The 144,179-nt window shown below is 35.3% G+C and overlaps 1 protein-coding gene across 4 annotated transcripts; it reads left to right on the top strand.

Annotated features, from left to right (window-relative positions):
• Positions 1-29,963: 29,963 nt before the first annotated feature.
• Positions 29,964-95,526, top strand: Hgf (hepatocyte growth factor). 4 transcript variants are annotated; one of them, XM_048339914.1, is made up of 19 exons: positions 29,964-30,059; positions 30,342-30,454; positions 37,681-37,846; positions 40,964-41,076; positions 42,305-42,419; positions 47,808-47,950; positions 53,805-53,925; positions 55,919-56,037; positions 67,847-68,021; positions 71,012-71,139; positions 75,426-75,528; positions 78,411-78,544; positions 83,096-83,134; positions 84,289-84,385; positions 87,576-87,650; positions 88,710-88,856; positions 90,654-90,760; positions 90,877-91,022; positions 93,898-95,526. In XM_048339914.1, the coding sequence occupies exons 2-19, from the start codon at positions 30,367-30,369 to the stop codon at positions 94,072-94,074; spliced, it is 2,193 nt and encodes a 730-aa protein (XP_048195871.1). In that variant the 5' UTR covers positions 29,964-30,059; positions 30,342-30,366; the 3' UTR covers positions 94,075-95,526. The 4 variants fall into 4 exon arrangements, with proteins under 4 accessions (XP_048195871.1, XP_048195869.1, XP_048195872.1 ...); XM_048339912.1 differs by having other exon boundaries at positions 29,971-30,045; XM_048339915.1 differs by lacking the exon at positions 29,964-30,059 and having other exon boundaries at positions 30,271-30,454; positions 47,823-47,950.
• Positions 95,527-144,179: the final 48,653 nt, after the last annotated feature.

Here is a 144,179-nt window from a genome sequence, read left to right as displayed (position 1 = left end):
TGCCACATTTTCTTTATGCATCGATTAGTGAATGGACACATAGCAGATTACATAGTTTGTCTATTGTGAATATGTAAATCTGAGTGGAAGGTGTCTCTAGTCTATACTGATTTGCATTCCATCAGATATATTCACAGGAACTGTGTCAATGGTTAATAATTAGTTCTGTTTTTTACTTTCTTGAGAAATATCTATACTGGTTTCTATATGGTTGCACTGATTCACATCTCCACCTACAGTGTGTGAGGATTTCTTCTCTTCCTGTCCCCCCACCACATCCTTCCCAGAATTTGTTGTTTGGTTTCTGAGTAATTTTCATTCTCATTGGGATGTCATGGGAAATCAGATGTATATGCATTGCAAGCATCAGGTCTGCTGTTTTTAATGAAGGAGAACATTTCTTACACAGTGACATTCCATGAATATATACTGTAGATGCAAGGTGTCTTTGTGAAGTTTTCAAGTATCTTGAGTGCAGAAATTTGTCCTGAGATAAAGCTAGAGATTTGGGTTAGGGCTGGATTGGGAATAAGGTTGTGTCCCAGATGATGAAAAGTCATCAGAATTCCTCATGAAAAGAATTAACAGTTAGGGCTGGGAATATGGCCTAGTGGCAAGAGTGCTTGCCTCCTACACATGAAGCTCTCGGTTAGATTTCCCAGCACCACATATATGGAAAACGGCCAGAAGGGGCGCTGTGGCTCAGGTGGCAGAGTGCTAGCCTTGAGCGGGAAGAAGCCAGGGATGGTGCTCAGGCCCTGAGTCCAAGGCTGAGGACTGGCCAAAAAAAAAAAAAAAAAAAAAAAAATATATATATATATATATATATATAATTAACAGTTATATTTCAAGATCATCCTCACAGAGAATAGGTTTGAACATCTGTGGTGAATAGAAGAAAAAATCAGACTCTTACAACAGTAGTTTGTGAACTAACAAGAATGTAAACTAATGCAATCCTATAGTAATAAAAAGTAGTAATTATTTGTAAAACAAAAACCTATCAAAATGTATCTGTGATTGATTTAATATACAAAGGCTGAAGAGAGGGAAAAAAGTTGCAATAACTGATGTTTTTAAGGAAATACCTAGCATGGCCTGCCCTGTGCACACCAATAATCTCATTTATTACCTAGGAGGTAGAGGCTGGACAGAATCATGGGTCTGAACTAGCCTGGGCTTTCAAAACGTTAGCAAGACCCTATGTCAGTCAGTGAGCTGAGGTTGATACACAACTGTGATACCAGGACACGGTAGGCCATGGAAGCTTCCTGATGTGAGGCCAATTCAGACAAAATGCAAGGCCTTATGTGAAAAAGCAAAAAAAAAAAAAAAAAAATAGACCAGGTGTGTCGCTTAAGTGATGGAACATGTGGCCCTGAGTTTAAACCCCAATACTCCAAGAAATTTAAAAACAAAAATTACAAAAGGAAATACTGACTACCAAAAGAGAAAAAGAGAGGCTGTGTAAAAAAAGATAATGGATTTTCCTTTGAACCTTTGGAAACTATCAAAACTTCCATGTAATGGTGTTGTATAATTAGTAACATAAATACAGGCAGAGCTCTGAGTGGTACTTACGGTAAAAGAACACAATAGTGGTAATTAATGACATTGCAGAGAAAGCAATCATAACAGTAATATCATCATCAACAACCAGAACAACAACAATAATAAACAACTAGCATCTGTCTTTGAACCAGACCCTGTAACAGAATACAAATTTGTAAGATTTATTAACAAATACCCCCAAGAATCAGGGGAAGAAAGATAAGATTGAAGGAGAATGAATCCAGGAAAGCACCCATCTCAAGCAAGGGACTACATTGGGTCATGTTATGTTGGACCTCCGAGTTCTTTCCAGAAAAGGGAGCTGGGCCCCTCTGTGTTACCCGAGATCACTTAAGATGAATAAGAATTCCCAGGTCCTTCCAGTTCACCAAAAGAACATTCACAGATTCTGGACACTGGATGTAAAATCACCTGTTAGAATGGCCACTGAGAAAACAGAACCATCACCATCCACTGTGACTAAAACCATCAGTAAAGTATTGTCGGGCTCGTGTTGCCTCTCCCGGCGTGGGAATCAAGGCTCAGCTAAGTTTCTCGCCACCCCCTTTTCTCATCCTCTCTCCTGGACACCCGGCCAGCAGATAGCCAGGATGGGACGGAGGGGTCAGGGCCGACCTCACGCATGCGCGGCCTAACGAGAACATATGCCCGCCCCCTTACCGGTAAATAGTCAGGCATATGCGAGTCTTGGAGAAGGCTTCCAGAGCGATCTGATTTATTAAGACGGGGACAAGGACTAATGATAGCAAGAGAAGGGAGAAAGCTGTCCGGCCAGGACTCTGATAGGCTGTGAACCTGTCACATGATCCCCTCATGAGCCAACGTCACTCGAAAGCGCCGAGCCAGGGCAAGACAGGGAGGCGCCTGGGCTGGGGAGAGAGTTGGGGGCTGGGTGCTAAGCCAGTTCTTCTTGTTCCAGACCCAGAGAACTGTAGCCTGCTTCCGCATTCCCCTAGGGCTTGGGGGAAGGGCGTCAAGTCCCCCGCCAAGTCTAAAGGCTGGATCCCAACAAAGTATGGTTTATTTCTGGAATACTAGTCATGATTTAATGTGTAAAGGTAATATTCCATTGTTGAATGCATTCCTGGGAAGAAATGAAAGATTTGAATTTTGATCTCCTCTAGGCCTAGTACAATGGAATGCAGCAAAATGTCTTAGATTTTTCCTGCTTCAGTTTTCCAATCAGTTATGTGAACAGAATAACATTTGGTTTACTTCCTGGCAAATATTTTGGTACAATGAATAAAGAAAAAAAAAGTCAAGACTGAGCTGTGAGAATCAAATAATTTCTTCACTGGTTGGCTAGGACAATTATAAAAATGATATTTTTAACAAACTATGTATAAATATTAAGTATTAAATTCAGCACTTCTCTAAAATACTACTAAATAAGAGTGGCTTAAGAACTGAGAACAATCACCATAACCAATAATTATTCCATTTTTTTCTCTTAAGCTATATATATCAATTGTCCAAGCTCAGAAGAAAGGAAATCTCTCTCCTTTTTTTTTTTTTTGCTGTCAGACATTTAAGGACAACTAAGAGGATTATTCTATTCTTTTTTGTTAAAAAGTAGAGTTTCTGAAGCCAATTTTCTAGGATGTTAGTAAGTTAATAACTGAAATTTTAGAAAGATCATTTAACCTCTCTACCTTTGTTTACTTATAAACCAAAATGGGCAATAATACCTATTTAATTGTATTATTGAATTATTAAACACATGAAGTGCTTTGAGCCATTTCTGGCACAGATAGAGAGCTCAAATAGTTGTTGAATGATATACATATTTTTACATGCCAGAGGATTATAAATGCTCAGGGCCACAGAAGAGTTCAGCAAGTTTTTGAAGTTAATACTGTTCTGTGATTCTTTGGATTTTAAGAATAATAAAGTTAACTGAAAATAAGCCATTTTTATCTTCTGTTCTGATTCTTCTTCTGTCTAATATATACTGAACATGGAAAAATGTTTTCATTCTTGAGGTCACAAAAATGCTCAATAGATTATTTTTTTTCCACAAAGGTGATTCTTTATTTTTTCTTATCTTAGATCTCAAATCTCACATATAGGATAAAATAATTACATATCAGTTTTATAAAAGCAGTGATATTTACATATAAGATATTGTGTGGACTATGGTCAACTTTTTTATTTAAGTTACCAACATTGATGAGTCTATTAAATAATGAAAAAAAAAAACCTTACAAGATTAAAAACCAAGTTTACCTGAACATGACCAAGGATTATGCATACTATCTGTGAAGTATTTTGTCTGGTAAATGTAGCAATGTTTTCTGTTTGGTAGCAACCTAAAGTTTTGCTCAGGGTTTCACAGTTCATCATTACTATGTTACCATAATAATGTTCACAAAGCAACTAGTAATTCAATCTCTGAGCATTTCAATCTCCAAAAACAATCAAATGAAGAACTTATTTTGAGACCAATTAAGTTCTTCCAGATAACTTCTCGTGCCCATTGAAATCCTCTAACTTGATTTGACTATGAAATGGAAAAATATACCTGTGGGTAAGTCTGAATACTGTTCATCTGAAGACTCTCCTGAGAAAAAGCTTGCAACAGAGGAAGAGTGGTGTGAGGAAGGCAGCTGGACCATATCACTTTCTGCTCATCGAGTGTGACCAAGGATGACCAGAAATTGCAAAGACAAATGGTGTCAATAGCAATGCTTTGTTTGTCTGTATCACCCAGCATGTTGTTTAGTCTAATATATTTTCCACTTAGCCAGTTCCATTCAGAATTTTCCAGTTCCCTTCCATTTGGCTATGACAATGAATTCTTAAGAATGGATGAAAAGTTTACAAAGTTTCCATTATTCTTATGTGGAAAGAATATGGATTAGAAATCTATTCTCATTTTTCCACTTTGTAAAATAATGTGGATAATAGCCATAGTGTAAATGAAAATGTATTGAGTTCTTAGCATGTGCTTGATATATTATTTTCCTTAACTCTTAAAACAACCACTGAAGATATCTGCTAGTTTACTGTCACTTTGTAAATGAAGAGAATGAAGTGTAGATATGGTAAGTACCTTTTCTACCTGTCTTGCCAAGTAAAATGGTAGACTCCTTGAAATCTGACTCTAGGGTTCCAACTCTTGGAAGAGCACTGCAAAATTGTAGATATTTATTTCATAAGTTTCTTGGGATGTTGAAATGAGTGACATATTCATTGTGTTATGAGACTAAGGAGTACATTTTTAGTAATTGCTAGAATCAATGGGGTGGGGTGGGGGATCAAAATATAAGTGTGAAATGGGGTATTTTGCAGACAATTGAAAGGTTTTGTTGGTTTGTCTGCTTCTTTCAAAGAAGGCGAAGAAGTTCAAGAATTGCAGGTAGGGACACTGAAGAGAATGAACAAAAAATAGTATAGAAGGAAAAAGCATTTCAAATCAAAATAGCGAGCTTTTTCTGGAAGAGCTGAACACCAACTATAGACTGATGCTCCTGTCCATTTTCTTTCACTCCGGCCAAGTTCCAATACTTTCCTATAGCTCTAGAATTATTGGAGCCAAGTGACTCCTTCTCTGCTTCTGCTGTGATAGCTCTGTTACTATGCACATATGTTTGGAGATGCTCAGGCCAGAAGACAGGCAGAGTGCCTGATCTGGAATCATAGCTGGCTATTTGGCCTTCATTATTTTTGAAAAGTCAATGTTCATAATGACTGTTTATCAGTTTATAGTCACATAATTTGTTCCCATAACATCACATCCTTTGATCCTTTTCATAATAATGAGTAGAAAAGGGGCTTGGTAGCTGAATTTTGTTCTCCGAAAAGGAGATTTCTAAGCTTTCCAAAATTTACTTTCTACTGTAATCTTTTCCCAGATGAAATCTGAAAATAAAAGCGATGTAGAGTACTGGGTCTTTTTCTCACTGCTTGTAATTATTCCCTCCAATCAGGAGGTAGTTTCAAGGGTGGCCAACACTGTCAATCACCTTCTACCCTCCTTTGAAACTCACTGATTATGGGAAAGTGCTTTGCATGTAATCACTTCAATTACTCAGTAAAACTTCCTGTGTTCCCTTCTGCTGTGTTTTGAATTTGGGTTTTTAAAGAACCATTGCTATTTCTTCTTACATTCCTCAAAAAGAAAAGTATATTTGGAAGAATTCAAACAAAATAGTTTCTTTTTAGTATGACCACACATCTAGTCATACAAATTAGCTCTCCCAGGATAGAAGGTTCATAAGATTAGAGTAGACAACAGGGGATGGCAGAGACATCAGAACAAGAAACTTTTGCAGCAGTTTAATCCAAGACACAGATCCAGGCAGACTGCATGCTGGGAACTTGGTCAGCAAGCTGTTGCATTCGAAACCATTCATTTTGTAAGAAATTCCTCTGGCATGAAGTACTAGGGTTACTTTATGGGTGATAAACTTCTCTGGCCTTGAACTTGGTTGAAAAGAGAACAAAATCCGAAATGCAAAAACAAAACAAAATACAAAAGACACCCCAAAATAAATAAAGTGGCCAATGCAAGAGTCTCTTTTCGCTGGCATTTCTAGCAAACGGAATGATAGTTTCCAAAAGAGACCATTTGTGATCATTGAGGATTATTACCTGCTGTATGATATTATAGCCATTCTACTGGCAAAGTTTATCAAAGAAGCTGCCAGGATCCTGACCCTGGGTGGTATGGGGTTCACAGGACCAGGGTGAGGACTTCACTCCCAATTGGCTCTGGTGATGGCAGTCCTTTCAGAATAACCAGCTATTCAAGCAATAGGGTGCTAGGGGTGACAGATTTCTCTTTGTAAACCTCTGCACCTTTAGAAACTCAGTCATGGGCAGAGTAATGTGGTTTTGATGATTTCCCATTCAGTGATAGTCCTCTTTAACTTGGAAATTTACTCAGGACTATATCAGCATTTTGTGAAAATGAACTCTCTCTTTCTGTGTGTGTGTGTCTGTCTCTGTCTCTCTGTCTCTCTCTCTCTCGATATTGACGACCAAGTAATCACAGTTTCATTAAGGTTTTCTTCCAAGGGTGACTGGAGCCTTGCTTCTACTTGACACTGGACCCAGCTATTTATCGCCCAAGGACTACTCATTGGATAAGAATCAATACTGCAACTGTCAAGATTGTATTCTGTCACTATCTTGAGAATCTATTCTAGAAAAAGACATGATGTTCGAAACTCTCCTGTGCTAATTTCATTGAGCTCAATGTGAGAAAACAAAAGAACCTGAACTCTTCCTTTAAGATATGGTTTGGTTCATTTGGAGTGCTATAAAAAAATGCCTTCTTTTTTTTTTTTTTTTGAAAAAAAAATCTTTATTGAAAAGGTGATGAGCAGGGGAGTAGTTACAGTTACAGATGTAAGGGAATGATTACAATTTATTTTAAATAATGGTACCCCATCTTTCATTTTCTCCTGCTTAACTCACCCTACTAACCTAACCCCCCCCCCCCGCAAGTTGTAAGGTTGATATCCAAACTATTGTTAAGTGAGTAACATTGGTGTGTCAGTCTGTCCTTTGACATGCTGTTTTTGTAATTCCTTTTCCCTTCCCCTCATCAAATAATCTTATATACAAGACACAAGGTACAGAAAATTAAGAGAATTGAAAGAAAACAAAAGACTAAATTAAAAAAATAAACTACCTACAGTACATAATAAGAACCTCTTGTTTCCATACCTTTTTTGTTGGTACACTTCATTGTATATGACCCTATGTATTAGGCAATGCCTTTAAATGGGTAGTTTATAAAAAAGGGAATTTTATTTTTTACAGCTCTGGAACTCTTCAGATGTAAATGGTGGCAGGTTTGGTGTACTATGAGGGACTGCTTCTTGGTTCACAGAGGTCCCTTGCCCGCTGTGTGACCACTGCTGTTGCATATGGAGGGAATTCTCTCTGGGGTCTCTTTTATAAGGCTTTTAATCCTCTTCATAAAAGTGTCAGGATCATGACTAAAGCACTACTGAAGATCTATCTTTGAATATACTCTCTGTGGTTATTGTGACTTGGGTATGCTAATTTTGTGAGAGGACACATATTCAAATTATACTAGCACTCAAACATTTAAGAACAAGATCAAGCAGGAAGAGTTAACTTAAGTTATCACATTGAATCACTGAATTATGAGAATAAACAGAAAAAAATGAGAATAATGCATGTGTAATGAAATAGTTGACACTATCAGTAAAGTGCTTTCCTATATGGTAATTTCTTTACGTCCATAATCAGAACAAGAGCTGTTACTGAATTCTTATTTAATATTTATATTAGGCTCCTTTTGTAAGTCCTCTCTACTCTTTGTAAAAGTCTTGTAAAGCCAGGACACAGTTTTTTCATTATAAATTTCCATTTCCAAATCACAGAAACAGCGATTAAAGGTCATAGATAGTTAATAGCAGGACAGATTTTTATATCTGTTTTATTCAATATTTATTTTATTTTCCAACATTTATGTCATAAATTCTAATATTTAGTGTTATACTACTTCTATACATACTAGACTTACCTGTTGGGGGGCTCTGGACCCCCTTTTCCCCTATCTCCTGGGGGGAAATGCCTGAACCCAAACTATGAAAGACACTCAGCCCTACCCCTCCCATCGGCAGAAGGAGTAAGGCATATCTTTGTGGACTCTGCCGAGTTGAGGAGAAATGCCGAAATCCCCTTCCCCATCAGCCCCCCTCACATGTCCTATGCAGGAAGAAAATTCCAGGGAGCCAACCTAATGGTTGAACGGGTCTCGCCAGCCCAGGGGGTGGGCAGAAGAATTTATTATGGTGACAAAGGCGGAAGGGGAGGGACTTGGGGTGGCTAATTGACTGAACAGGGGCTGCCAATCAGGTGATGTCCTGAAACTTCCTCTGTGGGCGGGGACTACAGCCCCCCCAAGGGCCGGGCCTCTGTAGAAGTCCCTGCCATGCTGGCATGCACGTGTTCGCCCCCCAGGGGCGGGGACAGGCAAAAGCCAGCTGTGGCCTCTTAAAGGCACAGCTGTCCCCAACACTTACCTGTTTTTTTCAAATAAGAAAATATGTGTTAAGAAAATCATGCAATTGAAATGAATTGGCCCATCTGAAGAAGTGAGAAGGAAGAGACAAGAGGGCATCCCTCTTAGTCAAAAGAACATTGACTAATTATGGACATGTGTGTTTGTGGTGTGTATGTGTGTGTGTGTGTATGTGTGTGAGAGAGAGTAATAAATAGGGCATGTCTGTTTCAGCTAACTCACAATTCAGAACTTACTGATTTTTAAGATGTTAATATTACCCAAAACGTTATAAAGTACAAAAGGTAAACAAGTTTATAAAGGAAGTTAGTATAATAAGTTAAACTCTGCAATGACATCCAAATATTTATTGAAATTATCACAAGGGATCAAAGGATATTGAGAAGACAGGTCAGGCAACAGACTTACCTGAGAATACAGATTTCAAATCATATTTGGTGATACTTCTGCCTGAAATTCCTTGACCTAGATTTTCTAGCATTCTTTGACATTCTACTCTTCATTATATCTTGTTCTCTCTTCTCTCCCTATTACTTGTCTGATGCCTAGTCCCTACCATATCTTGTATAAAATAATTTTTATAGAAAAAAATGAAAAGAATGATTGTATATATCTAATTGTCATGTAGATAGCTCTGTAATTAAATACTGACAATTCACAACTTAGTGAAACACATTATTTGTCATTAAGAAGCTTTGCCTTGCAAAAGTCTGTGTTTGAGAAAGGTGTTTGTGTGTAAGAACAAAAAGACTGTTTTCTGGAGAGTATTCTAAAATACTAAGTATGGGACAGAAATGACCAGATGAATGATTTAAAAAATTACACTATAAAACACCATAGTATAGTATTATAGAGACAGACTGACAAATGTACTTCATGGTGAGTGTTAGCAGTGTAGAGCTAAAAAAGGCTGCATTTTATTAACTCCAGTGAATAAATTTAAAAACAAAAGCTGAAAATGACACACAATTCCTACCAAGGTGTTAACTTGGTAATTCTACATGTGTCTTTCATTCTTATTGAAAAATAACTAACAAACTAAAAAAAATACAGGGAGGCTTTCTCAGTTATTGCCTCAATAATCTTTGAAATATTTCCATTTTGAGGTATTTAAATACAAATTATATCTCATATCACATTACTGTGGTATGAGATAGACAAGAACAGAAAAAATATGCAATGACATAAGTACAAATAAACATGTAAGTAGACTTATATTTCTCTACATTAGAACACAGTTGTTTGGCTTATTAATAAATAAGTCAACTTATCTATTGCAGTTCAGAGGTTTGAACTCTGAGCTTGCCATTTGCAATGCATGTACTTATCAGTTAAACCATACTTCCATCCCTATTTGCTAACAAGTTTGCAGGAATAAGGTCTCACTCTTTGTTTGGTCCATGATGGACTCTGGTCCAGCTATTTATGCTCCTCTTGTAATTGGGCTGATAGGCACATACCATCAAACTCTGACTTTCTTGGTTGAGATGGAGGTTTCTTGAGCTTTGTGTCTAAGGTGCCTAGAACTTTCCTACTGTCTCTTTCTACCAAGAAACTAGGATTACAGGTGTGAGCTACAATGCTCAGTTATATTTTGTTTCTTCTTTTTTTAAAAAAATCTGAGAAGTATTTTAAAACTAGACATACTTTTTATAATGTGTTTTTCTTCTTCATTCTTTATTGTCAAATTATAGTACAGAGGGTTTACAGATTCATTTGTAAGGCAGTGAGTACATTTCTTGTTCAAATTGTTACCTCCTCCCTCATATTTTGTTTCTTCTATATGATGATTTTCTTTTGAAATTAGTGGCTATATTTTTAATTTACTTATTTTCAAAGTGATGTACAGAGGGGTTACAGTTTCATTACCTCTTCCCTCATTTTTCTCCCACCTTCCCTTCTCCCCATTTCCTCCACCCACCATGAGTTGTACAGTTGGCTTACAGCATAAAGTTTTGTAAATATTGCTGTTGCATTGGTTCATCTTTTATCCTTTGCCTCTCCATTTTGATGTTCCCCTTCCCTTCCCTAGTTCCAATAAGCATACATACAATACCCAGGGTACCAAGATCAGTAACAGTGACATCAGGGGTAAAACTATGGAGAAGAAAGACAAAAGAAAATGGCATAATTTCAAAGTAATGGTAATATTAATGTTAGTTCCACAGCTAGAAATATTAGTGAGAAGGAAAAGAATATTTATCTTGTCAGAAAATAAAATTATATTTAATTAATTCCACTTAAATTTTATTTTAGTGAAACAATCTGTAACTTGGGGTAACTATGTTTATAATAGTTTAAACACCACACTTGCTTACAATTTCATGCATGTAGGATAACTTTGTGTTTAGGATATATTCAATGGAACATAAAAATGTAGCTTCTCTTTGGTTTAATTGTAAGAAATACAGTAAAATTAGGAATTTGTAAAATAAGTATCATGTTCAGAAGCCATTAGGAACAATCTATTTAAAGTAAATTTATTGTCACTATTACAATCATTACTCATTTTATTTTGTTATTTTTGCAGACTATTATAGGCATTATTTTTCTTTATTGTTTTTGTAAAGGTGATGTACAGGGTAATGGTTACATATGTCAGGTAATGGACACATTTCTTTTTGAACAGTTTCACCCTTTGCTTTCTCTTAGTTTTACTCTCCCCCCTCACCTCCTCACACAAGTTGTATAATTCATGTTCAACGTAGTGTCTAGTGTCCTTACATAAGTTAATCAAGATATTTCATGTATCTACTTCCAGACAAGACTATATGGCTATTTTACATTTTTAACCTTAGTATTAGGTTAATTATGCACACATTATCAAGACTTTGGTGTAATTTGCATTTTATTGAAAAAATGTATGTTTTTTTCTGATACCTGGGCTTGAAATTAGGGCCTGATACTCCTGAATGGCTTTTTCACTCAAGGTTGGTACTCTAACACTTGAGCCACACCACCACTTCAAGATTTTTGTACATTAAATAAAGATAAAATTCCCTCAGGCTTGTCTTGCCAGGCTGGTTTCAAAAGAAGTTCTGAAATCTGAGAGCTCATTGAGATCCTCAGATTTCAACCTCCTGAGTAGCTAGGATTACATATGTGAATGGGCCATTTCTCATTCCTGTCAATGTATTGAGACATTACTTTTAAAGGAATTTGTCTTTGATATAGATTAATCTGTCAGAAATAGTCTTTTTTTTTCTTTTTTCTACCCAGTTGTGGGGCTTGAACTCAGGGCCTGGGTGCTGTCCCTGAGCATTTTTGTTCAAGGTTTGCAGCCCTCTAGCTCTTTGAGCCACAGCATCGCTTTTATTTTCTGGTAAATTGGAGGTAAGAGTCTCATGTACTTTCCTGTCAGTGCTGGCTTGGAACTGCGATCCTCAGATCTCAACCTCATGATTAGATAGGAGTACAGGGGCAAGCCAGTAGCACCAGCCACTTCAATTTTTTTAAAAATTTTTGTTTTTGCAATAAAGGTCCACAATTTTGTAAAGATGACTCTTCTAGTGCTAATTATAACAAACTATCAATTATTTTAAGGGACTTATATGATTTTATTATTTGTAATTTCTCTGAACACTTGAATATATTAAGTATGTTTATGCATAAGTTCACTTATATTAATATTTTTTTCACTGTGTTATGGGTAAATGAAATCATAGCACATAAGAATTAGAAAATTAAAGAACCTTGACTTAAGAGCACATGCTTTCATAAATATTATAAAATACTTCTTACCTCTTGCTTTATTATTTATTTGGACATAACCATGGTCCAATATTTTATGGCTAATATTAGCTAAAGCAATATACTACGAGGATGATTTATGAGGTATTATGTAAAATCAAGATACAGGTGAAGGCTAGGGGTAAAGCTTAGTGGTAACATAGCATGCCTGGCACGCACAAGGCTCTGTGTTTGATCTCTAGCAAAGAAAAAACAAAACCAAGATACAGGTGGATGTGAATTTGGAGCATCTGTGGAAGGGAATCCTCAACCTTTAATAAGCTTTTCATCTTCCTTATTTTAGCGACACATATTTAACTCAGTGAGCCTTATGATAGTTTTTGCCAGAAAGAGCCAAATGCAGGATGCAGCAAATCTATGTGGAACTTTGATTTTTGTTAAAAAATGAAATGGGTAGATATATGGTAGAGAAATATTAAATGAACTCATAATTGCACCAGTCACTGTAACTTGCCTTGCTCTGCTGCTTGACTTCAAGTGGTTATTTTTCTAATGCATTTTAAACTTCTTTCTGAAACGTAATTTTTTTTTTGCACAGGCATTCTGCCAAATCTTAATAAATTTAGTGAGGTCTGACAAGTCTGTTTATATTTTTGTGAACTATGAGGATCAGGGGTTCCTAGAATATATATGAAGAGAGTGTAAAGTGTCACTTAGTTAATTTAAAACACATTATTAGACAGTTATTCTTGATCTTAATGGTATTACAATTAATTTTTTCAGGATGAAAAACAAGGATGTCTGTTTTAAAATCTTTCAAAGGCTTCCTTTATGATTTATGGGTACTCCTTTATAGTTGCCTTTGTTTTCACATTCCAAGCAAGTCTCTCTTAATGACATGTATCGTTTCTGTATTACTTTAGAGTTCAGTTGGGAAAATAGCTAAAATGTCTATGACTAAAGGTTTACCTGTTAATATTCCATAGTCAAATAAGATATAAATACATGAGCTGACATAACTTTATAAGCCTGAGTTAAAGAAAAGATTACAAGGGAAAATAATACTTTTAAATTATTGCATTTATGAGGATTTATTATGTGGGAATGGTTTTACTACATCATTTTAATACTGCTATAAAATACATTTATACACGTTTTATACTTTACTGCATTTAAATATCCATGAAGCATGAAAAAAGGAGTTCCACAAGGCTGCTGAAGAAGTGACATTGAGTGGGCACTGAGAGACCACAGTGAGCAAAGTGGGAGGAGGGAAACTTTGCATCTGGATAGAAACAGTACACCTTGCTCTCCACAGTACCCACCTCAGGGGCCTGTTATGTGGATTAAATGATCTGGTAAAATATAAAGTTCTTTCTCAGTTCTGGATACATAATAGCATATCAAAAGATGGCAAGTTCTGTGTTATAATCATTGAGTCCAAGTACTAGCTATTTGATTTTCATCACAAATAAGCAAAGCCTTGTTCTTGGCGGACTGAGTCATGTTTATGGTGTTCTTATTTTCTTCTAGCCATGGTAGTTTCAGAAGACATCTGAACCCAAATGAGGGCTGCAAATGGGTAAAGACTGCAGTGGATGCATTGCATGAAGCTTTATTCATCTTCATGTATTGGAGAGGGGAATAGTTGTTTTCTTTGGTTCTGGGAGAAAGAATAAGTAAGATTAGGACAATTCTAAGGTGATAGGTTTCAGATCAGCATGAGGGCTTTATATATATATATATATATTATTATCAAACTGAATTACAGAGAGGTTACAGTTTCATACGTTAGGCATTGTATACATTTCTTGTACTGTTTGTTACCTCATCCCTCTTTTTTTTTTTTTGCCAGCCCTGTAGCTTGAACTCAGGGCCTGAGCATTGTCCCTGGCTTCTTTTTGCTCAAGGCTAGCATCTGTCACTTGAGCCACAGCGCCACTTCTGGCTTTTTCTAAATATGTGGTGCTGGGGAATTGAACTCAGGGCTTCATTTATGCAAGGCGAGCGCTCTTGCCACTAAGCCATATTCCCAGCCCCTTCATTTTTTTTTTAAACTAAATCAGCTCCACAACAGATCTAAAATGATGACAGATTTCTTGTGTTTGCAGAATTAAGAGACACATTCATTTGAGGTGTAGTTAGTGGCAATAGAGAAGCCAGGATTTTGTAATGAATGCTTTATTTCAATATCCAAGGAAATTGTAAGCACTGGCAGAGAGATAAGAACTAGAAAGTGACATGGAGGTATGTTGATAATAGGGAGTAATGATTGAGGCAACTGATGGAGAGAAATCCAATGTATTACTGATCCATGGATTGTCTCCATTTACTGCATTGATTAAAGGTCACAGTAGAAGGAAACCTTTGTGTTTCACTCCTGAGCTACTGTTCTACATTTATTGTTTTTTCTTTTAGGGGTTAGAAGTTTAGGCCACAGAAGCAGGAAGTTTAAATTCCAATCTTAGATTTGCTGTGTAGTCTCTATTTGTACTGAAACTCAGTACTCACCTGACAAGTGGAGTTCCAAACAGTACCTATTCATATCACACAGATTGTCACACAGATTATAAAATGTGTGTTTAAATCATATGATATAGAATGGGGTTAGAATGGAAATTTCAACAAATATTTATTATTATTTATGGTCCAAAGATAACCCATGTAAATTAAAGCAAAATCAGAATGAGAGTCCAGGTTCTCAAGTTTTCCACATATACTGTTAATGAACAATAATCATATTTCTGGTGATTTTAATATTAAAAGTTTAATAGTGATGTTAATATAAGTAAATGAAAAGGACAAACAGTGTTAAATAATCATAGGAAAGCTTAAATACTAAGATAATCAAGGTAGAAAAGAAGAGAGAAACCAAGTTCTACTTACTAAGCAGTTTCAAAAATCACAACAAATATAATGGAAATGCAAAACTGAACATAAAAACAAATTACTTTTAACTGTATCGACTTACATACTTTAATTCTATATACTTAATCTCTCATGAGTCTTATTTGGGTATTATTGTTGGGCTTATTTGTAGAAGATATTTCCTTATTTGTATTAAATTATCTAAAGAATGGAGAAAGAAAAAGAAAACGTGAAAAGGAAACAGTAAGTGAAAAGAGAAATAATTTTACAAACTAAGGCACAAGGAAAAGAAAGGAAGAAAAGAACAGTTGTGTGAAAAGAGGAGGTAGAAAGGACAGAAAATAATTTTCCCAAAAGTCAGGAAAATCTAATATCTACAAACTAATAATGTTTGTGTTTTGTTCCATTTAGTCAGCAATAAAGAGATTAATACCGTTTTCCTTGTCCAAAACAATGGTTCTTATTAACTCAATGTTTCAATGCTAAAATGTAAAGTGGACATTTCCTAATTCATAAGAACTTAAGCTAATCCTTATATTCAAGTTGACAGACTCTACCATTGAGTAGCTGCTGCCTACCTAGGATGCTGGAGGAACTATGTTTCCTATTTCTTGGAGTGACTTTATATCTATTAGTATGCTGGGCTCTCAATGCTTATTAATGTCATTTCCTGGCAGGTGCAAAAGTTAGAGTGGGTTTTAACAGGTGATTTATGTTTGTAATAAGATGTCCAAACAAAACAAGGCTTCAGAGGCACAGTAAATGATCCGATCAGGTAAGAAATGGGCAAAGTAAATATTTTCAAATTGCCTACTTTACTCCCATACGTCCTAGATGGTGTGGCCCTAGATGGGTTTAAAACTCATCTGTAGGTGAAGTGTTTATCTGATTCTTATAACCACTTTTCTGCTCCCTTTAAATAAATTATTTGGCTTTTTTCCCCTCTTCTTAGACATCAATTTTCTGTTACATTTTGCACAAGAATTTTGAATCTATATCCCAGAGGAGTCTCTGGGAAGCTTCAGTGTATCAGATAAACTTGGGCTGGAGGAGTTCCAGACATATAAAACCCTCTAGCAAGGATAATATGAGTTGTAAAATCCTCCTTTCTAAGGAATCTGAAGAGATAAATAAAAGTCAGTTTTGTAACTTCCCTTTTCAGAGATATAGACCTCTGTCTTTCAAAACAGCGCCATTGTTTGCTCATCTTCCTGCCAGTGTCAAGTGTAGTTTTGCGGGTTTTCTCCTAAATATTTGAATCAACAGCCTGTTGTGAAATGCTTCTTTCAGAGAACAGTTAAGGCATTAATGTCAGGCCAGAGCTTTCAAGAACCTACCCACAACCAAATCAGTACCAACTGTGTCTTTAAAAAATAAGAATTTCCTTATTTTATCAATCATGTAGTCATGACTTCCTTTAATAATTATTAAATACAAAACATAGAAATAAGATAATTCTAGATGTTGCATGGAAATATACAATTTCTACCTTTAAACTACTCCCTTTAATAACAAAACACTGTTTTGAAAGTAGTAAGGCATATACATTAATTATTCTTGCTATTATAAAAGATTACTGCAAATGTGGTAGCTAAAAGGACCACAATGGTACTAAGTTTGTCAATGAAGATCTGACATCTGACCTTAGTCTCACTGGAATAGAATGAGAGTGACAGACCGCCATACAACATTCATTTCTGGAATTTTCAAGGAGACTTTCCTACCCATTCTCAGCAAACTCAGAGGCTCCTCATTTCTTTGCTTGTGACCCCCTTCCTTTATCTTCAAAGCCAGCAACTTTGTATTTCTCTGAGCCTCCCCCAGTCATCACAGATTTCTCTGAACATAGTTGGGATAAGTTCTCTGTGAACAGGACTCCTGTAATTAGACACATAGGTCAGCAAAGTGCTGATACAGCTTGAATCCTTAGTATCTTCCAGGGACCATTTGTTCAAAGATTTGTCCCCAGGGTAACTCTATCAGGAGATGGGGGGAGGGAATCTTTAAGAGAAGAAACCTGGCAGAATGTCTGTAGGTCATTGGGAGTCATGCGGATTTTGGCACCTTGACCCCTACTTCTTCTTCTTCTTTTCTTTTCCCCTTCATCATGAAGTTAGATGTTTTGTGTTGCCACTCCCTCATCATGATGGGCTTCCTTAACACAGGCCCAAAGCAACAACACTTAATCCATTATATGATAAGCCTAAAGTTGTTAGGTAAAATAAACCTTTTGTTTTTATAAATTGATGATTTGAGGTGGTTTGGGTATAGGGTTGAAAAACTGTATTAGGATAATCTCCCATATCAAAGTCTTTCCTAGTGACATACATGCAAAGTCCCTTTTGCTATGTGAGATGTCATTGCTTACAGCATGCTTAAAAGTTACTGTGGTTGTAGAAAACTCAAAGTGGACCCTAACCTATCACCATGCACCAATATCAACTCAAAATAGATTAAGGACCTCAACATCAGACCGGAAACTCTGAAACTACTGAAGGACAGAGTAATAAGACATTAGAACTTACAGGCACAGGTAGGAACTTCCTGAACAGAGTCCCAGGGGAATAACAGATAGGGGAGAGACTCAACAAATGGGACTACTACAAAATAAAACGTTTTTGCATAGCTAAAGGCATAGCCACCAAACTAGAAAGACAGCCAACCATATCGGAAAAGATCTTGACCAGCACAGCAACAGACAAAGGCCTAATATCCATCATCTACAGAGAACTCAAGGAACTAACCCCCTCCAAACCCAGTAAACCAATTATTAAATGAGCAAAGGAGCTAAAGAGAGACTTCACAGGAGAATAAATAAAACTGGCAAAGAAACATATGAGGAAATGTTCAACATCCCTGACAGTAAAGGAAATACAAATTAAACAACCCTGAGATACCACCCACCTCATTCCAGTTAGAATGGCCTATACTCTGAACTTAGGCAACAACAAATGCTGGAGGGGATGCGAGGAAAGAGGAACCCTTCACCACTGTTGGTAGGGGTGCAAACTAGTACAACCACTATGGAGAACAGTATGGAGGTTCCTCAAAAAACTCAGCATAGACATACCCTATGACCCAGCCATACCACTCCTAGCCATCTATCCTGAACAACAGGTCCCAGGATACCATAAAGACATCTGCACATCCATGTTTATCACTGCACAATTCATAATAGCCAAAATATCTAAACAACCCAGATGCCCCACTACAGATGAATGGATCAAAAAATGGGGTACCTGTACACAATGGAATACTACATAGCGATTAGTAATGATAAAATAATGGTATTCACAGAGAAATGGTCAAATTTTGAACAAATACTGTTGAGCGAGACAAGCCTAGAACACAGAGAACAAAAGAGCATGGTCCCCTTGATATATGATTGTTAGGGGTGTTGAGGGAGAACAATAGAGATCAGGTCTGTAAAATAATAAACTTCTTTTCAAATGGTATTTCGACATGTTTGGGTCAGCGACTTTACATTAGATGTCTAAAACCAAACAATTACTAAACAAACATAAAAAGGTCTAGGATAGACCTATCAGAGGATCACAATAGCTCAACAGCTATGTACACATGATTATATAAGATGAGGCTAAGTGGGGCTGGGAATATGGCCTAGTGGCAAGAGCGCTTGCCTACTATACATAAAGCCATGGGTTCCATTCCTCAGCACTATATATATAGAAAAGGCCAGAAGTGGCGCTGTGGCTCAAGAGGCAGAGTGCTACCCTTGAGCAAAAGAAGCCAGGGACAGTGCTCAGTCCCTGAGTCCAAGCCCCAGGACTGGCAAAAAAACACAACAAACCAAACCAAAAAAAATACAAGATGAGGCTAAGCAAAATGAACTCCAAGAGAAGGAAACAGGAGGATTTTATTGTTCTCATTATGATTAAAGTACTAGGTGCATTTCCTTTGGCATACCCCATGTGGTTACTGTATATGATTTTGGTACACTGGATATTGCATATATGCTTACCTGAACTAGGGAAGGGAAAGAAAAATGAGGGAGGGTGTAACAAATATGACAAGAAATGTACTAGCTACCTTATTATGTAACTATACTCCCTCTGTACATCACTTTGTAGATAACATTTAATATAAAAATGTTACTGTGGTATTAGTAGCACTTTGCAGGGCACTCCAAAAATGCTTTGAATAAACAAATGATCAAAAAATAAATGAAGTAGTAAAAATGTAAGGAAAGTATATTTGGGCTTATGGGATTAGTCACTTCTATAAAAACCTACATGATGTGGCTATGGCAAAGAAATATCAAAAAAGTAGTTCAAGTCCAAAGATGAAGTTCAGTCTAGAATTTTTAAGAATAGGCTTTATCTATTTATTGAGTTTTGCTACCATTATTTAAAAAATGATTTCTACTTTCAGTGTGGCTCCTGAGTTTTGCTATTATGAATGAATCATGTTGCATTTTAAATAACATTTGTTGAAGCTGAAGTCAAATCTCAATGCAGAATCAATAGAGATGGTCTGGGTTTTGTAAATCTGTATATATACATACATACATACATACATACATACATATATATGTATATATATATGATGTGTGGGGCTGGTAATATGGCCTAGTGGCAGAGTGATTGCTGCATATACATGAAGTCCTGGGTTCAATTCCTCAGCACCACATATATAGAAAAAGCCAGAAGTGGTGCTGTGGCTCAAGTGGTAGAGTGCTAGTAGCCTTGAGCAAAAAGAAGCCAGGGACAGTGCTCAGTCCCTGAGTTCAAGCCCAAGGATTGGCAAAAAAAAAAAAAAAAAAAAAAAAAAAAAGATGTGTATCAGAGAATGGAGAACTTTGAAACCAATAAAAAAGAAAACTCTACTTTCAGGCTACTACTCTTGTGCAAATAGGCAGGTTGTAGTTTGATTAATTAAAAAGCTATCAGTCTGCTAAATGGTAATATGGCTTTACTTGTTATAGTTGTTGCTGATGGTTTTGGTGAACAGATTTTACTTATATTCAGTGTTTATGTGTGTGTATGTATTGTGCATGTATGTATTATAAATTTCATGTATGTGTACATATGAATGTGTAGATAGATGTATGTATTTGTATCTATATGCATAAAACAAAATGGTAGATTTACTGTGCTCTTGTAGTGCAGTTTGTAGACAAACATTAATGACTGAATATATTAGTTGAAGGTAAATAAAGCCTAGTCAAGGTCTAGAAAGCTTTTGCTAATGATATGCCAGATACAGCTACAATCTGCAGTGTCCTGGGTAGATAGTATCTATTCAGTGGTACACTCAATAGTTTTGAATATAGCAAGTAGTTAGCCGAAGTTGTTATGAATTAGGAAACTCAACTTATATTTTAGCACTGAGAAATTGAGTCAATACGTATCTTTTGGATTAAGCAATTAATGTTTAATCTCTTCTATTACTGATTGAATGGGAAAAATCACAATGCTACTAGTTTCTGGATGTTATGTTTTCCTTAAGTCACTTCAGGGAAATTATTACTAATCCTCCGATCTCTGCCTTGCACAAATTTCTTTTTTTATTCTTATTTTTCTTTTATTTTTTATTGTTTCTTTTTCTTTCCACTTTTGTCTGAATTCAAGGCCTTGTACTTGCACTCTTAACACTTGATTCACACCCTCCAGTCCTTTATGCTTTAGATCATTACTCAGGTAAATTCTGACACTGTTTGTTTGCCTTTTTTTTTTTTTTTTGCATAGATCCAAAGTCAGAATGCAATCCTTTTATGTATTATTGTAGCCAGGCTGGGATTATGGGTGTACACCATTACATCCAACTTGGTCGTGGAGATACAATGTCTCTATTTTCTGTTCTTTCTCACCTTGAACCAGGGTCCTCTCATCTCCACCTCCTACATGGTTGAGATTATAGACTTGCACAAATGAGCCCTGCCTTCAGACGAAATTATTTTAAGGCATTTATCCAGAAAAGATGCCAATGCAAAATTTAGCATGCTTAAAATTTCTTACATTAAAAATTTTTTTAAACATTACAAATAATGTTTATTTAAGGGAAAGCAAATATTTGCTGGGATGCTAATCTTGAAAAGACAGAGCTGATAGCTAAACAAATGAAGCATAATCTACCAAGCAAGATTGACAGTGGGGTTTATGCCTTGAGTTAGGCTACTTCTCATTGGCTACCTCCATTTTCCTGACTCTTATTGAATGTTTCTGGGACTATGGTACAAATTTCACAAATGTAGGTATATTTTTGTAAGCTCAGTATTTATACTGTATTCCATTTGGTACATGTGGTGGGCTTCATCCACTTGTGAATCCCATTTGGTCTTTTTTCTTGAGCTTAGCTCATCTCCACCGTTTACCTGGCCTTGAGATTTCTCTGTCTTCCTTTCACCATACCCGTTCCCCCCACCCCCTTGAAGTGGAGCAGCCCCACATTCCTCCTCACTAAACAACAAAACCAATCCTGGTGTAAGTGAAGCAAATTTCTCATCTTCTTGTGACTGCTTCAAACGGAATCGGGTAGTCTAGGTGGATTTGTAGTTTTAGCAGAGGGCTCTAACTGAATATCAAATTCATATTGTGCAGAATCCAGGTCCACAGGTCTGGAGGTCACTGGAGGATCACAGAGTTTCACGTTTGGAACTTTACGGCTATTGGTAGTGAGATTAATTCGTCAGGGCAGAAATAATTCTGTAGTGCTGTGGCAATGAAGGTGGAAGAGTTGATTCGCAGATTTAAAAGTAGAAATATGAGGAGAGAAATAGACACCCGTGGTGTCAGAAGTCAGGGCTTTGAGATGGAGAAGACAGACAACTTCTTCCCCTTGGTGAACTGCAGGGAGGGAGACTCCCTTTCGCCAATGATGCTATTTGCTTCTTTTTCTTTTGTTGTTGTTATTTCACCACAGAGTTGTCCTGGCCAGAATCACATACATTTCAGTCTTTAAAAAATGTCCATGTAAGGGCTGGGGATATAGCCTAGTGGCAAGAGTGCCTGCCTCGGATACACGAGGCCCTAGGTTCGATTCCCCAGCACCACATATACAGAAAACGGCCAGAAGCGGCGCTGTGGCTCAAGTGGCAGAGTGCTAGCCTTGAGCGGGAAGAAGCCAGGGACAGTGCTCAGGCCCTAAGTCCAAGGCCCAGGACTGGCCAAAAAAAAAAAAAAAATGTCCATGTAACTGTCAGTTCATCATCTCTAAGGGTGATAGGTTCCAGACACTAGGTGAAGGAGTGCTTTGGGTCTCAACAAAAAGTTACCCTGTCCAGAGACCCAAAGTTTTCAACAATTAAAAGTGTAGTACTACTGTAAGTCCTCATAAGAAGAGAAAGAAATCCCTTCAAGTCTCCCCTTGATGACTGCAAAAATGTCATGGATTTTTTACTGAGACAAAAGAGAAAGAGAAAGTACAGGTTTATTAGGACATCGGTACAAGAAAGAGTAAGCAGTTAATTAGTCACCGGGGCATAGAACCCCTACCCATATTTTATCAAGGGGAACATTGGAGCTTTTACTGTTTCTCTATATTAGTTGATGCATAGACAATTTAAAGCATATTATTTTAATTAAATTTATTCTATTTTATTAGGAAACAGTTTGGATTAAATAACTGTTAATCATTAACAAGTATTCTAACATCATCTTCCCAATACCATGTCTTCACCCTAATTTAGGTCTTAAACAACTTAAATATTTCAGTATCAATAATAGTGATAGTAGCTAAAATTGTATTGTATTCATGAAAAAATGCCCTTGTACTTCATATACCTATTCTCCACTCATTGCTATAATTAAAAATTACATAATAAATATAATGATTCACAACTCTCTCAATCTTTATTACAATGATTTTTGCCAGTGAGTACAGAGATTTCATTTGCACATCTTTCCCCAATTATTTAGTAGTGTAATAAAGACTTGAACTTGTTGATGTGAACCTCTCTCTGTCTCTGTCTGCCTCTCTCTGTCTTTCTGTCTTTGTCTGTCTGTCTCTCTCTGCATTAACAAGAAAATAAATAAGGCCATGGCAAAGAATGTTAAATAGCAAATTACTATTAAAGCTATATGTTATACACAAATCTTGAACCTACTTAACCAAGTCATAAAATTTTCTTTTGATAAGTAACACTCAGGACAATGCTGGATTAGAAGGTACAACAGTACTTCAAAATTTAAGAAGTTGTCTCTGAAGTAAAAGGCCAAAAAGCACATGAAAAACATATTTTTGTATCTTCAAGATGAGAAAAGCTAGGAAAAATACATGATTTGAGAACTTTAAAGAGATATTTGCAAAAGATATTTTACTTTGCTTTTATAACAGGGTACAGTATCTTTTATAAAGATAATAAATTAATAAACTATACCAAAAAGGCTCATCAAATTCTGGGTTTTTTTCTCCAAGAAATAAGAAGAAATTTATATATTATTTTCCCCCTATGGTTCAGAGTGAAACCCATGTTTAGTAGGTGTCGTAGTACTGAGCTCTATCCCCAACCCCAAGGAGCATGTCAAGAAGAAGCTGAAATTTGGTGTTCTCCACAGCAGGTATTTTGGTTAATGTCATCACTTCTTCAGTATATATGGGACAGTCCCTCTTAGAGCTGCAGTGGCTCATTCTCTTTCCCTCCCTTCTTCCTGGATTAGATTAAAGTGCGGAACAGCATGCTTCAACGGTCATTAACAGTTGGCATTTTCTATCATTTTGGTATTTCCACTAGCATTATTGTCCATTGCAGACATCTATGAACATATCCCAGTTAAATAATGAAAATCTATAGGCTGGTTCAGGGGCTGTAAACTCGTCTCTCCACATATAATGCTCTCTGGCTCGAGTAAAGCAATGGTTCTAGTGGATTTAATAGTCCCTTAGCTCTACAATGTCTCTGTGAGTTTAGCTAGTGAAATTATTCTTAAACTTGAGAAAGGTAAGAAGCCTGCCAAGATCCCTCCCACTTAGAATGAGGATTTATAAGCTCACAGATCAGGAACTTAAGGATAAGCTTCTATAAAAAACTGAAACAGAGACTGATGGAAGGGGTGATATTATTTGGAGTGTAATGTGAACATTTGTGGAGATATAACAAATGAAGTGCCTTTCAAATGACTAATACAATCTAATTTTAAAAGTTGGAGGTGGAGGAGGGGAACTAGAACAGGACTACTTTACTGATGATGAACCAGATCAAATTCAAAAAATATCAAAATTAAAATGTTACATATGGGACTAAACTATGATGGGGTTAGTTAAATAGATCTTTAAGTAATTCATTACTCAAACCAATATGCCAGATCTACTATGTACAGTTCAGTAGATTATAAAAAAATAAACAACCCCTCACAGCAAGACCACTCCAGGCAGAGACCATTCTCTCAAGTTTGAAATGTAATTCCTGGTATGGAGTGCCATCTGGCTCATGGGGTTACCCTCCTGTATCCCCAAGGCCATAATAAACATGCAACATGTATACACAGTGAAAAGAAAAACTTCAATTTTATTACTTGTTTTTGAGATGCAAAATGGTTAAATAATTCCTTTGAAAAACACCTCACTGTCAGTTTTCTAACACTAATGATTCTATCATCTTCATATTTGAAACTCAGAGAAAAGCAGTAGATTTCCCAAACACATTGCATTTTGCTAATCGGCCAGTGTCCGGCATTCCAGGTGTGGTGTGCTTAGGGCTTTATAAGCTTGGGGGCACCCCAGACTTAACAAAGCAGCCGACACCTGGAAATACATAAAAGCTGGCCTCTGAGCACAAGGTGATGAGTGCTATTTAACTGGACCCCCTGGATTCAGAGAATGGTCCCTTGTGGCTCAGAAAAGAAAACTGGGAATGCCCATCTGAGTGTTTAGTTTTAGCTCAGATTTCCTAGTGTTCTCAGAATCTATCTTCTCTGTACTCTTACCAGGCATAGCACTGCTCCACTTCTCACTGTCTTTTTGGATATAAGATAATTTTATTTAATATGTACTCTGAAACTCTTTCTTCTTAGGTATTAGTAAACTGTAGGAAGAATTGTATGCTGCAAATTGAGAAAAATCTAACCTCCTTTTTCTTTCTTTTCTTATTTTTTGTGCCCATCCTGAGGCTTGAACTCAGGGCCTGGATGCTGTTGCTGAGCTTATTTTGCTCAAGGCTAGTGCTCTACCACTTTGACCACTATTCCACTTAAAAGACTTTTTTTTTTTTTTTGGTGATTCATTGTGGATAAGAGTCTCATCAACTTTCCTGGCTTGGCTGGCTTCAAACAGTGATCCTCAGAACTCAGTCTCCATGTAGCTAGGAACACAGGTGTGAGGCACCAGTGCCTGGTAAACCTGCCATTATTATGCATAAGGCAACTCCTATTCTACTATAACTAACTGTTGTTGTTATATTCCTGGATGCTACTTGGAGTCTCAACATAAATCCTCCAACAGTTTTCCTGGGGGTGTAGCAAAGGTCAAGGGGCAGTGGCTGAGTCTATTATTTGTTAAACATTGTAGTCATTTGAGTGTGTAATTAATAATAAAAACCTAACTTCCCATTGTCTATGACACATGCTAAAATCTTGTCACTTGTTTTCAGTTAAGTCACTGTTCTTCTTTGAAAGAAATATTGCCATTGTTCTCATAGATTTACTTCCCTGTATAGGTGGCATCACATTCCTTCACAGATGTTTTCTGAATAACATATTTCTTCTTATGACAATTTTCCTTAGGTTTGTTTCTGGATTGGGAACCTGATCTATTTTCTAACGTTATTACTTGATGTTTAAATAGATAATTTTCTTGTTCAAACAGTGTAAAAATTGACAGAAAGAATGTAGAAGGTTTCCAATAAAAATGATACTGACATAACTATCACTCACTGTCATTGTTTTGCAAAACCTCTCTGGTTGAGTCCCCAGTCACATTTAGAAGACATTTGCACCAACTTTCATAGACTAGATTAGTATTATTTAGTGGGCCTTTCTACAATGATTGAAATAGTTTACATTTGCATTGTTCACTATGGGAGCTTCCAGCTTCATATGTGTATCCTGAACTCCAGGAAGTTTGGTTTTAGTTTTACTTCATTCTAATTATTTTGCTTTGAATTTAATGACCACACTGCTTAGTGGATTCTATACTGAGCAGCCAAAATGAAATCTTTGCATAGACATTGTATGTGCTCCTTAATAACTTTGGAACTAAATGTGTCACATAGCTTGTTTATATTCTATTATTATTCTATTTTTTTCTGTTTCTGCATCATATATTTATAAAATAAGTTGTACTTACTTTTGTATATTTCCTACACTGAAGCAAGTCAAATAAATGGTTCACTAGTGAGGTAGATAGGTGAACAACAATCACTGACAAGGAAGAAATAAGATATGATGGAAAGAATAACATACTATTGTTGGCAGGAAAGATAAAAATAATAGCAACTTATTCTTTCTTTTCACATGGATGGTACAAACTGTCTAGAAGTATGATAACAGCCACTAAAGATTTCAGAGAAGGAAAATAATCATAATTTAAAGATGGAAGGAATATTGGAAATTTCCTAATCTTGATCTCTTTTAATGTGGGCTTTTGTTTGATAGTAGTAACTAGGTAGCTAGAGAGGTGGTGGGTGTCTTAGAATCACACTTTACTTATAAAGCAACCTATACTGAGTTATTAGCCACCATTAAGTCTTGCTTTACTTATGTGAAATCAGTAAGTGACAATAATGTGTAGATCTTTGGTGTGCATGCCTACCCCGGAAAAGAGAGAAGTATGGTGAAACAATTCTTAGGAAGTATTTAACTAGCCTAGTGTTCCATTCTGAAAGGAAACTGAGGTATTATACTAATTATCTTTATTTATTAATAATAAATTTAGAAAGAGACTCACATGGGAACCAAAACCAGGAATTTTAATAAATTGAGTCCAGTTCAGGAATATAAGTGAACACAATTGTAGCTGGTACTGGCTAGGCCCATAAAATGGCCAGTAGAGAGACAGAATTCATTGATGGTCAGAAGATCACATGACTGGATTGGCTTATTGGTGGTCTACCTTTCTACAAACATCACTTGTTCAGAATTCTGAAGAATGTATGTGAGTGAGTGTGTGTGTGTGTGTGTGTGTGTGTGTGGTGTGTTGTGTGTACATTTTTGCGTATAGAGGACATTCATACCCACTTTTCCATTCAGGCATTCAGATGACACGTTATTCAGGAGATTTCAAATTTACTACAGATTTGAAATGGTATTATATAACCATATAATATAATTTGTGTTTAATTTCATAAATTGTGTTATTTAAAGCTTTCTCTTTGCTTCATTTTCATCCTATCTAATTCTTTTCATATTCATTTTTGGGAGATTTGTAGAACTGTTTAACACAATCAGCAAGAGTTCCTGAATTTATGATATTTCCTTTTCATGATGTTTAAAGACATTTCTCACATCTTGTAGGGTATGGCAAATAAATATGATGTTCACCTCTGAATATTTTTTGGGTATCTTGGACAATTTATTTAAGAAAAACATAATCTACTTAAGTTTCCTCACCTATAAAATAGGACTTATCAAAACTTTTAAGTTTAGGATACTTAGAATTCTTAGCATACTGCAAAAGGTCAGGGTAGACTTGCTCTGGTTTCAATGACAACTGAAAACAATTATTGCCAAAGAGGAAGTGTGAGTATATACATTTAAGTAGGTTTAAGTTGTGTTTTCCATATTTAACATGTCAATAGAAATTGTGGAATGAATGACCCAGTAAATACTTTCATTCTACCCTTAAACTTAAATCAACTATTACTTGCTAACAAGTAATGATGGTCTGTTTTACTTGTGAAAACAAAAAAAAAAACTGTTATATCTGATTTTCTTTCTTCTTTACTTATGATATTTAATTACAGAAAAAAAAGGTTTCTTTAAAAGCACCCTTAATGTGCAAGAAAGCACAAGAGATTCTGTAAGAGAATTTCTGGTCATACCTAGCAGTAGTAGACTGAGATTAAGATTTTCTGGAAAGGTAAATGGATTGTGACAATAAATGTGAATTGAACACTTGCAACACTAGAGATAAGCTGACAAATTATTTTAAATGCTTTTGTTTTTATAAAGAGAACATGATAAAAAGAGAATAATTGGCAATAGGAAAAGGTACTATAACGCAAATTCCTCAAAAGAGTTCTATCAATCCTTTCCTTCCTTGGATATTCTTCAATTTCTGATATCTCCTCCCCTTCCATCTCCCCCTTGTCCTCCTCCCCCTCCTCCTCCTCCCATTCCTCCTCCCCCTCTTCTTCCTCCTCCCCCTCCTCCTCCCTCTCCTCCTTCCTCTCCTCCTCCTCCTCCTCCTTCTGCTCCTCTCCCTCCTCCTCCTACTCCTCAGTCATCTCCTCCCCCCCTCCTCCTCCCCCTCCCCATCCCCTTCCCCCCTCCCTCCTCCTCCTCCTCCTCCTCCTTCTCCTCCTGGTGGAGAATAGGGGATTGGAGCAAGCACCTAACACTTGAGTCACACACCAGTCCCTTTACCTTACTTTTCAGAAATTATCTTGCAGTTTTCCTCAGAGCCAGCCTGTGATACTCCTACCTTTGTCTCTCAAGTAGCTGGGATTATAGGCTTGAACCAGCACTACTGGCTCAGGTTGCTTACTTGCTTTCTTACTTTCCTTCCCTCCTTTCTTCCTCCCTCCCCTCCTCCTTTCCTTCTTTCTGAACTCCCTTTCTTTTCTGTTTCCCTTTGTTTTCCCCTTTGGGGGGGGGCAGGGTGGATGAAAGGCAATGGGAGCTGTAAATGAAGAAAGGAGCTGGGGGGGGGGGAGGGAGTTGGCCGACTTTAATTTTTCCCTACCACATCTGTCCAGCAGCACATTTGCTCCAAAGTCATTTTTATATTCTATTCACTTACCCTTCCTCTCCTCACAGAGGTGTCTTTTTTTTTTTTCCCCTCCTCGTATCCATTTCAGAGATAAAGGGCAACTATATTCCTCAAAATCCACTTGCAAGAAAGCAAGCTGCCCTGAAACACTCAGCGCATCCTCCTGGAGCTGCAAAGGAGAATCCTCTAAATAAAAGAAGAAGTCTAGTCAATGATCTCATCAAAACGTGATGCTTATGAATCCCTTCCACCCCCATGCAAGCTCTTCCTCCCTAGACTCAACTCAAACATTGGGAAGCTGGTGGGTGCGGGCAGGAGCATATGGCTCATTTGGGAAGTCATCATTTGGGAAGGATCATAGTTTGAGGGATTTTCCTTGAAAGTTTGGAAGCACATACCTACCAGTGTAAATAACCATGCAAATGTGTGACTGTGCAAAGGTTATAACAATGCATTGTATATTTATTTGTCATGGACAACCAAAGATACCCTGACTTCTTACACATTTTTCAGAGAGCAAACATGACCAGATAAGGGAGATCAATTTCAAGAAGAAGGGGCATTAGGTCTATTTGTGGTCACCTGGAGTTTAGCAATGTTTTAAGCTGCAGCCTGCTCTGAGCCCAAGAGGCTGGACGATTTTTTCCACCTGATCACCGGACTTGTTTATTTCTTCTGATGCCACAATACCACGTCCTTTCCTTATTTAAGCTCTTTCTACAAGAGCTGACCTGGGCTCAGCCCTCTTGGCCTCTCATCGTTCCCCCACCCCCCACCCACATCTTTCAACCCCCTGGGAACCTGTGTCAGTGTTTGGAGTCCTTGCATGATGGCTAGAGCAGTGGAACTAGCTAGGACGCTTTGGACAGAAAGTCAGCTCTTCGCTTTCTTCTTAGGTCGCTTCCCCTTCCTCTTTTCCCAAAGATATATGTAAACACAAGTATTTGCTTGTTTCTACTGAGCAAATTGGTCCCCTGCCTGTGCCTTGATTTAGCCATTGGGCCGAGCCTTGCTCTGCTTCTTTACTGGGATAGGAGCCACTAGGATCTGGAGCTTGAGATTCCAAATTAAAGCTGGCCTCTGGCCAGGTGACCTTTTCTTTGTAAGTTTCTTAAGGGGTGGGGGAGTTGGGAGGGGGGGCTGGGATCTGTTGGGTGTTGTGGAGGGTGGGGGGAGTGAGGAAAGGAGGGGTTTGGAAGAGAGTAAAGGGCTGTTGTTAAACAGTTTCTTACCGTAAGAGGGAGTTCAGACGTAGATCTTTCCAGTTAATCACACAACAAACTTAGCTCATCGCAATAAAAGCAGCCCAGAGCCGACTGGATCTTTTAGGCACTGACTCCGAACAGGATTCTTTTTTTCACCGGGGCATCTCCATCTCCGGTAGGATCGGCCAGCAAGTCCGCAGCAGCATGTGGGTGACCAAACTTCTGCCATTCCTCTTGCTGCAGCATGTCCTCCTACACCTCCTGCTGCTCCCCATCGCCATCCCCTACGCAGGTCAGTTTCTTCAGCCTCATTATTCCTTGTGGTCTGCGCTCTTCCTTCTGCCTGACGTGCCCTGCCTAGCATCCCGCGCATAACTCGCTGTGTGGCAAGGGTTTGCACAACCTCTCTCCTGAGTTTCTTTGGACATTTCTGGTCGGTTTGAAAAGCCTTGCAAAATGATCATTCACATCCACTCGTGGCTCCTCTTCCCCTCACCCTCCCTATTTCCACTCCAGCCCTATCTCACTTAGCCAAACAGTCCTGAATTATGGGATAGCAATGAAGTGCTATCTGGAACTTTGTTCATTTGGACAAGCTTGAAGCTGAAAGAAAGAGTCTGGTGTGTATAGGAGGGATGTACTTGATGGTCAGTCAGTCCAGCAGGAACTTGACTTTCCCACAGGACAATTTTCTCCAACAATCCAATCCCTCACTCGGTATCACTCAGCCTTCAGGTCCAGAGCTTGATGTAGTAAAGGTTTTCATTTTCATGTAGAGGAGACAAGATTACAGTCTGAGCATATGCATGTGATAAAAATGAAAGAGAAAGGCGTTCTAAGCTCTCCTTTCTGGGGATGGATGACTGCCCTTTAAAACTGCACTGCAGAGGAGGCAAAAAGTGTGGGGCTTAAAGCTGCAGAACTGGTCCTCTCGGTCTCCCGCAGAGGGAGATGCCAGAGCATTCAGGCTGCCTTGAAGTTTAGAGATCTCATTTTGGGACGTTTTCTCCTACTGTCAGAACTAGAGGAAACATCTGTATTTGGTTGTATTTCCACGGTAGTGGCTGGGCTGGGGTGCCATGACGAGAAGGCATTGGATGTCAAGGGTAGGTACAAGAGAACAAAGAGAAACAAACATTCACATGACAGAAGTGGTCTTTACACCAAATACAAAACCAAAACAAAAACAGAACTGGCTGCTTCTTTTGAGACAATCAAATATGAAATTTAGCACACCTCTGGTCTAGCTTCACATGTAATACATCAAGAATTTGCTAAGTGATAAGGAAACTCATTTACTCCTTCTGACTTTCTTCTGTATGGGGAAGTAACTCTTTGCAAAAATGACACTGTTTGAAAAGGGTCAGGTAGAAGGTCGAAAATAGGGGATAAAAAGTCAATTCAAATCCAGCAACTTACTATGATTTGAGACACATCATGTTGAAATGGATTCTTAAATTTCTAGTTTGGGGATTTTGGATATGTGTGGAAATCAAGCTATTTTTTTGATGACTTTCCATTTTTAAGATTAAGTGTTGCTATTCTGAAGTAGAATATTAACACCTGAAATTATCAGAGGCGATGCAGAAAGAGTACTATGTGGAAAACCCAAACAGTGGATCTACCATAGACAATGGCTATTTGTATTTGGCATGCATTTAGGAGCTTTGGCAGGAATTATACATTTGTAATTATATTTCACTTTGGCTAATGTTGAAATGACTGCGTTTCCTGAATGTAGGGAGAAAGCAGCCCAAGTGTGTGCTGGCAGTCGAGACGGGGCCAAAAGGGAATTACAGCTGTAGGTTATGAATAATTCTTCAAGTGGATAAAGCTAAAATTGTCATCAAAAGGAGGTTCCATCTTTGTATGGGCAACAAGTTTATTTTGATAGCTTAAAGAAATCCTCTCAATTGGGAAAATAGAGAATGACTTCGTAGAATGTATTAAGTTTGTTCTTTTTTTTTAATGTCATATTTTCCTTGTTCCTTGCATTGGTTATCCTTAATAAAATGAGTGGATGTTATAACATATTGACAAGCAATTGTGAACAGAATGCAATATTATTTTTTTTAAATCTTGAGAAATACTCCATATGTTGGCATTCTTATAGTTTTTGTTTTTGTAGGATTTTTTTTGGGGGGGGAGCAGTTGTGGGGTTTGAACTTAGGGCTTGGGAGCTGTCCTTGATAACTACTGCTTAAAGCTTGTATTCTACCACTTTGAGCCCAACTCTCCTTCTGGCTTTTGAGTGGTTAATTAGTCTCATGGGGACTTTTCTGCCTGGGAAGGCTTCTAACTGTGATCCTCAGATTCCAGAAGAGAATCTGGGATTACAGGTGTGAACCACCAGTACCCAGCCCCTTATGGGAGTTTTTATTTAGAATTCGTTATCTACCTACATTTACACTGGAAACAAATTTCACGGAGGAGGAGGAGGAGGAGGAGGAGGAGGTGGAGGAGGAGGAGGAGGAGGAGGAGGAGGATTAAATAAGCACTTAATGTCGAAAAGGGAACATATATTCACTCAGCATTACTATGGGCCACATTCTAAAGTAAAACTTAGTTTTAATATAATTAGTTTAGAGAATCAAGAGTATTTTAGGAAGTATGTGTCAGATATCATAAGTAGAATGATAGCCTAGATAGTACCTAAGTCAGGAGAACACAGTGGTCAAATCTGTAGAGATGAAATATTATGCTTCCTCAGAAAGACATCTTTCTACACTGCATGTGAACTTAATAATTTGGAGCTTATGGCTCTTGATTGGAAAAGTAACATGAGTTAGAATGGACAGCAATGAATGTCATGCTGAAACAGTGTTTCTCTATAATGAATGTGATGGGCCAGCAGCTGAAAGTGTGGCAATAAGATACTTGATTGTTCCTTCAATGCCATTGCTTCATTTGCTACATGGAGGGAGGGGGAGCTGTAGTCAGTGAGGGCTGAACCAGGAAGATGATCCTTTCACAATTAAACCCTGCACAAGAAATAGAAGGAAAAGGAAGCCCTTACCATCACCCTGATCATCTTACAAATGCCTTTGGGTGTCATAATGTTGTTTGACAAATACTAGCATCTGATTTAAATGTGATACAACCTCTTTCTTCTTAAGGTTTAATGTGTGATATGGTTGTCCTCTCCAAAGAAGGGCAGATGATGATTAATGAGTGAAATCTGAGTCCTAAAAAATAGCATTGTTATTATTTGTGGGATTTTTTTTCTCCTACACATTTAAAATGTGCATTCACAGTCATTTCTCCCATTAATTTGTTTTAATTCTTTCATCTTAATATCTTGCCTGTTCCAACTGTTAATGCACCAATCAGCAGATAGCTTTCTCAGCTATGTGGAGCCAGATTCCTGCTTCTTTCCATACTCTGCAAATCCTTTCCTTGCAAGGTTTCCCTTTGAAGTCAATGGTTGTCCACACAGAAGAAAATATATGAGGTATTGAGAGAAATGAGTGTGAGACCCTGGGACCAGAGGGAGAAATGTGTCTTTCTTCAAGCACCTTGATATATTTGACCCTGCTGTCTGTTTGTAGGTTTATGCTAGGAGGCTGATTTCTTTTCTGAAATAGGCATTTCAGGTTCTTCAAGAAATATTTTCTCATACAGGGAGAAGCAAAAATAAGAAGGAATTGTAATTTAAAATACAAGAAAGCATGACAAATTTGTAATGATCTTTCACACTTTGAGTTCATTTCAATATTTTGTTTATAAACTTCAACTGACAGTCACACACAGTTAAAAAATAGTAGAGAAAAATCAGATCCAAATATATTTTTGAGTTACTCCCCAAATTAAGTTTGGCTTTTAGTTGTTTTCAGTAAAACGAGCATCAGTTGTTAATACATATGGAAGAAAAAGTGGAAACTATTTTCAGCTGAAGAATTTTATTTTCAGATGCTGTTTTTGAATGACTTCTGTTTTGAATTTTTCTCTAATTGACTAAGTACTTAGCTTTATAGATGCATTAATTACATGACATATAAGTCGTGACATCATATTTTTGAGTAGTTATAGTTGCTGGCCTAGTATAAATGACTGACTTCTAAGGGCAAGTTCATGTGTCATGAGAAGTTAATAGGGAGGAGGGAATCTTGGTCTGTGGTTCTGATTGTTACTGATCATGCTTGTATTCCCAGTTAAGTCTTTCATTTCTACTTATCATGTAACAAATGGAAATGACAGATATATTTATTTTTACAATTTGCTTTTATCTTTAGTGATAGAAAACTGACCAATCAGTGCAGTAAGCTCTTTTTATGAAGTAGAAGCAGAATGTTAATACATTTCTTCCTCTTCTTCTTCTTCTTCTTCTTCTTCTTCTTCTTCTTCTTCTTCTTCTTCTTCTTCTTCTTCTTCTTCTTCCTCCTCCTCCTCCTCCTCCTCCTCCTCCCCCACCCCCTCCTCCTCCTCTTCCTCCTCCTCCCCCTCCCCCTCCTCCTCCTCTTCCTCCTCCTCCCCCTCCTCCCTTCTTCCCCCCCCCCCACCTCCTGCTCACTGCTCCCCCTTCCTCCTACTTCTTCTTCATTTTAAGACTAGTGCTCTACCACTGGAGCCACAGTGCCTCTTCTGATTTTCTGGTGGTTTATTGGAGATAAGAGTCTCATGGACTTTCCTGACCAGGCTGATTTTGAACTGTGATCCTAAGATCTCAGCCTCCTGAGTAGCTAGGATTACAGGTGTGAGCTACCTGAGCCCAGCATTTTAACACTTCAATCAATGGAACAATTGAGGGTCTGTGAGACCCACAGAGAAATCTTCTCCCTTTACCTTAAGATTGATTGCTTTACCAATGCAACTTACAAGACAGTGTGTTGTAAACTAACTATACAACTCTGGGGGAAGGGTTGGGGAGGAGGGAAGGTGGGAGAAAAATGGGGGAGGTGGTAACAAGTTGGACAAGAAATGTACTCTCTACCTAGAATATGTAAGTGTAGCCCCTCTGTATTTCATCTGGACAATAAAATTTAAAAAAAAAGAAAAGAAGATTGATTGCTTTGTAGAAACCAGAGCACTGATTGGAGTTTTTATTTTAATTAATAATGACTCAGATACATTAGGAACTTAATGTTTAGCTTAGGCTCCTTGAAATTTCTTTTTTGTGTACATTTTTTACTCCTGGCGTTTGAACTGAGGGCCTGGGCACTGTCCCAGATCTATTATGTTCAAGGCTAACATTCTACCACTTGAGCCATAGCTCCATTAACTGGAGATAAGAGTCTCACTGGCTTTCCTGCTAAGGCTGGATTTGAACCATGATCCTCACATCTGATCCTTCTGAGTAACTAGGGTTACAAGCATGAGCCATGGGCACCCATTAGCCTTGGTATTGTGTTGTTTCTTAACCTTAGACATATGCAGTCATTTTTTTTCAACTTTAGTTAATAATATTAATGAATTCTTTCATTTTGATGGACAGCTTTTTTAAAGATTTTAAGATTTTCTCTATCAATTATCTCCAATTTACTTCTTAGAAAACATTAAAAGTTACACCAGAATCAATTTATGATACTGTTGTAAAATATTCCAGGGCACAAAGAAATAGGGAAGGTTTAAAGGAAGGAAAAATTTATAAATTGATAACTTGCTTTAAGACTACTGCGATCCAAACCAAAATTTAAAGGATTATCCTTTCTTTGCTTACAAACATGTCAGCTTTTTCTCTAATGTTAATTGAAGGATAAAATTTCAAAAGCAAAGCTTAATGCTCAAAGTATTTATAACATATTACCCAGATTGAGTTGTAAATATTAGCATACTGCTTATAGTTTACATAACTCATTGGTTCATTATTAATATAAATTATTTTGTAGGTTAATTGCTATATCAACAGTTCAGGTAATTACAACATAGTCATTTGGCAAGTCAATAAGAAAATCAGAATTATCTTCTGCCTGCCACTGTTATGCAAGGCATTTGGCCCACAATCATTAAATAACATGTTGATAGATTATTTGCTTGATTTAATTTCTATGTTAAAATACCTTTTAAACAGTGTCTATTTTACCAGATACATGCTATTTTATAGGAAAATGAGAAGTTAAAAATGAAGGCATCATTCAGAATTAGTGCCAAGCTTTTGGAGATTGTTGGAATTTTACAGAGAGCTAGTTAAGAGGACCACATGTGTTCTCTTTATTTATGTGGATTTCAGGTTAGAAAAGACATTAATGAGTAGCATCTGCATGTTGAGTAAACCAACTGGAGCCAGTGGTTGCTGGCAAACTTAAGGTATGATGCCATTCTTTGTATCTCACTCTGCTAGCCATAGCTCCAAGTTTTCTGCACAGGAAGTTTCCTCCTCTTTTCTTGACACTTCTCAGCACCTATAATGACTAAGAGTATGTTTCCTGCTCTACCATCCATGTTTCTTCTTGACTAATAGCTCCGAACCAAATCTTGAGAAAACATTTTAAAATCATATTGCTACATACATTCTTTCAATACTTAGAAAAAGATGCTATGGAAAGTGGTTCACAGTGGTAGTAGGAAAGTCAGGCAGTCAAGTTTCCAATATAAATCTATGTTTGTTATGTGTTCAAATGATTGACAGGCTAAGAGGCAGAGTCTCTTCCACACCTCTTCTATGATAGCTACAATCTATTGGACATGCTGGTCCATATTGTGACTATGGTGAGAATTATTAGACTGGGTTGACTTTAGAGAAAAAAAATCGAGAACAGAGAAAGAAATTCTTTATACTCTCAAATTGTCCATAAGACTTTTAGGATACTTTGGTTCTGTCTTGGAGGCTTTTAGTATGAGGCTTCATGCTATCTAGGGGTCTGTACTTTCAGAAAGAAAAATGATATCGCTACATTAGAGGGTAAAGTTAAACATACATTTGATTTATAACATTTGGCTTAATCTCAAGACAAACAGTTCAGTGATACTAAGAAATAGTTCCCCACAGCACAGAAAACACTTATGTAGTAAATGAGAAGAAGAGAATTAACTATAAATAGTATGTAACAATACAGAACAAGTCAGATAAATTTGTCCACTGGAGCATTATTTTTTTACTGAGAAATTTCCCATTGGCTTTTGAATTGGCTTATTCAATGGTCACTCTAACTTGAATTAGGAACAGTTGTAGAAGAACATGAGCTGTTGAACTGTAAAAATGACATAATCTGCTTCTGGCACTGATATGTGCTTCCATGTTGTTTGGAGATACAACATTTTCAGGATGAACTCTGTCCTAGTTGTTTGCTTAAAAATTATTTTCTTAGGGTTATTTGTTTACTTCTTTAGGGTGGTCCCTATCCCAATATGTAAATGCATCCTTTACTAGAAGGAATGCAGATACGTTTTGTTCCCCTCCCCCATAAAAATATTCCTCCTACTTTATTTCCCATATCACTCCATCCCAGCCTCTGGAAGTTGAGCATGTTTTCAGATAAAATATTCACATCCCCCATTCTGTAAGGGTAAGTTTTTTTTTTATTTCCTTATAAGCCTTAAATATATTTTTTTCTTCTTTATTTTGGGTTTTTATTTTAATAGAGGGACACAAGAAAAGAAGAAATACACTTTATGAATTCAAAAAGACAGCCAAGACTACTCTAATCAAAGAAGATCCATTACTGAGGATTAAAACCAAAAAAATGAACACAGCAGACAAATGTGCCAACAGATGTGTTAGGAATAAAGGACTTCCATTCACTTGCAAGTAAGTTACTTCATTTTAGGATAATTTTCAAATATAGCGGGTACATACAAAAATGGTGTTTTTCTTAGTTTCATAGTCGATATCCTTCATCTTTTACATTAAGCTTGAGTCTAGTTTTAATTACAATAAAAGACTTAGCTGTCAGTTGATGGTAATATAGCTGGAGTGAGGGAGACTACAAAAGATGCCTTCCAATATATGGTGGCTTGGGTTATGAGGTTTTCTTTCATCGTTTGAATAATTAAACTTGAAAAAACTAAAATCAAATCAGATTGACATTTAACTCTCTTCATTTTAAAACATTGTATTCCCAGAAAACATTTATCCCCTTGTAAGAAAAATAGAAGGATTTTCAGAATTAAAATCAAGCCTCAGTCAAAAATTTATTGCATCTTCTATTGTTGTCTTTAGGGATTTAAATAAAAGGTGTTGAGAGGATTAGATTAAAAACAAAAACAAAGCCTGAAGATTTGGTGTCAGCAGCAGAGATGGGTGCTAGCTATTTAAAGGGATGTAGGAGGTAGTGATGATGAGGGTTCACATGAAAAGTGATGGAGCATCTCTAGGAGGCACAAGGGAACTCAGCTGGAGACTTCCAGGCCTTCTGACAGTCCCTAACAGTGGCTGAGTGACCTAATACAGATGGACTGATATAACAAGGAGGAACTTTTCTTAATACTTTGCCACCAATCAGCGGATAAGACTTATAAATTTGGATCTGAAAAGTGACAATTTCAGAAGATGCTATCTTTTCATGTTGTCCATACACATCTTTCTCCTTATTAATTTTCTATTTCTTTAGTCCTTATTTCATTCCAATGAATAAAGCTTGGTGAATTTCATATTCTGATTTATTACATTTGGACAAGTGACACATAAAGGCCACAGAGAAAGGTCTTAATTTAATTTTGCCTGTCTCAGAGAACTAATTGTTTAGGCCTTCAGGGAAAGGGCTTGATCAGAGAACATCTTCAAGACTATCAGCCAGAGGGGAAGATATGTCCTTTCTATTTTTATAGCCAAACTGCCACTTCCAGAGAGATATTTCCTGGCAAGCAGACTGGGAATTAACTTTGCAAGTCTATCTCTAAGATAATTTAATTTCCTTCCCTGACTTTTGTATGAAAGCTTTGAGATTTTTTTTAAGTTAAAAAAGGGTAATTTCAATCAACATTTTAGCTATGTCTCATTTATTGGGATGTTCTTTTGTAATCCAGAGTTTGAACTGTGTTGTCTTTTCTTGGGGTTATAAGGAGACAGCAAATACACTGGGAGGACCACATTTAACTGTTAATTTTACAGATGAAAACATCCTCTCCTGGGTTCAAAAGTGAAAGTATTTCTACCATTCAATAGTAGAATTCATCTTTCTTCATTTCCCTTACTAGAGACTGAAAGGTTTGCTGAATTGAAGAAGATATGACTTTATGAGTGCATAGGCTTATGTCTCATATATGAAGTCTCATATTTTCCTACCATAATCTGGTTAAGACCACACTCATACATACACATGAAAGGTGTGTGTAATATTACCTTATGCATTAGCCAATGCACTTCTTCCCAGAAAGGTGAGCTGTTTCCCACCTGTCACTAAATACATTAGTTATTGAGGTTTAAGTGTGTATACCATGGTATGCATACAAACCTTAAAAACTCTAAATCCTTAAATTCTATTCACGATTCAACTAGTCTTATTTTTTTTCCACACTGGGGTCAAAACCATTTCCTTGACATAAGAACTCAAAAAATAGGCAAAATACATTTCAGAAAAGCTGATGATTAAAGTAAGGCTAAGATAAATATTTCTGAAGCCACATTTAAAAGAAAAGACAATTAATGGAATTTGATGGACTCACATGCTATATGGAAGTATACAATAACATTAGAATCCTTCCTTCTGTTAAGGAATATGTCATTATAAAAGAATGACAGAAAAAAAGATTAAAGGGATCACTAAACTACAAACCCTGCACGCATATCCTCAGTTGAATACACATAATATGTTTAGCACTTTCATTAGTGTTGTTTATTTGTATTTACAAGATATTGTTTTGGTAAATAATAAAAATGAAAACAATACAAAGCTTATGTATAAGAATTGTAAGTGTAAGGTATAAAGTGGCACATTTTATTAATTCTCCTTATATAATAAATTGAAATTATAATCTGTAATATTAATAGTTTAAAAATTAAATAAAACGGGCTGGGAATATGGCCTAGTGGTAAAGAGCTCACCTTGTATACATGAAATCCTGGATTTGATTCCTCAGTACCACATATATAGAAAAAGCCAGAAGTGGCTCTGTGGCTCATGTGGTAGAGTGCTATCCTTGAGCAAAAAGAAGCCAGGGACAGTACTCAGGCCCTGAATTCAAACCCTAGGACTGGCAAAAAACAAAACAAAACAAAAATTAAATAAAACTTATTTACAAATTGGCTTAAATAAGCAATGCTATCCTTGGAACAATATTTTAACAGCCTTTAATGTTTTAACATTTTATAACTTCCCAATAGTGAGATTTTTATGCCAAACTCCAAATATTTGATTTCAAATTTCTCTTTCCTAGGAAAGAATACCTGGGGTGATGATTTGCCATATATACCGTAGAATATGTCATTTTAAAGATGTATTTTATAAAGTTACAAAGTCTGGAAATTAATCATAATCTCTCAAATCTAATTAGTGCTATATAACTGCAAACAAAATCTTCTGACTTGAAGGGAAATTCAAGAAATAATACAAAATATTCTGCAATAATCCAGATTTTTGTATTTCATGTTGATTTTTCTTGTTGAAGCCCTTATTTTTCTACAAGTTATTTAGAAAAGCAAAATTATTCTCAAGGCCTCATTTAAATCTTTTTTGCAATAACAACAAACAAACAAACAAAAACTTCATTTGTTCTATGTTGTTTGGCCATCAAGTTGTTGATTTGCATGTCATTTGCATTTTATTATATATGAAATTCAGTAAAACATGTTATTTATTTATTTATTTATTTATTTATTTATTTATTTATTTAAATATTGGTTTCCTTCCTTGGTAACCCATGTGCCCATTCTTTAAAAATGGTTAAATAGTAGTATTCCTTCTTTTCATTCAGATATTTCTTTCAGGGCCTTTGTTTTTGATAAAGCAAGAAAGCGATGTCTCTGGCTTCCCTTCAACAGCATGTCAAGTGGAGTGAAGAAGAGGTTCGGCCATCAATTCGACCTCTATGAACAAAAAGGTAAGGGTCTTCTCTGTAACACTTACCCAGTGAAACAAAGTATGAAATATACTTTTGTAATGTTTTGCCACATGGTTCACGCCCACACTTTTTCTATTATATGTCAATTTGTTTTGAAGCCTGTACCTTATTTTTAGAAAGGTTTCCCAGATTGTAGAGCAGAGTCCCCAAATGTATCCATAATCCAGGTTGCCCACTCTCTCTTGGCCCTTTCTATCACAGAATATATCTGAGAATTAGTATTTGCTATATCCACAGTAGAAGGTGTCATCTTGCATTATTAGATTACAAGACACCATATTGTAGCACATTTTGAGTTGGTAGAGTATTTTCTGCTTTTAACAACTTTGGATGACTAATGTAGTGATGGGATAATGTTAGAATATTAAATGCATATTAGTTTCAAAAATTAAATATCTTGTCACAATGTAATTATGGGTAATTATTACTTATGATAACAACATTTTTGTTAACATTGATGTTTTATAAAACTGGTTTTGTCCTAGTAAATTTGTATATCGAAACTATATGACTGGATTAATGTTAAGTAAAATTCAAAGTACATTTCACAAAATAAAATAATATCTACATCCACAATTCTACTAATTACAAACAAAATTTCATGGTCTAGTATAATTCATTCTTATATAATGTTTCTTATAGTTTTGCTAAGAACTATACTTACTATTATTTGGTGGGAATATATAGCATCTTATCAGTTTATTATAACTAAAGAACTGAAATTTAGCAAACATAAAAAACAATAAAATTGTCTTATGAGCATGTAATTTTAAAAACAAAATTTTGAGTCTTAAAAAGAGTTTGCTTCAAAATAACTCTTTAAATTTAAATTTTATTTGTAAACTTTTTGTTTTATCAGTTTCTTATATATTTTCTCTATATTTTAGCAGACCACAATCACCTTTTATGTAACAGCTAATCTATGTTACTTTCAGTGACTATTTTCTGTGGTTACCCATGAAAACTATACTCACAATATTAAAACATCTCAATAGACTTTTATTTGTTTGGTTTGGGTTATTATGAAATGTGCTATTTTGAAAATACTACTTGAAGCTTTAGGCAAGAAATTTCAGTGTTATTTGAAATACTTCACAAGAGTTAATTACTTTCAGATTTGGGTGGAATCTTTTTTCCCCCTCTCTTCAGTAAATGTAGCATGTGTTTCACATAGTTTTAGCATGCTTTTCTACTTTTTTTTCCATAGACTACATTAGGAACTGCATCATTGGTAAAGGGGGAAACTACAAGGGAACAGTATCTGTTACCAAGAGTGGCATCAAGTGTCAGCCTTGGGCGTCCATGATACCACACGAACACAGGTAAGAACAGTATGAAGAAAAGAGAATGGAGCCTCTCCTTTCTAAGTGTTTATGGCCTTAAATTAGTACTTGAGAAGAATGCTACAATTCTAGAATAAACTGGTCAACATTGATGAGTTGTAGAGGGATTTAATCCATGTTGCTGAATTGTAGGAAGCCCAGACTTTTATGAATTAATGTTGATCTATATCAAAAGAAGAACAAATTTATCATTAAGATTTGCCTAATGCTTTCTTAACTTAGTTGATAGATTTTGATATTTGAACAAGTTATGAAAATTTCATTTAAGACAGGAAGCTTTTTCTTCATTTTGACCTTTGAGGAAGAACGAGGTAGCCAAAGACGTTGGCTGTGGTTTAGACTCTGACCTGTAGAAGCTAATTGTCCTTTTATCTTTCTGGAACTCAACATTGGCTAAATATTAAAATCATCCACTGCAAGCGTTGGAAACACTCCATAAAACCAAATAATTAAATCAGAACCTCTAGAAAGAATATAGTACCCCAGCTTTTTGTAAGCTCTTCAGATGCATTAAATTGAGAATCATTGCTAAAAGGTCACACCTCAGAGTTATCAGCTTTTTCATTTCATGTGTTGCCTGAAAACTAGAGAAAACTCAGCCTTTAGAAGTTAAATGTCTACATTGGAGAGAACTGTGCTGATTATAACAGGCGAATACTATTGAAAGACCAGTAAACATACTCATAGTCTCTGAAGATGTAGAATTTTAATCATCATGGGAGGAAAAAGATAAATATATAATATCTACTAGAGGACTCGACTACAGTCAGCATTTTCTAGACTTATTTTTTATAAATATTTTAGAGAGGAACCAATGTAATCTTTAAAGAAATCATTCCTGTTCAGTAAATGCATTGCAAGATTAGTTTATCATGTGCCAAGTGGCCTGCTGAGCAGCTTACTGGTTTATTTTACGCAATACTCACATAAACAGTAGGGTTTGGTTTTATGAGTTCTACTTTATATACATGGTTCCACACAAACACAAGGAACCTTAATAATTTTCAGGATGATACACAAGTAGAAAGTGGTTTGCCTAGGATATACTCCTAGCTAGTATTACTCTGTAACCTCTGTTTCCAATAACCTCAGGGCATGAAACAGCTGGCCAGTCAGTGGGACACATGTGGTGACTCAGTTTTGCAATAGCAAAATGCAATGTCTTTGTCTTGATGCATATGATTTTTATTCCATATTTAGACATAATCTTGCAAGAGGATGGAGTTTGTTTAGCAAACAGATAAGCCAAAAACCCGCACATAAACTGTGTGTTGTACACCAGGATCAAATCTGTTGTCCTGACCTCTTAATAACAGCTAGTCACTATCCAAGCTGATCAGCCCATACAGTATTTCAGGAATACAAAAACAATTTTTCCCTGAGTTACTAACCATTATGTAAGAATACTTCAGAAACAGCAATCTTTATATCCCTCAGTAAATAAATGCTTTTTGTCCTCTTTTTAAAGGTCTGCATATTTTAGAAAAGTTCATTTTATTTAAATAAATAGTTCTAAGGAATAGCATTTGAAATCAGTCTCTTAGCCCAGGAGAGTGCCCTGGGCTAACCTAGAAGAGGTCTATTTCAACCTAAATTCTGTATGGTTGTGATGCTTTGCTCCAGGAGTACATTGAAATAGATCTCTCTGGGAACTGGCTTTCTAATCCAATCAACCAGCTTACCAATGATATGGAAGTTTATAGCTAAGAGGATAATATTTTTATATCTTTTTGTATTCAGTGGGACTAGCAATTTTCATCAATTAGAAGCTTACTAGAGTATCTACATGATGGTTTAGAGATAAATTTGGGGGGAAATGCAAAAAAAAATAGAAGTATGTTTTTGGCCAGAGGAATTATTTATTGTTGACTCCCTAAATTGAAAGATCTTCCAAGTGGCTTAATGGAAAGATGATGATAGATGGTGAAATTAGTGTAGAAGCTTAACCAGAAAATCAGGTGAGCTGATATCTACATCTATATCCTTCATTAGCCACCCTGCATTCATTTATGAAGTAGATGATAGAAAGGATCAAGTTTCCTATAAATACAGTTTATATTAAAAAGAAAAGAAAGGGAGGCTAGCACCCAGATCTAGTTTATATTTCAAAGTGCATTTGGACATATCCCAATTTTAACTATTTCTTCACTTATCTCTTAAAGCCTTGTTAACATCAAGGACAGAACACTAAAATTAGTTTGTGTGTGAATAAAAGCTTATTATAACATCAACAGCCTGCCACAGGCCTTGCATGCAATAAGTTGTCATAAAGATTTGTCCATTGAACACTTACCTATAAATTAAAAGAGCTAAGCCACATCCTGTGGGCAAGGATGGGATGTTGGAGAAATTTGTAAGATGTTTTGGGATACCAAAGAAACCCAGTTAATTGGGTAGAAGTTCAAATACACCAAAGAATAAAGAGAAGAAAATATATTTTTTCATTTCCCCCATGTTTTTAAGAGGAAATTGATTGATTCCGAGTTATACAAACAAGTTTATCACTTCACTTTATTTTTTGTTTTATTAACTCAGTGGGAGTTAATTGGATAAAACTTTTTTTTTGTCTTTTGGCATATCTAGTTCTAATTTCTGTTTTATCTCTTTTCCAACCTGTCATTTTCTTATTAAATTACCGGATGATGAATGTACCATTTCTACACAGCTTCTTCATCACTTTACAAGTTTATTGCAATGTCTTATGAGTGTGTGTGTGTGTGTGTGTGTGTGTACATAAGAAAGAAAGAGAATTTCTCTTGCCTTTTCTCCCCTTTGTGTGTGGGAAATAATCCTTTCTAAAATAGAGTATGTGTTAAATCCATCCCTTAGTTCCTCAGTAAATGTAATATATAAATAACACAAAAATAATATTTCTGTGTTATTTGTATCTTGTTCATCCTAATCACCCTTCATACGTAAAGAAGAAATGGTAACTTGGTAAATTAATTTTCTAAAGTTTATGTCAAGTACTCGTCAGGGAGTCAGGTGATATTTGAGGCATCAAGGTACATTTTGTGATGAACATCTACTATTCCTACCTCTCTATCTCTCATTCTTTCTCTACCTCTGTTTGTCTGTTGGTTTGTCTGTCTGTCTGTCTCTCTCTCTCTATATATATACATACATTCATGCATATCCATATTATGTATGTATATATGCATATGTAAGATAGAGTTACAGGTGATTTTTCTTAAGTAAGCTTGACTAGTACATTACTTCATAGAAATATAATTTTCAGTTTGGTTTCTGTCAGAAAAAAAGTGAATATTTTATGTAAATTGGAAATATGTCAAAATGAAAGAGTAAACTTCAGGCAAAGTCACAAACAAAAGATGCATGAAATATTCCAGAAAGACTAGGCTAAAATGTCGACCAAATACAAATGTCTCTATTCTTCTTGAAAATTAGTTGACATTATGAACTGTGAAAGTATATTGATTTATAATTGTATTACAGCTTTTGTCACTCACATCACCCAAAGTTTTATTTTCATTTCACATGCTTGAAATGTTAATGAAGGAAGGATATAGCTCTCTACCTAATGGTTCTGTAGAGTTGCACAATGTTTATAATATTTAGTTTGATTCCTTAAAAATGTTTAGCTAGTAGCAATCTTTTAGAATAGAGTGTTTTTGGCCACTAACTTATATTTCCTGAATACTCAACTCTGGGCTATGATGATGACCAAATGCAAACATCTCATTTCAAAATGTTCGTTAGTACTCGACACACGCTTGTGTTTATTCTGTGTTGCAACATTTGATCCTGGGAGTTTTTTTTTTTTTTTCAAATTTCTTTCTTTTTTTGTTGTTTATATTTATTAGGAGATAAAATGTGAGGTTCTGATTCACGTGTATTACAACTCAGGGTAATTAATTCACATACACTTTTTTTAAAAACTAGAAGGCTCATTGAATAGATCCATATTAATTGAGACATTAAAAGTCTTGGACTTTAAGAATTGTGCTTGCAGAACTCTGACCTTAGTAAAAGAGAAATAACTGCTTTAGTAAACTCTAATTAAATATTGAGAATATAACTGACTTCTCACAAAATATTTTTACTGGTCTTATTTTTTTGTAATTTTTATGTGCAGCTATATATACATCATTGTGTCCAATACAATAACCAATACAAGATAAAAATTGGTTTGGCCTGTTTTGATATGATGGAATATTTTATACAAGTATAACAAAGCTACTACTAAGGCATTGAAAATTTCAGGTGATGATGATGTATTGAAGTTACTGTACCCAATGTGGGACTGACAATTTTGAATGAAAACTGAGAGTACCAAATCCAAACACTCTAAATACTATTAGATGTTTGAAAATACTGGTGTTTGCATTCTGGTTCCATGTTTATTAGGTAAGCACTCAACCTCTACAGCCATGCCCCAGACCTTTTTACTTTGCTTATTTTATAGATAGGGTCTCCCATATTTTCCCAGAGTGGATCTCAGAACTTAGCCTCCTATTTCTGTCTCCTGAGTAGCTAGGATCATGTGCATAGGCCACCATACATAGTTAGATTGATTGCTTTTTGTTATTGGTATTCTTTAAGCTATATATCTTAGCTAATTGTTGTGGTTGGACTGGTCTTGAACCATGATTATCCTATCTCTACTCCCCAAGAAACTGGGGTTTCTGGCATGCATCAGAATTCCTGGATTTATTGTCAACTATTTTGGAGAGAGTAAGTAATTCTATTCTTAGAGACAACTAAGTGGGGTGTATTTAACCATAAGTGACATTTGTTACATACGATTAGCCTTTGAACTTCTTAAGGCTACCTTATATAAGACTTTACCAGCTATTGTTTTATTTATTGCATAGTTAAGTTAATAGCGTTACTTGCTGGGGTTTCATAGTTGGTAAGAGAAAGCTGTCAATGGAGTTTAATTTGATTTTGAATTCTTTATGTATGAAATATCAATAATCTACTCTTCAATTGTGCTGAACCAAAGAGAGGCTCTTCTTCAAAAGAAAAGCAGTAAATAAGCAGGTAATGATGTAGAAAAATTGTGCAATAATATATCCAAGCTCATTGACATGATTTTTCAGTTTGCTCCAAAGTGACCTGACTAAATGCATTATACTTTTCAGTAGAATGCGAGATTATGTGCAGATGCCATGCCAATTAAATTCTTAAAATTGAGTATGAAAGTCGGGTTAGGAGAACTTGAATAAAATTCAGATACTTTTAAGAATACATAGAAATTACATATTTTAAGTTATATTATGATGGTATATGAGAAAGACTAGTTTTCTATTATTCATAAAAATGTATCCACTAATTAATAAAATTAATAGGCCCCAAATAAATTTGCATGCTCTTATACTGTAATGATTATCATTTTAAAACTAGCTTTTTGCCTTCGAGCTATCGGGGTAAAGACCTACAGGAAAACTACTGTCGAAATCCTCGAGGGGAAGAAGGGGGCCCATGGTGTTTCACAAGCAATCCAGAGGTACGCTACGAAGCCTGTGACATTCCTCAGTGTTCAGAAGGTAAATGAACATGAATGCTGTGTGGGGCATCTCACTCCCATTGTGTGTAGCACTGCACTCACATGAAAAGTTAACAGTAATGAAGCAACCAAAATAAAATGTGCTGTTCCTTCAAATTCAACCATAGTTCATTATTTATCTTAAAGGATTACACCATGTTTTACAAATTACCAGATGATCACCAAATTAATGCAGAATAGTAGAGTGTGATCAGTTTCAATTTCAACGTGAGCCTGAGTCATCTGTTTGGAGAGAATAATCATAAGCTTTCTTACTTGCTTGCTCTACCAAAGCTCACTTCCCTCAGAAGTCTGCTCTCATAGACAGAGCTGCATGGAATTATCTCTTTATTTGGAATTCCAATGACTAATTCATCCAGTATCTACTCCTGTAGAAATTTGGTCAAAATGATTCTGGTGTGTTATGACCAAGTGTATGTTTCCAGGAAAGAACAGCATAGGGGCTCACATCAAGATCAATACCCCATGTGTATTTTGGTGAAAATATGACTAGAACCACATTTGACACATAGACTGGAACTGAGTGCCATTCACAATAGTGCCGAAGAGACCAAAGCAGTGAATCTCACGTTTTCTTTGAAGGCAGTGGCTTCCATCTATGTCTGTGTTCTTTTCTCTTTACACAGCACAAAAAAGACAGTGTCTGTACTTTGTGGTTAAAAAAGTGAATGACGAACAAGAATCCATTTTTAGTGTTGTATATGGTTTGATTTTTCTTAGTTATTTGCATACTGAATTGCTCAATTTTTTGCTTCCTTCAACATTCCTAAAATCCACCTGACCCAAATGAAAGGTAGATTAAATTATTTTTGGAAATTTACTATGATTTTGAACTACTTTGGGATGGGAATGGGGATTTCTGAGTGCTGTCTGATTTTTGTACTAAGATAGCTTATCTGTTATTTAATGAAACATTTAAAAAAATATATCTTCCATGAACATCTACTTAACATAAGGTTGATTTTTATCGCTTAATCAGTGAAGTAAAGGCCATTGTTAGCAAATTGTCTCAGAGAAACTGAATTATGTTTTCTGTTGTTATTTAGTTTAAAAACCTTCATGTGCTCAAGTCAGTTCCATCTTGGTTTGTAAATTCTTACTTTCCATTCTATGTCACATTCTGTGCCCTATTCATTGTTTTCTTTTCCTTTAAAATAATAAACTCATTGTGATAACATAATGGATAAGTCTGTTTTGTATGAATAAGTCTCTAGTTAATATTTGTCTGCAGTTTATACGTGGAAGAAACAGAAACCTACTTTTAGGGATCTCTCCAGCGTTAGTTTTCTAAGATCACAAATCATTGACAAAAGAAGTAATTTTTAACCATGTTTTAAATTAAGCTATGTTTATTAAAATATAGTTCTCTGGTATTAAATTGTTAAAGAATAATTTGAGGTCATCAAACCTCATTTAGAAGAGCATATTGCTTAATAATATTAAAGACAAAAAAGGCATTCTGCTTCCTGGACACTAGTTTTTAGATTCATTCTTTCTGGAAACAATTAGAAGCCTGGCAGTAGAAGGGGCCTCCTGGAGGAGAGGTGAACTAGCACCTGCCTTGTAGACAAAACATATTGCAGGGAATATAAGGTGAACTCTGATAAAAACTACATGTTTTAGCAGGATTTTAATGAAAATTATTCAAACTAAGCAGAAGTGTTAGTACATTCATAGAGGAATAAAAAAAGCTACTTATAAATGGATACCACAAAACATAAAAAATATTGCAGATACAATGTCACTGTCTACTTTTATAGGTAAAAAAGTGAGTAATCTAAATATCCAGCTTATTCAAATAGTATAATGAATGGGTGGGCCACTTTTATCTATGAGTATTATTTTATCAAATGACAAATCTGTAAGTGTGCATTATTATTTCTGAAATAGGAATAAACAAATAATTTTGAATATATAAAATCAAATTTTATCTCAAGTAAAAAGCCTGTGATCAAACTTTACAGTATTGCTTTTTTAAAACAAACATAAATGTTTAGAATTTTGTGGAACAATGTTGGGCAATTGATTGAATGTCAGAAATTTGTTTAAGATTTTGGTTCTAAATTGCATTGTATCTGATATACGACAATTAATATTATTTTCCATTAATTAAAAATTTTGAAGTCCATGAGTCATTGCAGAAGGAACTGAAGGATATTTTAATTTTTTTAGTAAGAACAAATTCAAGAAACCACTTCCACAACATTTTGACAATAATTAATATACTGTGTTCTTAAAAAATAATGAGGCTGCCTAAGACATGTTCTCAGAACAAAAATAACTATATGAGCCAAAACATGTTTATCTTTAGCTAAATTTAGCCAATCTACAGTGTGTATATACTTTAAAACACCAAACTGCACTTGACAAAATATGTTTACTTTTTAATCTCAACTCAAGGAAGAGAGAACCTAACATAATAATGTAAGAAAATTATTATCAACAATACTTACTGAAAGTTACTGAAAGCTGAAGTATAGAAAACCTAAATTCCTTTAGTATTTAGGTTTAAAATAATCACTATAATTGGAACAGGTGTCAAAATTAATGATTACCAAGTAGTAAAATATCCATTATTTTTAAATACCTTACACTTTACCTACCAAATACTGTCATTTTATATGTTAAATTACATATTTTATGTGGAAAAAGACTTTTAAAAGAAAAGATTTAAACAAAACTTTTATATAAATGTGGATTGATGAAACCGTTCATACTTAAGTCACCCAGTTTTGCTGAATGAATTGACTGTATGGGTTTTCCTAAGAGATAACCTTTACCGGAATAAAATTAACACGGATTCAATGAACATTCAAATATTTCAAGTAATCTGTTTTACTATGAAAACTCACATCACACAAGGTCTTATGCTTGAGAATAGTATATTTTTTTTAGATTAGTTGCTTAGCATGATGCAAAATTGTTCAATTAATACTTACCTTCTAGATTGTATTTTTTAAAGAATTTTCTCCTATCAAGCCAGAACTATGCTTAGAATATACTTATGAACAGAAACACCTAGTTTTATTTTGCATTATAGAGAATAATATCTTTGTTTTGTGAAGGACTTACTAGAAAGGTTAAATTATGCAACAAGACAGCCAAAGGGGCAACTTTACTCCCCTCCCAATTACATAGTTCATAATTTTACCTGTTTTTGTAGAAGAAGGATGTGGCTTACCCCTATATCTGTTTGATTTTTATCTGGAAAAACAGAAGACTCTTAGAATTCCAGAAGCTTGAGAAATGAGTTTTGAATTTAGTCCTCCTGATGTAATTCTCTTTTGTAACCATTAGTTTGACTCAATGATAGCACAACAAACTTCTCAGCCATTTACCCTCTATACATTGCCCAATCTAATTGTTTTCCCATGGCCTCTTTTATCCTTCAACAGGAGAGGAATGAATTCTCATAAGAAACTAAAGGTTAATGCAGAAAAATTTGAGAAAAGCAGGAAAACTGTCTTCATAAAACCACATAGTCTGTCTGGTTAGGGTTTGGAAGAAGCTAAAGTATGTAGCACAGAAGTAAAGTCTTCCATAATGGAATGAACTGTAGACTATAGTTCCGAAGACCTTTCTCCTAGACACAGGCTTAATGTGCTTTGTCTTAGGTAAGTCCCTGGCCATGTACATAGGCCTTGTTTATTTCATTGTACTTATCAAACAGTATCTTAAATATGAAAGGTCACCATAAATAGTTTAAGAAAATTTAGCTATGATATCTTAATATTTCAGATTTATCACAGTATATGTCTTATTTCAAACACAACAACAGTTTCTCATTTGCTTTCCAAATCTTGCTAACTTGTGTTTCTTTATTTGTTTATCATATTAGCACAATGTTTAAATGTATGTTTTTCCTTTATTCAACTCTTATGTACTATTGAGTTCCAAGTAAAAGCCAGTCTCTCCTAAAGAGTTATAACTACCACTCACAACTTTAGAATCAATCACAGTATTTGAAAACTTGCTATGCAAAGTGAGATCCAAACACTTAGCAGTATCTACATCCCTTGGGAGCTCTTACATCAGTGCCCTTCACCATGCTGACATAGTCAAAATTTATCATTGAATTAGATCTAAAAGTGATATTTATGCACATTGTATTTGCAGAAGCTTTCATCTACATGTTCATTGTGGAAAGTAGTCACCTTATAGTCATGGTTTTCATTTATGTAGCTACTTTTCCTTAAAGTTATTATAAATCCAAAATTTAAGGAAAAAAATTTATAATAATATAATATTGTACCCCAGAAAACAAATATATTCACTTTTATTAAAAGTAGATATACTGTTATAAACTGCTATTACTGTAAAAATTACAGTAAAAATTCTGACTCTTCAGTCGGTCCCATATAAGTGTACAAGATAGACATTTGTAGTTTATTTTAATCTTTCATTCAATACAAAAGAACAAAGAGCCATTATAAATGCTACACTATTGCATTAAAGACATCTAATCGTTCATTCTTTGTTATTAATATGAAAGGGAACTAAATAGAGATGGGAGTCCCTCAGATGGAAAGATGAAATGTGATGATCCATAATCTATGTTGAACATTTCAATGTGGAGGTGACCTTGGCCAACCTGAGGGTTTCAGTCAATATGCTCTTAGACCCTTCTCATTTATGGGCCAGGTGCTTACTGATTGTGTTGTGGGAACACAGTATCAAAGGAAGGGAAGCTGAATTAGTCCCTGCCTTGGTTCATGAATTAATCCACAGGAAAGAAAGTAGATGTACCAAATAGTAAATGGATGAATGGATGGGTCACATTTCAGGAAGATAATCTTTATGTCTTGTTACATTGCAGTATAAAAATAAAATTTCAAAGAGAAGACTTTAATGTACTTTACAAAATGGCTACAAATATTTATTAGGAAAGATTACAGTGAGTATCTTTCCTCACTTCAGCTAAAGTTAAATGATAAGTAATCACAAGATACAAATGATGTGTTTGGGGAAATTTGCCGGATTCCTAAAAAAGCCAAGCAATGATTTATTCCACAGGATGCTTGCTGTGCTACAAATCATCCTTCTGTTTGAGAAGTCTTATTTTTAGCTAGTTGGTATGATACAAAGTTTTCAGTGTGACCTAAGAGAACAGCCAGAAGAGAATAATTAGTTAAGACACAGAATCATCAGTAAGATCCTGCCTAATTAGATCAGCTTAAGCATTTTAAAAAGAATGGGTACATGGAGTTCACTAGCAGGTCATCTTCTATGCTAAGGTAGGTAAGACCATAAGTTCATCCTTTCTATTCAACTAACAGAATGAATGCTCACTAACAGAATGAAATTAAAATTTCTTTTTAAAAGTTATCTGTGTCCTTTGACTTGTACAAGATTTTTTTTATTTCTGAAATTGATTTTTAAAGTAATTCTTGATTTTGGAATATGACATGTATTCAATTGAAATTGTATAATCCAAATTGAGTGCTGGTTTGAGAGAAATCACTATGCAGACAATGATGCCACTGATACTCTTGCATTTCTGACCAACAATGGAAGAGTCGCCATAGATCATCTTATATTTCTAGTTTCCATGTGCCTTTTGGACACTTCTAGGAAAATTTTATAGCAATCGTCCTGACCTCAATGGTTGACCTATATGGCACTAATTAAAAAGATACCCCTTAAATGGTACAATGCATTGTATAGGATATATTGTATGCTATTATTTGTGGAGATTAGACCCCAATTAGGATGATAGGTAGGGTTTTCTAAGAATCCCTTTGCTAAACAATTGTGTAGTTGTTCTTTAAATGGAGCAATGGTGTCTATACTTCGCTGCCAGAAACAATTAACATGCGATCCTTTCATTTTATCAGTTGAATGTATGACCTGCAATGGAGAAAGCTATCGAGGGCCCATGGATCAAACCGAATCAGGCAAGAACTGCCAGCGCTGGGATCATCAGACACCACACCGGCACAAATTTTTGCCAGAAAGGTAAAATTTCATTCAACTTTGGTTCAGTGTTTCTCTGTATATACCATTATTGTCTCCATGACATGCTACCATAATGATTTCCTGATAGGGAATTGAATTATAATTTAGAACTACCTTAAATATTTGAGCTTCTTCTTAAACAGTGGTTACTGCATTTATGTTTAGAGGAACTAGTCTTGGGGATCTATGGAGTCAATGAGGACAATGGTAACAATTTTAGTTGGTCTTAGCTGACTAGGATGAGTTCTAAAATCAGGAAGGTGTTGAACATGACTATGAGAGGGCACAGAGAGGAAGAAATAACGGCAACTTTCTCATAGTCTCCCATAGGGTAAAAAAACAAAAACAAAAACAAAAAATACTAGGAGGATTCAGTGAACCATGTGCACCACTCACCTGTGGGAGGAGGAAGAATTGGTAAATATAAGCACATTTCTTTCAGCAGCAGCTTCAGAAACAGAAACCCAGGTCACATATAATACCATGACATTGTATATGCCCATAAAAAGAGAAGGAACAATAGCACATACAGTTCTTTGGCTGTTTTATCCTAGTGTGTTGTGCAATTTCAAATAAGACCAGACAATTTAGAGAACTCAAACAATATTTTCCCTAGGAAAATATTTGGATCCCATATAGTTAACAATAAAAATGTTTATTTTTTCTCTGTTTATTCATTTTACATTGAAGTTTTAAGTTCGGTGACAGCAGCTCATACCTACAAACCTTCTTCTGAGGAGATTGAAATTGAGTGGTTCCAGATTTAAGGGTATCACAGGTAGAAGAGTCTGAGAGAGTCCATCTTCAAAATGACTACTGAAAATTTAGACTGGAGATGTGACTTAGTGGTAAAGCACCAAGAAGGTGCAAACAAAGCAAACAAGCACAAGGCCCTGAGTCTGTACCCATTTATGGTCACAAAAGGAAAGAAATGAAGAAGGAATGAAAGAAGAGGAAGGAGAGAAGGAAAGAGAGAAGAGAAAAAGAAGGAAAGAAAGGAAGAAGGAAAGAAAAAAGACAGATTTAAGTAAAAACAATTCTTTATTCTTTCTGTTTTGTTATATTAAGAGTTTGAGAACTGGCCCTTGCTCATGCTAGGCATTTAAACTATACGTGCAAACCTTTTGGCTTTATTTTGTTTCTGAGACCATATCATTCCTTTACCTTTGTCTAGGCTGGCCTTAAACTCCTAATCCTCTACTTCCCAAGTGGCTTGGAATACAATCATGTATCACCATATCCAGCCAAAATCTATTATTTTTATTATAAAGAATAAAAACACAAAACACTAGAAACAAAAACTCCTACTCCATCTTCCTATGGAAATTCATATGATGTGTTTTATTTTGCTCCTTTAATTTTTTTTTGGTTTGTTTTGGCTTCTTATTCTTTCAAATGAGATTAAAATTCTAGTTTATTTTGTAAATGCATCTTTAAAAAACAAGAATGGAGGAATATGGTAGCAATTAAAATCAAGTCACCAGTTAAAGACAGTTAATTTAGAGGGATGTGGTTGTGGAAAGGTGGTGGGATGGGGTTTGTCTCTTGCTTTGCTGGATGGGAGGGCATGACCTAGAAAGGCTCTATTTCTAAAAGTGAACTATCATTAGTTACAGAGCTATTGAAACCCAACTTTCAGTTTGAACTCCAGCCTTCCCTAAAAGAGGACCTGTTTTCTTAATGAGCATTGTGCATAAGGTCATATGCTGGAATTTGTCCTTAATTGGGCTCTGTGAGAGAGGGATGCCGCTCAGGACCTTAACTGTGGTCAGGTAACAAACGGACCTGACTAATGAGCAAAGAAGATGATACTCTACACTTAGTGGAGTATGTATGTTAGTAAATTGGATAGTGGATGATTGACAGTCGTGGTGAAGCTGCACTTTTCCCGGCAAATAGTACCTGATCAAAGTGGGAAGTTATTTGGTGTGCTGAGGGCTCCGTGGTGTTCCCAGGCAGATTTACGTGACACTTTTCTTGGTGTGGTTTGCAGATATCCCGACAAAGGCTTTGATGATAATTATTGCCGCAATCCTGATGGCAAGCCGAGGCCATGGTGCTATACTCTTGACCCTAACACCCCGTGGGAGTACTGTGCAATTAAAATGTGTGGTAAGTTAGGGGCAAATTTATTGCTTCCTTTTCCTCTCTTAGACTGGAGTTAAGCAGGCGATTATTAGTCAGAGAAGTTAGCAGCTATTTTACTTGATACTTTAATATGTGTAGGTTTTTACTATTTTTAAAATGTTACATAACCAATCTTAAAAATTTTTAGAGCTCTTATTTTGAAAGGAATACATATGTATTCATTTATACTTTAAAAACGATTATATATGGGATAGAAGCCTTAACATTTTAATGTTATCAATAATATTATAAGCTGGTGGCTCATGCCTATTGTCCTAGCTACTCAGGAGGCTGAGATTTGAGCATCTTGGTTCAAAGCCAGCCCGGAGTGGATAGTAACTGAGACTCTTATCTCCAATACACTAATCAGAAAAGGCTGGAAGTGGCACCATGGCTCAAAATGTAGAACACTAGCCTTGAAAACAAAGAAGCTCAGGGACAGTGCACAGGATCTGAGTTCAAGCCCATGAACTGGCAAGTAAAAAAAATAATAACATCATTAAAAGAATCAATAGTGGAAAGAAAACTGTATCCAAAGAGGAATCAAAGGGTCAAGGAAATCTGCTACATCACACAAATGTTAGGATAGGAAAAACTAAGCCCTGAGATCAGTCCCTTACAATTTTGGATCTTTTCTATGTTTTTTCTTTGGCGACATAGCATGCTAAGGCTGCAAAGAAGCACAGTAAGTCTACCAGAAGCTATTCACAGATGTCTTTAATCTCTAGAAGCTGATGCCCGCTTCTCTGGCTATCCTTGTACACAGCCTGCATTCTAGTTCAGTCTGTTTCTTAGCATTTCCTTCAATGATTTGCTCGAAGCTGGCCTTTATCCAGCTCTCCTGAGTGCATGAAAAATAGTTTCTTATCTGTTAAACCCTTTAAGTTTGTAGCTTCTCTTTCAGGGTTACACAGACGTGTGTTCTTAGAAATCATGCTGAATAACAGTAAGATGCAGACTTTTTTGTTGAGAGAGAGAGAGAGAGAGAGAGAGAGAGAGAGAGAGAGAGAGAGAGAGAGAGAGAGAGATCTACATAAGGTCATGTACCCAGAGTAACATGCAGTTATATATTCCCTTGCAAATATATTTTCAACTATCTAGCTAGATATTTCCACATCTTTTTATAGTAACTTGATTGAGATATTCCCCTGACAAACCATTCCTAATACTGTGCCTTGTTTTATGGACAAACTAAATCTCTTTCCACTTAGCTGTGTCAATATAAGGAAATATTTGAGGCAACTCATACAGCCCATAGGAAGGGTATGCGCTTGGAATGCGTATAATAACTGAAGAATCTGGAAACCTGTCACAGCAAAGCACAATGTTCCAAGGAGATTGAATCATCTGTTTTGTCCTTTAAAATAAAAATTAGTTCTTGAAATAATGTTTCTCTGTATAGACTGGGTTAGTGCCACTCACTAACTTCTTTAATATTAATATTTCCATGACTCTAGTTCAGTTAGATACAGCAACCTAACCATTTCCCTCCCGTATTTTAGGTACTCTTTTAGCAATTGTGTGGAGTGATCCCAGGACACATACACACACACACAGACACACACGCTCACCTGCATATTCAACTGCTGTACACACACCATTGATCACACTACCACCGTCCTCACTGGTTTTAAATCACGCTTGGGTATATTTCTACAGGGTATTGGGAAAGGAAAGAAAGAAAGTGGCTATGAGATTTCCTGTTAACTAGTTTCCATTTTCTTTTCTGTCTAAAGAGGAACTAGCTAAAGAGGAACCCACTAACTTAAGAAAGTTACATGCAATAATCTTGGGGGCTGTGATATGGTAGATTTTTATGATACATTGATTCTAAGAAAATGATAGTAGAAATTGTGAGGCTAACATATCTTTCAGATCAGAATAATCATTTTTGTGGTATAATATTACCTAACCACAATGACTGTTTCATTGTGTTAATAAATTCCATCTATATTCAAGGAGAGGGATTATATATTTACTTACACTAGTTGTAATTGATAATGGGATGTCTGCTTATAATTGATTTTATTTCTTGCTTTACACTTGGAGCCAGATTTCTGGTTATCTCAGTTTGAGCCACTAGGATTCATTATGATTTTTTCCATACATTGGAAAATGAGAATAGAGTTAATGATTGTTTCTCCAACTCTCTTGAAAACTGAAGAAGGATTTTTAACTCTTGTAACATTATGTAATAACTGTATTAGAAGATGATGGTTTTCTATTTAAAGCCTACAGAAAGGAACTTCCTGTCTAGTATCAATGATACTTATTTTAATTGTGCACAAACTACTATAGCTGGGTTTGTAAGGTGTGAAGACAGGAATCGATAGGCTGTCTTGTGATAAATGCTGAAGAAATAGGAAGTAGATTATATGAGTAGGGAATGGAGCAAATATAAAGAACATGAGATATATTAAGTGATTGATGGCAGACTGAGCAAGATCCAACAGTAGTCCTACACATTGCCATGAGAAAATGGTCTTCTCTCAATTGGAATCTAGAATAGCAATCTCCAAACTGTTGTACATGAAACCGGAGGGACCCTGTGATATGTGAGGATGTATATTTTAAGGGGCTCTTGCTCTAGTTCCAAAATAGTTCTAATCTGTACTGATTCTTTCTCAAAGGCCTGAAATGCATGTGCTCCTCAGATGTCAGGTAAATGTAACACTAATTTTTCCATTCACGGGGTACTTTGTAGAAATATAAAGGCAAATTTCCCATTCCACCTGAACTTTACTCCATGGCTTTTACTCACTTGGCTGGAAAAATAGATCTTTGTATAATTTCCTCATATTATGGATGAGTTATAATTCCTGAACTCTCTTTAGTACACACACACACACACACACACACACACACACACGTGCAATTCTCAGTGTATGTATATGTGCACTTTCTTCATAGAGATCACAGAAATTCTTTAAAAGCGATTTAAGTATATGAAAACTATTCAAGGCAGTATGATAAATAAAAATATTGTTCAAACTACAATACAAAAAATACAGTTAAGTAAGAAATAAAGAGTAGACATTCATAGAGAAAAGAAAGCAATGTAAAGAGGTACGTGAATAGTATTAATCAAGTAGAATGACCATTAAGCGAAAGAAACTAAGTGTAGCAGAAAATCATGGAGGAATATAATAAAATATTACTAGAATGACCATTAAGCGAAAGAAACTAAGTGTAGCAGAAAATCATGGAGGAATATAATAAAATATTACAGGTAGTCAGGTATATGAACATGTTATATAATCAATCTGAAGATAGAAATAATACTTTTAGTTGAAATTCAATGTTTGGCATTTGCACTCCTGGCACATATCAATTTGGTGGACTCTATGGAGGAGTTGTGTCGTGTTATAAGTAAATGGTGACAGTAAGAGCCTTGAACTATCTCAGCAATAAGAGAACACGAAGAGGGGAGTTAGCTCTTTTCTTCAGAGTTGAACAGACCTTATAAATCAATCACTTTTCTAGATACTTTTCCTAGAGACAGACAAAACAAAAGAGACCAAGTGCTATGATAAGATGAAATTTCTGATCTTTATCTTACCACACATTAGTAAAGAAAAGGCTGAAAATGTTTTGTCATTGGTTATTCACACTTTCAAAGTTTGAATATTGCTCTCTGTTTTGTGACGGATAGCAAGTTTGTTGCTGTCATCCAGCTTCCAAACATCTGTCTTACAGTTGGTGTCATTAGTAGTGAAGGATGCATGCTACTTAATATCTGCAAATATGTATTGTCTTCTTAGTCTTCCTTTATACTATATTACTCATACAGATATATGTACCCATGTGTCAGGAGCCCACAACCATTCCAGCTACATAAATTTTGACAGAGTTCTAAGTATATGGATTTTTAAGGCATTGCAAACATATAAAAATATTGAGTCATTCGGAGTGCACAAATGAAGTACTTATTTTATTAGTTTATCTATGTAAAAAGTTCATACTGTTATTAAGTTTGTTCTGTATTAATTCACTATTCTCTATAGAGAAGCAATATTGGTTGAGTCTAAATGGGTTTTCTAAAGTGTACTTTAGTATATCTCTGGCAGTTGCAAAATTCCCTTTTATGTCTTAAGTACCATTTATCTTTTCTCTGAAATAGAGTCTTTTCTACTGTTTAAACTCATTGATTATTTAACATCACTTTAGAACTTCTGGGACTGAATATATCTGTATAATTTTTGTGAGCTCAGAGAACTTAACACTGCTACTTACCTTGCTAATTCATGGTTGGTGTTCTACCACTTCAGGCATGCCCTCAGTTGAGCATTTTGCTGGCAAATTCAAGCAGGAGTATAAGGGACCTTGATCCAGCCATAATCTGAGTAGCTAGTTTTACAGGGGTGAGTCATCAGCACCTTGCACTTGAGTGGGAGCCTTAAAGTATCTGTATATGTTATATGACTCTATGTTATATTAGAAATTAGAACAGGAATTTGAAAGTAATCAACCATAATAATAGTTTACTAAATGGGTGTCTATATATTCTAATGCATATAATATATAAATATATAATCAATATAGAAGTCATATTGGAATAAATATGAAAAAGTGACATTGTAGTTTGGTTTTGGTTTTCAAATCTATATTTCTTGCAAATTTCTAAATGACATGTGAATAGAAGACAACAGAGTCACTTTTGTCTACAGGGCTAGCAAGTGCCACATGACATCTGGAAAACCAACTGTGTAGAGTGTAAATTGTGCCAGTTCCTGAAAGAATTGTTAGGCCCTCAGGTATCTTTGGACCATCCAAGAATACCTTTTTTTTTTGCCATGATTCAGAAAATATAATACTGTTATGGTCCCCATAGAATACAATAATTAGGATACACCTTTTGGCTGCTCACAGATCCTAGGATCCTAGACTCTGAGTACCTCACTCAATTGGAGACCTCTTCAATCTTCTTTTTCTTCGGTTTTCTTCATGAATCCCGAGGCGGTGTCTATTTTCCTGTATAAACTGTTTATATGAACAGTACCACCATTTATGTAAGTCTAAAATCCAAAAGAGTAGATTAATCCTTGACCTGGTACTGTCATTCCACATTTCACATTTGATTCATCTCTAAAAGCTATCAATTTTGTTTTCCACATATATAGCCATAGGGTTCATCACTGTTTCATTTATGTATGATAGCATTATTTTTTCATTGCAAATATTTGAATGGCCTCAGTGGATCTCTCTTTCTCCCCAATATTCTTCTTTCAATTCCTTTTTCATAGTGCAAACTGATGGATGTCTTTGAAATTCCTCTGATACATTCATTCTTAGTGTATGACACACACACCTGAACTACACATGCTATAGTTAATACTTCAGTGATTGTCTTTCCTCCTAGGACACAGATGAAACAAAGCCATTGCTTTTCTCCTGTAGGGCCTCATATGCCACCTCCATTTTGTGCCTGTTCTCTTCCAGCTAGTTCCTTGACCATCTACTTACTTCTGCCCAGAACTTTTTTCTTTCCTACTCACTTAGTTCAGAGTTATTCCTTGTACACCTTTTAACTCAACTATCATTTCTCCATTATTATTCTCAATTAGATCACCCTGACTTGGACAAATACCTTTTTATTCTTTACATATTCATAGCATCAAAAATATCTCCCATGTATTTTTCAGTCTTAATTTTATGTTTATTTCTGAATTTTTTGGTTAATGGTGCTTTATTTAGATGGTGTGCATATGTGTATATATGTTGTACGTGTGTGGGGGTTCCTTAGTGTTTAACATATAGCAAATATAGAAGTTCAGCAAATATTACTGAGTGAATGAATACTACCTTCCTAGAAACTGGTAGGGATTTTGTTTTGTTTTGTTTGTTTTTTTTCTGCTCCATTTCCAGGTATTTCTCCTGTACTTGATTTTCAGATGAAAATAAGGCTAAAAGATTTCCTTCATACTTGCATACTTTTTTTTTTCTCATTTTCAGTTTTGTGTTGCTGGGCTAGAAATGTTTATTTGATTATTCTTTTGATTTTTTTGACCATTTTACCATAAAGATAGACTGCTCTTGTCCTTTGTCACCTCTATGTTTTCCTTTTCTTCCTTTTCCTTCTCATTTTTAAATTTCTAGGTAATTAAGTGTTCAGGGCCATTTTAGAAGTGATCGTGTATAGCTGTTTATATTTAGAGTATTCCAATAGAGTGAACTGTATCCCCTGTCAAATATAAATTCTAAAATTCTACATCCCAGTGTGATTAAAAAGCCAGGGGCTAATCTGGTAAAATGGATGGCCCCATAACAAAAAAAAAGTTTTTATTTTCCTCCCTTGCTAATCATGTTATAGGATTTGTTCCCTTATAACAACAACAGAGGTCCCCTCTCCTCTGTCCATCATGTAGGGACAAGGCACAAAGACAGCCATCTGCAAGCAAGGAGAGCCCATACTAGGAATTCAAGTGGCTAAGATCTTGGTCTTAGAATTCTCAGTCTCTAGAATTATGAGGAAATGATTAATTATTCTTGTTTAAACTAATACATCTGTGATATTTTTGTTACAGTAGCACAAGCAGACCTATATGCAATTTTTTAAACCTTTCTCTTAGTACAAACAAATGTTAATTTTATTTAAAGGGAATACTACAGATAACTTTAAAAATGCAATGTGGTGGATGTCTGGTGTCCGTGGTTTGCCTCAATAAGCTTAGATACTTAGGAGTTTGAGATCTGAGGGCTGTAGTTTGAAGTCCATCCATGCAGGAAAAGCCCATGAGACTCTCATCCCCAATTAACCACAGCTTGCTGGAAGTGGAGTTGTGGTTCAAGTTGTAGAGTGTTAGCTTGAGCAAAAAGCCCAGGGACAGCACTCAGGCAGGTAGTTCAAATTATAGTACTGGCATACACACACACACACACACACACACACACACACACACACACACACACGGTGTGTTGTATGCAGAGAAAATAATTACAACAAATTACTTTTACTTCTTAAAGAAAATTGATTATTTCATTGAGTTTTATTAATCAGCCCAAGGCAAGAATATTCAGAAAAATAGAGTTACATTGTATTCTGAGCCAGGAAATAATAATGATATTAATACCCTTCTCAAGGGTCTTTATGTATTTCCCAAGTCATCTTCTAAGAAATAAGGCTATAGAATGAAGACCTTTCATGAAAGCTTTGTCTCTTAAGCATTCTGTGCCAGAAAAGTCTTGGAAAAAGTCCAGGGGAAAGTTTCAGATATGAATCCTGGTCTCAAGTGAAAAACAAATGTACTTTGGAGGTCTTTACTACTTTCCCATGTCAATTTTAAAACAAGAAGCACTTTACATTTACAGTGAGTCTGATTCTGCCCTTTGTAGTTCAAAGAGCACAAGTGCTGTTGATGGGAGAGTGGCTTTATACACTGTACTCAATCTTCATCATAAAGGACCATCATAAAGCAAATCCTATGTTTCAGTGGCTCTTCAGGTAGCTGAGAAGCAATGGACAGAGCTGAACAACTCCAAGAGATAACCAAGTTTTGTTCACTGACTTGCTAAGTTGTTCTTTACTAATACAAAATGAACAGAAGTACCTTTTCTCTATTGAGGAATCTGAATTTTCTTCTATGAGGTGTTGGGGTTGAGAAAGGACTATACATGTAAAGATTTACTTATCGTCTATATAAAGCTTACAAAGTTCTTGGTGTAGCTCTTTGTTATTTCTATATGCATTTCTACTCTTTAGCTCATCTTAATGTTTCCCCACCAAGGCCAATTTTCATTGTGCAGAAAATTGATATGATGTGTTCATTTATTTTATTATTTATTTTGATATATTGTCTATATAGCCCAAACTGATCTGAACTTCATGATTCTCTTGCTTCAGCTTCTCGAGTTCTAAGATTATAGACATGCACCAACAGTCCTTGTTTAATGAGATGTATTTTTAGTGATTTTGCTCTACTGATCTCTGTCTTTCTGGGGTACAAGATGCTTGCTCTATGAATTAGACATGTTAATGCTCTTTCTCTCATAAGAATCTATTGAAACTAAAAATTCCTCTTAAATGATATTACAGTCAGATCATAGTACATCCAATGCAAAGAATGCTTTGACACATGCTGTATTTGATCATATTCTAACAGAACAGTGAAAATTTCAATAGCAAATGTTATTTTCCTTAAAGTACTTCCAAACAGAAAACGTTGTGTCAATAATCAAAGGAAAACATTCCTTCACTCATAGGCCTCTGAGGATCATATAAATATCTTTGTATGTGCTTCCAAAGCATGGGCCACCACTGAGACAGTTGGCAAAATATTTCACTTGTGAGGAAATCTCCAAAGAGTTCTTGATAATTTCAGTGAGAATGAAGTAGACATGCTTACAAAAATGTTTATGTATATGATTATGCTGTGTTTTAAAAACACATTGCTTAATCCCAACTTGAACAGCTTCAATTGAGATTTGTCATTGCTTCTGTGCTTCTTTAACACTTAGCTTGGCCACTGGTGGCCGTTAAAAGCTTTTCATTATTCATCCCCCTTGTTGAAGGATTAAATACAAGAAATGCCTTTCCCAATATTTAATAGGTGTTTCCAAATCCATTATCATGAATCATTTGTGGTCTTTTTGCATGAGGTTTTGATATTTATACAGTAAAGAAGAAGAATCTATTTGCTGCAGTTAGGAATAATTAATCTTGTTAAAATATTAAGCATGTGAGCAGCAAAAATCAAGCGTTTATATCATGGTTAAATGACCTATAGACAAATCAGTCACCATACCCTTTCCCTACCAGATAAAATTTATTAAACACCCCCATAGACTCTTTAACAGCTCTTATTTATTGATGAAAATTATTTTGTTACCCTGTTGTACTAATATATCTTTACCCAACATATTATTAAGTCTGTCTACTGCCATCAGAATTATGTCGTTTTTCTTTGTGAGATCATGTCTAGCAGTTGAAGGTACTTTTTACACAAAGAAAAAATATCAGCTGAATAATGCTCATTGTGGTTAAAGTTATGAGGGTATATTTCCAATGTATTAAAGCACAATGAAAAAGTAAATCTGTGAAGTTACTCAAAAACTCATGATTCTTATTAAAATAATCAATAAAACTAGTAACTCCATTTAGTTTTATTTTTAATGTTGTTGTTTGATGGTATTGGGGTTTGTACTCAGGGTCCAACACATACAGGGCAAACACTCTACTACTTAAACCAGGCCTCCAGGCCTATTCTTTGCTGGTTATTTTAGAAACAGGATTTGCCAATTTTTCTGGTTGAACTAGTCTTCATATCAGATCCTTTTGCTTTCAGCCTACCAAGTAGCTAAAGGTTACAGATATGAGCCACTGGCACTTGGCTTAGCAAAAAAGCCATCCTCAAACCATAGTAATGGGGAATCAAACTTTTCTTCTTTTAATAGTAAACTAACTAATTGATGTACTTTTAGAGATGTTCAGTTTTATATTTAATCTCATAATAGTGTTTAAAAATTTAGGGGTGATACTGGAGTTGCAGGTCTAATACTTGCTAAACAAACACTGTACCATTTGTGATACACATTCACTCGTTTTTGCTTTAGTTATTTCTTTGATAGGATCTTGTTCTTTTTCTGGGCCAGGGTTGGATTATGTATATCAAAATGTTTGGCTGATTCTTTCAGAGAAATTCTTGCTAACATTTTGCCTGGGCTGTCCTAAAACTGTGATTCTATTATCTCCATCTCCCAAGAATTTGGGCTTAGTTCTCTTTCACCATGGTTTTTATAATAAAATGTGTACCATACTAGTACAAGCTTGATCTGTTTCACAGTTGTCACCATTCAAAGACATTAACATTTAACTCCAGTTATCACAAATATAGTAACTATGGCATTATATTTCACTATGAAATTTATTTTATTTCTTCTCTAAAATCAAGAAAGACTTATGTAATCAGTACCAACTTTTTCTTCTTTTCTTTTTACTTTAAAATATATTTTTAATTTAAATTTTTATTGTCAAGGTGATGTATAGCGGGGTTACAGTTACATACACAAACTAATGAGTACATTTCTTGTCAAACTTGTTACCTCCTCCCTCATTTTTCTCCCACTTTTTCTCCTCCCAAATTCCCTACCATCCAGCACCAACTTTTTCTGTACAAGTCATATCTTTTGTTCCAGTAATTTTTGTTGTTGCTGAATCTATATAGACTACAAATACAACCATATATTAATATTTTAGGCATGTCTCAGTCCTTTGTAGGTCAAACTCTAACATCTTTTTAGTCCTTATCTGGAATTTGTTGTAATTTAGGATACTTAGAGCCACTTTTCTATTCTATAAAAGATCTGCATACAGATTTAAACGTGTGTGTGTGTGTGTGTGTGTGTGTGTAATGGGATTTGAACTCAGAGCCACCTGATTGTTAGGCAATAGTTCTATCACTTAAGCCCTGCCTCCATCCCATTTTGCTTTTATTTCCTTTGTTAAGGTCTCACTTTTACCCAGGTCTGGCTTCAGATTGCCTTCCTTCCAAATTAGCCTCCCAAGTAGCTAAGAGATAGTCAAGTGCTTGATCCAAATTGAGACTTTTTTTTTTGGCCAGTCGTGGGCCTTGGACTCAGGGCCTGAGCACTGTCCCTGGCTTCTTCCCGCTCAAGGCTAGCACTCTGCCACTTGAGCCACAGCGCCGCTCCTGGCCGTTTTCTGTATATGTGGTGCTGAGGAATCGAACCTAGGGCCTCGTGTATCCGAGGCAGGCACTCTTGCCACTAGGCTATATCCCCAGCCCCCAAATTGAGACATTTTTTTTAAGTGAACTGAAGCAAATGTATTCAAAGAGAAATTAGTGAAAACTGCGGAACATATTCTAGTGGCTGGCTGGTCATTAATGTAGTCCCTTCTAAAGGAAACTTTATATAATACTTCTAATGTTAGACTGTACTTAGTTTGCCTGAGCAAAATTCATGGTAGTTAATGAAACTAAACAGATGTACACATAATATATATATGAAACAAATAAATTTAAATAAAAATTAAGAACCCATGTTGGATAATTTGCATGGCTAAGTACAGAAAAAATTCAGTGGAATTTCTATTCTCTTAAGGCATATCTAATTCTTTAAAGATAGAACACCAAAAATTAATAGATGAAAGAATGTTATTTGACTCTTAAACTGTTGTAGATGTTTCAAAACTGGAATCTTATCCAAAGACATCTTGAATTAATTTGTTAAATATTAGCAATTTTATTAGAAAGAAAAATATAACTTACCAGTTTAGAAAGTATGTATTATGTAAGATGAAAAATTCTGAGTTAATTGCATTACTGACCTTATTTGTGCTTTTGAGAATAATAGTAGTCATATTAGAAATACACTTTATTCAGCATGTGTATAGTGATATATGGAGAAAAATTAAAGATGTGTTGGGCTGGGAATGTTGCCTAGTGGTAGAGTGCTTGCCTAGCATGCATGAAGCTTTGGGCTTGATTCCTCATCACCTTATATATAGAAAAGGTACTGTGGCTCACATGGTAAAATGCCAGCCTTGAGCAAAAAGAAGGCAGGAACAGTGCTCAGGCCCTGAATTCAAGCCCCAGACTGACCCCCTCCCCCCCCCCAAAAAAGTAAGGATGTGTTAAAGAATAAATTAAAGTGGGTTGAAATTAAAGGTGGATTGGAGTAGAAATAATACTATTATGTTAAATTTCTTATTCCATCTAATTATTACAAAAACTAATAAATGATTGAAAGTCCTGAAAAGAGAAATGCATATGAATTAGAAGAGGCAGATGATAGGTTGAACTATTTTATTTATGTTTCTGCTTCTTTCTACCAATAGCTAACGGCACTGTGAATGACACTCATGTCCCTATGGAAACAACTGAGTGCATTCAAGGTCAAGGAGAAGGTTACAGGGGAACTGTCAATACCATCTGGAATGGCATTCCTTGTCAGCGTTGGGACTCCCAGTATCCACACAAGCATGATATAACTCCTGAAAATTTCAAGTGCAAGTGAGTACATTTAGAGATATGCTACATATGGGGGAAATGAGGTTGTGATTATTCTTCCTGACCTCAGCATTAAATAATTCAATCACTGATTACCACACATATTTCAAACTAGTGCCTTTTCATATTTTTGTGTTACCTCAAGGAAGAGAATTTTCTACTTTTCATACCTACACCTTATTTCAGGTAACATTTTGAATGGGTGTTTAAAAGATCTGTGAACAAACTTATTTTTCACAGCTTATGTTGTCTTTTTTGTTTCTGGACTAAAGAAATGAGAAGTAAAACAATTGCTGAGATGGATCAAAGCAAAGCAAGTAGCCCACAGTACCCACTTGTGCAGATCTTATCGGCCTTTTCCTGGAAGGTTTTCACCACTTGCCTTTTCCTTGGACAGACATAGCCTCAATGGCATGTGTTTCTAAATTTCCAGCTTGTTAGGAGGCATGTGAAATGATTGCATTTGAAATTTATAACACACATGCCATCCATAGTGGCTTTGCTGAAATAGCACCTATAAATAACCTATATTGGCTTTATGTAATTGGCTTTTAATAAAAATAGCCTAACGTTGTAGAGAGCTCTGTGCAGTACTGGCCTGTTTTACTAAAGAGAAGAGGTAGTGAGAGGGATGTGTATGTTTTGGATATTACAGCAACTTATTTGTTCAGATAATAAACATTCACATGCTAAATAGTTTTCATGTTTAGATAATAACTAAACTTTGACTTATCATTCTCATTTCCTTGAAGGAAATGTTGTCAGTCCTATCCTATGTGTTCCACAGCTCAGAACCAAATAACAAAGAGTAAGCAAAGGATTAGAGAAAAGAGTAGTTAGAAAGGACTAAAGAAGATAGGACTGTTATTCTTTTTAAATTTTTCTGTACTGAGGATTGAACTCAGGGCCTTATATTTTTTTAGGCAAGTAGTCTACCACTTGATTCATGTCCCCAGCCTTGTTGTTCACATATAATAATTAGCAATACCTAACTGAGAAATTGTGTATGTAAAAATATATAATTTATTCTATAAGAGAAAGGCAATGAATACAGAGATTTAATTTATCAGCTTTTCTATTGAAATAGAATTATAAAAAGTTTAAAAGTTACATCTTATTGGAACATAAGATTTTTTTTCTGAATTTACTATTTTTACCAAATAACCAAACAGAAATACCCCAATATGGATTATATTATAAATCATTAAAGCATGTCATGAAGTTTTTACGAATATGGATTTACTATTTATTATTGTTTCTTATCAACAGAAACAAAACTTCTACTAAGATAGTATCTCTGGTTCTGCAAACATTATTTGCTCAACACTGAGATACCTTACAAATAACAACTATTGCAACCTTACAAGCAATGATTCTTCCCATGATGATTGTGAATCATCAGCTTATAAATTTGCTTTTCGGGGCTGGGAATATGGCCTAGTGGCAAGAGTGCTTGCCTCGTATACATGAAGCCCTGGGTTCGATTCCTCAGCACCACATATATAGAAAAGTCCAGAAGTGGCACTGTGGTAGAGTGCTAGCCTTGAGCAAAAAAAAGCCAGGGACAGTGCTCAGGCCCTGAGTCCAAGCCCCAGGAGTGGCAAAAAAAAAAAACCACAAAAAACAAAAAACAAATCCTTAAACAAACAACAACAACAAAAAAATAAGTTTGCTTTTCTCACTTCAAGTCATTCATCAAGTGAAATGACAAACTTAAAATAAAAATTTAGGCAGACTTATTTCTTTCTTTGTATTCTGGGCTAAAAATGCTTCTACATGTAAATTCTAAAAGCAGTCTCAAACTAAGACTTTCATCAGCTTTCAACATCTATTTACTTACCTTACATTGACAAGGCAGAGTAATTTAACTGAGCATTTATTTTTTTAAAAAATTGCATAATTATGTGTATGTTATGCAAAATTTGACACACATTTTAGATGAGAATACAAATTTGAAACAGATGTAGATATAGGTTTAAAGGAAATAAAAGTTTTATTCATCTTTTTGAGTTACTATATTTATAAGGAGTCTAAAGGTTTAGATATATTAAATAAACAATTTCTTTTAATGGCTTTAATTATTGTCTCGATTTGTGTCAATACCGGCTTGCAAAAGAAAAAAAAATAGTACTTATTGCTTTTTTTATTCAAGTGCCAACTCCTTCCTTAGAAACGTCTACATTTTATTTGATGTTAATCTTATATTAAGATTAAAAAAAAAACTACTAAAGTCCTCTTAAGTATAGAGAATATCAACACAGACTTTTCTCCTACAAGGAGCAGTGAATTCCTAATTAATGTACTGATAAAGAAGGTATATACACTACACTAATAACTTGTTCTGTGGTTGAGTGTCTTTACTAGAATTAGGCCTGAACTTTACAGAAATATTAACAATAATTTCAGATGAATTTTCTAAACTTAAAGAACTACTTTGTATTCAAAAGAAAGCTATGCAGCAAATTAAATATATAAAGAAAATACAGAATTCCAGGAAGAATTAGCTAATGTGCTTTGGGTAAGGAACATTTGAATAATATGAACTTCTACTTTGTATGAGAGTGGTTAAAGAGATAATAACTTTTGTTCTCCTGTGAGCATTACAAGTAGTAAGATAATAGTTTTGGTCATATTGTGAGAGGTACATGTCATCTCTCTGTTATACATGCCCCATGAAAAATGAAACAAGTAGTAGGCCACTTTTTTTGAAATGGTAGCTGTTGTGAGTCCTATCCTTGAGAAGTAGTAAGAAAAATGTAATGAACGATTCCTCCCTTTCAATGGGCAGGAGTCTCCATGGGGATCCTCTGTTAGTATAGGAAAGGAAAATTGACATCTGGCAGAGTTTCTTTAAGTTATTAGAATTGTCCTAAGCCCCCAAACATAGAACTCTGTTTATAAACATGTGCACACTCCAGGATTCTACAAGTGTCCTAGCACTGACTTCATCAATGTGGTGTATTCATTTACATGAACCTGTTTATTCCTAACAGGGACCTGAGAGAAAATTATTGCCGAAATCCAGATGGGGCTGAGTCACCCTGGTGTTTTACAACTGACCCAAATATCCGAGTTGGCTACTGCTCCCAAATTCCAAAATGTGATGTGTCCAGTGGACCAGGTAATGGCTGACATTTTGCAGTATACAGACGTGTGTGTCAGGGGAAATGCCTAATGGAAGGATCTTCTTTTTTTCCAGCTATAGATCTACTTCGTTGTGCTCCTCCAGCTGGTTAATGAGGAAGATCTTTAAGACTGATTAGATTTTTAAAAAATATCCATTCACTTAACATTTACATATTTTCTTATTTATTTTATTACTTATCTGAGTGCCAGGCACAATTTTAGGTAATTGGCATGTGCCAATAGCCACAAGTAGATCTGACACTGGTGAACTACTATTCAGCAGACAGTGAAGTTTCAATATAGAAATGGCAGTGTGTGATTATCTAAATTTTTGCTAAATACTTGAAGGAAAACTGGTCCCGAGGTAGAGATGGTAGATGTTACTATTTTATATCTTTTTTTTTTTTTTTTGGCCAGTCCTGGGCCTTGGACTCAGGGCCTGAGCACTGTCCCTGGCTTCTTCCCGCTCAAGGCTAGCACTCTGCCACTTGAGCCACAGCGCTGCTTCTGGCCGTTTTCTGTATATGTGGTGCTGGGGAATCGAACCTAGGGACTCGTATATCCGAGGCAGGCACTCTTGCCACTAGGCTATATCCCCAGCTCTATTTTATATCTTATGATCAAGGAATAACTCATTTAAGGAGGTACCATAAGGAGAACTGGAATAGCACTTGCCATGGGCAGATAATGCAAAGAACATTTTAGGCAAAGGAAACCACAGGTGCAGATGAACTGTGATGAGAAAATGCTTGAACATATAATGCTTGAACATAATGTGTAGTCGGTGATTTGGGATACATTACCATCATACAGCAATTACTGGGAAACACAGAGGCCTTGAAGATAATTGTTTCAGGAAACAGTAATGTAGGAGAAAATTCATATCAAAATGTGTTTAAAATGAAAAAATTTAGCCAGGTACTGTGGACTCATACCTATAATCCTAGCAACTCAAGATTTGAGATTTGAGAACTGCAGTTCCAAGTCAGCCTGAGCAGAAAAGTCTACAAGATTTTTATCTAATTAAACATCAAAAGCCAAAAGTTAAGCTAGGATTTCAATGGTAGAGTACTTGCATTCAGGGATAGAGCCCAGGACCAGCACCATTAAAAAAAAAAAAGTAAAGGAGAGAAAAAATATGTTAATGCTTAGTAATGATTTGTTAATGGCTACTAAGTGATGAACTCAGGACATTTGTTAGTGTACACTACAATAAAATTATTCAATTCCACATGAAATTAAAAATTGTGCTAATGATCAGCCCAATGTCATCCTGCATAGCCCTAACTTCAAAGTTCTATTTTATAGATTTCTTCCTCTTAACACTTGCTGTAGTGCATTAGGGGTGATCAACTCTGAAAACACAGTTTTAAAGAGAGGAGGGATGAATCCCTTTTCAGTCAATTGCACTACCCTTGACAGCTTCTAAAGGTCATTTGGAAATAAAGTTGAAACCCATAATTAAGGGACATTTGTTGCCAGCTAAATCTGTTGCATCAATGTCTCATTTATTGGAACAATTGCTGGTAATTTGTGGGAGGTAGGAGGAAATGAACACTTATAATAAGGAAAGCCTTGAAAAATTATAGCAATTAGAGGCAATCAACTCTATCAGATATTAATATATCGTGTACAGAGTTTATAATTAAGAGCATAGTTCTGGCATATGAAGAAATTGACAGAATAAAACACAAACACTGAAGGTAAAACCCACTGCATACAAATATTGATTGTATTAAAGAAAAGCAACACATACTACTAAGTGAAATATGATTTTTAAAAATATGTAATGAATGGGTAAAGTCACTGTCAAAAATTATTATTATTATTTTTTTGGGGGGGGGCCAGTCCTGGGCCTTGGACTCAGGGCCTAAGCACTGTCCCTGGCTTCTTCCCGCTCAAGGCTAGCACTCTGCCACTTGAGCCACAGCGCCGCTTCTGGCCGTTTTCTGTATATGTGGTGCTGGGGAATCGAACCTAGGGCCTCGGGTATACCGAGGCAGGCACTCTTGCCACTAGGCTATATCCCCAGCCCCACACTGTCAAAAATTATAAAAGCAGATTTGTTTCTCATATTCTAGTTGAAAATAAATTCTGAATGAATAAAAGGACAGAATGAGAAAATGGAAATCAGATAGATTTGAGTCCATTAATGCCATCATCTGAATATACAGTGTCAACAGGACCCTAAAGAGCACACACAGAACAATTTCGTATAGTATTATGTGTAGCAGGGGAAGAAGACACATATGCTGAAATATCCGTACCATTGAGAAGTTAAAACTTGGAAAAAATGATTTAAAAAATAATAAAACTCCTCATGAGTTTTATGAATTTTCAGGAATACATATTTTTAAACAACAAAGGTGCAAGCATGAATGGTTTTTATACGACTAGAAATATATAAAGAAATTATTCTTAGTAATAAAGAATGCAGTATGGAATATTTCCATAAAATATAAATTTATGTCCCCATTATAAATTTAAACATTTATGTTAAAGGTGCATATACTTATATATGGGAGTGCATATGTAGTAGTTTAACTTTGAAAAAGAATTAAGAGGAAGAAGCATGGCTCAAACCCACCTTGAGTTAGGCTTCAAGCATGAAGCCCTGAGTTCAAACCCCAAATTACCAAAAACTGAAAAGAAAAGAATCTCACAGGAGCTATAAACCAAAGTCTAATGAAAGTGCTTACTAGTCATGATATCTAGGAAGGAGAAAAGGAATTGCATAAGGCTGGGGATATGGCCTAGTGGCAAGAGTACTTGCTTCATATACATGAGGCCCTGGGTTCGATTCCCCAGCACCACATATACAGAAAATGGCCAGAAGTGGCGCTGTGGCTCAAGTGGCAGAATGCTAGCCTTGAGCAAGAAGAAGCCAGGGACAGTGCTCAGGCCCTGAGTCCAAGCCCCAGGACTGGCCAAAAAAAAAAAAAAAAAAAAAAAAAGGAATTGCATAGGACAAAATAGAAAATTGATAATACAAAAAGAGGAAAATATTTTACTTGGTATTTTCCTTGAATATACAAGCACTGGACTTTACAAGTTTATGCTTTCTGAAAATAATTTGATTGTGCTAATGACTTCCTTTTTTTGCCAAATTTTTGCCAAATTCTACCATGTGTTTTTGTATTTTCACAAAAATCCTTAAAGAGTCCTTATATCACCATTAGAAATGTGATCTATGAAGACAATCACATAACTGAATATTCTTTTTATGTTTCTTTTTAACTATATTATCTGATTTCTGAACAAATTATTAATACAATATTTTTATTAGAAGGTGTGACTCATTATCTGCCATAATCATAAAACATAATATAAAACAAGTGACATGCTATAATTAAACAAATCTTACTGCAGAATAATCATAAACTGATGTACATTTGTAGGTATCATTTGAGAGTAACACCTATAGTGTTGAACAGATAGTTTTAAGTGTTTGGTATTATTTACAATTATGAAAATAGTTTTCTTGTAACATAGTTCACATTTTCAGAATCAAAATTAAACATAGTCCCACACCTATCAATGTTCAAGAGTACCAAGTTTGCTCAATTAAAGAGAGGGGGGACTAGTGAAACCTCATGGTACATGGCAAGGTACACAGCAGTCAGTTTGAAATGACCAAATGAACATTTTGAGCAGGGACAAATTTTTAAATACAAAGGTTTTATATGCCTATCATATAAGTAAGGGGTCAAATGCATCAGCAATGACATCAGTTGTCACACACTGCCTTGGGCTGAGGACAAAACGGGACCTGTGACATACTCCTGTTAAGTACCTTTACTCAATTTCATTCCTAAGTAAACAAAACAGATAAACCAAACTTGGGGAACATTTGCGAACAGCTCTTTGGGGTGACTCAAGATGTCAACATCAGGAGGGAGTAGCATTAAGATAAAAGTAGTATGACTAACACATGAGTTGTATTACAGTCGTTTTGTAACTTTTCTCTGTGATTAGAATTTTCAGAAGAAAATGCTGAAATGCTAAGCAATCTATCCATTATTGAAAAAAAATCCTTACCTCTTGTGTGTGCATAAGGACCATTCATTGAAAAATTTGTTAGGTGTTATTTGTAAGATTTCTATTTGCATAACCACTTCTTTTAGTGAAGTGGAAAATGGTGAGGAAATTAAGATAATTTAATCTGAGATATTTAATTCTACACATTTCCACTTGCTTTGTTTTACACTTTCATATGCCTAATACTGTGTTTTATCTTCTACAATATTCCTTAGACTTATTTCTATACTTATTTATACTTAGATTGTTACCGTGGAAATGGGAAAAATTACATGGGAAATTTATCCAAAACAAGATCTGGACTAACCTGTTCAATGTGGGACAAGAACATGGAAGACTTACACCGGTGTGTACATTTCTTTCTGATGAACCAACGTATTAATAACAACATTAGCATAGATCCAGACACACTCATACAAGGTCATTTCCTTCCATTCTCAGCATAGCATGGTAAAACACAAAAATGATTGTTCTGTATATCTCAAAACATACAGTCTGCATGTATCAACTTTTAAATACACAGTTCAATGGAGCACATGTGTTGAAATGCTGTTTCTGCTCTCTCCATGGGGAATATAAACACAAGATGAGGGGAAATGAATTGGCTACTAAATTTCGAGGAAAATATGGTCAGTCACGATGAAAAATAACACCCACGGGGTACCTTAATAAAACAGTGAATGGGGGGCTGGGAATATGGCCTAGTGGCAAGAGCTCCTGCCTTATATACATGAAGCCCTGGGTTCGATTCCCCAGCACCACATATGTAGAAGATGGCCAGAAGTGGCGCTGTGGCTCAAGTGGCAGAGTGCTAGCCTTGAGCAAAAAGAAACCAGGGACAGTGCTCAGGCCCTGAGTCCAAGGCCCAGGACTGGCAAAAACAAAAACAAACAAACAAACAAAAAACACAGTGAATAGCAATGGCACATGTAGTGTTTTAAATACTATATTTTATAGTTTTAAAATTTTATATTTTATAGAATTTTCCAGTGATCAAAATAGTAGCCCTGTGAGAAAAACAATAATGATTTTCCTTAAATATTTAATGAACTATTAAAATTGTAAACAAGTGTTCTTTTACAGCTTTAAAAAACAGGTAAACATAAGTTCAATTGTCTAGCTACAATCATCCATCTTATTTTTATCAAAGTCCATCTTATTTTTATCAAAACACAAATCACCTTAACTTATTACATTTTGATAAAAATAAGATGGATGATTATATAGGTTTAATATACAAATATTTGTAATTATCATATTAATGTATTTGAGGAGAAAGCTTTGTATATTAGAAAATTTTATCCAAATATTAAATATCAGAAAATTTAAATTATTTGGAAGTATATTCACAAAAAATAACATCCACATGATCATAGAAATATTGCTGGTGAATAAAATTAAAAAAAATAATATGTAATTGTGATCATAGATTTTCAATAAACTCAGAGTTTATAAATTAGAATAAAAGAAAAAATACCAATTAAATGGAAGATATTTCCAAATGTGAATAAGGATTTAAGGGCTCGGAGAAGTTGAGTCACTTTGCTTTAGTTGTATTTTAATTTTGAATGTTTGATTCATTTCCAAGTTGCATTGAATAGTGGGATGAGTCAGTTAAGTAATTCATGTCATAAATGAATAGTAATTGTTCTAAAGTTGTACTTTCCCTGTATAAGGCAACTCACACTGTTATCAGTGATTTCACATGGGAAGTTGGAAGTTCGGTGGTGAAAGTATTTGCACAACACAAGCAAGCAAGACCTCCAAATAGGCAATCTCCTGCTCTACTGTTAGACAAGAACATTAAACATTAACAGGATTAAATATTTGACAGAATGCCACCTAAAATATATGATAAGTTTATTCTGGGACTCTCAGTGGTTATTAACCATACTTAATTAACTGGCTTTAGGCTAAATTTTTGCAAATAGTTAAAAAATTCATTTGAAGAGAGTATATAGGGAATTAATGGGTGATTAAGTTGCATACTATCTTTTCATATTAAGAACATTTTATGCAAGGAGGAAGGAGAGAACCATGATTTAAAGCACTGACTCTGGAAACAACAGATTTCAAACCTCTGTGTGTGTGTGTGAGTGTGTGTGTGTGTGTGTGTGTGTGTGTGTGTGTGTGTGAATGTGTGTGCTGGTACCTGTGCTGGATTTCAAAGTCTTGTGCTTGCCCTCGGCTTGCTTGCTCATTGCTGGTATTCTACCATTTGATTCATGTTTCTAGTATGGCATTTTGGAGATGGAATCTTGGATACTTTTCTACCTGAGCTGGATTTGAACAGAATTCTTTAGGTCTCAGCTGCTTGACTTGCCAGGATTACAGACATGAGCTGCCAGTGCCTACTGCAGATACATTCTTTATAAGTCATGTGACCTTAAAATACTTAATTGTCCTCAGTTTCTTCAAATGTAATAAATGCAAGACAGTCTTAAAGCAAGATTGGCCTAAACTTAGCTTATCTGTAAAGAGTTAGCAGGATCTCGCATGTAAAAAAAAAAACTGTTCCTGTTTCTGCTTCAGAAAATAAAGATGGGTCAGGAAATATAATCCATGTTTTCATACTCAAGCTCTTTCCAATTTAATTTAAAATCATATGTCCATTATATTCAAGAATGGTAGTAATTAATAGGGTAAAATGAATGACATTATAGTTTTCACAGCAGTCATGGCCATGTAGAATTTGACCTCATTAATGTTACTGAGGTTAAAACAAAAATACTGGTCTTACAATAAAAAATACAGACTTTTTGTTTTTCGTTTGAAATTAATTTTTAGTTACAAGTAGACAAAATTAAAATGTTATTCAGTTATCTGTGAAAGCTAATTCTATGATCCATGACATTTTTAGAACAGTTATTTTATTGGCATATTAGTATTAAGTTGTAGTTGGCTTACTTTTTTGTCCTTTGTGAAAGAGTATTGTGGTGGTGATTCTATGCATGTGAAACAGGAAAAATCACTTTAGAATATTACTATAGTGCTACGTGGTTCTTAAATAGAAGCAAAGCCTCTGATCATTTTATATCTGCTTCCATATTCACCAATTAGAAAGTGTTTCCATATTGAAAAACAGCAACAAAAGAAATTGCTTACAGAATAGTCAAACTGTGTGATATTTACAATGAAAGCGGTATCACAGGGTTAATCTTGTAGTACTATTTTGCTTCTCCCGGATGTAGTAAATTCTTTCTGATGTTCAGCTTGTTGTTTCTGCAGTCATATCTTCTGGGAGCCAGATGCTAGTAAGCTGACCAAGAATTACTGCCGGAATCCTGACGATGATGCTCATGGGCCCTGGTGTTACACGGGGAACCCCCTCATTCCTTGGGATTACTGTCCCATTTCTCGTTGTAAGTACGTTTATTGTTCTCTTTAGCTGAAATATTTAACATGCACTGCATTTTTTCTAAAACCATTTCTTTAGTCACAGATATAAATAATCTAAGATTATAGAGTTAATTCAAAAATGGGAGTGTTCTCTAGAGAATAACTCAGACACACTCCATATGCATGCGCCTTGTCTCTCAGTCTCTATCTTTCTCACACACACTCTCTTAAAGAATTACGTTGACATTTTAACAGTATATTCTGAGAAGAGTGGAATCCAGAAGCAGCAGATAGTCTTGGTTCCAAGAACACACCCCAGAAAACGCTCCCAGCCAAACCCTGAATCTCCTGTGCTTGGTGTCTGAATGTGACAGCATTTGTCCAGCTAGCCTAAAACCCTGCCTTCATCCCCCAGTACACCAAAAAAAATCCAGACATATGTCAGTTATAGAATGCAAGTCTGATATTGATATTTAAAAGTACATTTCATATAATTCAATCTAAAATAAAGGTCCCATATCTCCCTAAATATCAAGAAAAAGGCAAGGGAAAAATAAAATGAATCGACAAGATAATAGTTAATAAGAAAATGAAACAACAATGAAATTAGTTAGAACAAAATGAAATTGACAAAGCATGAAAAATCATTTCTTTTCATCAGGATGTCATATGATACAAATGATTCAGGTTCAATATCACTGAGAACTTAGACGATCTGTCTCTCACGAAACCATGATAATTTGAGTAAAAGGAAAATCCTAACTGGAACTCAATTTGAAAGTGGAGCAGTTTAGGCATTATTATCATTTTACTTGGATGATTCTTTGTTGTAGAAAAGAACACCTGTCACATATATATGAATATATATATATATATATGAACTTACTGGGTAGAGGCTAAGGAATTTATATATATATAATAAATTATAATAAATTTATAATAAATTATAAATAATATAATTTATATATATAATATATATATAATTTCCCCTAGCCTCTACTCAGTCAATAAAATCACAAATTTCTTCAGACAGTGTCAATGCCCAAGAATTCATAGTAGAACTGAAACCATACACACTGAGACAGATACACATAAATACACAATGACCAACACACACATACATACACACATGGAAACATACATACACTGGTGAGAAGATGGCAATATTACCATGCATGAAGATCCAGTGGAGTATATTAAAATGTACTGAAATTGATATATGTCCTCTCTATGTTATTAAATAATAGAACTTTTCATGAAGTTGTCCATAGTAAATAGTAACAGTTTATTACATTATGTATCTACAGCTCTGTATCCACTGCAAACATACCTAGAATAATGTTAAACTCCTTTGTTTAAAACAGCTGTAAATCTAAAACTTCTATTAGAATTTCTTGTGTGACAAGTCAGTAACAAGAATCTAGGTGAAGGCAGCACAAATACCCATTTTGAGAAGAGAAAAACAATTAAAGAAATAACAGTATTCAGTTTGAAAACTGAAATTCAAACATAAGTCCTTACTTTAAAAATTTACATCAAATTGAAGAGGCAGTTTCTCACCATGAGTGGGAACATTTTTGTGTTCCATTAAATTTTAGCATAAAAAAGCAAAATTCCATCTGGTTAAATAATACTTAAGACATGGACTTGATCAACCTATTATATAATGGATTTAGAAAATCTTTATGACAATAATAATTAAATGTCATATATTTGCAAAGATATCAGCTGTGATATTAGTTTTATTAAATTTAATTAGTGTATTCCTAATGTACTTCAGATTTTCATAGTGGAATTTACAGAGATCTTGAAAATATTCTCCCAGGGAAATTGCATTCTAAGTTTTGTTTTAACTCTAAGACAAACAAACAAGCAAGTTAACAACTCAAGCCAATATACCACTCCAGAGAATACCATGCATAAAGGACTTTTAAATGATTAAAAATTATTTTTTGGTTTCATTGGAACCAGACCCAGGGTTTCAGCATGCTAAATGATGGCTACACTACTGCAGTAACCCTAGCTCTGTTATTTTTTTTAACATTATTTTGCCTCACTGTAACTTTTAGTGAAGTCTCCATAATTAAGAAGAATATAGAGCAAGTTAGGAAGAAAGGACAAGTGCCCTGTCTTTTTAAACATGTTACATTGCTTTCCCTTCTCTATATCACAGTTTGAGCTACTCTGTGTGTGTACACGTGTGTGCACGTGTGTGTGTGTGTGTGTGTGTGTGTGTGTGTGTGTGTGTGGCTCAGACAGAGTTAGATGTTCCTATATGGTCTCACAGCCCTGTGATTTGGTTTATAAACTTCACTAGGTGAGAGATCATTTGAACAATTTTATATTTTACAAAATATTTTTTCAATTAAAACTCACTAATGTGCTTTTGAGATACATCATGGTATCACTTGTATTTCATTCATTGCAATTGCAGATAATTCTTTTTCTTTAAATTTCTGTCTACACTAAACATTAATTTCAATAAATATGTTTATACTGTCATGATTTTTCCAACTTATAATTCTAGCCAGGATTTATTTTCACTTTCTCCTTAGTGAAAGATTAATGAAATTTGTCTTTAAAAGATTTGAGTTGGTATTTATTTAACATCAGATACTGTATTAATCATTTCCACACTGTATTTTTCTCTACACTATATGTAAAGATTTTTATTCATTTTTCCCCCAGATGCTTATAAATATCACACATCTATTGTTGAATTTATAAAACATGTAAAAATGTAGAAATGCTTACATGTTTGTATGCCCAAATACACTTAACTACTGAGAGTGTTCAGATGAAAGATTTCCATCACGTTTCCTAAACTGGATCACAATCCATGACTATGTGTCTTGGTCAAGTTACTTACCTACTTATACCTCTCATTCTGTCTTTGTAAAATTGTACAGATGTATGTACATTCATAAAAATGGAGCTTCTTAAGATTGGTTTGTGAAAAGGGAGGGGATGAAGGAAAGTGAGAGATGGGTGAGTCTGATGTAGGCACATTGTATCCATATATAGACATATCAAAGTCAAAACCTTGCACAAATAATTGATGCAAATAATAAAAAATAATGATCTTTTTAGTCTATCATGAACAAAAACAGCTGATGCTTAATAAGCAGTTGAAATCTGAGCTTCTACTCCTGGATTTTTTTTGAGGGATTTCTATTTTTGTTGTTGTTATGTTGTTGTTGAGCTACTGGTATACACAAAGGCTACATAATTAGCTTGGTACAGAACAATAGATATGTTGTATTTTAAAAATTTCAAATGCTTTAGCATAGATAGAGAGTTGCCACTGCAATGACAATTTATGAATGCGATATATTTCTCTAGGTAAGCATCTCTACTTCCACTCGTTTTGTATATTTGTATTAAAGTAAATTTACTTTGTAACCATATTCCCTTGGAGTTGTTTACATAAATGTATCTCTATGCTGTGAAACATTTGAGATTAAAAAGCAAGATAGCTAAAGCAGAAGGCAGATGAAAAAAATTATGATTGCTTTTACCTGCATTCATTTAGTTAACTAGATCGGGAAAATGAATTTAAATTAGCTTTCGACCATGTAGTAATTCTCTTCAGTATCTCCACAAAAAATTATTGTATTTTCAGTATTCCAAAGTATTCAATGTTTCCTTATTGTTTTGTTACTTCATTATATGAGCTCAAACATTATCAAGGATTTATAAGCAGCTGTATCTAAGCAGTGTTTCAACATCAATTTCTCACAGTTAAGACATTAAACTTCAGAAAATGCCTCATGTCCCATTCATTACTGTTAAATATTTCCCAAATCCAAGCATATTTCAAGCCTTTCTTTTTGTAGCACGTGAACTCCAGTAGAGACTCCTGTAAAAACAATAGATTGTGTAGAATTAAGGTGCATTTCCCCAACTTCAAGTAGAATCAGTGTGTAGTTTCCAGTGTTTTATTTTTTCAATGCTTATTTTTGGCTAATAGCACAAAAAAATCTACATTATTCTGCCAGCAATGCCATATATTTATTTTCCAGAAATTAAGCGACATATTTATATTTTCCAGGTTTCCAAAGTATTGCAGTTTCAGTTATGTTCAATCAAATACAAATGAAAAAAGGTTTTTTTTAAAAAAATGAGTGGCTTAAATGAACAAAATGAATCCTCTGTGCAAGCAACAAAGAATGTAAATCCTATTCAGTAGGCTTGAGATTGAGTCAAACTCTGTCCATCTTGGGATATTGAAATAGATTCTAGCTGCTGTTAGTAAATGCAGTGTGCCAAGAATCACCAGACTGTTCTCACTGATATCTCTCACCATCCTCAATGAGAGGTCTCAGCATCATAAAAAAGTTTCCTTATCTGTTACCAGGAAGCATTTACCTACAATATAATAAAAAATGGCAATAAAATAGAATAAAAATAATTCAAGCAGATATTATTACTGTTTATTTTTATGAAGATCATTTTAGTAAATTTTCCATTTCAAAAAATATTTATATTTTAATATAATGGATTTAATTTTATTGAGAGGACTATACAAATTATATATATTAATTATATACTTATGTATGCGTTCATTTTTACAGGTGAAGGTGATACCACACCTACAATAGTCAATTTAGACCGTAAGTAAAGTATAAAATATTCTTGAGACCCTGTGTGTCACAAATAATGTCATTTTACTTCATAGGAAAATATTAACTTAATAACTTCTCACACAAAACAAATATCTGATCTTATTTTTAAAGTATGTATTTGGTTATGCATGGCTATAAAATAGTGCATTTTGAATATGAAAATTTAGCTGCAGGGAAATTTACAAGATATCCCCAATGAGTTTGAAAACAGTACTTATTTACATTTAGTTTGGGGCCTGATATGCAGAATGCATCAACTTTATATATACCATCCTCCTAATAAAATCATGATGCTAAAGACCGGATGAAACCAGGGATCTGAAAAGCTATTTAAAGTCTCTATTGTTTTATCTTCAAGCCAGTTTTTGTTTTTGCCAGTTTTATATTTTACTAAGCCGAAGATGACCACCTAAGACGTTCAGTTAATTCTCAGTGTAAGAATCTGTTGGGAACTCTTGTTTTGATTTACAAGTATTATTTGGGCTGAAGAAGTTACTGAAATGTTTTGCTGTTTTAAAACCACCTGCTGTGCCTCAGGCTGAGGAAGCAAATGAAAATCTAATCTAGACCATGGACACAGTACAAAGGATAAGGCAAGGAACAGAGGAAGGTCAGGAAAATGTTTCCTCCAAAGAATTCTGGATTATGTCATTTGGGCAAATTGATTTGGATATAATAATGTCATTTGAATATAGTTTCAATGAATATAATATCAGAAGCAAGTTTCACAATAGCTCCATGTTCTTAGCCTACAAATAAGCAAGTGAAATTTTATTTCCCTTTTTAAAAAATCAACCTACTGATTATTATTGAGAAATAACCACAGTGTCATTTTTTGAGGTTAGTGAGTGAAATATATTAGTGTCAGACTTGTAGAATTTGCTCTAGTGCCTGAGAAAGATAGTCATTGTATGGATTGTGCAAACAAGCCTGTTTGCTTTGAGTTGGTTTGTTTTCTGGGTCACTCAGCCACAAAGGTGGGAATGGCAAGTTTTAGGAGTATGTAATGTTCTTGTTTAACAACAAGTACTCATGATAAAATTACAGTGGTTGAATTTGTCTAGTTATCATTATATTTTAAAAAACTAAGATGTATCAATTCAACACTGTGATGTTGGAATCTTATTTGATCCTCTTTACAGATCCTGTAATATCTTGTGCCAAAACAAAGCAGTTGCGAGTTGTAAATGGGATTCCAACACAGACAAATGTGGGATGGATGGTCAGTTTGAAATACAGGTAATTATTAATAAACAAATTTTTTAACTATTTGATAAGTCACAACCAACATGTGATTGCATGGCCATGACAACTAGGCTAGACACTCAGCTGAGGAAATATGAAGGGATCAACCACACTCTAGCCAAATGGTAAACCCTAAATTTTGCAACTTGTGCCAGACATAGCCTTTTGCATTGTTTCAAAAGTCCCTGTATATGTTCCCATTGTCCCAGATTTCAAGTCAAATTTTGGTTCTGATTAAAGCAAAGTATACAAAAGACTTACTTATAACTTAATATCACCATGTAGTTCTATGCATATGCTATTAATGTTCCAATGCAGAATATTATGACTTGATGTTTTAATATATTCCTGCCAGACATTTTATATTTGCTTTTAATTACACAGTATGTTATTATGTTATTATGAAAAGATTACACTTTTCTAAATTACAGAATGCTATTAATTTTAAAGCAATCAGTGTGGATAAGGAAAGTCGAAGTGTAAACAAAATGCAAATCAAGAGCATTCTTCAATACATTCAAGAATGAGTGAAATGTAGGCTTGAGAATGTAGCTCAGTAATGAGATTGTTAACTCAACATGCGTAAAGCTCTAGTTGATTTCCAGCACCAAAAATATAAAAGAAAAATACATACTACATACATGTAAAAATATGTACTTTGTATACGTATTATAAACTATATAATATAGTATATGTATTATATGTTATACATAAAAGATATATAGTATATTTTATATATATAATTATATATTTGTCATATTATGACATTCTATAAAAAACACTTCACAAATTTTTGGAATAGAAATAATGATAGTAACTTTCATAGAATTAGAATATTGAAACCTGAGTCCTGGTGGCTCACACATATGCAATCCTAGTTACCCCAAAGGTGTAGGTATGGTTTTCACAGTTTGGTAGATCAGAGAGACTTAACAAACAGTTGAATAGCAAAAAGCTTGATCTGGAAATGTGGCTCAAGTAGATTACCAGCTCTCAGGAAAAAAAAGCCTAGCAAAAGGACTATGCCTGAGTTCAAGACCTAGGACTGGCATCCCCCGCCCAACCTGCCAAAAAAAAGAAAAAGTTACTCAATGTAAGAGTTAACATATAATCTTACAAATAATCATCTTACAATTTCCTAGTCTCTCTGCCTCTCAGTCTCTGTCTCTCTCTGTCCCTCTCCTCTCCCCTCCCCTCGGCCCTCCCCTCCCTCCCCTCCCCTCCCCTCCCCTCCCCTCCCCTCCCCTCCCCTCCCCTCCCCTCCCCTCCCCTCCCCTCCCCTCCCCTCCCCTCCCCTCCCCTCCCCTCCCCCCTCCCCTAACCTCCCCTCTCCTCTCCTCTCTCCTCTCCTCTCCTCCTCTCCTCCTCTCTCTGTCTCTGTCTCTGTCTCTGTCTCTGTCTCTGTCTCTGTCTCTGTCTCTCTCTCTCTCTCTCTCTCTCTGTATACTTATTGGAATACTGGCTTTCTATCTCCATTCATCTCTATCAGAACTTCACCATGTATGAAAAGAAAAATGCACATGAATTACAGCTACAGTTTTCCATGTGTTTAAGACAAGCCTCCAGGCTTAATATCACCACACCTTATAACTTGCTTGGAAATTTCTTGTCATTTCTCCCATCTTAGATTAAATATCTCCTCTTTAAATGATTCTTTCTGTTTCTTTACCCCAAGACTCCTAGAGCACAGGAGACAGGATAACTCATATTACCTTTAATTCACAGTGACCTTTAAATAGAATGAGCAACTTGTAACTGGATATTCCGGTTCTTGCCATGAGTGGACTTTATATCTTTTGCCATATATCACTCATGTCGCCATAATGTTATAGAAAATGAGCTAAAATTCTCCTTTATGATAGATTTCTCTCAAGAAAGCAACTTTTGGTTTTGTTTGTTGTATTTACTTCAAATATATATATATATATATTAATAAGCATGGTAAAACATGAAAACAAAAAGAAACAATTCATTAGATTTAATCTTTAAACCGATAATTTCAGTGTAGCTGTCCTAGGCCTGAGGTACTGACAGCAAATTATGAAGCAAACCTGAATATAAATAAGGTGATTTGACAAATCGTATATTTAACATAGACATTTTTTGTTATAGTTCATTTTTATTAGAGAAAATTCCCTAGGAATTCACATGTCTAAGTTAATGAGTGGTTCTTTGCTAATTGAACATTCCTAAGGAAAATAGACATGAGCTTCTGAATTATTTACATGTAAGAGGGCACAAAAGGATATCATTTGAATGTTATTTGATATATTATTTGAATAGAGAAATGCCAATTATAAAGCTGTTTTAAAATATTTAGAAAAAGATGTTTCTTTTAGTTCCAAGTTCTTAGCAACAACAGCTGTTTGTTATTTTTCCAAAACACATAGTGGACAAAACAAATTAAAACTCTATATACACGCTTATCCTCTTGTGTAGTAACAGCCATAAATAACTATGGACTTAATCTGGAAACCTTCTAGCATTACTCTGTAGCACTAAACATCTGTATTCTTTGGAATGTAAATTGTGAGAAGTTGTACTTTTTCTCTGTTTCTTCCAAAATGAATGGATTTACAGAATATGGATGTCAGCAAGTAAATGTCCTCATAGTTATTATTACTATCATCGGTAGCTACTTTACAGTTTTCTAGGTGATGTGTTTTTTAAAATTTATCTTGGAAGTGAAATACTGTATCACTGGTCTTATGGAACAATGTATTTATTCATAGCCATTTTTTAGCATACCAAAACCATATATAATGGTAGAGAAAGAAGGAAACATTAGAAAAATAAAGGTTGTTACTGCTAGATGTTTTTCAAAGTTTAGGGAATAGTTAACATTTACATTTTTCATGATCAAATACTGGATTTAAAAGGGATTACTTTTAATTGCACTCAGACAAATTTTACAGCCTATACTTTTTCTCATTAGCATAGATACACATAAACTTACGCATGTGTTTACAGCATGTTTCTTTAAATGATATAACTAATTTCCTAAAGTTGTATTCACATTATGAATAAAAGTTACTCAAACAATCTCTAGCTATTGATTTTCAGATAAAAGGATCACTACTCACTTTATTCCAGTGAATTCATTTTTAAGTGGTGGGCTTTGCATTCATTGTCAGGCTCTTGTTTTAAGCAGATGTTACTTGTTTCTCTTTCCTTTTTCTCATAGAAATAAACATATCTGCGGAGGATCGTTGATCAAGGAAAATTGGGTTCTTACTGCAAGACAGTGTTTTCCTGCTAGGTAAAGTGTTTAAGAATCAGTATCTGTTTGGAAGATGCAAACGTCCCCATACCTTCTACTTAGCTGTTAAATGTGCATTCATTTTTTTTTTTTTACAGATATTTACAAACAAATTCATTTCTTTAAAAAATCAGCTAAGAAACTTTGAATTCAATGATATATTCAAATTCAGGAAGACTTCAGCTCACTTCTTTTCATGATTAGCAACTGTCTTATGTGGAAAATTTTTTTGCTTGAACTTTGTAAATAAATTATGTCCCAATCTTCCACTCATACTTGTTAAATAGATAAATCTCCTTTTTCTGAGTTATCTTCTCTCAATTCTCAATTCTGCTTTCTTATGAAGAGTCAGGTTTAGAGCCATCCTGGAAATAATTTTCATTGAAAATTAGCCTAAAGGAAAAATAAGCATGCATAAGCTTACTTGTTACTCTCAACAAAGACATTTTGATTTTGTTTAACATTTTAACCCCGGTAAGAAAAATTATATACAAGCTGGGTGCCAGTGGCTCATAGTTGCAATCTTAGCTGCTCAGGAGGCTGAGATCTGAGGATTGCGGTTCAAAATCAATCTGGGCAGTCCCAGAGACTCTATCTCCAATTAGCCACCAGAAGCCCAGAAGTGAGGCTGTGAGTCAAGTGATAGCACACTGGCCTTGAGCTGAAAAGCTCAGGGACAGGGCCCAGGCCCCCAGAGTTCAAGCTCCATGACCAACAAAAATAAAATAAAATTAATAAAATTTATATTAAAAAACAGCCTGAATGAAATTTTTAAAAATTGCATTAAAATGAAAATTTATGCAAAAAAATACCTGAGGATTTTTCACAAGGGACTTCTTTAGCAAGTATAATCAATACTTTGTTGTTGTTTTCATAGCCACCTAGAATTACAGCAATTGAATGGTTCTTTCTGCTTCAACACTCAATGGTATTCTGAAGTCCCCATTTCAAATATCAAATTTTAAATGAAGTTTCTTTTTCCTTAGAAGCTAAAAATCATATGTGAAGTCTATTATATAACATGGACTTGTATCTAAACTTTTTTTTCTTTAAACTTAGAAACAAAGACTTGAAAGATTATGAAGCCTGGCTTGGAGTTCATGATGTCCATGGAAGAGGAGAAGAGAAACGCAAGCAGGTTCTGAACGTTTCCCAGTTGGTATACGGCCCAGAAGGATCTGATCTGGTCTTGCTAAAGCTTGCTAGGTTTGTTTCCTTACAAGATTAATTTAGGAATTTTTAATGCAGATTAACAGTACTGAAACAATTTTCTTCCACTTTGACTATCTTTAGACTTATCTCCTTTCCATGTGTCATTATGTCTCCACGTTTGAGCACTTGTGCATGTATGAACTGCACAATTTCACATATGTATAAATGAAGTTGAGACTGGCTAGCCCCCAAGTTGTAAAACTGAACATTAGCAGTTTCATTAACATGTAAAACAATGAAAGTGGTTTCTTTTTGTTGTTGTTTTGTTTTTGCTTTTGGGTTGTTGTTTTTTGCCAGTCCTGGGGCTTGAACTTTGGGCTTGGGTACTGTTAGGTTTTTTGTTCCTTTGTTGTCTCTGTTCAAGGTTAGCACTTCTACCAATCAAGCCACAGCTACAATTCTAAATTTTTGTGATTAATTGGACCTAGGAGTTTCACAGACTTTTCTGCCTGGTCTGGCTTCAATTTGGACAGGGTTACAGGTGTGAGCCACCTGGGCCCAGCATAAAACAATGATTTTTAAGTGATAATTTATTCTTGAATGTTAGCAAACAAGTACTCTCTTCTTCACTTGTTCAAAATTTTCTGACTTTGTGTTAGACATTCCTTTTCCCCAGGTTCTTTTATTTTTTTTTAAATTTTAATTATATTATAATGGTGATGTACGGAAGTTTCCCAATTACATAAGTAAGGTAATGAGTATACTTTTTTTTGAACACTGTTACTGCCTTCCTCGTTTTTTTCCCATTTCCCCCCTCCCTCCTCACCCTCAAGTTGTAAAGTTCATTTCTAACACAGTGTCTAGTGAATATCACTGCTGAATTGGTTCACCCTATATTTTCTGTGATTCCCCTTCCCTTCCCCAAATTAGACACACTTATGTATAAGATATATATAGAAATGAAAAGAATGGTGACAACAGAGAATAAACCAATGCAGGGAAAAAGAGAAATGCAAACAGTACAATAAAAAAACCCTCTTTTTCTGTTTCTTGCAGTTAATTCCAGTAAGCATCATTTTATATGGTCATATGCACATAGCTATTGATCCATTGCCATCCTCTCCTAAGAATATCCTCCTTTGTTCTCACTGTGAGAATGCTTAGAGTGCTGGTTAATTAATCATAGAAGATCTTTACTATCTATGCATCAGACAAGGGACTCATGTCTAAAATATACTTTGAGCTAAAAAAAAATTAAACCCCTCCAAGACAAATCCTCAAAGAAACCAACAACCCCATTATAAGTGGACTAAAGACTTAAAGAGAGACTTCCCCCCCAAAAGTAAGAATAGCCAATAGACACGTGAAGATGTTCAATATCTCTGGACATAAAAGAAATGCTAATCCAAACAATATTGAGATTCCACTTCACCCCAGTTAATATGTCTATTACCGTGAAAAGTAATAATAACAGATGCTGGTTGTGATGTGGCTGAAAGGGAATGCTACTAAACTGTTGGTGGGAATGTAAACTTCTTCAACCACTCTGGAAAGTAGTTTGTAGGTTCTTCAAAAGACTAAACGTAGAGCTTCTGTACGACCGACCCAGCAATCCCACTCCTGGGCATTTAATGTAGTGACCACAAACTATCCCGCATTGAAGCCACCAGCACAACCATGTTCATTGCAGCATCATTTACCACAGCTAAGATATGGAATCAATCCAGCTTCTTTTAAAACAAGACTCTATTGTCCCAAAATCTTATATAATACATGAACACTACATTTTTTGAGAGATTCATGTTGTGCTGAATCTAGTTAAGAACACTTTCTATTTTCTTTTCTTTTCAGGCCTGCTATCTTGGATAATTTTGTTAGTACAATTGACTTACCTAATTATGGATGCACGATTCCTGAAAAGACCGCTTGCAGTGTTTATGGCTGGGGCTACACTGGATGTAAGCTACTTTTTAAAAGATGAGGCAATATATTTATTTTATATATAAAATTTGCATTTGTTTCTGGCTTCTTTTGCCCTAATCCTGTACTCATTAACTGTATAACACTGTTCCAGTGATTAACTCTGATGGTCTGCTGCGAGTAGCACATCTCTATATTATGGGGCATGAGAAATGCAGTGAGCACCATCAAGGCAAAGTGACTCTGAGTGAATCTGAGTTGTGTGCTGCGGCTGAAGATATTGGCTCAGGACCCTGTGAGGTGAGAAAGATGTCTTTTCATAAAAAGCCTATGGATTTTGCTTGCGTTTTGTTTATTTTTCACCAATTAAAATTGTTATATACCAGCATGTTCTCAGATAGAGGAACTATAAAACCTAACCCTGGATTATTTTTGTCCATTTCTTTCAATTACACACTGAATCATCTCATGGATCAGAAACAGCAAACTGGAAGTACGTTTGTCCTGCAAAGAACAATAAATAAACATAGCCAGAAATCTAAGGGAAAGTTGCTCATGTTAGAAGTGCCAAATCAGTTTGATATTCATAGTTTGTTTGTCTAAATGATCTTCCCAAATTCTTCCTGTGTAAACCTCATTAGTAACATCAAGACACATGTGCCTTGATTTAAACTTTAATGGGTGATTTTGTTTAGGATGTGCACATGTTTTGTGCCCCTGTGAGTATAGGGCTATGTGGCTCTTTGTGTGTGGTGTGTGTGTGTGTGTGTGTGTATGTGTGTGTGTGTTGTGTGTGTGTGTGTAAAAATAATATTTTTCTTAAAAAATTAACCGAAGGTCAAAGTGTATGACTTTAAGAGCTGGAACATTTTAATTTGTTAATCAACTGTTCTTTACACATGGCTACCTTCCCATTCTTTACCTAGGCAATCTGCTAACGTGTTAGTTTAGATGGTTTTGATGTGAGGAGCATGGTCCTCAAGCCTCAGAGGAGTGCGATTCTTGCTTATTATGCATAATATTATGCATGAAATGGACTTGATAACAGTGAAATATTTGTTGATTATGTGAGAAAACAGGTGAACTAAGCATGATACACACAAACTCATGCACATACACACACACAAAAATATGCATCTTGCAGTGTGTATATTATATGCCTTCTACCGATATTTTATTCCTAAAAAGGAAAGAAAATATTTACCAAACTAAAGAGCTTTCAACACTGCTTTAAAATAATGTGGAGAGAAATTATTCTGTTTATACATATTGTCCAGCAAATGATTATTACTGTGGCACAACAAGGGAAAATTATGGCAAGGGGATTCTATTGCAAGGAAAAATAAGCCAATGAAGTTTGGGAAAACTCAGACTGTTTTGTGAGTGTAGAAGTTTCCAGCAAGGCCAAATATCAGTGATCCTCTAGAAGACAATGTCCTTTGTTCCCAAGCCTGGAGCCATTGCTCACAATAGTGGCAACTGCACTTTAGTTCTTTGTGAACTCTCTCTGTTTCCTGACTCCATTTAGCCTTCAGGTGTTTGTTCCTTTGCCCTATATGGAGAATATTTGGGTCTGAATTGATTATACTTCTCAAAAACACATTTATCCTCCAGGAAGTCTACATGTATTTAAAGAACACACACACACACACACACACCAGCACCATTTAAAACAAAAAAATAATTTAATCATTCACTGGAACAAAATTGAAAGATAAATTTCCCTACATGTTTATATGGTAGCAGTAACATCTCATCTACTAAACACTTATTATCTTCAAATTCATCCATATCAGGAAGCACTGATGCATTGTGGAGAACTCCAAGCACACATGAGGCACAGTTGATATAATCATGTTAGAATATTCCCCATAGGTTTTACTTGAATCTTAGTGTTCTCTATTAAAGCAAATCATTGGCTTATATTCTTGCCACATAATTGAAGTGTATAATCACAGAACTTTGGTTAGCAATGATTTTATCTGCTTCTGATCACAACACCTATAGAGGAACCAATGTAGGAACACTCTTCTTTATCTGTGGATTCCCAAAGTCAGTCCTTAACTTCAGAGGAGGATGCATGGAAACGGATATACTAGTGTTTGTTGTTGCACTGTTCACAATAGCCAAGTTAGGCATTCGAAATGAGGTCAGGACCCACTAATAAAGTAATGCCTAATCTAGGTGTTTCTAGTATCAATCTAATATATTTATTATCATAGATATTTCCTGTCTTTTTAATTATTAAAGGGAAGAGAACAATGTGTGTATCTGTATTATTACTTTCCTCCAAATCTAGGATCATTTATTTATATACGATATCTGTAAATCTATTTTCCTAAACCATTTCTTAAGTTCTCAATTTCCCATTCACAGATAAATGGGTAAAGAAATATAATGTACAGTTGCTATGTAGATTTACTTAGTTGTGCACATTAAAATTATGCTGTTTATAGGAAAAGTGATAAAATTGGAGATCTTCATATAAGTGAAATAAATTGGACTCATAACATACATACCGCCCCCCCCCCACACACGTGAGGCAGCCCATCACAAGTGTCTCATGTCTGTGAACCTTGCTACTCAGGAAGCTGAGGTTTGAGAATTGAGATCTGAAGCCAGTTTGAATGAGACTCTTATTGCTCATTATATCCAGAAGTGGAGCTGTGGCTCAAGCAGTAGAACACAAGTCTTGAGCTAAAATCTCAGACACAATATTCTTATGAAGGGGTAAAGAAAAGTGAAAATTATCAGGAGAGAAAGCATTCAAGACAGTTGTAATTGTAAAAGCCATATGAACAAATTTTCAAGATTAGAAGAACAAAATAAATATAAAATTGAAATTATGAGGAAAATACAAATGGTTGTTTGCTTTTCTGTATTCTAAAAGGGAAAAACCTACTTTTAAAATGAACAGATATTTAGGCAAAAACATGCCATTCTTAAATGAACACCACATGTGAGAGAATTATGAAACTATTTATCTTCATTGATTTCAATCTTAACTTAGTAACTTCCACAGAAAGGCAACCAAAGGTCTTTTAAATGACACCCATTGTGAAAAATTTTCAGTTTCATGCAACCTTGATGTTCAAATTGATATAGTATAATGTTAATGAATTATTTTTTTTATTTCTGAAATAATACTTTATTGTTTCATTTTTTTGCCTCCCAGGGGGATTATGGTGGCCCACTTGTTTGTGAACAACATAAAATGAGAATGCTCCTTGGCGTCATTGTTCCTGGACGTGGATGTGCCATCCCAAATCGACCTGGAATTTATGTCCGGGTAGCATACTATGCAAAGTGGATACACAAGGTTATTTTAACATATAAGGCACAGCCCTTGTAGCTGAAGTGTCTGAAGCTTCCATCAACCTGTGAAAATCTTACATAAAGATTTCAGAGAATGTGGAACTAGTGTCATCTTAAAGAATTCTAAAATAATTACTTGAGTGTCCTGTTTGTTAAGATACTCATTAATATATAGGGATGTTATCTGTTTTTCTGTTTGTCAATGTTATTTTTGTAAATGTTGAATTAAGGTACATGCAAGTGCAGTAACATATCTCCTGAAGATACTTGAATGGATTCTTTAAAATGCAAAGGTATAATTGCCAGATGAAAAAGATTGAATACAGAAGACCAATTAGTCACTCACTATGCTGCTTTCCAGGTTAACTTCTTAATGATAAATAAACCATAAGTTAAATATTATTTTAACCTCACAACAACAATTTATAACTCGTGTTCTTAAATTGTACGTCTACATTGAACTATTACTTTTCATGTACCACATGTTATATTTCATCCATTCTTTCTCTCCATGTAACCTGCAATACTGGCTTATGAGTATACTTAACAAAACAACAAACTATAACACGCTCGTTACAAATGAGCCTTCCAACATAGGTGTAGTGCACTGCAATTAAAAATGTGGTGTCTTCAGTATAACTTAAATATTTTGGAGGTATGTGTCTGTAGTTGTTCTCCAAGAAAAAAAAGTAGAAAAAAAATTTAAAAGCAGTAAAAAAATATCCAGGAATGGTAGAGAATAGAAATGACTATCCTGTGTGCAAAATCTATAGATGGCCTCCACTGGTAGGCATTTGAAATGAGGTCAGGACCACTACAAAAGTTATGCCTAATCTAGGTGTTTACATATATTTATTATCATAGATATTTCCTGTCATTTTTTAATTATTAAAGGGAAGAGAATAATGTGTGTATTTGTATTATTACTTTCCTCCAAATCTAGGATCATTTATTTATATACGATATCTATAAATCTATTTTCCTAAACCGTTTCTTAAATTCTCAAATAAGAGTCTTAATGAAGACATATATGTATTTTTTCTTTGAAAGTATCTGTAAATGGGTAAAATCCAAGACTTGCTGCTGTGATTGGCATCTAACTCATTGTCCTTAAATTAAAATAATAATAACAGTTATAGGATGATGAAAGTTTCCATGTCTCCAAAGATTTATCAATGGCTCTTCATAAAGTTATGCATAAAAGCATATTTTGGATGGCAAAATGAAAATACATTTTTGAACTTGAAAATTTGTTACTCTATGGAAGTTTTATTCTTATAAAAGGGGAAAAGTAGTATAAAAGGAAGGAAAATAACTAGTTTGTCTAAACTCTGTATTTGATTATATTGTTCAAAAGTTATTTGAATCTGATAGATCAAAGTTTTAATCAATATATTTCATTTTTCTCACTTTATTTAACATAACATTCTGCTAATGACATAGGAAATATCCTTTTACATTTTACAATTCCCTGTCATGGCTAAATTGTTATATTATCAGAGTCACTAGCCAACAATCATATTTGTTAATAATGGGATTACAAAAAATAATAGGAAAAGTTTCTCATTTGCCACAAAATATTCTTGTATAAAACAGGAATAACTACAAATAGCTATGTTAATGTTTGAATCTGTTGCTCTCATTTCTATTACTTGGTTCTCTTAACTCTTCTTTGTAATGGTCAATGGTTCACATAATGCTCTTTAATTTCTCTAGTGTACTATTTAAATCTGGAGCAAAATGGTTCTAAATTTACCCAAGAGCTTAGTTTATGGAGAACAAGACAGCAAATCTAGAAATGCTCATACAGATTGTACACACACACACACACACACACACACACACACACACACACGGTAATAAAGTAGTCACTGGTATTAGGAAACAGAGAAGGCAAAGAGAGATATAACTGGTTTCCAGTTTACACCATTTGCCTTGCTTTTGCTTCTTTTACCCTGATATAATAAAAAATTTTAATAAGCATATATATGAATTTCAAGGATATATTTTCAAAATATTAAAGTACTTTTCCTAGTTTCTTCTTGCTTAATTGGCCAGATTGTATTACGTCACCTGTTTATCATATTGGTAAAACCATAACAACTATAATACTTTAAAATATTCACATTTAAAATACTTTTACTCATGGTTTTGTTGTATATTTCCAGGAAAAGAAAAGTAGCAATTATCTAAATACTAATAACCTTTCAGACATTTTGAACTCAGTGTTTTCCCTTGTGTTAAAGGGTAAATCAACATCAATAAATCACTGAATTCAGTGGCCCTTCCTTGGGGAAGTGTTATTTGTGATAGAGGGAAATGGATATAATCAACAATAAGAGCTAGATGAACAAAATTCATGTTACTGTTGGTGGTAGGCGAGGGTATAATCATGCCATTATTTTCTGATGAAAGAGGGTATTTATTGAGTATTTTCTTTGAAGTGACTACAAAAATTGAATGAATCAAAAATCCACTTTCATTCACTCAATGGGTCTTCCAAATTAAAAGCTTCCAATATTTTTTGTTTTGGCTGTTGGCATTATTACTGTTATAGGCTATTGTCACTATAGACATTTGTCTTAGGTCTAGCAGAAATAGGAATGTAAAATTAAAATATTTGTCATGATTTCTCTGCTGTGCAGAAGGGCTGATAATCCTTTTGTATATTTCTTTAGTTTTATTGTAAAATATGTAATGAATTTTACCTATTTGCTGTGGGCGGGTCCTCAGTAGAATGGCTTATGGTGAGTCAAGCTATAGTATTAACAGGCTCTTGCTTGCTGTTTAAGTGTTTCAATAGACAGGACTGTGTGACACCAGACAGCAAGGAAACTAACAATAATGGCATGTGATGGCAAAATTTTATTTCTCTTATTCCTGTGAATATTTCTTGTTGGTACCAATGGTACTGTACAAAGTGAATGTGATAGCTACAACCTTTGACAGAAAACAATACTGTCAAGAAGTGGAAATGGCTATCAGACATTTTCTTGCTGTTCCTAATCATTCTTTGTTTTTAAAAAAAGAAATGCTGGTTCTAAATACAGTTATCAAAAGGCATAGAGTTTTAATGAGCTCTATTACTATAAAGTCCTATACTGATTTACTAAAGTTTGAGAAAGCACTATATTCATTTACTGTACCTGATGTTCATTAGAAAAACTGATCTAAAATTATTTGAGTAAAAAGATATCAGTTGAGTCTTTTGTAAATACAACTTTGTATTAATTTTTTTCCATGATGGTGTCCACAAAAGACTTTATTTTTCAGAATTTAACTGAATTAACAATCAAGAACTTGCCAATTACAAACAAAATGTTCAAATTTTCAGAACCCTGTAAATCTTGACAGTATGACTTTAAATATATCATTTCCATTTGCACAGAAAGTTTCTGTCTTTAGGAAACTGAAAATGGAATACTGTGGATATAATGACTGCTTGTCTTTGTGTAAATAGGAAAATGATAAGCTGCCTATTGAGTGGTATAGCTGGATGCATACCCCAAAAAGGGAACACTGTGGTTATAACTTGTATGATAAAATTTCTGTAGTTAATAAAGTTGTTATTTTTATAACCATAATTATATTATTATTATTAATAAAATATTTTATCAAAATGTTGCCCTTCCTTCTTATAATTATACTTATGAATATATTTGCATCAGTTCTAGGACTTTAAGGTGAAATACAATAACACTGATTTCTATTAGCAAAATTATGCATATTTTGTTACAAGAAATGTCTTGTTTATAGAGAAAATACCAAATATTATTTTGTTCCAGATTCCATTCCTAGCAGCATAACTGATCTTCAGCAAAACATTTGTCTTTTTGGACTTGATTTCCCCTCTGGTAAAATATAGTTATTCAGTCATTTATAATATTTTTATTAATATTTTAGTAAATTGCCCCATTTACTTTATTTCCTTTCTCATATTACTGTGTTACAAAAGCCCCACATTTGAACTAATACAGCATCACAAAGCATTTTCAGTAACCCTTTAAGCAATTCTCAGCATGTCATGTAAAACTAACAGCAAAAGTTTTACTCCAAAAAAATTGTAATCTTTCTTTGTCTTTTGCATTTATGCATAGAACAATTTCATGTGTTACTTGTGAAGGCTGAATTTCAATAAAAATAAGGAAAACAGTTGCAATTTCAGGGCAGAAGTCCATTATAAGGCATGTGTGATGGCCTTAAGCCCATCTATCAAAACAAAAGATACTTGGAAAACAAAGAACTCATTTGTACTTTAGGTAAATACATGCTTCTGAAATAGAGATTCATTTTTAATTGATTCATAAAAATGTCTGTGAGGGCACCATATGATCTACACACACACACACACACACACACACACACACACACACACCATGCTTAACTTTCTCTCCTTTACTTTGTGCAACACTTTTGCTTTGATTATGTCCATTCTAATTACAAAGGTTATGAGATCAATTTGTTTTACATTCCATTTATAAGTGAGATCTTGCAATTGGTCTTTCTGTGCTGACTTATTTCACCACCTATAAAGATTTCTAGTTCCATGTAAGTGCAAATAACATGATTTTTTTCTTTTTCTGGCTTAATGTGAATGAATTTTTCTTTATTCATTTGTTAGCTAATGGACACTTAAGTTGCTTCTATTTTTTGACTAGTGTGACAAGTGCTGGAGTGAGTGTGAGAGTGAAGATGATTCTTTCACATGCTGATGTCTCTGATTTTGGAAATATTCCAGAAGTGGTGGTGTTAGGTTATTTGAATATTCTATTTACAGCTTTGAAGAACCATGCCCCCCATCATGTTTTTCATAATGGCTCTGCTAGTTATCATTCCCACCTACAGGGTGCATGAGCACCCTTCTCTCCACATCAGTATTTACTATATTTTGTCATTTTTTTACAATAATTATTTCTTTGGATTGAAATAATGCCTCACATTATTGGGCATTCACATATTCCAACTGATTAGTGATCTGCAGCGTTTTGTTCATATACATATTAATGTCTTCTTTAGATAAAAATGAAGACATTTGCCTCCCATTGCCCATAGGGTTTCCTTCTTTCCTTTCCTTTCCTTTTCTTTCCTTTCCTTTCCTTTCCTTTCCTTTCCTTTCCTTTCCTTTCCTTTCCTTTCCTTTCCTTTCCTTTCCTTTCCTTTCCTTTCCTTTCCTTTCCTTTCCTTTCCTTCCTTCCTTCCTTCCTTCCTTCCTTCCTTCCTTCCTTCCTTCCTCCTTCCCTCCTTCCCTCCCTCCCTTCCATCCTTCTTTTCTCTTTCCTCCCTCTTTCCCTCCTTCCTTCTTTTCTTCCTTTTTTCCCTCTCATTCACTTTTTCCTTTTTTGCCTGTTTGTCTTATTCGGTTTGTCTTATTTTGCAAACATTATTTGAATTCTTTTCCAACTCTTTAAGCTGTCTTTTAGTATTTGGGTTTCTCTGATCTTACAAAAGCTTTTTAATATGTTGTATCTATTTTTTCTTTCGTTTGCTGTGCTTTTTAAAAAAATTAAAATAATCTAGTGTTTCCCTTAAGCTTTCTGCTATTTTCTTGTTGTTTTTGTTTGTTTGTTTGTTTGTTTGTTTTGTTTTGTTTTTCCAATCCGGGCGCTTGAACTCAGGGCTTGAGCACTGTTCCTGCTCCTTTTTGCTCAAGGCTAGCACTCTACTATTTGAGCCACGATGCCACTTCTGGCTTTTTCTGTTTATGTGGGACTGAGGAATCTAACCCAGGGCTTCATGTATACAAGGTGAGCACTTTACTACTAGGCTATATTCCTAGCCCTTTCTTCTATTTTCTTTTTCTTTCTTTCTTTTTTTTTTCTTTTTTTTTTTTTTTTTTTGCCAGTCCTGGGCCTTGGACTCAGGGCCTGAGCACTGTCCCTGGCTTCCTGCTCAAGGCTAGCACTCTGCCACTTGAGCCACAGCGCCGCTTGTGGCCGTTTTCTGTATATGTGGTGCTGGAGAATCGAACCTAGGGCCTCGTGTATCCAAGGCAGGCACTCTTGCCGCTAGGCTATATCCCCAGCCCTCTTCTATTTTCTTAATATCATATTTGATGTTTAAGTCTTTATACTATGTGGAGCTGATTCACATAATTATATGATGGTAAATCAGGGTCTAGTTTCAATACTCTGCACATGGATATCCAGTTGTTACCATTTATTAAGATGTCTTCCTATCTTACTACCTTTGTCAAAAAAAAAAAAAACAAACAAAAAACAAACAAACAAAAAAACAAATGGATGTAGATGTGTGGGTTAAATTCTGGAATCTGTACTGTGTTTCATTAGTTTGTTTTTGTTTTCACACCAATATCAGGCTGGTTTGATGTCCAGAACTTTAAAATATATTTGAAATCAGCCTACTACAATTACTGCTACAATTACTTACTACTACTTTTAAAATTACTACTACTATTTTTACTACTACTACTACTATTACTTTATTTTATTTGTTAACTAACTTTGGCTATCTGAGTTCTTGTTGTTTTCACATGAATTTTTATGATTTTTTTTCTAATTCTGTAAACTGTCATTGGGATTTTGTTAGGAATTACACTGAATCTGTAAATGGCTTATATAATAGGGATATTTATCTTTTTACAAATGCGTATGCCTGGATTTATCTTTTTCATACATTTATTTATGCAAGTAATTAATATATATGTATATATTTGTCAACATTATCTTTAGGTAGTTGTACATAGGAGTTACCATTCAACAAATCAATCTGTAAGTACATGCATCTTGATTGATGTTGTCTGATTATTTGTATTTAAAGGGTTGTTATTTCAAGGAACACTGGTAGTTCACACTGTAATCATAGCTATTCAAAAGGCTGAGACTTGAGAATCACAGTTACAAACCAGTCTTGGCAGGAAAGTTCCTGAGAGTCTTATCTCCAACTTACTATCTGATTACTGGAAATGGTGCTGTGGTTCAAAATTGTAGAATTAAAGTCTTAAGAGAGAAAGTTCAGGGACAAGTGCCCAGGCCTGAGTTCAAGTTTCCTTTTCAAGTTTTTGTTTCTTCTTCAATTACTTTCTCTCATATTTTACTATAGAGTTTTTTTAATTTCTGTTTCTTAAAAGTTTATTATGCCAACAAGTTTCGAGAACCTGGAAGAAATGGATGATATCCCCAAACTCAGCCATGAAGATTTAAACCTTATAAACAAACCCATATCCAGCACTGAAATAGAAATGGCAATAAGTGATCTCCCATCCAAGAAAAGCCCAGGTCCAGATGGATTCACAGCAGAGTTCTACAAGGCCTTCAAAACAGAACTCACATCAATATTTCTCAAACTCTTTAATGAAATTGAAAGATAAACTTCACTACCAAACACATTCTATGAAGCCATTATAACCCTCATTGCAAAACCAGTCAGGGATTCATCATGGAAAGAGAACTATAGACCAATTTTCCTGATGAAAATTGATGCAAAAATTCTCAACAAAATTCTGGCCAATCGACTTCAACAGGTCATCAAAAAAAAATCATAAACCATGAAAAAACTGGATTCATTCCAGGGATGCAAAGTTGGTTCAATGTATGCATGTCAATTAATGTAATCCACCACATCAACCAGATCAAGGTAAAGAATCACATGGTTATATCTCTGGATGCAGAAAAGGCATTCGATAAAATCCAGCAGCCAGTTATAAAAAAAGCCCTGGAAAAATTGGGATTCCAGGGAATACTCATGAATATAATAAAAGCAGTCCACAGCAAGCATAATTCTAAATGGTGAAAAGCTAAAGCCATTCCATTTAAAATCAGGAGCAAGACAGGGATGTCCACTCTCTCCCCTCCACTTCAACATAGTACTAAAATTCCTAGCCAGAGCAATTAGGCCAGAAGAAAACATAAAGGGGATCCAAATAGGAAAAGATGAAGTTAAACCTTCTCTATTCGCAGATGACATGATCCGATACCTAAAGAACCCCATAGAATCTACCACCAAGCTACTAGAGCTGATCCAAAACTTTGGCAAAGTAGCAGGATATAAAATAAACCCTCAAAAAATCAACGGCATTTCTATATACTAATGACCCGAAGACCGAGGCTGAAAACAGGAAAGCAACTCCTTTTGCAATAGCCCCCAAAAACATAAAATACCTAGGAATAACCTTAACCAAAGAAGTGAAAGACCTCTTTGATGAGAACTTTAAAAACATGAAAAATGAAATTAAGGCAGAGCTAAGGAAATGGATAAACCTCCCATGCTCCTGGATTGGGAGGATTAATGTAATCAAAATGGCAATATTGCCAAAGGCTATCTACAAATTCAATGCAATACCCATTAATATCTCAAAACTATTTTTTAATGAAATAGAGGAAGCAATCCAGACATTCATATGGAACAATAAAAGACCCTGAATAGCAATAACAATCCTAAGAAGAAAGAACAGTGCTGGAGGAATTACAATACCAAACTTCAAGCTGTACTATAAAGCTATAGTAATAAAAACAGCTTGGTATTGGCACAGGAACAGGCCTGAAGACCAATGGAACAGAATTGAAGACCCAGAAATGAACCCACCGAACTATGCCCACTTAATCTTTGATAAAGGAGATTAAAAAAAATAGGAGGGAAGAAAGATACCCTCTTTAACAAATGGTGCTGGCGAAATTGGTTCAACACATGAAACAAACTAAAACTAGATCCTTATATATCACCCTGCACCAAAATCAATTCCAAATGGATCAAAGACCTCAAAATTAAAACAGATACATTGAAAACACCAAAAGAAGGAGTAGCAGAAACACTTGGGCTCCTTGGCACAGGACAGAACTTCCTTAACAAAGACCCAGAGAGGCTACAAATCAAAGGTTGGACAAATGGGACTGCATATAACTACAGAGCTTCTGCAGGGCAAAGGATATAGCTCTCAAGATAAACAGAAAGCCCACAGATTGAGAGAAGATCTTTACCAGCCATAGAACGGACAAAGGCCTCATATCTAAAATATATGCAGAACTAAAAAAATTAAATTCCTCCCAAACAGAACTGCAAAGAACCAACAGCTCCCCTCAACAAGTGAGGTAAAGACTTACAAAGAGACTTCTCTGATGAGGAAGTGAGAATGGCCAAGCGACATATGAAAAAGTGCTCTACATCACTGGCCATAAAAGAAATGCAAATCAAACAACATTGAGATTCCATCTCACCCCAGTAAGAATGTCCTATATCAAGAAAACTAACAATAACAATTGTTGGAGGGGATGTGGCCAAAAGGGAACCCTACTTCATTGTTGATGGGAATGTAAACTGGGTCAGCCACTCTGACAAGTGGTATGGAGATTCCTCAGAAGGCTAAATATAGAGCTCCCCCTATGACCCAGCAGCCCCACTTTTAGGCATCTACCAAAAGGCCACAAATAAGAACACACTAAAGCAACCAGCACAATAATGATCATTGCAGCACAATTTGTCATAGCTAAAATATGGAACCAACCCAGATGCCCCTCAGTAGATGTATGGATCAGGAAAATGTGGTACATGTACACAGTGGAATTTTATGTCTCTATCATAAAGAATGACATTGCCCCATTTGTAAGGAAGTGGAATGACTTGGAAAAAATTATACTAAGTGAAGTGAGCCAGACCCAAAGAAACATGGACTCTATGCTCTCCCTCATAGGGAATAATCAGGATGACTTTTTGGGCTATTATTGATAATATAAATGAGATTGCTTTAAAAAATTTCTTTTACAAATTATTTGCTACTTTTGTATATAAATCCTATCAATTTTGCATGTCAAATTTCCACTTTGCTATTCTGCTGAACTTGTTAGTTCGTCTTCTCATTGAGTCTTGGAAGGTCTTCTAAATATGGCTATGTTAGATACAAAGACTGACATTTTGATTTCCTGATTTCCAATTTGAATAATCTTATTTTTTCTCTTAGTAGTTCTGTCTGAGACTTTGAGTGTTTTATTGATAACAGTATTGAAGTTGGGATTCAGAGATTTATTTTAGCTCCTACAGAGAAAATGCTTAGCTGTTCCCCTTTCATGAGAGACAATCTGTGGGAATGTAGAGTGTGGCCTTTATCATAATGAAGTTCATTCCTTCATTCCAATTTGTTTATAATTTTTTTTCATGAGGGAATGTTAAATTCTATCTTTTTTTTTTTGGCCTCTACTAATGACCACATGGATTTTGTCCTTTATTCTGTTGACATAAGATATCACACTAATTTATTTGTGTGTTATACCATCCTTGAATCCTTGGAATGAATCCCTCTTTATCAGGGTGAGTCATTTTTTAATGTACTGTTAGATTTTGTTTGTTTATGTTTTATTCATGATTTTCAGAACTCTGCTCATCAGGGATAATATTCTGTAACTTTGGGCTCTCTCTCTCTCTTTCTCTCTCTGTCTCTGTGTGTGTGTTTGTGTGTGTGTGTCTTTGCCTGAATTAGTTATGGGTGGATAAGTTCAGCCTCACAAATTATGTTTGAAAATTTGATCTTTGTTACAATCCAGTAGTGGTTGCTTTATGAAACTAGTACAGTTTAGATTATAATGGTGATCATTTTCTCCCCAGGGTTTTTCCATGTTAGTTTGGAAGGCTGATGTCCCAATATTCAGAGGAAAATGACAGCATCAGTTATTGCAATAATCTTCTGAGTCAATGAAAGTATACTCATTGCTATGTGCAAGTTTGTCATCTGCTGTACAATAAAAATTTCACAACATCCACACAGTTACTTAATTAGCAAAAAGTTTTCATTAGGTATGTCTCCTGAAATGAGAAAAAACAGCATAGATAGAGCATGCTGTAAAGAAATGAGGCAGACGAAAGTCAGGATTTTCCTCTGAAGACATTGTCAAGTTTTCAGACCTCCAATGTTAATGATTTAAGTTTACATTTCCTGATAGTTTTGAATATGTTACTGTGATCTAAAAAAAAAAGAATTTAATCCTATAATATGAAATTATGGTTTTATAAGTGGAAATTTGGTTTTATGTGATAATAAAAATGATTTAATTCTCTAGACTGAAGAACTGAGGAAAGATGTATGAAAATGTTAGTTGTATATATGTACATATGTATGTATATATATATATATATATATATGTACTGAAATAATTCTGTGACTTTTTCAGTTAGAAGATCACTTTTTTCCCCAAGTGGGGCATCGAAATGTAGCTAGAATCACAGGTATCTCCCACTAGGCTCAACATATTGACTGAATTTGAATCTGACTAACTTTTTTACTAGCTGAGATTTGATCTTTCTAATCTCAGCCTTTTTAATAGATAGGATTACAGATCTGAGCCACTGCTCTTGGAAACCTAGCTTTTTCCATCTCACTCACCTCCATAATATCCCTTTATTTGCTAAAATCCAACTTTTAAAGTGAAGTAGAGAGCTGAAAGAAAGGCGAATAAGAATATAACAGTAAAAGGAAGAAATTTTTTTTAATTGGAAAAGAAGCTAGGCGTGGGTGGTTCATACCTTCAATGTTGGCTCCACAGGATTGTGGTATGAAGCTAGCTGAAACAGATAAATCTCCAGTTAACTAGCAAAAAGCCAAAACTGAAACCATGGCTCAAGTGAAAGAACACCAGTTATGATAGAGTGAGGAACCCTGAGTTCAAGTTCTCGCCCTCCTCCTCCTCCTCCACCTCCTCCTCCTCCTCTTCATTCTACACACACGCACACACACACGCATACACACACAAATGAAATAGAATCTGATGGCGGTTTTATTAAGTTATTTACTGTGAAATCAAGATCAACAATAAATCTAAAGCACTATTATTCTTTACTAACCTCTTTCGTTCTAAGTCATCATCATTTACTTCCCAAATTCACATTTAAATTTAATGTAATGAATCACCCTAATGTTAACAAGCATAGCACACAAATACAATTCTTTATTATGCATGTCTCCTTTATATTTCCCCATCTCCTTTGCTCTTTTTAACCTATGATTTTCCTCAGGATCTTTTGTGTGTAATTAACAAAAACTGTATTTTTTTAGTATAAAACATGATGTTCAGTTTATTTATATACTGTGAAATGCTTACTACCATCAATATTTAATATATCCAATCACATTCCATTGTTAATACCAGTGAAAAATTTGGATGTACATGTATTTGATAATAAGCACAACTTCTACATTCAATCGATTTTAACCTTATGAATATTATTATTAGCTGTGGCCATTTGACTTTAGTTAGGTCTCTAATATTTTTCTTGAAGCTCAAGGTTTTTTCCCTTTGATCAATAATAGTAAACAACAAACTTTTTTTATACTAAAGTATCTCTCTAACTTCCTTACTTTCAAAACATTCAGTATTTTACTAGTGCCATAACTTAGAGGCAAAATTGGTAGAAACTTTAGCAGGAAAGTTCAGTGGGACAGAACTGAAGCTGCTGTTTATCTGGCCCCAGTTCCAACTGCCTGGGTGTCTTCTCAGAGCTACAGTAGACCCAGAATGAAACCTTACTTCCTGGTTACCTTTCATCTTCTTCCCAAAAAGTCTTGTTGACTCAATCCAGAATCCACAAAATCACTTTTTTATCTATTCCTAACCACCTTTCAATATTCAGCTATCATCTCCTGGATGTAGCTGGCATCTCTTTATCTTCCATTTCCAGTAGGGCTGCCTTCACCCAGGATACACTTTTATTTGATCTTCATTAGTCCAGTAGTTCTAAAACATTTTCTCCATGTGCTATTCAAATGTAGTGTGCAATTTAAGAAGGTGACTCTATTGTTCCTGTATTTAAAATCCTTCAAGGGTTTCCTATTGGTTGAGCAATACTTACTTTAACTGACTTTCATTGTTCAAACCATCAGTCTCTTGGTATCATTTTGTCCACTGTATTTCATCTTTGTTGGGTATTTTCAGTTCTGGAAATTGCCTAAACATTTTAGTCTTCACATCTGCAGACACTGTTTGGAATTGTCCCCCACCCACAGTTTTTGCCTGACTAATACATAGTGAATACTTCAGCTTAGAAGTCACCAATTATCCCCCACCCACTTTTTTGACCCAGTTTCACATTCCAAAGTATGATGCACTTCTACTTTAGAACATTTACCTCAGTTCAATTTCCTTTCTTTTCTCTCCCTTCCCTCCCCTCCCCTCCCCTCCCCTCCTTCCCTCCCTCCTTTCTTTCTTTCTTTCTTTCTTTCTTTCTTTCTTTCTTTCTTTCTTTCTTTCTTTCTTTCTTTCTTTCTTTCTTTCTTTCTTTCTTTCTTTCTTTCTTTCTTTCTTCCTTCCTTCCTTTCTTCCTTCCTTTCTTTCTCTTTTCTCTGTAGGTCATGGGGCTTGAATTCAAGGCCTGGGTATTATTCATTAGTTCTTTTGCTCAAGGCTAGCACTCTACCACTGTGACCCAAAACACTTCTTTGGGTTTTCTGGTGGATAATTTGAGATAAGAATCTTACAGAGACTTTCCTGCCCAGATGGGCTTTGAACCTTGGTCCTCAGATCTCAGCCTCCTGAATAGCTAGAATTACAGGTGCGAACCACCAGCACTGGGCAGTTAATTCAATTTTCATTTTTTTGTAAGTAAATTATTGGATTATGTGTGTGTGTGTGTGTGTGTGTGTGTGTGTGTGTGTGTGTGTATTCCTACTTTTCCTATTGGATTTATAAATTCAATGAGAACATAGGCTAGGTCTATACTTCTACATTTTCATTTTTCAGTACTACCCAAGAACTATATCACATATGTACTTTTTGAAAGCAATTTATAGGCGTGAGGAACCAGTGGCTCATGTCTATAATCCTAGCTACTCAGGAGACTGAGATCTGAGGATCATGGTTCAATGCCAGTCAAGATAAGAAAGTCTGTGAGACTTTTCTCTCCAATTAACTATCAAAAAAGTCTAAAGTGAAGCTAGGAGTCAAGTTTTCGAGAGTTATTTTGAACTACAAAAGCTAAACACACTGCCCAGGCCTGAGTTCAAGCACCAGCACTAGTACAAAAATATTATTTAAATATATTTATATATTATATATTATATCCACACACACATATATATAATCTGTAAGATCTGAAGATATCTATTCAGCTCTAAAATATATTTCAATTTTTATATTTTACTATATTTAAATTTTTTCATATTTACAATTATATTACAAAATTTGGTTTATTCTTTCCATAGTTTTATCATCAGTTTTATTTGATGCTGATATTGGGAAGGTAATTTCTGCTGTCTTCTTGAGATATTTCTGTTTAAAATCAATACATGTCAGGTTTGATTCTGGAAGTGCCAAGGAAAGTACTAAGCACAGTAGTATGTAAATGTCATTTTTCTTTTTTATAAATACAGACAAATCTTTCAGGCAGGCAGAAAACAGGAAACTGAACTATTAACTAAACAGTTCAATCAGTTTCTAAACATAGAGAAAAACATTATCCAGCTTTAACTACTTTCCCTTAATCTTTGATAATTATTATGTTGTTAATTATGACAATTTGAATTTTTATTCTATGAATATTTGAAGCTTCTATTACTAGTCATTTAACCAAGTCTAGAATTCATTTTAGAAATTTCCCCATTACTTATATATTATCCTTCTCTTTTCTCTCTTTTATTCTTTTAAATATTTTGAGTCTTTTAGTAGATTCAGAAAGAGGTTGAACACTTATTATCAATGGACTAAAGTAATTTCTCCAATTTTAAAGATGAAATTTATACATCATCATCATCATCATCATCATCATCATCATCATCATCATCAAGAGCAATGTTTCCTATCATTATTTTATGTGCCAGAGGGAGTTTTATGAAGAAGGTAGACATCTTCAAAAGGCACTATAACTTTTTACATGGGAACACAGTCCAATCTAATACATGGAATCAGAGATTGTGACAGTTTGAAAGTATGTTAATCACCTCTTCATTTTACAAGGACCAAAAAAATAGAGAAAACAAAATTTGTATTGACCACAGTCAATATGGCCACAGTCATATAGCTAGAGAGAGAGAGAGCCAGTTCTGAGAACATCTACAACTTCATAAATCAATGCTGTCTATGTAGCTAATTCTGCCTCTTAATTCATGATATTCTGCTTCATCTTTCTGAACTGTGATTACAGGCCTGTGCTTCAGCTTGCTTTAGAAACTTCATCCTTAATGGTGTTGATAAGCTGTCTTTATTATGTGATAGGTCATGAGAGCTTTACTTGCATAAGTAGTTATCTGAAATAATATGGTCCCTTCCACTGTCTCTCTATCCATCTATGTTTCTATTTCTCTGTTTCATCTCTCTCTCCCCCCCACCACATGTACACACACACACACACACACAGTCACAATGTGTGCTTTCTGTTATGTTACTATAACACATCAAAACACCCTCACCAGATGGAGTTCCTCATGTTAGATTTCCAAGACTTTAGAACTAGAAATTAATAATTTCCTGCTCTTTATAAAGTCCCCAGTTTCAGATATTCTGTTAAAGCAGTATAAAATGGACTAAGACACAGATAAAAGGATCAGAACTTAAGCTGAGTAAAGACAGCCAATCCAGGTGCAGTTCTAGCAGACCCTTTCCTAAGGAGTGAGCTGGAATAGATGTCCTTTTGGCTTCCTTCCCCAACTCAGTTTGTGATCTGCCTTCCTCCTTACACAGAAGAAGCCTTGATAAGGACACTGTTTGGAGGATGGGTTTCTTGGCAGAAGCAGAGATGAAATGCAGAGTGAAGGAGACATAGAACACAAGTTAATGAGAAGTAGCATAGCATGCAATAAGTGCGAGGCCAACCTTTCCAAGCCCTGGGGGGATAACCCCTGCCTGGCTACCCTACTCTAAAACTTGAAGAATCTCTGACTCAGAGAGGTGGTTTTATTTTATTTTTTCAAAAAGCTTGAGGACATTGGTATTGTAAATAGATTTAGGATTGCTGTCAGTATCCCATAGGAGGCCAAGGTGAAGTTGAGGCTGTGTAATCTATGTGGATATATGGTCATCATATAATAGTTTACAACTCAACCTCTGTTTGCCAATATAAAATTATATGTTGAGAATAAGGGCTTATTAAATATGTACTTTTTCCAACATCATGGATTTTTATTTCTCACCAACTGTGTTTCTCAGTTTGAAATCTTTAAACTTTGTCTCTGTCTAAAAACATAATGAACAGTCACCTTGTTCTGATGATCCCTCTGGAAAATGTACAGGGTTTGCTTCATGAAATGAGATATCCAGATCATTCAAGTTTTATCTTCTCAGATGGTTGCCAATGATGTAGATGCATTATCTTAACAAACATTTTTTATTCTGAGATAGCAAGGACAAACTAAACTAAAATGTTATTTTTATTACCTTCACAATAATGTGTACTATAACTTATTCTGATATTTTTGCATCTTTGTTACCTTGTTATGCCTGGATTTAGTGGCTTGAGAGTTCAGAGTGTAAATGTGAGGTTTACTAAAAAAATAAAAAGCCTTCTGCATAACTTTCCACTTGGATATCCAAATAAGAAATCCCAAACCCAGCAAAAGAATTTCTCCCTGAACCTAGGTCTTTTCTAATTTGTTGTATTTTCTACCCCAAGTGTGATAGTACTATCAGACAATCATCAAAACTAGAGTGCTGGGTCCTTGCATTAAGCACTGGTTTATTTTATTCTTCTCCCAAGTTCTCATCACCTGGCTGATGCTTCTGAGTTAGTCTACCAATTGTGCCTTGAGAGGGAACCGTACTATTTGTCTGCTTCACACAGATGGAAATTCTCATAATTTCTCTTCATTCTCTCAGTGTCCTCAAAGATCAAATCTAAATCAGTTCTTGTACAACCACCCTACTCCTTCCTGCTAGAGGATCTATATTAAAAAGGACATATGAAAGGGGCAGTTCTTTTTTTTTTCTTTTGTATATTCCTATGACTTTCTATACACTAGGATACAGACCAAATCAAGAAACCTCAGATCTCACTTTGACCTGTCCCTTTCTGTTAGCTTTGCTAGGGGGGGGGGAAGATATCCAGGGTTTCCTAAAGGAAGGATGATGTATTTTATTGGCTTTTTAAATTGTTATTATTTTCCTTTTTTATAATTCATTTATTAATTAAACAAAAATTTTTGACAAGGTGTTGTGCACAAGGGGTACAGTTACATAGTAGGGCAGTGTGTACATTTCTTGTGATATCTCACACCCTGTTTTTCTTTCCCTTCCCTAGGTCAGGTAGACATATATGCAATACACAGTGTACCAAAAGCATATACAGTAGCCACGTGGCCTAGGCCAAGGAAAATTCGCCTAGAGCTTTAAATGTAATGTTGACCATAGATAATATGTCAACAATAGTCTTATATGAATGTACATACATAGCTTTTGAGCTATTGTGATCCACTGAGAGGTCTATTTCTGACCTTTAAATGTTGAGTAGTTGTTTGGTTTTGGATACCTAATGTAGGGTCGCTGACCTACACCTGTGGGAAATACCATTTGACAAGAAGTTTTTGGTTTCGCTGACCTGGTCTCTACTGTCTCCCCCTCCCCCCTCCTTAACAGTCATATATCAAGGAGATCATGCCCCTTTGTTTTCTGTGTTCTAGGCTCACCACGCTCAACATTATTTGTTCAAGTTCTGACCATTTCCCTGCGAATACCAATATTTCACCATTTCTAATTGCTATGTAGTATTCCATTGTGTATAGGTACCATATTTTTTGGATCCATTCATCTGTGGAGGGGCATCTGGGTTGCTTCCATATTTTGGCTATTGTGAATTGTGCAGCGATAAACCTGGAAGTGCAAATGTCTTTTTGATATCTTGGGACTTGTTGTTCAGGATAGATGCCTAGGAGTGGTATGGCTGGGTCATAGGGTAGGTCTATGTTGAGCTTTTTGAGAAACCTCCATACTGATCTCCAAAGTGGTTGTACTAATTTGCACTCCCACCAACAATGGAGAAGAGTTCCTCTTTCCTCGCACCCCCTCCAGCATTTGTTGTTGCCTGAGTTCCGAGTATAGGCCATTTTAACTGGGGTGAGGTGGTATCTCAGGGTTGTTTTTATTTGCATTTCCTTTACTGCCAGGGATGTTGAACATTTCCTCATATGCTTCTTTGCCATTTTTATCTCTTTTCTTGTGAAGTCTCTCTAGCTCCTTTGCCCATTTCCTAATTGGTTTACTGGGCTTGGAGGGGCTCAGTTTTTTGAGTTCTCTGTAGATGACAGATATTAGGCCTTTGTCTGTTGCTGTGCTGGTCAAGATCCTTTCCCATATGGTTGGCTGTCTATCCATTTTGGAGGCTATGTCCTTAGCTGTGCAGAAACTTTTTTATTTTGTAGTAGTCCCATTTGTTGAGTCTCTCCCCTAACTGTTGTGCCCCTGGGACTCTATTCAGGAAGTACCTTCCTGTGCCTATATGTTCTAGTGTCTTTCCTACTTTGTCCTTCAGTAGTTTCAAGGATTCAGGTCTGATGTTGAGGTCCTTGATCCATTTTGAGTTGATCTTGGTGCATGGTGATAGGCTAGGGTCTACCTTGAGTTTTCTGCTATGGCTTCCCAGTTTTTCCAGCGCTAGTAGTTGAAGAGGATCTGTTTATTCCATTGTATGTCCTTAGCTCCTTTGTCGAATATCAGCTGACTTTAAGAGTGCAGTTTAATTTCTGGGTCTTCAAATCTAATCCATTGGTCTTTAGGTCTGTTTTTATACCAATACCAGGCTGTTTTTGTTATGATGGCTCTATAGTAGAGCTTGAAGTCTGGTATTGTTATACCTCCTGCACTGCTTTTATTGCCTAGAATTGCTTTGGCTATGCTAGGTCTTTTGTTGTTCCATATAAATTTATGGGTTGCTTTCTCTATTTCAGTGAAGAATGTAGTTGGGATTTTGATGGGGATTGCATTGAATTTGTATCACAATTTGGGCAATATGGCCATTTTCACTATATTAATTCTGCCTACCCATGAGCATGGGAGGTCTTTCCATCTCCTTGTGTCTTCTTTGATTTCCCTTATTAGATTTTTGTAGTTCTCATTAAATAAGTCCGTCACGTCTTTGGTTAGGTTGATCCCTAGGTACTTTATTCTTTTTTTGGCTACTGTAAAAGGAATTATTTCCTTTTCTGCTTGTATATTGCTGGTGTACAGAAAAGCTGCTGACTTTTGTGGATTGATTTTGTATCCTGCTACTTTGCCAAAATGGTTTATTAGGTGTAGGAGTTTGGGGACTGAGTTTTTTTGGGTCCTTCAGATATAAGATCATGTCATCTGCGAATAGTGATAGCTTGATTTCTTCCTTGCAGATGTGGATCCCTTGATGTCCGCCTCTTGTCTTATTGCTATGGCTAGGGATTCCAGCATTATATTGAAAAGAAGTGGGGAGAGTGGGTATCCTTGTCTTGTTCCTGAGTTTAGGGGGAATGATTTTAGTTTCTCCCCATTTAATATGATGTTAGCAGTTGGTCTGTTGTATATGGCTTTTATTCTTTTGAGGAATGTTCCATCTATTCCTGTTCTCTCCAGCAATTTTAATAAGTATGGATGTTGTATTTTGTCAAAGGCTTTTTGGGCATCAACTGAGATAACAATGTGATTCTTGATCTTAGTTCTGTTTATGTGGTGAATTACATTGATTGATTTACGGATGTTGAACCATCCTTGTGACTGTGGGATGAAGCCTACTTGGTCATGGTGTATAATTTTCTTGATCAGTTTCTGGATCCTGTTAGCTAAAATTTTACTGAGGAGCTTTGTGTCTGTGTTCATTAGTAATATTGGTCTTTAGTTCTCTTTTTTTGTTGGGTCTTTGCCTGGTTTGGGGATGAGTATAATATTAGCTTCATAGAATGAGTTTGGGATTTCTCCCTCTGTTTCTATTTCATGGAGGAGTATTGGTATTAGCTCCTCACTAAAGGTTTTATAGAATTCATTGGTGAATCCATCTGGGCCTGGGCTTTTCTTTGTTGGGAGGTTCTTGATTACCCCCTGTATCTCACTGTATGTTATTGGTTTATTTAGTTGATTTATTTCTTCTTGGTTCAGTTTGGGCAGTTTATACTTCTCTAAAAATTGATCCATTTCTGTAAAATTATTGTTTTTTAGTGAGTAGAGGTTGAGTCTCTTCTCTTCTTCTTTTTTTTTTTTTTGTAAGTCTTGCGAGGGGTCTGTCGATTTTACTTATTTTCTCAAAGAACCAGCTTTTAGTTTTATTTATTTGTTGAATGGTCTTTCTTTTTTCAATCAGATTTATCTCTTCTTTAATCTTTGTGATCTCTCTCCTCCTAGTCATTTTAGATTCGACCATTTCTTGTTTCTCCAGTTGTTTTAGTTTCATTGTGAGGTTAGTTACCTGCTCTGTTTCCATTCTTTTAATGTGAGTGCTGAGGGCGATGATCTTGCCCCTTAGTACTACCTTAGCTGTTTCCCATAGGTTTCTTTGTGATGTATTGTCATTGTCGCTTATGAATTCGTTAATTTTATTTTTAATTTGGTCTGTGGCCTAAGTGTTGGATAACAGTGTGGGGTTTAGCCTTCAAGAATGTGTGTAGCCTCTGTGGTAACCGTTGTTATTGAGGGTTACCTTTATTCCACTGTGGTCAGATATAATGCATGGGATGACATCAATACTTTTGTATTTGCTGAGGTTGTTTGTGTGGGCTATGACATGGTCTATTTTGGAGTATGATCCATGGGCTGCTGAGAGGAAAGTGTATTGGGTCTCTGTAGGGTGGAAGATTCTGTATAGATCTGTCAGATCCTTTTGGGATATGGTGTTTCTTAGGTCCTCAGCTCCCTTGCTAATCCTCTGGGTGTTGGATTTGTCTCTTGGAGAGAGTGGGGTATGAAAGTCACCCACTGTGATTGTGTTTGGGTCTATCTTGTTCTGTAGTTCTGTGAGAATTTGCTTGACATATGTAGGGCCTCTTTTGTTCGGTGAGTATACATTTATCACCATGATGTCTTTTTTTTTTTGCCAGTCCTGGGCCTTGGACTCAGGGCCTGAGCACTGTCCCTGGCTTCTTCCCGCTCAAGGCTAGCACTCTGCCACTTGAGCCACAGCGCCGCTTCTGGCCGTTTTCTGTATATGAGGTGCTGGGGAATCGAACCTAGGGCCTCGTGTATCCGAGGCAGGCACTCTTGCCGCTAGGCTATAACCCCAGCCCCACCATGATGTCTTGATTCTGGATTTTTTCTTGTATTAAAATGTAGTGACCTTCTTTGTCTTTTTGAGTTGATTTTAATGAGGAGTCCAGCTTGTCTGAGATCAGGATGGCTACTCCTGCTGTTTTGGTAGGTGCGTTTGCTTGGAAGATCTTGCTCCATCCTTTCATTCGGAACCTGTTTTTATCCCTTGCTGTAAGGTAGGTCTCTTTTAGACAACAGATGGCAACTTTTTGTTTGCGGATCCATTCTGCCAGTCTGCTCCTCTTTATCAGAGAGTTTGTACCGTTTGTATTCAAAGAGATCAAGGATAAGAGTGTTTTATCTCCTTCCATTTTCTTGTTGGGCTGTTTTTCCTCTTTTTTTTTTTTTTTTTCTTTTTTGTCTTTAGTGAGCTGCTCTTCCTGTTGGGCTCTGGCTATTGTAGTTTCTTTCTGTTTCTGTCTGTGTGTCCTGTACAATTTCTGTTGGGTGGGGTTCCCCTATTAGAATTCGCTGTAGGGCTAGTTTTTTATTCACATACTCCTTTAGATCCTCTTTGCTATGGAAAGATTTGGTTTTCCCCTCAAATATGAACTCCAGCTTTGCTGGATATTTTATTCTAGGTTGACAGTTGTTGGCCTGTAGGACTTGGATGGTGTTTTTCCATTCTCTTTGAGCATGGTAGGTTTGTGTAGAGAGGTCTGCTGTTATTCGGATAATCTTCCCATTGTAATAATTTTCTTTCTTCACTTTGGCTGCATTCAAATTTGCTCTTTATTCTTGAGATCTGAAGTCTTGATTATTATGTGCCTGGGCGAGGATTTTCTAGGGTCTGGTCTGCCAGGTGTCCTATATGCTTTCGTTACCTGGATGAGGTCCCTTGTGAGGTTGGGGAAGTTTTCTGCAATCACTTTATTGAAAATATGTTGAAGCCCTCTGCTCTGGTATTGGGCTACTTCTTCTATTCCAATTATGCACAGATTATATTTCTTGTCTTTGTCCACTAGCTCCTGGATTAGTCTGCCCTGGAGCTTTACCGTTTCTTGGAGTGTGGTAATTTTCTGGACCTTGTCGGCTGCATCATCATCCAAGAGAGAGATTCTGGATTCAATACGGTCAATTCTTTGTGCTGTGGATTCAAGTGTGGAGTTCATGGATGTCAGAGAGCTATTTATGGTTGCCAGATCAGCTCTGATCATGGAAATTTCTTTCTTTAAAGTGTTGTATTTTAAATCTATTTTTTTGTGCGTTTCACTTCTCAGGATGTTAAGGTCTTCTTTAGCGGAGGTTTGCATTGTATCCATTTTTGCTTCCATTTCTTTCTTGGCTTCCTGGATGTCCTTCGAGACTTTCACTCTAAACTCCTGGAATTGTTTTCTGATTTTGTTTCTGAGGCTTTCCATCATTTCTGCTATCATAGTCTCAGTTGTTTTTTTTAATTCTCCATTTCCTCTACATTCGTACTTCTTTTTGGAGCTGGCGAGTTGGCTTGGCCTTTGATGAAATTTGTTATATTTCTTTGTGATTTGCGCATCTGGTGATCTGTTGGTGGCTTCCCTGGGTTGGCTTTGTGCTGGTTCCTGCTGGTCCATCAGTGGGAGACTTGTTTGTGTCCTGGCTCTTGGTTTGAGTTTGGCTGTTGAACCTTACTGCCCAATGGGTGAGCGTGACCTTCTCAATTGTTGTTGAGGTGGTCACCCTCACTTGTGCCCACTTGTGCACTCCCAGGGGGGTTTGGGCAGCATGTCCTCCTGCTGGGGGGCTAGAATGCTGGCCCACGCTGGCCCTCCAGGGGGCATGTGTGTGTGCACTCTAGTGCTTCCTTTGGGGATGAGTTGCTCGAGTTGTTGGAGGGTGCTTTTGTCCTCTCACAAATTTGTTGTGGTATGCATGGGCCCCTGCAGGATCAAGTGTCCAGGTGCGGGTTGGTGCCCACAGACTCTCTGTGCCTCCGCTGTGAGGGGGGCATTTGTTCGGGCCCAGGTGACCCTGCTGTGCTGGTGTTGCTCACCAGCGAGCCTGGGGCTTCCTAAGCCTACCAGTCCCTGGGCCCCTGCTGGGGAGGGGGCAGGGCCAGTGCAGCCAGGTTCAGGCAGCTCTGCTGGGGCTTTGGGGGGGGTTGCCTTGGCGCTGCTCTGCCTCTGTTAGTTCCCTCATCCTCCCAGAGGTCTTATCACCACCAGCTATGGACCTTCTTTATTCCCTCAGGGGAGGGAGGGGGAGGGAGGGAGCTCTAGCTTCTTTGTAGGGTTTGGGTCCCTGCTAGAGCTGGTCTCCCGTTTTTTTGGGGGGGTAATGGGGAACTTACTGGTCCTGGGTTGAGTGTGTGTCCCGCACTGCTGTGGATTTTTCGGAGCTGTGGTGCTGGGGTATAGTGATCGGTCATTTGGTGGTGGCGGCCCCGGCTCTCCCCATCTGCACCTCGGGTTCCCCTGCTGCTTACGTCTGATCCCAGCTGTTGGGTCCCTGAACCTCCAGTCCCTCGATGCTGCCGTCAGTCTCCATGGTCTGCACTCCGTCTGGGGTCTGTGGAGCTCTTGCTGTCCAGACTCTGTGCTTCTGGCATGACTTTTCGGCAGTCGGTTTGTTGGCGCCGGGTCCTGTTCAAGACAGAGTGGGGCAGGTGGGGGGTACCCCAGAGATTTTCTGGCTCCGTGCAGGTTATAGGCTCTTCTTTTTTTGTTCTTTTTCATTTCCCGTGTTTCTCTGTTGCTTCTGGTTGTTGGATGTGCTGGATTCTTGATGAGGTGTTGGGTGCTGGAGTTCCCAGCTCACTATTCAGTTGGAGCGAGTTGGGGTGCCTCCCTATCTTGCTGGCATCATCTTCTCTCTCTCTCTTATTGGCTCTTTTTGTTATTTTTTCTTATGATTTTTGCCTCACTATCTTTCAGGTGTATTGTCTTGCTAGAATAATTCAGTCTGCCATCTTTTCCATTTAATGTTAAGTCCAACTTGGGTTTGAATCTGATGCTTGGTGAAGCAGTCTCTTGGACTTTACTCCAACCAGCTGACTGGCTGGGTGTTGTCTTTCTTGCTCAGTACTTACCAGCCTGTTTGTCTGGGAGCAAAACATTATTTTACATCTTTATGTTGTGTTTTTGCTTAAATGTCCTGAAAGAGCCTGCTTTCCCTGAAACAATGAACTGGCTTGGCTCACTGAGTGTCCAAACACACAAAACTCAGCACAAAACTCCTCAGACCCTATTTATGCAGATGTGCTCACTACCTTGGAGCCTTATCTAGGGCAGGGAGTGCAGGTGTTTTATCACTGAACCATATTGCTTTCTTTCCCATAAACAAGGTTTAGAACAATGTGCACATGAACATCTTTAAAAATAATTATGGTCTTGAATTTTTTAACTTAATCTTTGATTTCTAGTTCATTAGCTAGAGTAAGATCACTAATTTCCTAACTATTATTACAATTTTGGTTCTGTCAAAGAAATATGTGTAGACTTTTGAAAGTTTTTGCTGCTTTCAATACTACCTATTTATGTTTGTTAGTTATTTTGTTTAATATTATAAAGAATCTATAGTTATAGATTCCTCTATTAGTATTATGTTCATCTGTAATTGACAAAGATACAAAATAATCATTTTTTCATATGAAATATAAAAAGTCTCATTCTTTTTCTGAACTCCTGGACATATAAGTTCAGAGACAGCCTGTAATTCAGTCAACATGTTACTTAAGGGATTCTCAGTGACTTGTAGCCCTATTTGTGATAGTATTTTTGTCAACATTCAGCTCCATTCCATGTCCAAAATGGCTCTTCATGATCTTATCAGCAAGTCTGTGCTCCACCCGCCCAGGAAGAGGAAAGAGAATGATGGTAGGGAGTGTATTTTCCCTTTCAGCACTCATTCCTGGAGCCCACCCATTATGGCACTTTGTCTTGAGTCTCAATGGTTATAACTTGGCCACTTAGTATCCCTGGCTCTGTGTGCCCAACTAAATATTGAAGGCTTAATATTTACAATAATTAATAAAACTTTATTGTGCAAACAAATTAACTGAATATGAAAAGGCATAAGAAAGGGTGTTAAGCATATGCATATAACCTGTCTTCTTCACTAAAATTTTCACTTTGCTCCACCATAACCAGAACTGAATTTTTCCTTCTTTTTTTTAATCACATTGGATGAAGTAGTTATATCATGTCTTTCTAAAGACATGTTGATGTGGCTGAATATGATTTTTCTGCCTCTATGATTCTCAAGTATATATTTTAAAGGGTACAGTCATTTTCTGTTAATATTTGTTAATATTTATGGAAATTCCTTGAGGTATAATAAGAAATGATTTATTCAAGAAAGTAAAGTTCAAAGCAAAGCAACAAAAGAATGGAAACTCATTCTTGTTCTAAGTTACAGCATTCATGAATTTACCTTGTCCATATTTACTGAATAGGTGATATGTTTTAAGTACTTTCCTAAGCATTGAGAATGGCTCAACCAGGGCAAGTAAACTACTCATAGTATTAATTAATTAAATAACAGTTCATTAAATAGTTCTAGGTAAAGAATTTTTCAAAAAGAACACAGAGACAGAGTTATGAGAGAAAAAGCTTGAGGTATGAGATCTCTGCTGGGGATAGTCCTGTCTTATCATGAAGCTCATAGTTGCATAGAGGTAGAAAGCATGAAGAAGGAAACACAGTGCCCCATGGGGAAGGAGGTAAAAAAACATGAAGAAAGTTTCAAACAATAAGTAAGTTTGTGCCTTCCCGGGGCACAGATTGTTGAGGGCTTCTGTTGGATTGGAAGACAGACAGTTGCCAGTTTCTCCTTTGTAGGCCACGGCCAGGAGTTGATGGGGTAGCCTCATACTGCACCTCCACTCGCTGGCACTGCAGAGAAGCCTTAAAGCAGCTTCCCAGATGCAATACTCAAGACTGATGAGTGCCGTTAACTGATGAGGGTGAGTCACAAGTCACATGGTAGACTGCATCATCCTCACCCAGAGAGAGCCAGACAACATTTGTGAGTAACACAACCTCTAACAATAACTGTCTGTAACTTTGAGGGCACTCTAGCTTCCTGAGATACATTTCATGTCTTAATTATAACAGAGTTTAAATCATGCCATGCAAATTAGATTTTCCCAATGTGGTAGCTAGTTTATTGAAACAAATAGATCAAACAAGTTGACCTTGCTGTTTATTTATCTTAAATCACAGAAAAAAATTACTAGATTAAAAGAGACTATTGTTTCAGTAGTTTCTTACATATATGTTTCAAAACAGATTCCATGAGTTTCGTCCCCTCACCAACAAAGTGTAAGAACAACCTGGGATAAAGGAAGGGGGAGAAACTGTTCATTACCTGATGTACGTAACTGTAATACCTCTGTACATCATATTTACAATAAAAATAAAATCACACAAAAGAGGAATAAGTATCATTGAGCATCATGAGTAGATTGTTTTCTACTTCTTTTGTGATTTCTTTCTACAGGCCATTAGGGAATGTCTCCTGATATTGCTCTCAAACACACTTAGTTTTCAAATGTGTGTTTAGCTCTAAAGATCATCCTTCTTTTGTCTTTGATATCTGTGGTAGGAAGAATAACAGACTATTTAAAAATCAAAACAAAACAAAACATAGGTTAGAGTTAGGGGTTTAGCTAATAGTATAGTACTTGCATACAGAATACATAGTCCTTATTACAATCCCCAGTACCACAAACAAAACGAAAGCAAACTTAACTGAAGAAAAGGAAACTACACACTGAGATATGCATGCCTCTTCTCACCAGGACACAGCCCATTTTGACAAATCTAAGTAATCTTCAGTGGACACACTATTCTAAGGTACACTAAAGTATTGATGCCAGAAAATTAGCAACAGCACAGAAAAAAGCACTAGAATATGATTTTACGTAGCATACCAAAATTAAATTTCAGACACAGAAATACTAGAAATGAATAAGTAGTGATTTAATGTTTCCACAGTGCTCACCATTAGCTCCACCATGAGCCAAGCTGTGTTGGGGACATATTTACAAGTGCTATTACTGAGCCTATGGACAAGGCTCAGGAGGCTAACCTATCTGCTTATGCAAATAATATATTTAAAGTAATTGATTTATTTTTATTGTAAAGGTGATGTACAGAAGGGTTACAGTTATATAAGTCAGGTAACGAGTGCATTTCTTATTGAACAGTGTCACCTTTTCCCTTGTTTTCTCCCAGTTTTACAAATAATAATATAGAACAGAAAACAGGAGGAAAGGTATACAAATGGGTTTCCATATTTGGCTTTTTGTAAAACATCAAGACTGAAGTAATACTTGACTTTGGAATGACTGAAGGATTGATGTACACTCACATTCATGTTGTAATTGAAAAGTGTTATTGTTGACATAACTTGAAAATGCTTGTAATTGTATGTGCACGTGTTCACATGCATAAATATATTATAAGTATAGATGTACATATATACACATATATACATATACACATTGATACACACACATGAACACAAAAAGCACACAAAGACATAAATTTCATAGTAAAATAAAAGTGAAGAAGAAAATTGCTGGCTAGTATGAAACTAAGACGTCCATCTACAGCACTCAGAAAATGGACAGAAGACTGGTCATAAATTGTTAGTAATAATTTTAGAATGTATCTATGAATGTATATAATATAGCAAATAGGGTTTGGGAGCAAGGGTTCTAGGTTTCTTTTAGCAAAATAAGATACAAAGGAAGAAAATAGAGAATAAACGCGTGGAGTTAGATTAGCAGCAAATTTTACTGTTTTTCCAAATGCTCCTTCTTTACCTTGAGAGTATTTAAACAAATATATTCATAAAGGGTTTAAAAAAGAAAATCTAAGTGAGTTCCTGTGAACATGAAAAATTGCCTTTCCCCTTCAACATTACTGATGTCATTTAATTGAACTACTTAGAGTAAGACTCTTTACGAATCTACGTTAAACCATTTCATAATTGTATGACTTTAACTTAAGTAAAAATGATGCAAACTTGTTTTCTTAACTGTAGCTGCAGTCCCTGAAACACATCCTGTGCTGCTGTAGGTGAGATACAGAGTTTAATTTGCTGCTGTTAATCATAATAGTTCCTGACTCCTTTTGCTTCTAATTCTGTTGAAATGAAGGAAGAGATTTATGTCTTTACTTAATTTTAAGCTTCACTGGTCACCTCTGTGGTTTTGCTCAGCAGCTATGGTGGAAGAAATTTGAGCAGAAGCTTATCTTTGTCCTCCTCTTCAATTACCTAGACATTCTCTCAGCTTTATCTTCATTAAAGGAAAGTCATCACTTCTCCTTTGGACATTTGTGTGCTAAGTGCCCTATTTAGAAGAACCTGGTAGTGTTTGTTAATAGTGTCTCTCCAGTGTTATCTTAATATATCGTAAATAAATGGCTTGGTGTCAGGTATATGTGTATGTGTATTTGTATTTAGGTTTTATATTTAAAATAAATACTAGTGCATGCCTGTCTGTGAAAAAAGCAGACTATAAAACAATGTATGATAAAATTGAAAGTACCAAATCATAAAAGATGATATAACAGTTTGGCACATATCACTTAAGTAGTATTGTATTTTCTTTTCTAAGATGTGATTGGCTTCAGAAATTGTTTTGTAATTTGTTTTTTATTCCCACCACTAAATCAAGTACAGTCTTTCATGATCACATTTATAAAGACATGTCTTTCCTTGGTATCTGAAGTCATTCTCCATGTTAGCTATATTTAGGATAGTCAAATTCCATGTGAAAACTCTTATTTTAGTATGAATCAATATCACATAAATTTATGTTTGCCACCTTCTGGTACATTCAAAATTAATATGTTTGCCTTTTTAAGTAAAAGTTCAAGTATTCACTTATTTTACTTAAAAATAGAAAGAAAAAGAAACATTGTGTCAGAATTCATGTGACAGAACTTACACTAAAATGTTTACATATATAAATTTGTTATATTTTCATAACATTCCTTCATAGCAACTGACTAAACACTTATTATGTGTTCAGGTCTGAGTGAAGATGGTCAGATCATCATTCAAGTTAGACATAGTACAACAATGATACAAAAAAGGAAGGAAAAATGGTGCCAAAATTAAAAAAAAACTGAAGGCAATAAAATATGATAGCACTTAAGTATGTTTGTAGACCCAGTGGTTTGGGTTTTTTGTTGTTGTTGTTATTTTTTGTTTGTTTTTTTTTGAGTTTTTTTTTCCTTTAGCTTCTTAGTGCTACTTTTTTGATTGTTTTTCATGCAAGTCCCCAGTGCGCATTCATAAACATGAAGTGTAATTATTCTACGTGTAAGCTTCCAGTGGCTTCTAATTTTCTAAAGTATTTATTTTAAATCCCCAACAAAGTTCAAATGCTACTGAAATTCTTCTGTTTGCTCTTCTCCTCTGCCATCATGAAGAATTAATTTTCATTCCTCAAATATGACATGCGTTTCCACAACTCTGCATATGCTTTCTTAAATGCTACTCTGCTTCCCTGCTACATATGATGGATTTATACTCATATTTTACAATGAATTAAATTGTTACCACCGTTGGGAAATCCTTCTAGACTTCCTCAAAGGCAATAACCACCATCTCTGATGATCTGCAATAGAAATTTAAGCATTCCTTTACCATAATACATATAATAACGTCACAATATGGTGCAGTTATGATTCCATGTTCACTAGAATATCAACATTCAGATAATGAGATATGAATTTGAGAGCTTTGTTTGTCTTTTCCAGTCTAGCCCCTAGCTTCAGAACATTACTGCTTACAAAATGAAAGCTGAATCAAATATGACATACTATTTACTTTGAAATAGGTTCCAACTCTGAGTACATACCTCGCAATAACTAACTTTTAGATAGAACACCATTCAGCTTTATTCTCAATAAATCTGTGTCTTTGCAGGAAGGGTATTCTGTATCAATAATTAATGCTAGCTGAATTATTTAACTGCTATAACATTATCATGTTAAGAAAAGAAAGGAAGAAAGATAAGAACCGATGGAAGCTATCTCTCTACTATAAAAAAAAAAAATTCAAGGATCTCAGCAGGGATTGTCAGGGATTCCATAACCATGGGTCCAAATCAGGCATGCTGTTTTGTTGGTACAGGAAAACCTAAACAAAAACTTCTAGTTTCTTTTTCCAAATTTTGTTTTGTTTTATTTCCTCTCCAGTTGCGTTTGAAGTCAGGATCTCACTCTTACTGGGCTTGCTTGCTTATCTTGCATTCTACTATTTGAGCCACGCTTCCGTTCTCATTTATTTGGTTGCTTATTTGGGAGCTGGAATCTCACAGATGCCTCCCAAGTAGCCAGGACTTCAAATGCAGGCCACAGCCCTCAACCCTCTTGCTTCTTTATATGGAGTTACCCTGTGTAACTTTCTAACATCTACACGATGTCCACTTGAATTCTAGTCTGGTAAAACGAATTTGGAAAATCCTTTGAGTGTCTCTTTAATTGGATTTTTTTGCTGACATTTGAGTTGTTTTGTTTTCATATTTTATAATCATCCTCTCTTATATTTTGGGAGAAGAATTCAATGTAAAGAAATACAAAAACGATTTAAATTATATTCGATATTTGGAAGTTGTTTCCCTTCTTTCCAGAAACTGTATAGGTTGTTTTATATTTATACTATTACAAAATTCTTTAAAATGAGGTATTGATTCAATTAAAACAAAAGACAATGCTTTATTAAAATACGATTACATCTCATTAAGGGAATTCTAACTATATGAGTATTAATTTATTATCATGGCACTTAAATTTCTTATATTAAATGATCCCACAGTGTAGTGGAAAACAGCTGCTGCACGTGAACATAGTCTGGGTTCTTCTAGAAATGAATGGAATCATGTGAATGTAGTGGAATCACATGGAAACCAGCTTGGTAAAACAATCTTTCCAACACAATGGATGTGGCATGAACTGGGGTTACGTCAAAAAGATTCTACATATAATATTAGATTATCATTACAAAAAACCTGTTTTCCCTTTTCTAAAACCAGTTTCCATACCTTGTTTGGTTAGACCTATGTCTGTATTTTTCTCAAATAGTATCTACTTGTTACTCTCTAATCAGAGCCTACATACATTGCATACAAAAATACCGGCAATGAAGTCACTGTGTCTTAAAAGAGAGTTATCATCAACTTCTCTTCTATTTCTTCTTTGTAAACCATTGAAGAACTTCTTAGCTTGCTGTATGCTTCACTCAGTTGAACCCATTTTCCTCATGCCTACCCAAATCTGGGAATTGTTCTTTTGCTCTCCCTTTATGTACAATACGTATGATCATGCACTATTCTAAATATATAATTTAGTTGTCATTTTTTCTCTTTTCTTAATAGAATGTAAACTCCATTGGGTTTAAAGTTTTTTCCTGACATAAAGCAACTATTCAATACATACTTACTAAGTAACTAAAAAGAAAACAAAAATTTTCTCAGAAACTGGAATGTGTACACCATACATACAAACGCAATTTCACTAGACTTCTATTTTTGAGTGTACATACTACTGAAGATTTTAATGAACTGTTATTGACTTAATCCTTACTTTGCAATGATTTTAAAAGTATTTTACAGGAAAATTCATGCAGTAGATGAAGCCATTCATTTTGACTTACAGAATTTAGAATATCATATTTCTCTCTCCCTAGACTTTATAATGCCAAATACATTCAAAATCTCAAGTAATTTTAATTTTATTAAGGGTGGCAGTGTCTTTATAGTTAGCTCCTGACATAAGAAATCTGAACTATCCTCTTCACTCTGTGCCTTGTTTCTTGTCTATACAATGTAAAAACAATAAATAAAATGGAGTTTTACCCTATTCTGATACAGTGTTTATAATAGTTTCCCATGCATATTAAGTTAATAACATAAAATAAGTTAATCTGACCTCCACTACTTGATCAATTACCAGACATTCTGGAGTACCTTAGTGTCTCTCAGCTGTGTCTTCTTTGAGTTTAACATTGATGACAAAACTCATGGCTTTCCAAGTATAGATACTGGGAAAGATGGATCCAGCTGTAAGCCTAGCTATTTGGGAAGTGGTGATTAAAGAATAACCTGTAAGGCCACCATGGTGAGACAATTCCTGAGACTTCATCTCACTCCATGAGCTGGCCCAGTAGTATGGGTAGAGGGAACCACAGTGCTGGGCACAGTGGTCCATGCCTGGCCTTCCCTCTAGTACAGTGGAGCACAAGTAGGCAGATTACAGCATAAGAAGTCTTGTGCAGAAAGTGAGAAACTACTTTGAAAATAACCAAGGCAAAAGGGTCTAGAGTAGTTGTGGAGTATCTACCAAGCAAGCAAAAGCTGTGAGCTCAATTCCTTGTCACTGACCAAAAAAAAAAAAAAAAAGGAGTTTAATCTTCATTGGTCACAAAAATAAAAATGATAATAAAAATGACATATATAAGTAGTATATTTGATATGTGCAAAATCATGATTTTCTATAAGGATGACTGGGAGTTGGAAAGTAGTATAATCTGAACACCATACCTCAGTCTCATTCTGTACTTCTTTCCAAACTCACATTCTCTCTGGGTCCTGTGGCACCCTGGATTTGACTATCATTCAATCTTGGCCTGCTATGTGGTATGGATTCTAACTTACAAAAGACATAAAACTCTTCAAGCTGTGGGAATTATCTTTATTGCTAATCCTAATGTCTGAAACCTCCTTAATCTATTGAGGGGCATCTGGGTTGGTTCCATATTTTAGCAAAGGCAAATTGTACTGTGATGAACATAGTTGTGCTGGTGGCTTTGGTGTGGTCTTGCTTGTGATACTTCGGGTAAATGCCCAGATGTGGGGCTGCTAGGATAGGGGAGTTCTATGTTTGGCCTTTTGAGGAACCTCCACACTGCCTTCCAGAGTGATTGAACAAGTTTATACTCCCACCAACAGTGTATTAGTGTTCCCATTTTGCCACATCCTTGTCAGCATCTGTTATTATTAATTTTCTTGATAAAGGGCGTTCTTACTAGGGTGAGATGGAATCTCAGTTGTTGTTTTGATTTGCATTTCTTTTATGGCCAGTGGTGTGGAACACTTCTTTATGTGTCTCTTGGCCATTCTTGTTTTCTCTTTAGAGAAGTCTCTTTTTAGATCTTTATCCCATTTGTTAAGTGGGCAGTTGTTTCTTTGAGGATTTGTTTGGGGAAAATTAATTTTTTGTTTTACATATATTTTAGATGTGAGGTCCTTGTCAGTTGTATGGCCAGTGAAGATCTTCTTTCAATCTGTGGGCTTTCTATTTATCTTGCAAGCTATGTCCTTTGTGATGCAGAAACTCTGAACTTTGATGCAATCCCATTTGTCCAATTTGTCTTTGATTTGTTGTGTTTCTGGGCCTTCATTAAAAAAAATAATTGAAACTGTGCCAAGGAGCCCCACTGTTTCTCCTATTCCTTCCTGCAGTGTTTTCAGGGTATCTGCTCTTACCTAAAGATCTTTGATCCATTTGTAATTAATTCTGATGGGGCATTCATATACACAATGGAATTATATGCCTCTATCAGAATGACACTCTCCCATTCATAAGGAAATGGAAGGACTTGTAAAAAATATAGTAAATGAAGTGAGCCAGACCTAAAGAAACATAGACTCTATGGTTTCCCTCATTGGCAATAATTAGTACACATCAAGGATAGTCCTAGCAGAAGATCACAATTGCTCAATAGCTATGTACATATAAACATATAAGATGATGCTAAGTGAAATGAACTCCAAGTTAAGTGGTTTACCATTGCTGTTGCTATATTCAATGTACCATCCGAAACTATGCCACTTTCTTTTGTCTTTTTTCCCCAGGGATTTACCCCTGATGCCACTGTTATTGATTTTGGTACCCTCAGTCTTATTTATGTTTGTTGGAAATAGGGAAGGGAAGAAGAACTTCAAAATGGAGAGACAAAGGGTTAAAGGTGAAATAATGCGACAACAATACTTACAAAACTATATGCTGTAATCCAACTGTACAACTCATGTGGGCAGATTTAGAGAGGGGAAAGAAGGAGAAAAATGAGGGAGGAGGTAAGAAGTTTGATAAGAAATGTACTCACTGCCTAATGTATGAAATTGTAACCCTTCTGTACATTACTTTGACAATAAATGAATAAAAAAGAAACCTCCTTATGATATGTTCTACTCCAGGCAAATCAAGATCTGGAAGTTTCCTTGATCATTTTCTACACAATTTTGTAACTCTGTACATTCTTGTATTTATTTTGTTCTCATGGTCATATATTTTCTTATTCAAATGGAGAATTCAGAATCATGTTTTCAAAATACTTTTCATATGTTACCTTTGAGAAAGCCTTCTGAAAAATAGTGATGATTATTTTTCTGTGATGATAATGTGGTGATATATATGAATATGAATATGTATAAATATATTCTTAGATATTTTACTCTGCGATCTTATTTTTGATATAGGTCATGTATTTCCCCACATGTCATCTCCCTCACTGGAATATGATCAGAGAACTCATCCTCAACTACAGCAATAAACATGGCAAGGAGCAGGCAATAAAATAAAGATTGACTAGAGAATGAGTAAAAGCATATGTATCCCTACTTTTCAAAATGTATATTCACTCATGTACCTTTAATTTGATAAATTTAGAATATCATAGTAAGTGAGCAAAGCAAATTTCCATTTATCATACATTTTCATTTAAATTGCTTTGGAAACTTCTACCATGCCATGCTTATTTTCAAACTCAAATCCTTCTCATTGTAAACATCATCATATCCATAACCATTTGAATCACTGAATGCTAACTTTATAAAATCTACTCTCTTACACAATTTTCAATATATACTTGAGAACAGAAGATACGGGTCCAAATTAAGCTTACTGCTCTTCAGTAACCTACACAGCTTCCTTGTCCTTCATCATTGTTGCTGAACTGCCAAACTTTCCAAAACAAAAAACTGATATGTTTAATAGTGCACGCTCTGTCATGAACAGTCATTTTAATTCAAACCCTTTCCTCTCAAATATGTCCAATTGTATAAGTTTCATGCACTAACAGTCTACAGATTTTTTTCTTATGATTTGAAGAACAAACTGAGCTTTTCTACTTTATTTTTGTTTTACTTGCATTTTGAACTCAGGGCTTTGCCCTTGCTAGTTATTTATGAGATAGTATCTCACTTTTTTCCTAGTTTGTACCATTGTCCTCCTCTTCATGTGATTTGCTGAGGCTAAATGACAGTTATGTACCACCACTCTCAGCATTTTCTGTAGCGGTGGAGTCCCTAGCCTTTTTAGTCTCCGACTGGCCTTTTCCCTACTTCTCTCAATCTCTGCTTCTCTTATAGCTATAAACTACCAAAACCAGCCTCAAACACATGTTCAATGTTATAGGGTGTACATTCTGTGGTAATTAAGAATATGAGCACTCATCTAGACTATTGGGACATCTTCTTATCTACTTATGTTAGAATTTTTTTTTATGCTGTCAGGATCTTAAATCCAGATAATTCATTCAAAAATGGAGAATTTTATTTCTAACTGTAGCTATTACGTATGCCCAAAATAATGATGCATGAGAAAAAAGTTGTGAATTCTCAGTAGAACATATCACTAAAAGTGTAACTCATTTTCTATTTCTATGGGTTAGCTAGCAGTTCTATGGATGCGGGCCGAGTTTGGACAACCTTCATAGACTAGGTGAGTCTTTGAGACAGGGTTGCAGTAAGCTTCATGTGCTTGAGAAGATGCTGCTGTTCTTCACATGGTCAGCCAACTCCTAGGGAGTTAGTAATCCATCAGGAAAATTAAAGTGAAAATGCAATGAGACTTCACTTCCACAAGCATGAATAGTATCAAAAGGACAAAGGATAACCTGTGCTAGCAGGGATATGGAGAAAAGGGCCCCTTGCACACTTTTGCTGAGAATGTAAACTAGTGCAGACACTACAGAAACCAATATGATGTTTCTCAAATTCTAAAAGCAATATTGCCACATGATTCAACATTCATGCTTGCATTATTTATCTGAAGACAACAAGACCACTGCAGAACCCACTGCATTTCTATATTCACTACAGCCCTACTGAAAACAGACAAGCCATGGAAATAATGTAAGTTGTTCACGATCTACTAAATAAAGAAATTATGATAAAGAAAACTGTGAATAATATTCAATTGTAAAATGGAATGACACAGGATGGAAGAACTAGAGCACATTATGGTTAAGTGACATAAATCAGGAAGAGGAGTACTTCATGATCTTACTCATATGTAGTATGTAAAATACGTTGATCTCATGGACATGGAAAATAACTTGGTCATTACCAGTGGCTAGGAGGTTAAGGGTAGGGATAGAAAAAGGTTGATATCAAGTATAAACCTGTTTACAGAGAGGAGAAGGAGGTCTTAGTGTTTTATTGCACAGGAGGGTGGGACATAAACAACTCATATACTTACTGAATGTTTTCTTAGGTTAACAAAAATGTTTTGAACATTTTTATTGCAAGGAATAATGAGTCTTTAAGGAGATAGATATGGACATTGCACATAGATTTGGACATTATACATAATATACACATTCAAAGCCTTATATCCACAAATAGATAAGATTGACATATCATAGTTACAATTTTTTTCAAACAATTAAACATATACTTTTGTAAATTTGAATAGGAAGTCACAGTCCTCAGCTTAGAATAATAGTGATTTATATAATTTGGTCTTTTCCAAAAAATACTTAAAGCACCTGATTTTTAGTGAATTTTAAAATGCATTTATACATTTTATCTTGAAATTTTCGATTGTTGTATAAATTATAGAAGGCTTTTTTTCATTTATAAATCTGGTGTCCCTATAATTTGGAATTAAAAACCCGAGACTTCCTCTTTTGTTTGATTTTTCTAAGGGAAGATAGATATGTTTTTCTACTTTGTTGTGTAAAACCATGCCTGTGGTTGCATTTGTTCTTATCTCTTTTGAAGCAGAAAATCTGGCAGTCTCTTATCTAAACTTTAACAAGTGGAGATAAACCTTGATAGAAAAATATCTCTGGACTGTCATGGCTTTTAGCAAGAATAAACTATTTAAACTAAAAGCAGCTGTTTGAAAATTTTTGAAAATATAAATCTAAAAGTAAACTTCTCTATAAATAATGACATTAATCCAATATAGCTTTCAATCAAGTACAAACTGTACTTGATACTTACCTGTTATAATTTGAAGGCTTTTTAACTGAAGTTCTCTTAACTGAGGAACTAGGTGTTTTGGGTTTTTTTTTTTTTTCCCCTAGACCATTTCATTAGTATGTCTTATCACAGGTTAATGGGCTTACGGACATCTCTATTTTACTTATATACCAATTGGCAAATCCATTTTATAGATTTAAACCTATACTCTAGCAAAGGAAATTTACCCTGGAGATTCTTAAGGCAGATATTTACCTCCTGTTGGAGGTAGGTAATTCTAGAGTTGTCATTCCCACTTAGGAGAAACTCAGAATTTAAATTCACAAACAAACAAAAAGACCTCAATCTATTGGAAATATATATAAATACTAGGAGTGAGAAATTTAAAAATCTAGCTCATAAATGTTCCTGAATTATGAGGAGAATACACTATATTTTAACATTTAAAAATGTCACCAAAAAATGACTCTTTTTAGTCTAGTTGTTCTGACTTTCACAGTTGAAATGCCCACAGGCTTTGACTCTGCTTTCATTCTTTATGCTTATACTTCAGGCATTTTAGTACAAATTTTCTTTACAGAAATAATAGGGGGATATACAGTCAAGTATGCTGTGTTTTCAAGTTGTTTCATGAACTAAAGGTTGAATTTTTTTCTCTCCCTCCCTTCTTTTTCTTTTTCTTTCCAGAGCAGAAGAGAACAATTGAATATGAAATTTATTTTGTCTTACAAATACAATAATTTGGAATTCATGTATGTATACCAACATATTTTATTAATATTATTATTATTTTCCATCATGGGGCTTGAAGTAAGGGACTGGACACTGTCTCTGAGCTCCTTTCCTCAAGGCTTTTAAAGTATTACCACTTTGAACCACTGGTTTTCCAGTGGTTGGTTGGACATAAGAGTCCCACAGTGACTTTTCTGCCAAGGCTGAATTCCAATTGTGATCTTCAGATCTCAGCCTCCTGAGTAGTTAGGATTATAGGTGTCACTTACGCCTGGCCATATTTTAAGTTTTATTAGAATAATTTAATTGTATAATGTTTTCATAATGATATATGATATTTCTAAGCATGCATATAATGTATTTTAAAGAAAACCAGTGCTTCTTATATCCCCTTTCCCGTTCCCCTCCTGCTGATTTTCAGGATGGTTTGAGTAATTTACATTCCTAGCAGAAGTCTGCTGGAGCTCCTTCTCTCCAGCTTGCTTGCATTGGTTTTTGTTTGTTTGTTTTCATGACTATTACCATTCTTACTAGAGAGAATGAAATCTCAGTGTTGTTTTGATTTGTTTTCCTTTTATGACTCATAATGTTGAACATGTCTTCATACATGTATTAACTATTTGTGCTTCTTCTTCTGATAAATATATGTGTATATTTTCACCAAAGCATATGATAAGTTCAAATGTTAATGTGAACCAGATTATCTTAAACTAGGACATACACTTCTGTGACTTTATAAAAAGGAATCATTTGGCATCCAACTTCCTATTGTAATCTTTAACTCTTTCAACTTTGGCTTTACTTTTGACCTTTGAGGGATACAGGTTTTAAGTGGCAGTTTGTGTCTGATATTAAAATTTAGTTGCCATCCTAGTTTGCATGAGAAATAATACAATACATGAGTTTAAGTAATTATGCTACCTTAAAATGAAAAAAAAAGTTTTCCCTTGCACAGCAATGCACTTCATACTTTGATTTCCCCCCCATGGAAAACCATTGGAGATAACACATAGCAGTGAAAAGGCATGCTGCTGCTCCCTCATAAGCCTCAGTGGAAATAAGTTAGAGTTGGTTATAAAGAAATTAAATTTATATGAGAAATATATAGACCAGGTTAGTCCTTAAAGAGAGTCTTGAGGATTTATGATTAACCCTACTGAAGATGTTTAAGGAATTCTTTTTAAGTAATGCTAGCAATAAAAAAGAAAAAAGAACCCCAAGAAACAGGATTCACGTTATAACCCTCCACCACTCTTCTTTGAATTACCACATTGTTAATAGGTATAAAGTATGAAGACATTACTTAAGCACAAAATAAAGATCTCACACAGTTTCAGAAGGAGTTTTATCTATCCAAGTCTGTTGATTGGCTTGATTTTTTTCAGATAATTTAGAAGAGTGCTTAATAACAAGTTGCATGTTGCCTATTTCCATACAAAGCCCTAGGTTTAACTAAAATTGAATTTGGAAACATCTCCTACTTTCTTATAATTTCTTAGAATTCTTTGAATTAAACTCAACAAAAGACAATTTATCAAGATCATTAGGTAAGCGTTGATTTTCTTATCATTTTCCTCTGCACATATTTAATTGCTTTTTGATCTTTCTAGTTATTCTGTTCTATATATGACTATGTTAGTTATACTTAACCATAACTTCAACTTCATTTTAAAATTTCCATTTTTAATTTTTTTCTGTGTTCACTTGGGAGCATCCTAGTGAATTAACTAATTATCTTTTGTTAGTATCTTAGTGAATTAAATACATTATAAATACAAATATAAAGCAATATTTTTCATACCAAGTTGGGGGCTTGGTGACCAGGTGATCTGAAAGGCATCTCACACTTCAAATTAGCAGATTTGAATAAAAACATCCAATCTTTTTTTATGTTTAACGTGCCACAGAAATCAAGTGAATATTCTGAAATACATGGGGCTAATATTTCCCTAACTTATTTTTACAATGTCATCTCTTTTATAATTCAAAATTCATACATTAACAGGTTCTCAAAATATTTAAGACATTTTATAGTACCTTGCTAAGTAAAAGCCTAGGTCAAATGCCAAAGCCTAAGCTTGTATCAAATATGAATTTTCTTTGAAACTAATGACCTAATAGTAAAAGATGAAGGTAGGATGCAGGTATGGTCTTCCTTGCTTGTGCTGTATAAAGCATATAGATTTCACTTTGGCAATGTATCTGAGTGATCTATACCTAATGAAGTTCTCAATCTTATCTCACTTGATTGCCATCCATCACTACCAAACACTGCATAACAAAGGCATTTCAGGAAAGCACAATGGGCATCTCTATTATCCATTTAAATACATTTCTCTAAGTTCCAATATGAAGTGACAGTATTTACAAAGCAAAAGTCTGGGCCTTCTGGCTCAATTTTCTATTTGATTTAACACCATACATTCCATTACATAGAAATATTTTTTAAGAATAAACTATTTAATATAAACTGAGTCTGAATCCTTGGGAAGCTGTATGATAAACAGGTTCTACCAAGATAATTTAGTTTTAAGATATGCTGAACAGTTAAATTCTGGTAAAAATTGTCTTCACTCATGAATTCATATATTTCTTCCAACAGATAACATAATACTTGCTTTTCTTCTTTGATCTTAGCTTTCAGGAAATGTATAACTAGAATTACCACTTCATATTGGTAGTTCATTTATCTAGGGTTTAGAAGTTCAGCTTTCTTTGGTCCTAAATTGGTATTGAAGGAAAGGCAACTGTGGTCTTCAGGTCATACACAGCTGTTGAACAGTCACAGTTCACACACCACAGGTCTTGCTCTTAAGACAGTTCTTGGAATAGGATACATCAGGAAGGGATTAAAAAAAAAGACACATTAATGCTTAATAGACAGACTGAAGTGTGCATAATAATACATGTATGATCATAGAAAAGATTCTGGAAAAAGTATCTGTAGCACATATGGAATAAGACAGCTGTTAGGTTGCTGTAAGATTAAATAGATTTGTAATATCTGCAGCACACTCCCTGTATGCCAATATTAAGGCTACATTGGGTCATTCACATTAATAATATTAAAAAGAAAAGCATATCTTTGAAAAATAATAAGATTTTGCTCATGATTTTGAGTTGACTCAAAGTATAAGAGTAAGAAATTTTATTTTATATGAAACTGAAAAATGCTTCGAATAAACTCAAATGACAAATAGAAATTATCAAAGGATTACTGCTACCTTTACAATAATACAGAAACCAGCTAATCATTTCTTTTAATAAACTATATTCCTTAAGACTTTCTCACAATATTTTTATGAGGAAGACAGAGAAAACAAAAGTGAATTTAAAAACTTCAATGAATTAGGAACAGGTGGTTCATGCCTGAAATCCAAAATTGAAGTTCATAAACCACAGACTGGAGTGAACCACATATTATGAGATTATTGACTATAAAGACACAATGACCCAAAGGAGGTAAATAGCATGATTAATGATTAACATAATTAATGATGTGTCTAAATTGCTAGGTTGATAATTCAAAATTAGTAAAAGTTATTAATAGTATAATTTCCATTTAGAAAGACAAAATAAGTCAAAGTTAATAGAATCTGCAGTTGTTTGATAGTCCTTGGCTTTTCTTGTATTTATTGATTAGCTGAAAACCTTTCCCTCTTTTCTATGGCAGTTTTTCTTTTTATTCTTTTTTATGGATTTCAATTAGTGTATAGATTAAGTTGTACAACTGTATGGAGGCTAATAGAAATACATCTCCCTGTATAGATGTTAGTTACACATCACAGTAAAGTAGACTAGAAAATTATGAAAGAAATTTAAAACAAAAAATAAGCCTGACATGAACTCAAATGGCAAGTAGCTAAGTAGATACACAGTCTTTTTTTAGAAGTAGTTGCCACTGTGTGATTATTTGGCAAACTTCCCCAAATTCTGTCATTACATACAGAATACTCATGTCCTACTTTTTCCTAAGATGGTAAACCGCCTGATAAAACATATCTATAGCCTAGAATAAAGATAGCTATAGCTTTTTCTCCTTGCAGAATCACAATGCATTCCCTTTTGTATAGTCACGCCTTAGAATATGTTAGTTATTTTTGGAAATATGCATTTAAGAAGGGGTAGAGAAAGTTTCAGCATTTACAAGATTAAACAAAAACAGTCTTCACTTCTCATTTATTTCCCCTAAGTTTTCTGTTTACATGGTTTTCACACAAGTGAAAAGGTGAAGAATTTAGATTAAAAGCCCAAAAGGCCAATGCTAAATCCGGCTTGGAGCCACCTAATCTTAGGAAATTTAATTTATTTCTCTAGGCTCATTTCCATATCTGAAAAAATTAAGGGCTGTATAGGAAATAAATATTTGTACAATTGCAGAAAAATGGTCTGGCATACACTAAGTGCCATGAAGTTTATATTACCAATACCTTCACAACATTTGTTGTTGTTGTTTTAATTATACAGTGAAATTACTTGTGCATTTTTAATATTTACCATTGTAGTGCATTGTTCTAAGAAACTCAGGGTATATACTGTAATTCATTATTTCCATAATTTTTATATGGCAACCACTGACCTACACAGATCTCTCCTGTAATGTCAGATTAAAGCTATGTTTATTGAGTCTTTTTTACCTGTCTTTCTACATACACTCATACTACTGAATTATCTTTGATCCAGAAACAAATCAGAGTTGATATTTCAAGTGCTCTGTAGTCACGAAGTTAGTGAAAATACATGTCTTAAGACAAAAACATAGCTGAAGTTTGGTTATGGTTAAATGCCTTAAATATAAACTCTCTGTTAAGCACTTAAGTAAATCCAACATCTGGCTGGCCATTTATTATTCATTCTACTTCCTAGGGGGAATATTACAAATGACAAAGCATATGTTGATTTAGGGTCATTTCAGTAAAAACTGTTTCTTATGCAAATATTTATCTTAAATTCCTTAAAGTGACTAATAAGGACAAAAATTTTTGAGCAGATAATAGAACATTATTAACATTGGGGACCAGAGACCTCGTGTGGGACTAGATTTTTCAGAGACAAACTGAAATTGCTATTTTGGAATACTTGAGAGGTTATGTATGTAAATATATGTATGTGTAGAGTTACAAACAGGAAAATAAAATGGAAGAGAGAAAGTCATATAAAAAGTTAAAATTATGTAGCGGGTATGGTAATAAATTTTTCCTATATATTATCTCATTAAATCTCAACAGAAGCTATGAAGTACATAGCATCATTTTTAATTGATAGAAAATTGAGGTTCAGGAGTCTTTAAGAACTTAAAATGAATTTGCTTAGTATTATCCTTATCAGATTATTATGTGTGTCCCTTGCCACAATTTAGTTTCTAGGAGAGCAGATACCCTGTTCTGTCACATTATAATCCAACCTTCAATGCCCAGAATTCTTTTTTGAACATAACTATCTATTGAATGAGTGATTGTCAAATTCATAAGCTTGCTAAGATTGCCACAAGAAGCACTTTATTATTACAGGTGCAACTTCAATCATCCTAGATTTTTATTTTTGACAATATATTTTTAAAAAGTGAAAAAATAATTAAATGAAAACATTAACTAACATTGTGAGAATGCTCTGCCAGGTCCTTGAACATGAAAATGTCTTTTATAAAGTTCCACTCAAACCCACACTAATGTCCCACTTTTAATAATCACTTTCTTAGACACAGCTGTGTGGCCTTGGGCAAAGCACTTAACTCATATTGGAGTAATGAAGATTAAATAGTATTTGAAAGTTCTTACAATAGCATCTGGCACTTAATAAGTTAACGTTATCAAAAATCTTGGTTATTATGGTTAGCATTGTTTTTATTAAATTAATTTTCACTCGACTTTCTTTTTCCTAGCTTTACACTATGGAAACACTGGAAAAATATTTACATCCCATTGGCAATCTTTTAGGAGAGAATTAATTTACTTCCCTGTATAGTCCAAAAATAGTCCAATAACAAAAGGAAAAGGGCATTATTATTATTATTATTATTATTATTATTATTATTATTTTGCCAGTCCTGGGGCTTAGACTCAGGGTCTGATCACTGTCCCTGGCTTCTTTATGCTCTACCTCTAGAGTGACGGTGCCACTTTTGGCCTTTCCTGTTTATGTGGTACTAAGGAATCGAACCCAGGGCTTGGTGCATGCTAGGGAAACACTCTACTGCTAAGCCACATTACCAGCCTCAGAATTAATTTTTAAATAAAAATTTAAGCGTAGAAAATATGAAGTCAGCCTGTTGGATCATGACTGTAATTATTTTATTCAGGAGGCATATCTGAGGATCATGGTTTGAAGCCAGTCCAGGCAAGAAACTCAATGAGGTTGTTAAGTCAGAAGAAGGGGGAAGTCAAGCTATGGCTTATATGGGAGTACCCTAGCCTTGAGGAGTCAGGGACAGTGTCTAGGTTCTGAATTCAAGCCCCAGTACAACACATACACACATTAATTAATTAATTAATTAAAATTAATAGAAATCTCCAGTCTCCAATAGCTCAAGCCTGTCAACCTAGCTCATTAGGAGGTTGAGGTCCTAGAATCACACCTGGACATAGGAAAGTCTGTGAGAATATTATCTATACTTAACCTCCAAAAACTAGAAATAGATGTGTGGCTCAAGTATAGTGATTGTCTTGAACAAACCAGTTAAGGGACAACACCTCCCAGTCCTGAGTTCAAGCACTAGACCAGACACACACACACACACACACACACACACACACACACACACACAACACACACACACATACACATTCTTCCCCAAATGGTATATTTCTATATCAACTCTTGATCATAAATATAAATTTTCAGAAAACAAATGATAATTTATATCAGTTATACTATTGCCCTGTAAACCTATTATAGAATCAATAACCATTGATGACATGTGAACGCTTATATATCTATCTTTATGAAATATACACATAATGTTATAATCCTACAAATAGATAAGTATGTGTTCTCTATTGTTGGATATTGTTCTATGAACTAACATTACATTGAGACTTATTAATCCCTCAATAAACTTTACCTGTCACAAACATACAAGCAGAAACATTCTTTCTGGTCAGTTTTTCTGAAGCCCTGTGCATCTGAATAGCGAAGTTTCTATCTGTTATTTCAGGGTATTGTCTTTTTTTCACATGAGATAAAGCAAAAATAAATTAAAAGTAGAAACTTATTTCTTTGGTTTTCTCTTATTCTTTCAGCTCAGGCTCAGCCTGTGTAGATTTTAGCACACTTAAGCATCTGTAACTTGTGCTTTCTTCTATGCAAATCACAGTCCACAGTGGCTTTTCTAGTACCTCAGGGAGATTTATGTGTTTCACTTTTAAAGGAGCTGAAGAGCAAGGAAGATATTATGATAGGAGCATAAAAAGGAAGGGATTGGCAGGAGAAATGGGGTGAGGTGTCCCTGAGCTTCCTTGAAATCCACAACAAAAAAAAATTTTAAGACATATCACAAAAAATAATAGTCTCACAGAGTAGAAGGTTAGCCAGACCTTATTTAGTAACACAGAAGACAGTAGAGAGAAATGGGAAAAGGAGAATGAAACATTCAATGCTTTCCATAGAAGAAATGAGAGTAAAACTCCACGATTTTTATCATGTATCTTCATGCTTTCTGTGGTGGGGAAATATATGGCAGTGTATCATTACAGACATGTACTTAGAATGTGGCCAATAATCAGGTCTTCTTATTTTAAGTGATAGGTGATAAGCAATTCTAGGCTCATCCCAAACACAGAAACAATAGGTGTGAGTGGATCTTCCATTTGCTGTTCATACTCTGTTGTTTTATATATCTCTACCTATTCAGTTAGTTGCTTCTTAACATCTTAAAGGAGAAGACAAACACAAGATAGCCTTCATTTCTACCAATTCTTATAACTCAATGCTGTAAAGATGAAGTATTGGGAGAGCTGATTGATTTCCTGATTTTGCAGATTTTACTTCCTGATTGTGTTTTAACTTCTGAATATGGTCTTTTCCATTATTTTGGAGCCACACATTGATAAATGAATTTACCAGGCCAATAGAGTAAGAGAAAATGAAGACTTGTTGTGACATTAGTATATTACAGATGCAGCAAGCAGATAGGCAAAGGACTACAGTAATAATTTATACTTCGAATTAGGCTACTTTTGATTGGATTTTTTTCCTTTTAGTGGGCCTCATTGATTGGATGTATCCTTCCTTGATCATAATTGAAATTTTCCACAGGTACATCTTGAGAATTCAGTTTTTATGTCCCCATTCCATCTGGCCTGCTCCATGAGCTTGATTCATTTGTACATTCTGTTTGGCCTGTTTCCCGCATTTGACTCAGTACCAATTTTTATTTGGCCCATTTTTGCATACATGGCTTACCATCACGTTCTATTTGACCTAAGTACTTTTCTGACTGTTCTGTATCTCCTTTAAGGGAGCCTTCTCTACATTCCGCTTTGATGTCAAAACAAAACCACCCTAGTCTAAGTGAGGTGAATGTCTCATCTTCTGTAACTGCATAAGCTGGATAGGGTCAGTGAGATGCCCCTTCACCAAGTGTCTGTTTTGCTGAAAGAGGATTATGGAGTGTTCTATAAGGACACAGCGGGATCTGACTGAATATCAGAATGAAGTTGTAAGTAACCCATATGCAAGGGGTTGAGAGATGTTGGGAATCACACAGTAATTTATGGATATGTTGTAGCCTGGAGGTGAGAAGAAATAAATTTTATTGGGAGGTTAATAAAGAAATTTAATGGTAAAAAAGGAAGAAAAACATACTGAAGGTCCCAGGAAAAGGCATTGCCAGGACAATCATGACAATCTATTTCCCCATGAGATTGTTCTTAAATTACTCCTTCTCTAAGTTGAGAGGCTTGATGGGTTAAGTTAAAAATGGTAGTTTGAACTTGTCCAACTGGGTTAACCTTAATGCATTGTAAAGTACAACTTAAAACGTGATTTGGTTGGGTCTTATGAATTAACTAAAAGTTCTCTAAGTTTGTATGAGTGCCTTCTGGTCTGAACTGTTTTCTGCTGCATTTACTTCACAGTCACCTTGGACTGCAGGAAACTGGAAATTCATTGATAATCATATTGCAGGTGATACTTGGTTCTTATCTTAATAAAAGCAGCTGAAAACTCAAGAGATCTTCTACCAGGCAAGTTGCTCCTGGTCCTATTCTGATGGTAAAATGATAACAATTTTTTGGAACTTCTCCAAGGAAAGCCCCAAATTGGACTGTTAAAATACGCATACTTTTCTCACTATCTGTTCTTAGTTCTTAATATTTAACCTGAAGCCAATGTCTGTACCCTTGAAGATGGCTGAAGATGTACTCAAATGCTGTCTTCCTATGGCTGCCAGGTAATAAATTTCCTTTCTCTGCCTTCTACCATTCTCATAGGAGGTAGGAAGATGTCATGGATCTTCTGCCTATTATGCTATCACCACCTCAGCAAAGTTCATTTCAACAGAGTCTACCTGCTGGCAAATGAAGGGCAGTCACCTCAAGCAGATACTTTCCCACAAATTCTCCATCTACAAGGTTTTACCAAAAGACGTTTAGATGAATGTAATGTCATGTTGCAAACAACATGTAACCCAAATATAGAACACAGAAATGGAAAATTCTTTCTGTTCGAATAGCCAGAAGGTGAAAGTGGTGGAACCAGTTTAAAAGGCTATATCATAATTTTAGAACACTTGTCTTAATTTTTGAGATCCTGAGGAGTGACAAGTGGGAGATAAATAAGAGACAAAAAACTTCTGAACTGGCTTGGATGTTAACTAGCAATACACACAGAGACAGAGATACACACACAAGAAAAGGAAAGAAAGGAAAGAGATCAAGAAGGACCTTAGGGTAGAGGGTAGAATAGCAAAATCTGTCCAGGAGATGAGAGCAGTAAAGAGAGAATCATTAAAATAAAAGAAAACAAGTAATTTCTTGGGAAAAGTAACAGAGAAGAAAGAATCCACTGGTCTTTTGTAGACTTTTAAGGTAGACATTAAATGTCTGTCCCAATTCTATATGCAAAGGAGAGTTACTGAACAAGGTCATTGGTTCAAAGGAGAGGAAGAGAAGGGCCAAAAGGAAACATGAATACTTCTAAAGACATGGACGAAGGGAGAAGATTCTCTGAGGGAGGATGCTTTGAGAAACTGGCAGAACCAGGGAGGTCTAGTAACTGGGTTGGCTCTTTCAGGTAATGGTAGAAGACAGCTGAGGGTCATCAGCACTGTTGAGTGTGCCTTCAGTTTCAGAGATTAGCACCAGGTAGGATCTATGTCGATCTTGGAGCTCCTGATCTTGACAGAGAGACATCATACCTGGGCACAAGCAATTTTGAGGAGTTAGAACAAAAATTTCAAAATGCTGTTTAAAGGTCAGATTTATTGATCTGGCAGTTTTTAAGCCAGCTATGTCACATAACAAAGAAAAAAATTAAGTGTTTGAGGATCAAATTTGGCCAAATATCAAAGAATACAGTTCAGGGATGTGCCTGAGAGGATGGAAGTACCTTGTCCCATGCTGGCAGGGGTTATGTCTGATGCCTTTTGTTCCTCAGAATATCCTATGCTAAGAAAAGGGCCCTAAATATCTGCAGTAGACAAATCCCAATAGAATATTTTCCTTACTCAGAGGAACACATAAGTCTGGACACTCTCAAGAATGAGTGGACCCCTACAAGTGTCATTACTAGGTCTGAGAGAACCCCATCCTGTGAAATCAACATATACTCTGGTCAAGACTTCTGATTGTCTCCATGTCTACATATGGCAACATGCAATTTCCAGTCTGAAAAGGAAGGAATTTTTTGAAGTTTTTCTGGATGAACCATCATGTTGTCATGTATATTTAGAGGCCATGGGTTGCTAAAAGACAGGAAATTAAGACAAAGCAAAAAATTTTAGAATACCAGAACAAGGGTTGAGATGTAGCTCAGTGGCAAAACACTTGCCTAGCAAGTGCGACGTCCTGGGTTTGATCCCCAGTATCAAAAAACAAAAGACAAATAGAATACCAGGACAAGAAGGACAAGGTAGGCACTTAATCAACGGATTGTAATGTGCCAATCAATACAGGCCAGAAGCAGGGGTCCTGGACTTCATCTCTCAGATGCCAAGTTAAAAATAATAATGAATTATTTAAAATATCCAATCCTAAGTCCTAAACTAATTATTTCAGACAATTATTGTGATATGTAAAGTGAGTGTGAACCGAACTCATGGGACTGAGCCACAGCCATGGCCTCATCTCGGGGTTTATGTATTTCATGTTGGCAAGTTTCTTCAGCTCTGGAAAACTGTCCTCAGATTGGTAGGTCTCTATTTCCTATATATAGTAGTAACACTAAAGATTGAATGCTAGGTTCTCCCTGTCTTGTCTTTTTGTCCTTGATCACCAAGTCCTTCTGATCTCTTGTTCCCTTTTAGCCTCTGTCCTCTTTCATTGCTTTGTGAATTTGGTTTCTTAGCTTCAACCTATTATCTGCAAGATTTGTAGGCCCTTGTTTTCCTGACTAATCGATAACTATTAACTTCTACCAGTGGCACTCTGAAGAAGTCAAAAATATAAAATGCAAATAATGGTATATCCATTAAGTTCATTATAATGAGCAAATTCATTTTGTTTCAGTTGTACTTAATTATTTTACAGTGGGGAAGCGCCTGTAGATTTGTATTTCTTATAGGCAGCATATAGTTGTTGATTTATTATATGATAATCTGTATTTTATTGGACTAGATTCTTATTATTCTACATATTCTATAAAATATGAGATCACAGTTTCTTATATCCCCTTACTAATATTTCTTATTCTTTCATGATTTTTATGCTTCATTTGCAGAGAATTTTAGAAGAGATTGGCATAAAACATTTTTCTCAGGTTTTGTTTTTGCTTACCTTGAGTACACCTTTATTTTAACACATAGGTGATTTTTAAGAATATGACATATTAGATAAATAACTATTTTCAAACATATAAAGCAATGTACAATATATTTTGGATGAATTTTTAAATGTTTACAAATAAATCCACTTTAAAACTTTTCTGCTCACTTTGAAAGACCCTACTTTTCCTGAAACAATTTTATGAAATATATAATTAAATATGTAA

This window comes from Perognathus longimembris, chromosome 2, assembly GCF_023159225.1.
Source record: "Perognathus longimembris pacificus isolate PPM17 chromosome 2, ASM2315922v1, whole genome shotgun sequence".
Taxonomy (NCBI): domain Eukaryota; kingdom Metazoa; phylum Chordata; class Mammalia; order Rodentia; family Heteromyidae; genus Perognathus; species Perognathus longimembris.
The sequence above is the reverse complement of the archived record's forward strand: the minus strand, read 5'-3'. Positions and strand labels throughout refer to the sequence as shown.

Excerpts from the sequence above, each read along its gene's own strand:
- Hgf (XM_048339914.1), top strand. The coding sequence starts at position 30,367 with ATGTGGGTGACCAAACTTCTGCCATTCCTCTTGCTGCAGCATGTCCTC. Across the intron at positions 30,455-37,680 it reads CATCGCCATCCCCTACGCAG|AGGGACACAAGAAAAGAAGA; the intron begins GTCAGTTTCTTC and ends TTATTTTAATAG. Across the intron at positions 78,545-83,095 it reads TTACTGTCCCATTTCTCGTT|GTGAAGGTGATACCACACCT; the intron begins GTAAGTACGTTT and ends TCATTTTTACAG.